The 121,896-nt window shown below is 33.8% G+C and overlaps 6 protein-coding genes and 1 long non-coding RNA gene across 11 annotated transcripts in view; all 7 read right to left on the bottom strand.

Moving 5' to 3' along the window:
- Nucleotides 1-2,768: 2,768 nt before the first annotated feature.
- On the bottom strand, nucleotides 2,769-21,962 carry LOC103868898 (putative cellulose synthase-like protein D6). Of its 2 annotated transcripts, none has more exons than XM_009146955.3 (4): nucleotides 18,540-21,962; nucleotides 18,093-18,464; nucleotides 17,111-17,939; nucleotides 2,769-17,034 (listed from the first exon to the last, which is right to left on the bottom strand). In XM_009146955.3, the coding sequence occupies exons 2-4, from the start codon at nucleotides 18,404-18,406 to the stop codon at nucleotides 15,286-15,288; spliced, it is 2,892 nt and encodes a 963-aa protein (XP_009145203.1). In that variant the 5' UTR covers nucleotides 18,407-18,464; nucleotides 18,540-21,962; the 3' UTR covers nucleotides 2,769-15,285. The 2 variants fall into 2 exon arrangements, with proteins under 2 accessions (XP_009145203.1, XP_009145202.1); XM_009146954.3 differs by having other exon boundaries at nucleotides 18,093-18,423.
- A 3,087-nt stretch (nucleotides 21,963-25,049) lies between these two features.
- LOC108871964 (E3 ubiquitin-protein ligase RGLG4) lies at nucleotides 25,050-27,475 on the bottom strand. The gene is made up of 4 exons (XM_033292664.1): nucleotides 27,402-27,475; nucleotides 27,197-27,305; nucleotides 27,057-27,113; nucleotides 25,050-26,954 (listed from the first exon to the last, which is right to left on the bottom strand). The coding sequence occupies exons 1-4, from the start codon at nucleotides 27,473-27,475 to the stop codon at nucleotides 26,871-26,873; spliced, it is 324 nt and encodes a 107-aa protein (XP_033148555.1). The 3' UTR covers nucleotides 25,050-26,870.
- Nucleotides 27,476-39,065: 11,590 nt separating this feature from the next.
- LOC103868897 (alpha/beta hydrolase domain-containing protein 17C) lies at nucleotides 39,066-56,020 on the bottom strand. 4 transcript variants are annotated; one of them, XM_009146951.3, is made up of 5 exons: nucleotides 41,160-56,020; nucleotides 40,485-40,521; nucleotides 40,061-40,297; nucleotides 39,913-39,960; nucleotides 39,066-39,819 (listed from the first exon to the last, which is right to left on the bottom strand). In XM_009146951.3, exons 1-5 carry the CDS (start codon nucleotides 41,480-41,482, stop codon nucleotides 39,172-39,174), a joined length of 1,293 nt encoding a protein of 430 aa, XP_009145199.1. In that variant the 5' UTR covers nucleotides 41,483-56,020; the 3' UTR covers nucleotides 39,066-39,171. The 4 variants fall into 4 exon arrangements, with proteins under 4 accessions (XP_009145199.1, XP_018514295.1, XP_009145200.1 ...); XM_018658779.2 differs by having other exon boundaries at nucleotides 41,108-41,484; XM_009146952.3 differs by having other exon boundaries at nucleotides 40,490-40,521; nucleotides 41,160-41,484.
- A 10,262-nt stretch (nucleotides 56,021-66,282) lies between these two features.
- LOC103868895 (glycerol-3-phosphate acyltransferase, chloroplastic) lies at nucleotides 66,283-69,055 on the bottom strand. The gene is made up of 13 exons (XM_009146950.3): nucleotides 68,704-69,055; nucleotides 68,525-68,622; nucleotides 68,365-68,451; nucleotides 68,192-68,289; nucleotides 68,065-68,122; nucleotides 67,857-67,958; nucleotides 67,716-67,777; nucleotides 67,528-67,638; nucleotides 67,359-67,437; nucleotides 67,153-67,272; nucleotides 66,964-67,077; nucleotides 66,709-66,860; nucleotides 66,283-66,631 (listed from the first exon to the last, which is right to left on the bottom strand). The coding sequence occupies exons 1-12, from the start codon at nucleotides 68,960-68,962 to the stop codon at nucleotides 66,726-66,728; spliced, it is 1,323 nt and encodes a 440-aa protein (XP_009145198.1). The 5' UTR covers nucleotides 68,963-69,055; the 3' UTR covers nucleotides 66,283-66,631; nucleotides 66,709-66,725.
- A 929-nt stretch (nucleotides 69,056-69,984) lies between these two features.
- Nucleotides 69,985-71,496, bottom strand: LOC103868894 (dolichyl-diphosphooligosaccharide--protein glycosyltransferase subunit DAD1). Its single transcript, XM_009146949.2, has 5 exons — nucleotides 71,332-71,496; nucleotides 71,219-71,266; nucleotides 70,723-70,810; nucleotides 70,600-70,643; nucleotides 69,985-70,224 (listed from the first exon to the last, which is right to left on the bottom strand). Exons 1-5 carry the CDS (start codon nucleotides 71,413-71,415, stop codon nucleotides 70,141-70,143), a joined length of 348 nt encoding a protein of 115 aa, XP_009145197.1. The 5' UTR covers nucleotides 71,416-71,496; the 3' UTR covers nucleotides 69,985-70,140.
- An 8,361-nt stretch (nucleotides 71,497-79,857) lies between these two features.
- LOC103868893 lies at nucleotides 79,858-103,452 on the bottom strand. The gene is made up of 3 exons (XR_633064.3): nucleotides 95,225-103,452; nucleotides 80,248-89,272; nucleotides 79,858-80,058 (listed from the first exon to the last, which is right to left on the bottom strand). It is a non-coding gene; the product is annotated as an uncharacterized LOC103868893 (long non-coding RNA).
- Nucleotides 103,453-120,151: 16,699 nt separating this feature from the next.
- LOC103868892 (probable transcription factor KAN2) overlaps nucleotides 120,152-121,896 on the bottom strand; it is an 11,082-nt gene continuing 9,337 nt past the window's right edge. The window contains exons 5-6 of the mRNA XM_009146947.3: nucleotides 121,320-121,380; nucleotides 120,152-120,505 (exon numbers count right to left, since the gene is read on the bottom strand). Of these exons, the coding sequence (XP_009145195.1) occupies nucleotides 120,380-120,505; nucleotides 121,320-121,380 (187 nt within the window). The 3' untranslated portion in view covers nucleotides 120,152-120,379. The remainder of the gene's footprint in view (nucleotides 120,506-121,319; nucleotides 121,381-121,896) is intronic.

Raw genomic sequence — 121,896 nt, 5'->3', positions numbered from 1 at the left:
AGCCGTCATAGCATAAAATGGAGATTTTCTATTTTTCCCGTTCTTCATAATTATCTTCAAAACTTCCGTATTTATCCGCGGAAACTTGACATTTATCCTTCCTCGTGGGCCAAGCGTAAACTATGCTGTGGTTTACGGGCTTTTGGTTAGGAAAATCGTAGGATGGGGTTCCGACTCGACACGTTTACTACGAGTTTTCCGCGGTTTCTAATCCGCGAAGTTTGATCGATGAATTAGGATAGCGGGAAACATGGACTGAGCTTGCTACGGTCTTCGGGAGATAGCATTCGAAGGTTTGACGAGAATGCATGGACTGGTGTCGTATCGATGTTCGGAAAGGTTCAATCGCTACACAGCGACCAAACTTTGGCTCGAGCCCGGTCGCTACGTAGCGACCGAGTGAGACGAGTGCTCGGTCGCTACGTAGCGACCGAGCTTTGGCTTGAGCTCGGTCGCTACGTAGCGACCGAGCGGGACGATCGCTACGTAGCGACCGAGCGGGACGATCGCTACGTAGCGACCGAGCTTGGTTTGTTCGGTTTGAATCCCAAAGGATACTTCTTCGTAAAAACCTCGTATAGGTTATTTTTACGAAAATTACGTCTCTTCTTTTACTAACTCTTTCGGAAATACGATCTACGAGGATTTTCGGGTGGTAATTCCGTCGTAACCGTTTTTGACCCCAACAACGAACATGTCAGGAATGATTTCGTGAAATCTTGATTGCTAAGTAAGGAACCCCATTGCTTCGAGACGCAACGCAATTTCGCAATGGTTTTTGCTGGTAATCTCTAGAGTATCTCGATGATGAGATCGATGGGAAGCATCTCTGAGTTTCCTCCTACATACGTTAAGGAGGTCGTCGATGATTGTATGCGGCGTTTGATTATCTTACAGTGATTCACTGGATTGTACTTCTCTTGGTTCATGGCGAATTTTGTTCAGTTCTAAGGATAGAGTTAGGACACATAACAAACTGTATAGGGTTATCCTGTTTTTTACATTCATTAACTTTTCAAATCTTTAACTTAATTTCCCTTTTTTCGTATCTTTGACTTCTATTTGATCTTTTATTTTGTTCACCCAGTCACCAACCGAACTTCGAGTACATATGGTAAAAATATCATTTTAGTACAAAAATCTTATTAAAATATCATTTTAGTACAAATCTAATTAAAATGTAAAAATATCTTTGACTTCTATTTGATCTTTTATTTAGTTCACCCAGTCACCAAGAAAGATTATATTTATGGATCGATTTGATATATATCCTCAGACCCAGGAAAACTCACGTGTTTATCTTATGTATGTCCAAGTAGTCATATCTCAATAATAGTTTCTAAGATTTTATTCCAAAATTAATGGTCATGAAGTACATTTAGGCAATAAAATACGGAAATCAATGACCATGGAAAAGGTCTCTCTCTCTCTCTCTCTCTCTCTCTCTCTCTCTCTCTATCTCTCTCTCTCTATCTCTCTCTCTGTCTGTCTGTCTGTCTGTCTCTCTCTCTCTCTCTCTCTCTCTCTCTCTCTCTCTCTCTCTCTCTCTCTCTCTCTCTCTCTCTCTCTCTCTCTCTCTCTCTCTCTCTCTCTCTCTCTCTCTCTCTCTCCATCATTTTTTGCCTCTCTGGAGTCGGTTTTCACCAGAGGCCGTGAGAGGGCTCGTTTCTTACCTTTTTTCCTTTCTCTTCTCTATTTTCCGGCAAACCATGTCCTTCAATAGCTTTCTTTTCCTGGTGGCTATGGCAAAGATGAAGCTTCATTAGATACAACACATGATGCTTCATTAGATTTTAAAAATTCTGATACTTACTTTACATACTCATACCACAATGTGCATATTAAACGTGTATCCCTAAACATTAAAGAATCAAATTAGCATCATCTTATAAAAATACTATAAAATTAAATTAAATGATGAATAAATCATAAATGATGTGCAATTAATTATAACTTCGCTGAAGATTTTCTTTTTGCAATGAGATCTACTAAAAGTCTAACTTTCACAACTCCAACAATAATGTCTAAACACATAAAATATTAGAATGAAGAACTTGTAAAAAAAAAACAGAAAACTTAAATATGACACATTAATAAAAACACAATATGATATAGAAAACTCACCCACTGAGATTTTCTTTGCATATTGACGTTCCAATATATTTAAAATTCTTTGAAATAGCTATTTGTTAATTCGTTTGGAAAATCATCACAAGGAGTGATTTTGGTTGTTCTATATAAGTTTATCTTAAAAGACATAAAATTTGTTATGTTGGACCTAGAGAGAAACCCAACGGGAAAGCCCATTAAAAGGTGGAAAAATGCAGTCCAATTTCGAGGGAGAACAGATCGTCAGAAGATCTCAGGAATGGCGAGATCTCAGAAGGAAAGAGGAGGATACAAGGAAGTAGATTGTACGGGAGAAGCACACGTTAAACCCTAGAGACTTACACCAAGCACTTCGACCTCGACCTCGAGCTCTCATCCTCATCCTTATCAACTTGACACTTATTTCTTAGTCATTATATATTGTATCCGATCTCTTTTTATCACTGTATGCAATCAAACCTTATTAATAAGTCTATTTTTGTCAACCGAAATCTGATTACATCGTTGTGCTCTGAGAATATCGTTGTCCACGTTATTTCTTACCTAATATATATAAAAAAATCTCTACCAAATACCTAGTGTGGGTTTTAGCATCTACATATTATATATTATGTGGTATAGTCACCAATGGTAAAATTACTCAGAATGAAAAAATCTCCTTTTTTAACACTGATTAGATTAGCTTTAAAAGAAACCATGGAGGTTCAGACAAAGTACCGACCATAACGGCCAAGGTGTATGTGATCCCAACAAAGAGAAAAATAATCAAAAGAAAGAACATAAATCTCTAATTTGAAAAGATGTCAGTAGACACCACACCTTCAGAGCAAAATTAAAAACACAAGGGGCACAACATCGAGAGATTAGGCGCGAGCTTCCTTCTCAATCCGTTGTTGCACCCAGTATGGTCCTCCAGATGCAATATAAGAATGGTAGTGACGATCGGAAGTCACACTCTCAGCTATATCATGAGCTACAATATTCTTCTCCAGTACACAATGGTGGAAGCTTCAATCATGCAAAAGACATAGGCGAGAGGAGATATCATACGTAAGGGGTTGGTGTTGGGGAAATCCAGAGGGGTTCAAGAACGTCTCCCTTGCCATCTCACATGTTGACTCAAACATGATCCTCTGTTGAAGAGTACTGATCATATCACTAACGGCCCATTGAATGGACTCTCCAGGCTGTGTGCATGTCCTTCAATAGCTTTATTTTCCTGGTGGCTATGGCAAAGATGAAGCTTCATTAGATACAACACATGATGCTTCATTAGATTTTAAAAATTCTGATACTTACTTTACATACTCATACCACAATGTGCATATTAAACGTGTATCCCTAAACATTAAAGAATCAAATTAGCATCATGTTTATAAAAATACTATAAAATTAAATTAAACGATGAATAAATCATACATTATGTGTAGTTAATTATAACTTAGCTGAAGATTTTCTTTTTGCAATGAGATCTACTAAAGGTCTAACATTCACAACTTCAACAATAATGTCTAAACACACAAAATATTTGAATGAAGAACTTGTAAAAAAAAACTTAAATATGACACATTAATAAAAGCACAATATGATATAGAAAACTCACCGGCTAAGATTGTCTTTGCATATTGACGTTCCAATATATTTAAAGTTCTTTGAAATAACTATTTGTCAATTTGTTTGGAAAATCATCACAAGAAGTGATTTTGGTTGTTCAATATAAGTTTATCTTAAAACAAAGAAAAATTGTTATGTTGGACCTGATATATCAACCTAGAGAGAAACCCAACGGGTGAAGCCCATTAATGTGATCAGGAGACTGATCATTTAACCCACTTTCATAATCACGATTTGAGAGCGGAAAATATCTCGTCACTCTTCTACCAAAACTGCTGAGAGACATTGAGGCAAGAGTTTTTGCAAAGCAAAGAGATAACAATTTTTTTCTCTACTTTAGAAAACATTTTGGAGAGATGAGCAAGCAAATATGTAGGTGAAAATTTTATCCACATTAATATTCACTTCGTTTTCGGAAACACTTAGGATCAGGAAGGCGACACTTAAGCCATTAATTTCACTTAAATGCTTATATTTACCTCGTCATAATTTCACACGACTATCTGTTGGGGTCAAAATCAGTCCTAGCAAAATAAACAGCTGAAACCACCAAAGAATCACATCATTTACAAGAATGAGCCAGAAATGTCGAGATAACAATTTCGCATAGGCCATGCCTACTTGAACAAAGATGCGTAGAAACAAACTTTGCATATTTCTTCCTGGAAAGAAAATAAAGAGATTTCCATCAAAAGAATAATTATTTGGAAAGCATTTCAAATTCATAAGACAGGTTCTAACTGCTTTTGTTAACACAACTCAATCTCGGGAAAACCGCCAATTCCTACCTCAACACTACTATGTAGTCCCTGACATATACTGATTATATGTGCTTAAACATACATTAGCTCAAAAAATTATTTGAATTTCATACATCAACTCATAAAAATCGGTTTTTACATACATTGACTAACGTTAACCCAAAATCCGTGATTTAGCGGTTTATTAATAATGACGTGGTATATGAATGAGCTTAAGATATTTGTAATACAAAACTACGTCGTATCGTTAGTATATATATTTTTTTAAACATGAGGTTGACTGGAGTTGAACCATCGTGGAAAAGGAATGAGAGTGGATTTATTTCATAAGCCATTGTGCTATGTCATATTCTTGTAAAAAATTCTTCTGTAATAATATATCTACTACAATTTGCAAGCGTTTTTACTGTTTTTGTCACAAATGTTTTTTTTACGTCAAACGGTCATTCTATTACTCAAACTTGAGGTGGTTTGGGTAACCAGACCTGAATAAAACAACCAATAAAAAGTAACTCCCTACGAAAAGTTCTAGCAGTCTTAGCTTAAAAATTAGCAGTCACAAATGTTATGATACAATATTAGCCTATAATAAATAGATCCAGCCATATTATAAAAGTTATAAAAATGTCAGAAATCTTAAAAAGATACTAATAATAAACATAAAAAGAAAGGTATGGATTAAAAATAAATGAAATAAAATTCTCTTACAATTGTAGTGGAATATTTCTCTTAAAAATTTGTTTGTTGTCTTGTATGGATCATTTATGACATAATCATTCCATTTTATTCAAAGTAAGTAATATTGTTTTATGAGAATTGATTGAATAAACAGTTTCACATCATTTTATTCTAATTGCAAGAAAAAAATTATTTACTCCATACCAAATAAATGTGATATAGTTCTCGGTAGTTATTCAAAACTCAGTGATCAAAATTTTGAAATAAATTTAATGTTAGAAGGAAAAATAAAGCTTTAAGTGATATATTATTATAGTGGAACTAAGAATATAAAATAGCACATGGACTTATGGATTAAATCGAACCTCACCCCCACCATGGTTCAACTCTACTCAACTTCATGTTTTCTTTAAAAAAAATATTTTTATATATTTAACGAAATGACGTTGTTTTGTATTAGGAATATTTTAAGATGATTCATATGAAACATCAATGCCACATCAACATTAATAAATGGCCAAATCACGAATTTTGGGTCAATGTTAGTCAATGTATGCAAAAATCAATATTTATGAATTGATGTATGAAATTCAAACAATTTTTGAGTTGACGTATGTTTTAGCACATGTGATCAGTATATGTCCTGACCGGGACCGCATAGTAGTGTTGATGTCGGAATTGGTTGTTTTTCCGTTCAATCTCTATGAATTGACGATTGAAGAGATACTTTATTCATACATAGTTTTTGGACTAAATTGCTGAAAACAATAATAAATTAAAATTTCTAACAAGTAGCCAATATCTTAGTAATATAAAAAGTTGAGCTATTAGAGAGAAAGCTAGGTTGTGCCATGTTTTACCTGTTTTTTTGTTATTTTTTTCTTTATTTGAGAAAATAGTGGATAATATACAAAATTTGGAATATCCATTAAAATTAATTTGTTGCAAAATGTGAAGAAAAAAAATTAAATAAAGATGCAGCAAATTGTGATAAATTTGTGTGTGTGTTATTTATCTGGAGATCAGTATCATTATGCATGAATAATAACTTTAAATTTTCACCTCTAAATAAACTATAGATTATGATCATTTGTAACTGTACTTCTTCTTTCTCTCCTCTCTTTTACCCTACCATTTTTTACTTATGTTAATGTGAGTGATTTGTTGCCTCATATTATAACAATATTTGGTAATGAATCATAATAATTTATTTATTAACAATATAGATTGGCTGATTGGCTTGACTGAGCCACCGTATAATTTTTTGTTCTAATGTTAATTATCTTATCATCATAATACTATTGATAATTACTTGTATAAAATATAATGATTTTTTTTGGATTTGATTGACTGTTTTAAAAATATTTCAGACTAATTTTCGGTTCAAATGCTTTAATACCCACAGTCACATAGAAAAAAAAAATCAAAATTTTACCTTTTTTAAACAGCTATGAACAGTATATTCATCTATAGATACATTTATGTTTCATCATTCATTTCATCCAAACATTTCAACTTCTCTCAAATATATTCAAAGAATTCTCTTCTGATTTTCTCTTGCAAGAAAGAAGATTCGATTGTTTTTTTTATTTTTATATGCAATTGTAGTTTTTCTTGAATATATCGTCTCTTTGCTGGAAAATTTACTCCTAAAGAGTTTAACATAAATATCAGTTTACGTTTATATGTGATATTTTTTTCTTGTAATTGCTTGTATATTTAATGTAGATGGTCTATTTAAAAATATTATGGTATTCTAAATTTTTTTATAATATTGTTTTATAAAATCAAATGGTAAATATCGAGAAATTTCAGATTCCGGCTCTCAAAGCAACTGGAGTAAATTAAACAGCGTGGATGACCAATATGCAGCTTCATCTAGATTCAGAAAAATTACTAGACCCAATAAAAGAAGGAAATAAATTTGCTTCTCATGGAAAGACTAAAGCTGTAATATTTCTGAGAAAACATCTATATAAAAATCTCACACATGATTATTAGAGAATAAAAGATCCATAGATCTTTAGAAAGATTTAAAAGAGAGGTTTGATAACCAGAAGAAAATAACTCTTCCACATGCACTCGATGGTGACGAATCTACGGTTTTAAGATTTTGAAAAGGTGAAAACCTATAATTTTGCTATATTGAGGATACCCGTAATCATGGCCATTGGTTTAATGGTGGTCATAAAAGGGGTTACAACTTAAGAGCAAGGAGATTTAAAACATGGAATCGATTTGGTAGTGTAAAAGGGATAAAATTTTGAAAGAATCTTACTCATAAAACTGAGAATGACTGTTACAGATGTAGATCAAAAGAACATTGGGCCCAAGTGTGTAGAACTCATCTTCATCTATGTAACTCGTACCAAGAGACCATCTACGGCAAGGAAAATGAAGTAAATCTTAATGAACACTTCGAGGGCACACCATCAACATATATTTAGTTCTCTAATTTTTTGGGTGATTTCTTAAGACCAATCATTTTCATACTAAAATGCTTGTAGTAATCAAGCTCAATAATGCCAGTGATGCCATAATTTTTTATTATTATTATTATGTATTTCAATTACCAAAATAATATTATTTCAAAACAACTAATGTATAATTATTGCATAATGTAGAATTATTTGGTGCTTATAACCATTAACTATAATATGTTTATTTACGATTTTTTTAGTGTTATTATCTGTTTATTAAAGAAATGGATAAAAATGAAAATGTAACAACAACCAAGCAAATTGGTAGAGAAAATTGTATTCTAAGTAGTTATAACACACACTATACTGAAACATAAGAGATATTTCTCTAACTTCAAGTCGGCAAAAATGATGGTCAACATAATATCAGGTCCTACAAACTTATCGAAGGAAACAACAAAGCATGTCATATGTTTCCTAATGGAACAAAACTATCCATAAATAATGCCTTATGTTTTTCATTTCTAAGAAAAAAATTTTGAGTTAAAAAAATATTCCCCCATTATAGTTAGCATTTGGTATAGAATCAAATATAACTCATTTAAAAATCTTTGGTTGTGTGGTATAATTTCCAATGGAACCACACCACATCGTACAAAAATGGGATCGCAAAAAACAATTTTTCCGATTGTCATTTCAACGAGAAAAAATTTGCAATTCTAGGAGAAAAATAAACAAGTAGGAAAATAAATCAAATCGAGTGTATCATTTCTATTACACCTTGATCATCCTACAAAACAGTGAAAAGTATATTTTGATGTATCATGTATTTACAAAATATTATAAATCAACTACATTGTACATTTGCAGATATCAAAATGGTAACTAAACCACATATACACACTGCCAATACTCTTGTTTGTATGGAAGTACTATAAAATGTGAAATGACAGTTGATAAACATGAATCGTTTGAAACGAGGTAGACATGTTGGTTTGATGGATAAAAATCCTAGAAAACTAAAGAAATCTGAAAAGCATGATACTCCCAGAATAACAAAAACTATTTTCGAAGAAGCGAATCATGAATCTAACAACAATACATAGGATCATGAATATGAAAGAAATCACGAGTTTTCTTTCATTTACATCCATAATAGAAATATATGTAAACGAAATGAGATGGATGATATAGATGATGTTTTCTCGTACCTCTTAGCAAAGGAAAAAGATGAAAAAAATAAAGATGTAGAACCAAAGTCTGTATACATTGTTAAAATAGACATATCTGGATAATATGGAAAGATGTCATTCAAGTCAAACTAGATTAACTTAGAAAACAAAATGTATTCAGACTTATTGTACTCTTTCCGAAAACTGTGAAACTTGTTGGATATAAATGGATATTTTTCGAAAATGAATGAGAAAAAAATATTATATATAAGATAAAAAGCACGTCTCACGGCCAAAATTTTTTCTCAAAGCCAGCCCACAGATATTCTAGTAACACTTGGTAAAGGAGTGAGCAATCGAGTTTTCAAAAGTCATGAAAATGTTAAATATATGAAGAACATTACTCTTGTTTTGCAGGCACTAACCGCTCACTCAACAATCACAACAAATAACCGAAAATCACTTAGGTGATTAAGTGGTTTGTCCTTAGCAAGGAAAACGATCATAACCTACCCAAAATATGATGATATGTTCAATCTATACATGGCTTATATGGTTGTGCAAAAACATACCTCATCTTTGTAAAATTAAAATTTCATACATAATCTATTCCTTTTGGGTGAAAACCTATCAATCTGTTATATCTAAAATGTATGTTAATTTAATAAAATTATTATTTATTTTTAATCGATTATATTGAAATGACGTCATTTTGTTGCTTACTTAAAAAAATAGCAATTGTTTAGAATTGAACCTAAGTTTATATCACAGTCACAATATAACTCAACCACTATGCTATAACGTCATTTAACAATTGTGTTACAAAATAATATTAATAACAAGTAATTTTCTGGTATGTGTATTATGCAGAGTTCATTCACTTTTCCATGGCTTCTCATCAACACTTCAACCACTCTCCAACAGTCATAATCAGTGGTTTTTGTGATTAGAATATATTACTGAATCTCTATCTGGATAGCTCTCATGAATCCAATAAACCCGAAAAAGAAAAGGAAAATCCTAGAGAAAAACCACCCACACCGCACAATAACAGTTCGTCTCCATTTACCTATATGAGCATAATCTTCCTGAACAACAACTTCACCTTCTTCTTCCTCTTCATCTGCTCCACAATACGGAGACGAGAACAACGTAAACACCATACATATCAAGGATCAAACATGTTTCATTTATCTTTTTAATACAAAGACCAAAATGTCACTTATCATGTTTATTATTAACACATTGTTAAATTACGTCATAACACAGTGGTTGAGTTATATTGTGAATGCAATATGGTCCTCGGTTTCATTATCCACAAGTGCAAATTAATTTTTATGTAAGTACTAAAACAAGATAAAAAAATCAAGTTACCATAATGGATTTTTTAAATTATTGGCGGGGTGACACTAGATTTTTGCACAAAACGAATAGATTATGCATGAAATTTGAATTTTATAAAATATTGGGTATGTTTTTCCACCGCCATATAAGTCGGGTATAGACTGAACATATCATCATATTTTGGATAATTTATGGCCTTTTTCCCGGCCTTAGCCTTATCGTACTCTATCACCTCTATCCCCGTCAACACTGCTCGAAAGCTATATCAAATTAATCCTAGAAAATAACGAGTTCCCAATGTTTCACAAGTCAGAACCGGGAATCTAAATAAAGAGAATATGATTATGTTTATGAAAAAAAAAGATATTCTTGTGTTATAGATGCAATCAAATTTAAACTTTTGATGAGTCTAGCAGCTGATAAAAATATCGAGATGCGTCTCATGGATGTCACTACTGTATATTTATATGGATCATTAGATAATGATATCTATATGAGAATCCCATATGGATTTAAAATGCCAGAATCATTAAGTTCCAAACCTAAAGAGTTATGCGCAACAAAATTACAAATCTCATTATATGGGCTAAAATAATTTGGACTTCTATGGTATAATTGTCTCAGCGAACATTTAACTCAAGAAGGATACATAAATGATCATATATACCCATGTGTTTTAATAAAGAAAACAACAACCGAATTTGTGATAATGCGGTATATGTTGATGATTTTAATATTATTGGAGGTCAAAAGGAAATAAAAACGCATCAGAGTATTTGAAAGGAGAATCTAGGATGAAAGATCTCGGGAAGACAAAGTATTGTTTAGGCCTGAAAATTGAGCATTCTCAAAAGGATATATTTATGCATCAATCCACATATATTAATAGAGTGTTGAAACGCTTTACCATGGATAAATCAACTGCTCTGAGCACTCTTCATTAGATCAATTAATGTCAAAAATGATCCATTTCGACCACCTGAGAAAAATGAGGAGATACTTGGTCCCGAAGCATCATATTTAGGTGCAATTGAGCCTTTGTGTAGATTGTACTTGACCTGATATTTCATTTGCCATTAATATTTCGGCAAGATTCCGTTTGTCTCCTACACTAAGACATTGAAATGGGATTAAACATCTCTTTCATTATTGAAAAGGGACTGTTGACTTAGGTTTACTGTATCCTGAAAATTCTAAAGGTGAGATGATTGGTCTGGCAGATGCAAGATATTTATCAGATCCACATAAATCTATATTACAAACAAGATATGTTTTCACGAGTGGAGTCACACTATATCTGTGCATTCTCAAAAGCATACATTTTTGGCGACTTTTCGAATCATGCCAAGATCATTGCACTCCGTGAAGCAAGTATAGAATGTGTATGGTTAAGATCAATAAATCGACATATCTGATCAAGCAATGGGATTAACGAAGATATGTCCCAACAATTTTACAGAAAGATAATGTGGGATTTCTCAAATGAAGGAACGATATATCAAAAGCGATAGAGCAAAACATATACATCTTAAAATTCTTTTCTTACACTCTAAATCTCGAGAAGAATAAAAAGATTTAAGTAAGATATGTCTGATCATGTGACAATGCAATCGATCTATTCAAAAAATCACTTTCTATCTCAGTATTCAGAAAATATATTCATAACATTGGAATGAGTCACCAAAAAACTTATGAGATTACATAATGTTCATTTTATGGAGGAGCTTGTGTGGTTGTACTGTTTTTATTTTATATAGTTTTCTAACTAGATTTTCCAAAAATATCTTTTTAACGAGGTAACAAATACATTATGTAAGAAATGATAGTGTGACAATACTCTCCAAGTGGAAATGTTGTAAAACGCGAAAAAGACATCAAAGAAACTTGCACCGAGTAGCGACGAATCTGTATGAATGTAATTTTGTGGAGTCCACTATCACCTATGTATGCATAGAAACTTCTACTTTCTATATCTATATAAACTATTGATTTTGATCATTTGTAACTCGTACCTTTTCTAGCTGTTCGTTATCAAAAATAAAAAATATTGCACCTCTTTTTTATCTATTTTTTTATTAGCTTTTTATCCCATCTACGGGTATAATTATTTTGTATTTGTTTAAATTTTTTGATACAATAAAATCATAATTAATATTTTATTATAATTTTATCGAGAACTTTTTTTAAAATACTACTAATGGAAATGTTTATAGGATTTTCCCCTCCTTTTACCAACCTCCACTACATAATATGACAGTAAGCACATCCAGATTTTTCCACAAAAGCGGTAAAACATAGAGAAACTTTTTGACATCCTCAAAAGCACATAGCTTACGTGGTTAAGGTAATAAAGGTAATCTTTATGTGATCACTAGAGGTGTCAACTGGGCGGGTTCTCCATGGGCTAACCTAGTCTAATTCATTTTGGGCGGGCTATGGACGTGCCCAATTAATAAATAGTCCAATTGGACAAAAGACCAATTGGTACATGGTCTAACTGGGTAAAGACTAAATGGACAATGTGTGTTCATGGGCTTCCAAAAATATACATTATCATGATTTTAACCCAAAAAAAAACATAGCTTTACAATTTTAACAAAAAAAATGGTTTTATCGGGAAATAAAGATTTAACGCAATTTCATAGTTTTAACGAGAAAATTTATAATTTATAATTTTGACGGAAAAACATAATATCACAATTTTCATGGAATTCTACAGTTTTAGCGAGAACACTAATTTCACGGTTTTGGCGGAAACACAGACAATTTTACGATTTTGGCGAGAAACCGCAATTTCACGGTCATAGCGGGAAACGTTATTTCATGGTTTTGCCGGAAAACTTAAATTTTTGGTTTTGGCGGAAAAACGTAATTTCAGGTTTTGGCGGAAAAACGTAATTTCAGGTTTTGGCGGAAAAACATAATTTCTCGTTTTTGGCGGGAAACCGCAATTTCACGGTTTTGTGGGAAACATAAATTTCTGGTTTTGGCGTAAAAACATAATTTTTCGGTTTTGGCGGAAAAATGTAATTTCACGGTTTTGGCGGAAATACACAATTTTACAATTTTGGCGGGAAAACGTAATTTTCAAATTTGGCGGGAAAACATAATTTTCAATTTTGGCGGGAAACGTAATTTTCAATTTTAGCAGGAAAACGTAAATTCCAGGTTTTGGTGGGAGAACGCAATTTCTCGGTTGTGGCTTAAAATGCAGTTTCCGGTTTTGACAGGAAAACATGAATTCTGAGTTTTGACGAGAAAACGTAATTTTTCGGATTTGGCGGAAAATCGTAAATTTTCGATTTTCGCGGAAAAACTTAACTTTTGACTTTTGTGGGAAAACGTAATTTTCCGGGAAAACTTAATTTATCGGTTTTGGCGGAAAACATAGTTTTGACAAGAAAAAAAAATATTTTGTCATTTTGGAGAGAAAACATAATTTCGAAATTTTAGAAAGTAAAATGTCTTGAATAATAATTGAAAAACAACTATAAATACTATTAGGTGTCCATGGAAATGTCCATTTGGACATGGTCTCTATTGGTATTAGACATTTATTTGGACCATTGTGACTTAATAAGGAATAACTCGTTCCAGTACCGCTACCATTGATTAAAAAAAATTCAGAGTGGAATGATTTTGAATATCGATTCATTAGTAAAAAACCTTCTCTTACTTTTTAATTATCGAAACAAGAACTTTACGTAAGAGTTTAAGTTCCAAAAGGGAAATTGAGTGTTAATTCAGAAAATACCAAAAGAGGCTCTAGGGTTTCCAGATCGGATCTCGTCTCTCTGGCGGCCGCCGCCTGTGCGGTCGCCGGATTCACTTCTTCTTTCTCCGTAAGGCTAGCTGTGGTGGTGCTTGAGTCTTCTCCAACTGTAGAGATCTTGGTTTTGGTGATGATTTCAACGAGGGTGTGTGTGGATTACAAGGAGGTTGTTTTGCTGGCTTAATCTCTTTCAGATGATGGCGCACTTGGATTTCGCTGGACTGGATGGTGGTTTCCTGTCTCGGCCATTGTCTAGGTTCGACTTATCTTCAACTTTCAGTTGCTGTGAAAGTAGTACAGTCTTTCTGAGGGTGGATTTCAGCTTGCTCTTGGTGTGTTCTCAGTGGTGGCATGTGGAGGTTGGTGACCCTAGCTTAGGCCCTTGTGAGGGTAAAGGGTTAAGGTCCACTTCTCGTTTTGTATGATGTTATTTTTTAGAACTGCAGGCTCCTGGTGGAGCCATGGTTTTTGTCATTATTTCCGGATCCTTATGGAGCAACGGTCTGTGTCGATTTGCTTCTACCATAATGTTTCAGAACAGAGACGGATCTCCAAAAACTGGTTTCTTTTCAAGCCGCTAATGTGGATAAAAGAAGAGTCAAATTGTTTTAAAAGTCTGTTCTTATGCTTTAACAGTTTGTCCCCTAATCTTGGCAAACATGCGACATGAGATCTTCTTCTTTCATGATGAAGATGCTATCTTGTAGCCTTTGCATTACTCTCACTTCCAATATAGAGTGAAAGCAATAAGGAGCTAAGCCCTTTTGATGATTGGAGTTTAAAGCATGTATCTCTTGTTAAGAATGGTGTTGCTACTAGCATTGCTATCAGCGTTACACTGGTCCATCGCTACCAATTATCTGGCGACTAGGGTCCCCGCTGGCTAGTAATCTACTATCCGAGCAAAGGCTGCCAATAGAATCTCCATGACAGGCTATCGCAGCTTCCCCGCTGGCGGTCGAGCCTCTAGCATGTTTCATTTGTTCATGCTTTGTTTTGACACCTACTGGTGTCTTTTATTTTTTTGTTTTCTTTTTCCTCTCAATCTTCTGTCTATGAGGTGTGTGTTGTTAGGGATGTAAGTTGTTCTTTCTGAATTTCAGATTACGAATACAATCAGTGTTTAAAAAAAAGGGAAATTGAGAATTTTTCTCATAAGAGGTCAAAGTAGTTTTCCTTGGAAATGAAAAATCCGACCGGTGCAATATAAACCACCCATTATTACCCAAAACTGAAATGGTCCAATTGATATGGAGGGACCATTTGAAAGCTCTAGTGATCAGATGCATAAAAAGGCAGTAGTAAAATATCAATAGTAAGCAAGGGAGTGAAATAAAACGAAAAAGATTAACGAGATCAACGTCATAGAGAGTCAAGAAAATAATTAAAAACACATGCATAAGAAAAATAATATTTTAAGTCAACTGAAATGATCCTCCATTAAGCTCCGAGTTCTTAATGGTAACGTAGAGAAGAGAGATGCAAATAGCGATAAGTCCCGACCAAACATAAACAATTGTCGGAGTTCTTCCTCTTCTTCCCATCAATCCTTTGGCAAACGGATACATATGAACCAAAACCCAAACGGCGAAGAAAGTCCCACCAACGAGATTGCTCCACTGTGGAATATCACTGAAAACGGTCCGACAAAACGCGAAAAGAATCGCCACGATGTTCAAGATTATGATCGTTAACGGGAGGATCATCAAAGACGTCCATTTAAACAGATAGAGATCAGCGAACTCGTCGTCTTCGTCATCTCCTGAAGATTTCGAAGTCAACGTGAAGGAGATTTCGATTCCGGCAATGACTTTGAGGAAACCTTGAAGAACAGCGACTAAATGAGCGCTGGTGCCACCGATTAACCAGAACTGCTCGTTTCTCCACCATTCTTCTAAAGAGATCCCTGACCACTTGACTTCAAGAACAGCTAACCCACATAGAGACAAAGAGATGGTCAGAAGGTAAATAAGGAACGCTGGATCAAGGCTATCAACCACGAACTGGCCGGAGAAGAGAGAAAACGGAGGGAGGAAGCAGTAGGTTAAGATGAAAATGCTGGTGAACGGGTAGATTCCGACGTTGACGTAGGAGATTCTCTGGAGGAACTTGAGTTTCCTACCAGCTACAATAGCGTTGTTTCTGGAGAAGAATATCTCAACTGATCCTGTAGCCCAACGGAGAACCTGGTGGAGCCGATCGGTCAAGTTTATAGGCGCGGATCCACGAAACGCGTCTGGTTCAGTTACGCAGTAGAAGGATCTCCATCCTTTCTCATGCATTCTAAAACCTGTCACCACGTCTTCCGTAACCGATCCGTAGACCCACCCGACGCTGATTCCCCATTCAGTCTTGTCCTCGTACCAGCATGAGATCACGTTAACCGCCTCGCTCACGGCCGCAGCGTCCAGTGGCTCGCGGCCGCATGTCAAGGAGCCAGGAGGGCGTCCACGTATGCTCGAATGTCCCATGGCTAATGGCTTACCTTGGAACTCCGCGACCTTTACGGAACTCACTAGCATACTCGAGCTACCGAAATGCTTCCTAATCAGATTGACATCAAACTGATCTTCCTCCTCAACGTCGACGTAGTACGCTGGTTGAGAAGCTACGGTTACAGGACTGCGTTTCTTTTCCTGTGGGAAACAGCAGCAACAGCCTCCAGACGGTTCTGTCTCCACAGGAAGATCAGGCGGGTCGAAACCGTAAAGCGCGGTTCTTCGGAACAAACACCCTGTCCCGACATACATCGGACCTTGAATCCCATCGAGAGCCCGCAGGTTAATGTCGAAGAAAACAGTGTTTTTGTTAGCATAGCGGTCAGAGGGATCGATGCCTTCGAACCTCTGCGGAAACTGAACATAGCAGACGCGGTCGCCATCTTGGTCCATCATGAAACAGATCCCATCCCTAAAGGCTATAGAGTTGTAGACGTAGTGGTCACAGTCTAAGTTCAATATGAACGGTCCATTAGACATTATAGCTGAGGCTCGGACCAAAGCGTTCATAGCTCCTGCCTTCTTGTTATGATCATAACTAGGCCGTTTCTCGCGGCTCACGTACACAAACATCGGTAAACGAGTGTCTACTCCTTCGAAATCCAGCGCGCTCCCCCCACCACCTCTCTCATTATCCGGTTCATCTTGAGGAGGATCAAGCAACACCTGCAAATAAATAAATTAAATCTCCAAGTCAAAACACGAACCAAGTTAGAGATTCAAACCATTTGTTTTCTTTTACCTGTATAATACTAGCATGGTCACCTCTTGAATGGTTCTGACAAGGAACAGTCCAAGTACCAGGCCAATGCGTGCCGTCACTCATCCAAGTAGCTTTAGGAGCTACTATAGCAGGCCTTGGTTCCTTGACTTGGTCTTCCTCAACTTTCACTTTCCAGTTCTTCCATTTCTCCAAGGCTTTAATCTCTTCTTTGCTATTAAACGCATCAGATCTGCTTCTAATCGAATGAGACAACGCGTTAACCCGAACCTTAAACTCCTCGTAACCCCTTTTCACATACCTTCGCTCTCTAACAAAATCATGCCTCACCTTACCCTTGTAAGGATCTTTCTTCAAACCGAAGTAACTTTCCGGATTCCGCGGCTCCACCTTATGTTTCCTGCAAAAAGGTACCCATATTTTCGCAAAGCTAGCAGCTTCAGCCATTGCTTCAAACGTTAGAAGCGACCCTCCATCGTCGGAGAGATAGCAAGAAAGCTTCTCAACAGAATAATCGACGGACAATATCGAAAGGATTGTGTTGGCTGTAACCAACGGAGGCTCCTTCTCTGCATCAGCAGTAGAAACAAACACATCGATTCCAGGAAGATCCGATTTCCCGGTCGGGTTGTTCGGGTTTGGTGATTCGAATCTCGCCTTCAAGGCTTCCGTATCGGTTGCGTGGTTAACCGGATACAGCCTAGGGATTTGGTCGATTAACCAAGAGAAAGCAAACCAGAATTCGCAGATTACAGAGAGCAACCATAGCCAGACTGCTTTCTCATTTTTGTGTGTCACTCTCCAAGAGAGAAACAGACATAGTGCTACGATCCGGACAAATATTAAAATCCTGAAAAGAAAAAAAAAAACATTGTCAGGAAATCTTAAGAAACATCCTTACAAGATCACGCTTTTTATGACACAACACAACACATCGCATCTCAGAGTGTTTGTAACTGACACGACAGTGAAATATCTCAAAGACAGAGAGATAAGAGTGTACCGATACAGAGCGATGATGATCGGAGAGATTTTGACAACACGGGTTAAGGGCTGAGATACCTTGTAGAGCAAGGCATCTTCTTCTTCACTGATTCTCAGTTCGGTTTGATCCAAGTCGTCGTCTTTGTAAGATGAACCGGTGTCGATGTCTTGGAGAGCGATGTGAAGCGGAGCCGGATTGTTATCCGGCGTCGGAGGGACATGGACGGTGTAGTTTGCGAAATCGGAGCTGCTTCCGAATTCGCTGCAGATATCTCCGGTGGAAATGGACACGTGGCTGATTCTTGGATTCTTGCTAGATGTCTCACCCAACATTGTTTGGACTCCGGAATCTGAGTCAAAAGGTTTCTCAGATTCAACAAGAATCAATACTCTGTTTTTATTTCGTCAAGTAAGTTAATTATAGTATTGAAGATTATTGGGAATTAAATCCAAAAGAAACTGTTACCTTATTGGATGAAATCAGAATCAGTGACGAGATTTTGTAAATGTTATTTCTTCTCTAATTTTTCATCAACCATAAACGCAAACCAAACTTTGTTTTCTTACGAACCAACGAAACTTGTCAGAGAAAATATAATGGCGAATTTAATTCGATAGGTGTATTAATGTAGTGTTGTGTGTACTTAAGGGTTTTTGCGATTGAGGTTTTCTACGATATCTTCTTGAATGGTCAACAAATGGTGGGAGAGATTTTGTTTCCTTAAATCGTATATGTTATTATCTTTAATTTTTGGAACTTAGTATTTAAGACATTAACTTAGTGTTTAAGACATTAATTAAAATGCGTTGACAGCTGTTATTGCCTTGCAGAAAGAAAGGACGAGACCGGTCGAAATGGGGATTACAAGTAACTATAGAGGATATTTTCAGAATTTAGTCATAAGTTTTTTCTTTGTAACAAAGTCAGTCATAAGTTTTTCCTACATTTTATTATGACCTCGTCCACAACTAGGTGACTTAGACAAGAGAAATATCAGGATTCAGGACCAATCATGGAAACGGTCAAAGGTAAACTGGGGAAAATTTGTAAACACACAAATATTGATATCAAATAACAAGCCTATCTTTTTTATTGTAAGTTTTAAAAGATATTATCATGTATCAGCAGATACTCAATTCCTAGTACATAAAACTAGATGAGGTTTAGTGTGTATCCACATCAATTATTGATTCAATTCTTTTTAAGAACTAAATTATCATCATCTGGCTAGTTTAGATTTGAACTTTGACCCAATTGGCTTACATAGTGGTTCACTCCTTAACATTAGTCAGAATATATTTCAAATTTGAACAGTGTAATAGCTAGTCCACTCTGTAGAACTAAGTATGTTTTTCTCGAAACCGACTCAGTCGATAGAATTTATCAAAAAAAAAAAACCAGAGATATCAAAAAGGACCAATAGTAAAATAGATCTAGACATATATGTATATATTATATATATATATATATATATATATATATATAAAAGCTGCATGGGCGGATCAAATAATCAAGTCTGCTATGGATTAGGGCCATATTAGGCTATTTAGATGAGGATTAGTCTGTTTGACATTTATAAACAATAAGAACTTTAATGGAATATAAAGATTATGAGTTATGTAATAAATTAATTGATGTTTCGTAACTTTTTCTTTTATAACAAAAGATTCTGAAACAAGTAAACTATAGGGGATATTTTCAGAATTCAATCATAAGTTTTTTCTACATTAGATTATGAACTTGTCCACAACTAGCTGACTCAGGCAATAGAAATATTAGGACCAAATTAAACATGGAAACGGTCGAAGGTAAGAGGAAACTTTGTAAACACACAAAATTGATTTCAAATAACAAGTATAAAAAAAATAACAAGTATCATTTTTATATTGTAGTGGTAAAGGATATTATCATGTATTAGCACACACTCAATTCCTAGTATATTAAACTCAATTCCATGTCGGTTATTTAGAACCATGATTCATACATTGCAGTCATCACAATTTTCAAATGTGTGGTTTCGTATGCTCAATCATCAACCTTAAGGTTTAACGATTCTCGCTCATCGAAACCCTCAAAACCTATTCTCTCAAGATGAATAACTCGTTCACCAAATTCTGTGCTAGATCTAAAACACGACCCATAATTATTTCAATTGTCAAATTACGATAAAAGAGTTTTCAACAGAAATCTAATTCAGGGTTTTTATACAAATTGATAAATGTATTAACCAATGAAGAAATGTTTTTATACAAATTGATTCAAAAAAGAAAAGTAAGTGTTCTTAAGTTTCGAAAGAACTCTAAAAGGATTTAGGGGTTTTCAATTTGGTAAAACCCAACATATAGATATGGTCTGGTATATAAACTGATCAAATCAAAGCAAAAAAAAAATCGATTCAATAAAATATAATTGTACAGTTATATGTAAATTATATAATACATTTGATCATATATATACTTTTTATTACTTGTATTTAAATGTTTATTGTAATAATTTTATTTTGTTTTAATTTACCATGAAATTGAGTAAAATATAATGTCTTGTTGATAAAAAAATATGTGCTGAATTTAAGTTATTTAATAATATTATGATTTTAATAATTTTTCTCACTTTTATTTTATAAAAATCATACATATTATTTTTTCTTTTACTAGTTATTGTTTAAATAGTTAAGAAAATTTGGGAAAACATTATATTTAAAAGCTATAGTACTGAAAATATTTTCATGTTTTAATATATCTGATGTCTACTGATATAAACTAAAATTCACAAAAATTTATAAAAGATAATTAAAGTTATGGTTTTTTGGTATAAAACTGAATAAATCGAAAGTATATAAACTGAACTAAACTAAAGTAAATATGGTTTTAATATGTTAGGTAGTTCTTATAAATTGAAATATAAAAAAATGAAAAACAGAACTGAAATCCTAATTGAACAGTGTAAGAAGACTGTAGACCCATGAGCCTGAAAAAAAAAACTTTAACACGTCCCACATCAACTTTTTTTACAAACGAAATGGAGATCCATTTCAACATGTGTTTGTCCTCTGATATTTAATTGCGTTGCTTGCAAGATAAAATAAATTTATGTTGTTGCAAAAACAAAAAAAAGAGTGACATATGTTGAAGTGGGTAGTGAAGCTCGAACAGCAAATTTCTTTATCAACAACTTCTGCAAAAATACTCCCTTGCTCATATTTCTTATACGTTTTTTTATATTTTGACTAATTAGTAATTATATAGAACTATATGATATATATATATATATGCATTGATAAATAGGCTTATCATATTTTTATATCAATATCAAGCATTTATATATATATATATATATTTTTTAAGCATTAATATTACAAAAAAGCTTGAACATGTTTATTTATTATTAAATGCAGTAGTCACGCGTTAATTCGTTATGAAATATAAAGTTTATTAAATTACTATGCTTTAGTCATACAAATGAAAAGTATTTGGTTTGGTAGAAACAACTTGTAAAAGAGCGTAATCCTGATCGTAATAATTACAATTCGTACTCATTCTGGCAAATGATATATGTTAGGTTTGACTTTGAACTATAAACAGTTGTCTATTTCTTCTACTACAAATTCTAAACAGTATTATATTTCTGAGGGAGTTAGAACGTTTAACGAGTCAAGTTTCGTATGCCTATCGAAACTATTAATTGGTTTAAAAAAACAGAAAACACTACTGGATTCATTGTTGGTCATATATAAGTCATAACTCACAAGTCATAACATTACCAATGTTGCTAAACCTAAATATTTCTTTAGTCTCATTTGGTTTTGTATGTGTGTTTTATGTTTAGCTATTAATATTCTACCTTGTAATGTGCCACATCTCATAAGAAATAAATTAATCTTGAACGAAAAAGTTTTTATTATTTAAACAAAGAAAAAGTGAAGTGCCATTCGCATGAACTTTTCTCGAGATCGCTTCTAACTAGATTGTAACGCAATGTACATATCCAAATGAATAAAGATGATCTTTGGAGTGTGTATGGTGATTTGTATACTAATCTCAATATAATGCGTAACTGAATGTTGAGATACGTAGTCATTTGGATCATCTCAATCTCAAGTGCAAGTAAAATCAAAGTATATGAATCAAAGAAAATTATTTTAATAGTTTAATGGTTTGTATCTTATTACAAAGTTACTTCATCTGATCAATTACTATGTGATGATTATATTATTAGATACTCATGCTCTGTCATTTTAGCATTTTTTTTCTTATTATATAAAAAACTAGGGTCGGCCCACACTACGTGTGGAATAGGGATATGCTTTACGTGTCATCGTAACTATATAGTTTTTTTTTTGTTTGCATGGCTGTTATGTAAGTCTTTGAAAAAACAGTGTATATTAACTTTTATGATTTTAAATAATATTAGGGTATATAGTAATTATGTATGAGTTATAGATGGTGTTCTGGTTGTATGTTTTGATAATTAGTAATCTATGATTGGTCGGTCAATTGTGGATTGCTATAATTATTTTAAAGATTCAACTTATGCAAAGTTCCTTAACCATTTTTTCCCAATATTATAAAAAAAATTATGTTGGTATTGAATGTTAAAAAGTATTTACAGAACATGGCAAGAAGTAGGTGAAAATATGCTAAATCATTTTCTAGAAGTTGTTGTTATATACAAACATGATATTCTCAATAGTTACATGACTTCTTAGAGCATCTTTAATCTACTATCTTTTTATTTCTATAAAATATCAATTAGAGATCAAATTGCTTCAACTCATCTCTATCACTTCTTCTATAATAGAGACTACTATTTCTTTTCTAAATAACATTACTACTATTTTGCTACTATATACACTAGGAAACAAATCCGCGCATTCGCGCGGAGAGTTAACTTCTTACTAAAACTATACTAATTAATATTAATTGAATGTATATACTCAATAATTATATTTATTTATATTTTAATAAAATTCATCTTTGTTTCATTTAAATAGTGAATATGTAAATAAAAAATAACAAAATTTGGTAATTTAAAAGGGCGAATTTAAAATGTAGGTAACAAATTGCTACAAACTGTCTATCGAATTTATAGGAAGAATATCTATACATTTTATTAAGCGATCAAAATACATTTTTTAACAAAAATTTTCAGTTGAATACACCAATTTAATATATATATATACAATTATAATTTTCGATGTGCAGAATAAAAAAAATTCTAAATCATATAATTTTAAAACCAGTCAACTGAACTAAATAGAACCATCAAAATTGAGATAGTTCAATCAAAATTGAAAAGATACCGTTATACCTTGTGACAATTTACGAATTATAAAACGTAAACCCTAAAATCTAAAGTCAAAATCTTGAAATCTCTTTCACTGTCTGACTCGCAGTCGCAATGACAGGCGCTGAAGTATTAAGTTCTCACTCTCTAGCAGTCTGTTTCTCACTATCTTCCATTTTAACATGATTAACTGATTAACCTGAAATGACTAGTTTGATGTGTGTGCAGATCAGTATCAAACCCATTACAACAAAAGACTTTAGGAAATAGCTTCACGGCTCGCTGGATTTCAGCATAACAATAGTCTTATATATTGAAAAATAAAATAAAATTAACTGTTTATAACAAATGTGAAAACATAAAATATAGAAGGTATAAGCCAAAAATTTATGTCTATAGTAAATGATCAAGAACACAACAAATGTACAAAGACTTAAAACTCTTGAACTTCCTAAATGGCTTTTATCAGAGATCCGTCCAGAACTTTCTGGTCGACTTGCTTCCTTTGTGGATACACATCCTGTGAAGGAAGAGATGGGTAGTATTATACCTTTCATCAAAATAATTTATATATTTCCCAATAAATACTATTACATATTTCTCTGTCTCGAAGAAGGTTACTTTTCTGCTCTTAGTAATAGGCATTCATGTACCATTCAGATCGGTTTCGTTCTATTCGGGTTTTGAGATTTTTGGGTCAATATTTAAACCCCATTCGTATATTTATAGATTTTGATTCAGGTTTAGCTCGGACTTTTTCGAATTCTGTTCGGGTTAGAATATCCATTTAAACTACGTAAATAAATTTTAAAAATCCTAATATATCTTAAAATTTAAAATAAACATAATAAACATCATATATACTTGAATAATGTATGCTAAATATATAAAATTAACATGAAAATTGATTCAATTTATATATTTGGATTAGGTATTTAAAATATTTCAGATGTTTTGAGTATTTTTGTGATTCGAATATTTTCGGGTACCTAATATTTTGATTCAGTCGGGTTCGAAAAATTTTGGAGCTGTTAGGATACCTTAATAGTTTTTATTCCAGGTGGTTGAGTATTTTAGATATTAAATCTAAAAATAATTATTATATTTAAGTTTATAAATTGTGATTTGAATATTTTTGGGTACCTAATATTTCGATTCGGTCGGGTTCGGGTTCAGCTCTTCAGATATCAAAATTTCGGTCTGCTAGGATATATCTTGATAATTTTGGTTTGGGTTCGGTACAACTTTTTGGATCGCAAAGTTCTTTTGAGTTCGGATATTTTGCCCAACCTTGATCCTTCCTGTTTTTCTACTCGAGCCACCTTTCCATAACACATCATTTAATTTATCTTGGCTAACACCAGAGGGTTCCACCTTAATGGGAGTGCCAATAACATATGACTGGTTAACACGTGTCAAAGGAACAATGTTGTTCTTGAATGGTCTTGAGGGGTCATTTACAAAACATGAACATGTCAGGTGGTAAAAATAGTGAATACTTCGGATGGATAATACAAGGGGCAGAAGTTAAAACTCACCAGCAAGGATGATCAGCACTGTCCCCGCGTGATGCTGGATATGCAGTATGCAGTCACAAGCCTAATCAGTACGCAGCGTGAAAATATTCAATAGACATCTCCTTCTCTTGACATCATCTTATCCATTAGATTATATATACTACATATAAAAATCAAAAGTTAAATTTTAAATATTATAAATTCAAGTTCAATGTGTACTTACATGAATTATATATTAGCTGTATCACAATTACAACTCAATATTTTGCACATACTCTTGGGATAACTTACGTAAGGAAAAAGTAAACGCATAAGAGAGCAAATCTAATAAAGTTTTGGACATGAACGTAAATTCTATACTGTGGAGCCGACCAGTTGACCCTAATCAAAACAGTTCGAACGATCCCCATAACTCTGTAATCTCCATTTCTCTGGCCGGCATATTGAAATATAGATTCCCCAATCGATTTTTCTATTGATTAACATTATATTGCTTGCTTGGTATAGAGAAGCATAAAAACTCTAGGTTCTCTAGTGTCAATTTGTAAATTCGCTCATCCTGAAACGTGCCCAGAAATTCTTTGCCATCCCCTCACCGCACGAAACGGCTTCTCGGGACGTTTTTGAGATGCCCCGTACAGGAGATGGCTGCTGAGTGACTACCATACATCATAAGTAACAAATGGAACATAGATATACATATATATTGATCAGAGAGCTGTAATTTAAGGAGGTGTGATTTAAGGGTTGTGTTGTTTGAACATATATTGATCAGAGAGGTGTGATTTAAGGGGGTGTGATTTAAAGGTTGTGTTGTTTGAGAATAAAACGATTCGGGAAAAGTAACTACAGTACTACAGTTTTTGATGACGTAAGCCACTAAAAGCAAGGGAATATTTTGTCCCTTAGATGAAAAATTAGAAACAAATCTGACTGTTGGATTTAAAGTTTTTTTTTCCTATAAAAAACTGATTACATCATCAATAACAAAAAAATGGGTTTGCTATTATATATAGATTTAAAGCTTGCTAATTTAGAGAAATACATTGGAGCATATTACACATTTTATAGAGTTTCTCGATTTTAGAAGTAGAAATAGTAAAATACTTTGAAGATGGTCTTAGGTGTTATAACATTAACTAGTCAGTTTTCGCAAATGAATATGTGTATATTTGGTTCAAAATTTTGTTTATATTTGGAAGAATTTGATTATAAATGTGGTTTTGAATTATTATGTTTGTGATTGTTTTCTTCTTTTATTTTTTTATTTTTTTAGGTTAAAGTTATTTGATGTTAGAATTTTTAACAATTAATTAAATCTCATAATTTAATGGGTGTGATAATTTTAAACCCAGTGTATTCTTCTATTTTTTGGTAATATATACACATATATATATTGACTTGTTTGTTTTATTTTATATTATTTACTTTCATTTATACTTTCATATCTTGTCGGTTTATTTCGTTTTTAATCCATATTTTGAAAAATATATACATTTTATTTGTATATCAGTAGTAAATTTATACTTATTTTTGGAAGTCATGACATAAATGCATTTATTTCCATAAAATATGATTAATCTCTTATTATATCATGAACTTTTTTCATTTATGCTCTTATGATTAATTTGATCTTAGTTATTATCTTGTTATATTCTGTTTCTCAATTACTTTTTTAATATTTTAAAAATTATGTGTTAATTTTTGTTGTTGTGTATCTTTGATATTTTTGTCAGTTTCTTGAATCTGGCATGCTTTGTTTTTTTTTTGAACTGGTGCAAGAATCAGTCACTTCAAACATTTTTTTTTGTGACAGTGAAGAAAAATGTAAAACCCATGTTTTGTACATTTCTATTTCATCATTGTTTGCAAGCTAACATCTATAGTACATAGGATATTTAAATGGTACAAGCTGATTCATGAACAATGCAGAGACACTTGGTAAAATGGAGAAAGACAGTATGTGCAAGTGTTTTGTTATTTGCAAAGGCACTGATCACGTGCAAAGCCTTAGCCGGCTTGTGATCAGTACTCTGCAGATGGGACAGTTTGATATCCTGGATCCGCAATCTCTACAAATCTGCAGAAATAGAAAAAAAAATGCGAAGGTAAGTAAACTGTTCTTGTCATGAATGGGTTTGAGTAATAGGAAAACAATTAAGACTTCTTAGGTGACACTTACCATGAGACCACAGCCAAAGGCCACGTCTTTCCGGATAGTCAGACAAATTGGGCAATTCTGTTTCAACGAAAAACAATATCAGATGAGATTTGATTGCGACAAGGCAGTAACAAAGTGAAAGAGTAAGCAAGTTTTAGGACCTGAGTATGTTCGTCTGGTGCAGGTGATGGTAGTTCAGTACGTATAGTAGGTGTGTAAGGAGTAGGTGGTGGCCTCGGGTTTATTTTCTTAGCTACGCCCGTTGTTTTCCTTTACAGATAAGATAAGAACAGCATAAGTAGTTTAAGAGAGTAGTTATGTTCTGTCTCTTGGAGGATAATATCAAAGAGACAGTTAAGGGAGTACCCGAGAAAGCTGAGTTCAGTTGCTGCTTGATATGGAAAGATATATTCTGATATTATGTGTGTATCAATTCTCATAACTTCTTACCATAATTCTCTCTGTGTATTGTGTATATATTACTCTGTTTACACATAATAATATATTCATTCAGACCTACATCTTCTACATGGTATCAAGAGCCATCGATACTCTAAAAACCTAAAATTTCCTTTCTCTTGGCCGCTCTATTTTTCTCTTCTTCTTCTCTGCTTTTTTGCTTGAGAAATGGCCGCCAGCAATACTCCTTCTCCTGTCAACACTGACAACACTAGCTCGGTTGAAATCCTCACCGGCAACACCAATCAGCGCCTCCTTCATGTCAATATGACAAACATTGTGAAGCTCTCCTCCACTAACTACCTTATGTGGAGCCGTCAAGTTCTGGCTCTCTTTGATGGCTATGAACTCTCTGGATACATGGATGGATCTTCTGTTCCACCACCTGCAACCGTGATGAATGATGAGGGTATCTCTATCCCTAATCCACTTGTTACGTACTGGACACGTCAAGATCGGTTGATCTATAGCGCACTTCTTGGCGTTATCTCTCCGAATCTTCAACCGATGGTCTCGCGGGCTCAAACCTCTGCCGATGTTTGGAGTATACTGGCAGAGACGTACGCTAAGCCATCCCGTGGTCATCTCAAGCAGATCAAACATCAGCTCAAGAGCTGGACTAAGGGGAACAAGTCCATTGATGACTATCTCCAAGGTCTCACCATGCGCTTTGATCAGCTTGCTATACTTGGCAAGACCATCGATCAGGAGGATCAAGTTGAGTACGTTCTTGAAGGACTTCCTGAGGAGTACAAGTCCTTAGTTGATGCTATTGAGGGACGTGATATTCCTCCAACCATGTCGGAGCTACATGAACGACTTCTCAATCATGAGGCAAAACTACTCTCTGCTACACCACTCCTCCTCTCTCCAGTCTCTGCTAATGTAGCCGTTAACCGCAACAACAACTACAATGGGAAGCAGAACAACAACAACAGTGGTCGTCGTCCCTCTCAGACCTGGCAACCGCAGCAGCAGTTTAAGCAGCAGCAACAACGCCCATCGAAGCCTTACCTTGGTCGATGCCAGATCTGCAGTGTTCATGGTCACAGCGCGCGTCGCTGTCCTCAACTCCAACAATCAGCTGGCTCAAATGTGAACCCCCCATGGCAACCAATGTCACCGTGGCAACCACGAGCCAACATGGCTTACAATTCCACCTACTCACCGGACAGCTGGCTGCTTGACAGTGGAGCCACCCATCACTTGACGTCGGATCTCCACAACTTGTCTCTGCACCAGCCTTATATGGGAGGTGATGAAGTAGTTGTTGGCAATGGCTCAAGCCTTCCGATAACTCATACTGGTTCCATGCTTCTTCCTTCTTCTACTCGTACTTTAAAACTAAATGATGTGCTGTGTGTTCCGCATATTCACCGTAACTTAATCTCGGTGCATCGTCTCTGTAATGCTAATCGTGTGTCTGTTGAATTCTTCCCTTCATGTTTTCAGGTGAAGGATCTAGCAACGGGGGCTCGGATACTCCAAGGCAGATCCAAGGATGAACTTTATGAGTGGCCTACATTGAGATCCTCTGTTGCTTCCTATTTCGCAAATCCAGACACAAAAACATCTCTTGCTCAATGGCACTCTCGTTTAGGCCATCCATCTCTATCTACTTTAAAATCGCTTGTTTCCAAACATTTGTTACCTTGCTTTGATTCTGCTTTAAAAACTCTTTCTTGCAATGATTGTCTTTTGAATAAAGCTCATAAGATTCCTTTTAATCAAACATCTATTACATCTTCTTCTCCTTTGGAGTATATTTTTACTGATGTTTGGCAGTCTCCTATTCTCTCCAGTGATAACTACAGGTACTATGTTGTATTTGTTGATCACTATACTCGTTATAGCTGGCTGTATCCTCTCAAAACAAAATCTCAGGTCAAGGAAACTTTCATTCTTTTCCGGGCCTTGGTTGAGAATCGCTTTAACTCCAAAATAAAACATCTCTTCTCTGACAATGGAGGTGAGTTCTTAGCCTTGGCAGCCTTTCTTGCAGCCAACGGTATCTCACATCTCACTAGTCCTCCACATACACCACAACACAATGGTGTTTCTGAAAGAAAGCATAGACATATTGTTGAAACAGGTCTATCTCTCTTAACTCATGCGCAAATGCCTCTTTCTTACTGGCCTTATGCTTTTGCCACAGCTATTTATCTCATTAATCGCTTGCCATCTTCGCCTTTGTCTTTTGAAACTCCATATGCTAAGCTTTTTCAAACTCAACCCAACTATGCCAAACTTCGAACCTTTGGTTATCTTTGTTATCCTTGGCTTAGGCCTTACTCGGCCAACAAACTTGAAAAGAGGTCTCTTCCTTGTGTTTTTCTTGGCTATTCATTGACTCAAAGTGCCTATCTTTGTTTGGATCCCACCTCTGGTCGTATCTATACGTCACGCCATGTGCGATTCAATGAAAATGAATTTCCATTTCCCAAATTGTCTGCTGCACCTAACCATTCTTCTTCAAGTTCTGTTCCTACAGGTATGCAGCAATCTGTTCCTCTCTTCCTTTCCAGGCCACTCATGAGTTCTTCTCCGACTACCGAGGTTGAGTCCCCGCAGTTAGCTCCATCACCGACGAGGGAACATTCCGCAGCGACACTTTCAGCACCATCACCAGACATCACTCAGCAATGCCCCTCACCGGCGACATCTCACACCTCTCAGCCACACCAACCTCAACCCTCACCGCCATCTCCACCTACTGAAGTTCATATCGACCCCCAACCTGAGCCTCCAGCTCCATTGTCTCCTGCTCAACCAGCACCAGCGAACCAACATCCTATGAAGACTCGCGCAAAGAATGCCATTATCAAACCAAACAAGAAGTTCTCTCTGTCAAGTATTGCCCCACCGGCAACGCTTCGAGAACCGACAACTTGGACCCAAGCGATGAAAGATGACAAATGGAGGGGCTCGATGACGTCTGAGTTTAACTCACAAGTCAGAAACAGAACGTGGGATTTGGTTCCATTCAAACCGCATATGAACGTTGTTGGCTGTCGATGGGTCTACACTCTCAAGTTTCTGGCTGATGGTACTCTCGATCGTCGCAAATCCAGGCTAGTGGCTAAAGGCTATCATCAACAACATGGTCTTGACTTCACTGAGACGTTCAGTCCTGTGATCAAACCTGCGACTATCCGTACTGTTCTTGGCATTGCTGTTAACAGAGATTGGCCGGTACGTCAATTGGATGTGAACAACGCATTTCTCCAAGGGAATCTCACTGAAGAAGTATACATGTGTCAGCCTCCGGGGTTTGTGGATCCTGACAAACCAAATCACGTCTGTAGACTTCGGAAAGCTATCTACGGTCTCAAACAGACACCGAGGGCTTGGTATGTTGAATTACGCAACTATCTTCTCTCTGCAGGCTTTGTAAATTCACAAAGTGATGCTTCTCTCTTCATCTACAAGCGTAGCAGTGACTGGGTCTATTTACTAGTCTACGTTGATGATATGTTAGTAACTGGAACCAATCAGGTGTTGGTACAACATATTATTGACAGCCTAGCTAACCGGTTCTCTATAAAAGATCTTGGTCAGCTCAGTTACTTTCTTGGTATTGAAGCAACACGTACAGCTACTGGTCTTCATCTGATGCAGAGGAAATATATACTGGATCTTCTTCTCAGGACCAAGATGACAGATGCTAAGACTGTTGCTACTCCGCTTCCCTCCTCTCCTAAGCTAAGCTTACACTCAGGTGCTCCTCTGGCTGATCCAAAGGAATATAGGATGGTGATTGGGAGCTTGCAATATCTCTCGTTGACAAGACCTGATATCTCGTATGCGGTGAATCGTCTCTCTCAATTTATGCATAAGCCGACTGAGGATCATTGGCAAGCAGCCAAGAGAGTCTTGAGATACTTGTCTGGCACGTCAACACATGGTATTTTTCTTCAGAAACAGGCACACCCACAGCTTCACGCCTTCTCTGATGCAGATTGGGCAGGGGATACAGATGATTATGTTTCTACTAATGCATATGTTGTCTATCTTGGTAATCAGCCTCTGTCCTGGTCATCGAAGAAGCAACAAGGTGTCTCTAGGTCCTCTACGGAAGCGGAATATCGTGCAGTCGCAAATGCAGCAGCTGAGCTGAGATGGGTATGCTCCCTCCTCACGGAACTGGGTGTTCTTCTTCCACAGTGTCCCACTATATACTGTGATAATATTGGTGCCACATATCTCTCAGCCAATCCAGTTTTTCATTCAAGGATGAAACATATCGCCATTGATTTTCACTTTGTTCGTGGTCAAGTTCAGACTGGTCTTCTTCGAGTTGCTCATGTCTCAACTAGAGATCAGCTAGCTGATGGCCTCACTAAGCCTCTGTCCAGAACACGCTTTCAAGAGCTACGAAGCAAGATTGGAGTCACCTCACCTCCTCCATCTTGAGGGGGTGTATGGAAAGATATATTCTGATATTATGTGTGTATCAATTCTCATAACTTCTTACCATAATTCTCTCTGTGTATTGTGTATATATTACTCTGTTTACACATAATAATATATTCATTCAGACCTACATCTTCTACACTTGATACTGAAAGGGAATCTCCATTAGAGCAGCAAGAGCAAATGCAGCTTCTTTGGCTGACTCTGAGTGAATCTGAGTGAATCTCTCTTCATGATCTCTGTGAAATTCACAAACTTTGCAGAGAGCAGGTCAAGATCAAAGAAAAGGGGATGGATACAAATGGAACTGAAAACTGGGAATGAGATGATACCTGAAAGTTGTTAAATTCACGCTTAGGGATCTTGTCGTCGAACTTCATCATGTCTTCGCATCGCCCGTCTCCAACACCGATTAAAACAATCGACAAAGCAAGGTGAAATGAACTCTGGGATAATCAGCTTCTGAAAACAGAGTACAATAGAGTAGAACAGAGTTGCAGAGATGAAGAAGAAGCTATTGCATGTTGCACCTAGCGTTAACATAGATCTCTTGTTGACTGAGTTCTCCCTCGGCCTTATCAACACCTCTCGCTACCTTCACATTCAGAACGTAGCCTCTTGTTTGCTGTCATCTCTTCATAAGGCACATAATCTATACTCTTGGGCCAAGAGAGAGGCCTAACATATGCTTTAGGTGCTAGTATAAGGCAATGTAGCTTCTCACTCTCCCTAGGTTCCTGATTTTACAATCAGAAGAACTCGACTTCAATTGGTCTAAATAAACAAAAGAAACTCAGATCTGTTAGGAAATGCGCGGTCAAATTTTGCGGAAAACCGAATTTATGGGAGCGGGAAAACACACACAAAATTGTTAACGGAGTTCGGCCAATGTTGCCTACGTCTCCGGACCTGCTACAGATCTTTTATTATCAACCCAGGAAATTTTTACAAGCTCTCAACTCACACCCGATCCCAAATACACTCAAGAAATTACTCGTAATTTCTTAAAGAAGATTTTTGTGAGAACTTTTTTTTTCTTGCACTCTCTCTTCTTCTTCGATCTCTTGTTCTCTCTCACTTTGTTTTCTTGTTTTTGGATGCTTCTTCTCTTCTACTTACGTTGAGTATTTATAAGAGAAGCTTGGATATGAGAAAGCCACAAAGCCACAATTATTGACAAAATGAAGTTCCTCTTTTGTTGATTTCTTTGCCATCCCTCACCGTCATTGCCGTCATCACCGGCCGTGTTCCTTGACTTACAATCTCCCACTTAAAGACTGATTTCAATCTGTCTTCACATCTTGATCAATGTAGCATGTCTCCCCAGCTTGTTACTCCAACAAGCCAACTGAGGTTGCACACAACCTCAGCTTATCATACGGCACGACCTTCGTCAACATGTCTGCCGGATTTTTGCTTCCTGGGATCTTCTCAAGCACCAACATTTCATCTTCCAACACTAATCTGATGAAATGATACCGACGATGTATGTGTTTCGTCCGAGCATGGTAAACCGGATTCTTTGCCAAATTGATGGCACTTTTACTATCACAATACAACACACTTTTCCCTTGGTCATGGCATAGCTCTCCTAGAAAAGACTGTAGCTACATCATCTCTTTTGTTGCCTCCATTACCGCAACATACTCAGCTTCACAGCTTGATAGAGATACAATTTTCTGCAACTTTGAAACCCAACAAATTGCAGTACCGCAAAAAATGTAGACATACCCGGTTGTGCTTTTCGTGCTGTCAACGTCACCTCCATTGTCAGCATCAACATATCCCTGCAATCCCGTCTTAGACTTTGTGAAACATAGCGATAAACTTGGATTTCCTTTTAGATATCTGAAAATCCACTTAACGGCTTCCCAATGTTCCTTTCCTGGATTGCTCATAAATCTGCTGACGACTCCCACTGCATGTGCAATGTCTGGCCTTGTACATATCATCGCGTACATTAGGCTACCTATAGCAGAAGCATATGGAACTTTATCCATATATGCCATCTCTTCTTCCGTCTTTGGAGACTGTTCTCTGGATAACCGAAAGTGACTTGCCAGGGAAGTACTAACTTGCTTCGCATCATCCATGTTAAACCTTTTGAGGACTTTGTTCACATACTCCTCTTGTGATAGCTTAAGACCTTCCTTGCTACTACTGATTCTCATCCCTAGAATCTGTCTTGCTTCTCCAAGGTCTTTCATCGCAAACTCTTCTGAGAGTTTTGTCTTCAATCTATTGATCTCGTGCAAGTCTGCTCCTACTGTCAGCATGTCATCAACATATAGAAGCAATATCAAGTAGGACTCTTCAAGCGAATTGAAGTAACAACAGTGATCAGCTTCACACCTCAAGAAACCAACGCCTTTAATAAAGCTGTCGAACCGTTTATACCACTATCTTGGAGCTTGTTTTAAGCCGTACAAACTCTTTTTCAGCTTGCAAACAAGGTTTTCCTTCCCTTTGATCTCAAAACCTTCGGGTTGCTTCATATAAATTTCTTCATCCAAATCACCGTGAAGAAATGTCGTCTTCACATCCATTTGTTGAAGATGCAGATCTTCTTGTGCTACCAGCCCAAGAACCGTTCTGATGGTCACCATCTTGACTACAGGAGAGAAGATTTCAGTGTAGTCAACGCCTTATTTTTGTTGGAATCCCTTTACAACAAGCCTCGCTTTATAGTGCTTACTCCCATCAGGTTATTCTTTTATTCGGTAGACCCACTTGTTATGCAATGCCTTTTTCTCCTTAGGCAAATCTGATAACTCCCATGTGTGATTGGATAACAACGAGTGTATCTTGTCGTTCATTGCAAGCTCCCACTTTATCGACTCACCAACTTGCATAGCTTCCTCATAACATTCAGGCTCGCCTCTGTCTGTGAGCAGAATGTAGTTGAGCGATGGAGAAAATCTTACAGGCTTTCTGATGATTCTGCTTGACCGTCGTAACTCCGTGACTGGTGTATGTGGGACCACTTCAGAATCATCACTTTCTTCAGCCTCACCACTCTCGTCTTGAGAAATTTCTTCTTCTGCTGTTGTGGTATCCTATGGCAACTCCGGTGTCAGGATATCTTCTAAGTCAACAGCTCCAGGCTCTTTTCTCTCCGAGCTTTCTCTTAGCTTATCCTTGTACAACGCTTCTTCGTTGAACACAACATTCTTGCTGCGGATGATCTTCCGATTTTCATCATCCCAAAACCGGTAACCAAACTCTGCGTTACCATAGCCGATGAAGTAACACTTCTTAGACTTCGAGTCAAGTTTACTTCTTGCAGCATCATCAATATGAACATAAGCTAAGCATCCGAACACCTTTAGATAAGAAATATTTACTTTCTTTCCGCTCCAAACTTCTTCAGGGATTTTAAATCCCAATGGTACAGACGGTCCTCTGTTTATTAAGAAGGCTGCGGTATTGATTGCATCTGTCCAAAACGTCTTTGGCAATCCACAGTGCAATCTCATGCTCCTTGCACGCTCATCAAGGTTCGGTTCAGCCTTTCCGCTATTCCATTCTGTTGAGGCATTCCAGGAATAGTCTTCTCCATCTTGATCCCATTATCAGCACAATATCTCTTGAAATCATCGCTAATGTACTCTCCGCCATTATCAGACTTTAAACACTTCTACTTGAGATTCGTCTCAGTCTCAACCATGGCTTTCCATCTTTTGAAAACCGAAAATACTTCATGCTTGTTCTTCATGAAGTAAACCCACACCTTTTTTGTGGAGTCGTCAATAAAGGTCACATAGTAGTATGAACCTCCCATAGATGCAACAAGAGCGGGTCCCCACACGTCAGCATCAGCTCTAACTTCTCAGATTTTGGCTCTCTTCCTCCTTTAGAGAAACTAACCCGTTTCTGTTTCCCAAGGATGCAACTTTCACACATCTGATGATCCACCATCTTCAGATCCGGAATAGCGCCATTTTCCACCATGAGTGTCATCCCTTTCTCACTCATGTGCCCCAACCTACAATGCCACAACTTGGTATGTTTGGCATTCTTGACAACAGCAACAGTGTCTAGATAACTTGTTGGCATATAAAGAGTGCCTCTTTTATGACCTCTAGCCACCACCACGGAACCTTTCTTGACTCTCCAAGCTCCACCACCAAAATTAACATTGTGCCCCATATCATCAAGTTGACCTACTGAGATCAGATTTCGTATCAACTTTGGCACATGTCTGACCTTGGTAATCTTCCACACACATCCGTCTGACATCTTCAGGTTGATATCTCCAATACCAACTATGTCCAAAGGTAATCCATCAGGAAGATATACCTTTCCGTAATTTCCCGTAACATAATTCTCCATAATGTTGTGGTGCGGTGTGGTGTGGAACGACGCTCCTGAGTCAAGCACCCATGAATCGACTAGGCTATATACATAGGAGATTGACGCTTTGGTGGTATTTGCAGTTCCATCACGAGCTTCATTTTTTCTCGGGGAATCAACAGACACTACCAATGCATCAGCGATTTCACGTGTCACTGCATTGGCTCCGGCTCTCTTGTTGTCTTCCTTCTTCGGTGGTGCTCGGAAATTCTTCTTAATGTGACCTGTCTTTCCACAATTCCAGCACTCTGCAGGCTGTCTGAATTTGGACTGACCCCGTCCATTCCTTGACTTCGATCTGCCATTACTCCGGTTATTTCTATCTGGATTTTCCCTCTGTTTTCCACGTTGAAAGCAGAACTCGTTGATGCCTCCCCAGAGTCTATCCTTCGAACTTCCTCAGCAATGATACGATCTCTAACCTCATTAAATTTAAGCTTCTGAGTACCCACAGAATTACTAACCGCTGCCCTCATTGGCTCCCAACTATTTGGCAGAGATGCCAACAAAATCAGTGCTCGCACTTCATCATCAAACTCGATTTCAACTGATGACAGTTGGTTGACAATCGTGTTGAACTCGTTCACATGTGCGGCGACCAGGCCACCTTCTTCCATCTTTAAATGAAAGAGTTTTTTCATGAGAAACACCTTATTGTTTGCCGAAGGTTTCTCATACATATCTGAGAGAACTTTCATGAGTCCTTCTGTGGTCTTCTCCTTCGCAACGTTGTGAGCAATGTTTTTCGACAGTGTTAACCTTATAACACCCATAACTTGTCTGTCAAGGAGCTCCCACTCATCCTGATCCATCTTCTCTGGCTTCTTGTTCAGCGGTTGATGAAGCTTCTTTTCGTACAGATAATCTGCAATTTGCATTCTCCAAAATGCATAATCAGTACCGTCAAATTTTCCGATACTGTGCGCCGAACCGTCTTCGCCTCTCATCGTTTCTGCAACCACCGTGTATTAGAACACCTTTGTCGACAAACCAATGTTACCGACAAAATTCACTATTCACGAATTACTGTTCACGTGAATAGTAACTCTGCAAAAAAATTTAACAGATCACCGTAACTCAAGCTCTGATACCAATTGTTAGGAAATGTGCGGTCAAATTTTGCGGAAAACCGAACTTATGGGAGCGGGAAAACACACACAAAATTGTTAACGGAGTTCGGCCAATGTTGCCTACGTCTCCGGACCTGCTACAGATCTTTTATTATCAACCCAGGAAATTTTTACAAGCTCTCAACTCACACCCGATCCCAAATACACTCAAGAAATTTCTTAAAGAAGATTTTTGTGAGAAATTTTTTTTTTCTTGCACTCTCTCTTCTTCTTCGATCTCTTGTTCTCTCTCACTTTGTTTTCTTGTTTTGGGATGGTTCTTCTCTTTTACTTACGTTGAGTATTTATAGGAGAAGTTTGGATATGTGAAAGCCACAAAGCCACAATTATTGACAAAAAGAAGTTCCTCTTTGTTGACTTCTTTGCCATTCTTCATTGCCGTCATCACCGGCCATATTCTTTGACTTACAAGATCAGCTCAAAAGTACTCAGACCATCAGATCAAGAGGACAAAGTGTGACGCTTTGGATTTCAATTAGCAATCGAGACATAAGAACAGATCGACACAAGACAATAAGATCAGATACATACATGTGCTCACTAAGAAGAAAAAGATCAATCCTTTATGACATAATTTAACAATGGATCCGTAAAACATATGGAGACAAGATGTAGAAGTAGATTTGTCGGAATGAACAAATAAGAACGTACATAGATAAAAGGAATCTGGGAGATCCACTTCTGAATGCTAAGGGTGGCGAAGATGATTGATGGAAATTGAATTAATAAGGCTTTAACACCACACGAAAACACATAACTCCGACCATTTCAGATTCAATGATGATGTTCCGAGGTCGCGGCTGGATGGAGAAGAGAGACGAACACTGGAACTTCGATGTTTTCCGGCCCAAATGAATATCGATTAATGAAACTGTGAGTTTTCAATAGTGGACACGTGTTGAGACCAGGAGCTTCGACTTATCCTGCTGGAATCCTAAGTGACTTTCTAAGGAGAGAGCAAGATAGATAGATAGATGTTGTTCTACGATTTCAATGCAATTTATAGTTATTTTTACTTAATATTAATTGTAAAATACACTGATCTATAAATATTTTTTATCTAAAATATTACTCCCTCTGTTCGTTATTATACGACGTTTCAAAGCTTTGCACGTAAATTAAGAAAGATAATGGAATCTCTATTTTAACCTTCTCGTTAGTGTTTAATGTTAAAATTGACTTTGTATCATTATCAATTGTGAGGATAAACAAAGTCTTATTATGTCATTATATGCTTAGGATTCCGTGAACGTCAGATATAATGATACAAAAGAAAAGCACTTAAACGTCATATAATAACGAACGAAGGGAGTATTGGTTAAATAGATGACATTAATTAAAACATAAATGTATTTCAAATTTTTAATCAATTTTTAATGTATGTCAAAATATCTAAGTGACACTTTTTGTAAAACGTAAAATGAGGGAGTACAATTTTTGGTTGGTTACTATGTTTTTAGCGGGGTGAATCAACTGGTTTGTTCTGAAGTTGATACAACTACAAAACAAGAGCGTGTGAAACCCTGGACTCCTAAAACAGTTTTGAGTATTAAAGTTAGCTACCGGTTTCAAGTCGATACAGATACAGAAGTGATAGGTTTCATCTTTAGAGCTGGAAACCATTAGAGTCACCGGTTTTTTAGTTTCATTTGTGCTGCAGAAAGGGCTAAAGAGGTTAGGTGGAGCCAAAGAGGGCTTCTCTTCAAAACTAAATGTTCCCATGAACCATCGACATCAATCTTTGAACAAAATATATACAAAAGAATATCAAAATACCAATATTACCCTTCACTCTTAGCCATCGTAGTCCCTCCTCTCGTCTCCCCCTCCCTCCTCCCTCCGCCACAACAACACAGCCAGCTAAAACAACCAGCACAGCAACAACACTCGGATTCAGGGCATTTTAGACATTTCCAACAAGAGCATTTCGGACACCTAGGCTTCCCAAAGCAACAGCAGCATTTTAAATTGGGAAAGCAGCAATTACTAACACAGCTCGGTTTCTTCCAGCTAGTGAAACACCCCTTCAACGACAGACACGAGCACTTGCAACAGCTACTACCACAGGTCGGTTTCTTACAGCAAGAGAAACACCCCTTCAACGACGGACATGACCACTTGCAACAACCGCAGCTACAATCGCAACTAGGTTTGGGACACCGAGGCCATTTCGGTCTGCACAGTCCAAAACTACAACATCCTTTGGATTCGTCTCTTCTACGGAGTTCTTGCCAAATCTTCTTGAGACGAGATTTAGTGGTTGTATTCTCCATGTCTTGTATAAACCGATAGAGATGTCTAATGTATTCCGGATAAATCTCGAGGTTGCAATGTCCACCACCTTTTATCCAAAGCGGTTCATACGGTTCCTTTGCCATCTTCCATAGTCTGTTTCCGTGTAGCCAATTTACCACATCATCCTCTGTTCCCTGCGTAACCGATAAATAGTAATAAGATCAGTAAAGTTTCATCAGATAGACTGAGAATTTAAACAAGAGACTTATTTTAAGTTTTTAACTTACGTGTATGACAAGAACCGGACATTTCACCTTCTTGATCTTGTTTATGTTCTGCAATTACACAACACTAATCACTAAAAGGATAGTACTAGTGCCACTTCCTAAACCGAGAATATAAAGCCCATAAACCAGCAAAACCAAAAAACTTTACCGAATAAATGTCGCAACAAAACTTGAACTTGACGTGACAGAGAACACGAAGACCGGAGAGAATGCCACTATGAAGGACCACACCTCTAAGCCGAGGAAGCTTAGAAGCAAGGTGCAGAGTCGGTCCACTGCCAACGGATTGACCATACAAGATCAAATCTTCTTGCCCAACCCCATATTCTGTCTGCAAACACTCGTAAACCGCCTCAATATCCGCATATGTATTGTACTCACTCGGCTGCAAGCAAGCATACAGATTATAAACCACAGTTAGTCAATAATGTAAGAGACTTTCCTAGGCTCGAGGAGCTCGATGCAGAACATCCCAACAACCTAAGAAGCTAACTAAATCACATTTTATACGGGAATAAATGTTCTCGAGATTAAATCTAACTAATAAGTATAATGAAGTAGACGCTACACACCTTACCGGTAGAAGCTCCGTATCCTGAATAATCATACCTGCAGATAGCAAAATTAAAATTCTAAGTATTGAAACAACAAATGGACCGTCACAAGCTGAAGCAAACGGTTATAAAAGAGTAAATACAAATTGATGGTGGTAGCGTGGTAGGTGAAAAACTTTGAAACTGAATTAAAGGGTAAACAAAATGTGATATTCGCAAATCTAAAATGTCAATAAACCAAGGGAAAAAAAACATTTTACTAAAATTGTGGAGAATCCGAAAGAAAAAAAAAAAAAGAGAAAAGGAAAAATTTTGGGGAACATCACCAAATCTGAGCTTTTGGGGGCAAAGACAAGAACTCATTTCCCAAAAGCGTGAGCTTCTCAAAAATATAAAGACGACGACGACGACAACAACAACAACAAAAAACTTATTGACGGAGTAAAAAAACAGAGAAGCTTTAATGTTTTTTATAAAAATAAATATATAAATCAAAAGAAAAAACAATGAATATTAAGAAACAAGTACGCTTATTTTAATTCTAGTCATTTATGAAGCTGTCTATGTGCAGAACTCCTAAGCATTAAAAAAATAAACATTTCCAAGAAAATTCAATAAGCCAATAAGATGTTTTGCTCAACATGAAACGACGACGGATTATGAAGAATATGAACATCTGAGAGAGTGAGAGACCCCATGAGATTGACTCGGAGATTGACTTTGAGTTGAAGAAAGAGATCGAAGAGTTGTCCCAAGTCTGCGGCGTTCCCATGTGAATACAGAAGCGTGAGTCTCGCGTTAGGGTTTCTAAGGTAAAAAGCTGTGACTTTGTTTCCACGTCTCGTCTTCACCACCCTGACGTCGAGCGATGCGTCTCCGGCGGCGGGAAAAGTTGAGGAAGTGGAGGAGGAAACGGCTGTAAGTTTTCCGTCAGGTGTTTTTGTGACGTGGTAGGTCGGAGGAGAGGGAGGGAAAAAGGCGAACTTGGCGGCGAGGTGAGAGAACATGCACCCCATTTAATCACGGCGGAGACACCAAAGTGAGAGAGTGCATCAGTCAGCCGTTAAGAGAGAGAGAAGGGAACACAAAGATTGCAGAGGAAAAAAACAGAGTGATGGAAATATAAAAAGAGTAAAGAACGGAAAATGTTTTTGATAAAGAGAGAAATTAAGCAGAAGCAAGAGAGAGAAAGAGAGGAAGACTCTCAGCTATATGAAAGAGACCAGAGGAAGCAGAAAGATAGAGAGAGAGAAAGACAGAGAGAGAGATAGAGAGAGTGAACGTGCCTTTCCTAGGTAATTGGTTTAGTGCTTGTCTTACTGGGTCTGATTGGTAACCTTAGGGAATGGCGGAATCAAGTTTTAGACGCAATTACGCAAGTATTTTGTCAATTATGAAAATGTTATGGAATGAAAAAAAAAAGCAAAACAAAAACGCAAACTTGCCTTTTTGCAGACAAAACTATGAAGAAAAATTTCATTAAATAGAAAAGTAAGTTTTAGCTGATTATTGACAAAATCAACACTTTTATATTATCTATATTATTAAAACTGAAAAACATTTTGGTATTGTTTAGAAACATGGTTAACAATATAAATGAGAATTATTTGGAAATATAGATAATATTATAAAAAAGAAGTATAATTTCTTTTTATTTATTTATTAATATAATTACATTAATTGTCTTTCTATATTTCAATCAATTTAACAATTTCATTAATTATACTTCATACGTTCTGAAAGTAAGATTTTGTAGGATTTTTAAGTTTATTAAGAATATAATAAATGTTTACAATTTATTTTTCAATACAGTTTCCAATAACTATCCACCAATAAAATTTAACCAGTTCAAATATTTGTAATTAATGTTTCTCAAAAGTATACAAAAATACCTTAAAAATATAGAAAATCTATTTTTGTGCAACAAGAATAAACTCTAGAAATCTTACTTTCGTGAACAAATGGAGTATTACTTTAACAATACATCACATCATTAATTATATTACCATAATAATAATAATGCAGATTTTTATTTATTAGTTAATCAACATTAACTTTGTACCAATTATAAAATATAAAATATAAAATAACTGGGTTTTGCATATGGTTAAACGTTCGGTTTAGTTCATTTACTAAGACTTTTTTTTTTTTTAGTTTCGATAGGTGAAAATTACGTAGCCAAAAACATAATTTAAATATATGTTTTGTGAATAAAATAATAATTTAAATCAAAATAATAAATATGTATTACATTTATTGTCACTTAATTTTTTACTCCATATAATTATTTTACTAAATTAAATTTTTTTTTATTTCACTTAGTTTAGTCAAACACATAGAAAGAGTCATTTTTATTAGTTTATAAAATTAGTTAGGCATGAACATTGGCTATCCATTTAGGTATGGGTTGTTCTTTTTTTGTATCGTTTTTTTTTGTTTAGAAATTAGACTCCGCTTAAATATTATAAATTTATGTGTGGGTTTTGAGTTAAGTTCTTCTGGGTCTGGATGAGTTTGGTTCTGATGTATAGGTACTTAAAAGTATCTAAATAAAAAATGTATCTTAAACGGGTTCGGATATTTGTGCCAAAAATAATCATATTACATGATTTGGTCCAGGTCTTTTGGATACAATTAGTTATATTACTATCCATCTAAAATATATAACACTAATTATAAAAAACAAATATCGATGTATAAAAATATAAGAACCAATATCCACGAGGGTGCGCGGATCAATCTCTAGTAAAATAATTATATGATAATACTATTTTAAAATTTTAAATAAATAGCAATAAATTTTGTAATGATAAATAGTTAAGTTGTAAATAAAAAATACTATAATTATTTTATAATATTATAAGATATTAATCTATTTAAAAATAATAATAATTAGATATTTGTAATACAAAGTAAAATATTGTAAATATATTTTAGTTATTTTCAAAATTTGTAATAATTAGTTTAATTATTTTTATTTATTTTTTTCATTTAATAAAGCATTTTAATTAATTTAGTATGTATTCTGCCATTCTGCAAATTTTTTTAAATTTTTTCGCAGCTTAATTCATTTTTTCCACCGCTTAACTATTTTTTCTATGATTCCGTGATTAAGCGATGGTTACCAATCGTATCCACAGTTTCTTCTTCACTTTTTTTTTACTATTTGTTTCTCTTTATTAAAATTTATTTTGTTAAAACATCTCCAACCCATAACACTATTTTGGTGCGAAAACTACACTATTTTACTATAATTTTACCATCAATTTGTTTTCTTCTCCAACTATAGCACCAAAGATTACACCAAAATATATTTTTATTTTTTTATTATTAAACTAAAATAATTATTTTAATATATAAAATAAATAAATTTTGTTATGTAATTATATTGAACAAAAATATATCACACATAATTTATTTTTAAAATAAATATTTACAATTTTAACATATAGCAATATTTAATAAATTAAAATAAATTCTTTCAATATATGTAGTAGCTTAATTTTATATAATTATTTAACTATTTTATATGCATTTATTTTGTTACAAATAATTATTAAATAATTATTTTATTGATAAAAATAAGTAAGGGCTTTTTTCAAATATAACCGAAAACTAAGCTTTGATTTTTTTTGAAACTTTCATTTTCTCTATTCACCCCAAAAGTTTGGACTCAAGTCTCTTTCGGCCGGTATGTAGAATCGTCGGAGCGAGCAAAGCAGCGGAAAATACCATTACTTTTCTTTTTTGAAAATGAATGTTTTACTCTATCATCCTCATCTTCTTCAAGTATTTACAATATTGTCATTATCATCAATACATCAACCACCATAAACAACCAATTTGAAGTTCTTAATGCACCTAAAAATTGATTTTCAAACCTCCTATCTCATTTCCTATGCTCAGAAGCCTACATCTCTTTCATTTTCTCTCTATATTTATCCAAACCCAAGATTTCGATTCTAAACTTTTTAAGGTTCAAGCTCATGATTCGTAATCATTAACAAGTGGGTCGATTTCGCAGTGAAGTTTTGTGTGCAGGAGAAGATAATCAAGTTATCTTACTAGTTGAAGATATGAAATCAATTTTTTCCCCAGATCTGTTAGTCAGATCAGAAGACTTCCACGTAAGTCTTTTCAACGTAGAAGATTTACATGAAAATCTTCTTTCTGATTAATATATAGGTTAGTTTTGCAATTGACTTTATCTACTTTTTTTAGAGACGGCTTCTCTGGAAGTCTACCACGTTTTCTTTATTAACAAAAAATAAACCCTGGAAGTCTTCTGGATAAACAGGTTAGTTTTGTAATTGACCTGATTGTATCAAAAATTTGACTTTATATAGAAGATTTACACGGAAGACATAGCACATGGACATAAAAGAAGAAAAAGAAGAAGAAGAAGAAACAATGTTTTCAGTTTGGAGTATTGAGATGTTGTTTGACTTTGGGACAAAGATCTCTATGACTCAGGTCTTGTAGGTTAGGTCCCACGACCACAAGCTTATCAGTTTGCTTACTACTTTAGATTTTGTACAAATCTGTTCCTCTTTTGTGGTCCTCTCCTTGTTTTTCCACTCCTGCTCTACCATGTGGTGTATTCAACTAAATGAATATTAAAGTTCAAAATGTTTTCATCATATTATTCCTTGCCTTAGTGTTTTGAGGTTGCAAGCACAAATGAAACTAAAAGTAGAAAAAAAGTTGGTGTGATTATAGTGTAATTTAGCATCTTTAACGTTTATATACCATGACAATATCTAAATACTATTTTATTTACATGTCTTTATATTAAATTTTTAAACAATAGAACTTCTAGTTTGTTGATACTTCGCGGTTGGATTTTAATACACATCTAAAAAATTGTACATTTCCTACTTTTGATTAATTTATATTTTTATTAAAGTTAAAACTCGGATGAGAACTCACCGTAAATCGTGCTCTTAGTAACACGTAGAAACGAAAAGATAATAAAACTCAAAGGGAGAAGAAATTTTTTATTTTTTATTTTTATCGTCAACAATATAGACTCATACTGATTCTGTAAACCAAATCGGGTGATCTGTATCCATGTGAACGATAAAAGACGATTGCTTTTTAGCACTGCGTGCTAAACTATCCGCCTTTGAATTTTACGTCCGTGGTACATAGATAATCTCTGATCGGGTGAAACTCTCTTTCAAGATATTGATATCTTCCAAATAATTTGCAAAAACTGGCAATTCTTCTGGTTCTGAAACCATCTTCAGCAATTGAGAACAATCCGTTGCAAACGTAACATGAAATTGACGTAAATTCTTCTTGCATTCCATTGCCCATAATAGTGCTTCATCCTCCGCATGAAAAGGCGAGAGACTAGCCATAACATTCCTCGCCCTCAACAATCCATCGAAACCTTCCAAAGTACTGAGCCAACCTTGTCCTGAAAAAATAACACCCTCTTTCCACGAACCATCTGTAAAACACCATTTCCTGGGATCGACGGCAATACTGTATCTATTATTGGTAGTGGCATCCTCTGGTCATTCACTACTTGTGCCTCAGCCCACAATGTTGATTCTGTTTTGGCCAATTTAAGCGTATCCATAGGGTCCGTATCCAAATTACTGAAAACTTTGTTATTCCTAACTTTCCAGATATACCATAGTATCCAAGCAAACTGGTAATCCTCCATCTGCGGGAAAACTTTTCAGAATAGATGATCTATGTTTGTGAAGAGGGAACTTGTAGAAAAAATAGCTGGATTTGATGGTATCTTCGAAAGAGCCCAAACTTGAAGAACTGGAGGACATTCAAAAAACACATGATTTATCGATTCCTCAGGAGCTCCACATCTTACACACAAAAAAATCCCCTTGAATCCCCCTTGCTTGTAAATTCTTCCGCACCGCTATACATCATGTCACTAATTGCCATAGAAAATGTTTTAGCTTTGGTGGGCACCATATTTTCCAGCAGTTAGCCTTCAAAACATCAACTGTGGGACCAATCAGTAATGGTGGTCTTTCTCTATATGGATAAATCCGTTCTACTTGATATCCTGATTTGAGCGTATATTTTCTATTTTTTGTAAAGTGATATCCATCTCTATCCACCTGCTGAGTCCTGCTTAGTGGAATACTTTCTATAAGTTTCGCATCCTGAGGATCCACTAAAGACTGAATTACCTCTGAATTCCAAGTACGCGAGGTAGAGTCAATGAGGGACTCTACTGTAAGGTCCGGGTATAAATTGTGTTGATTTTTATTAGCTGGTCTCGGGCGAGTGGATGGGAGCCAAGGGTCATTCCATACAGATTAAAGGGAGAGGAAATGATTTTTTGTTCTCATATATTGTGAGTGGGAATTTTTTTCTCATATCTTTGCAGGTTTTTAAAAAACAATGTGACTGGTGAAATATAATACAGACTCATATAATTCATTGTTATTTTACTTATCTTTCATTACTCTAATAGTTCATTATATTTATTTAACTTAAAATTTATTATTATTTGATATTTTAACGTGCTTTGACTTTTTTTTTTTGATGAAATGTTAAATTTATTGATCATCGTAGGAAAAATAATAGTTATTTACAAATAAAACCTAAAAAAATTATTTTTTATGAAACCTATCTTTACTCAATAGGAGCCAGGAACCATCGCTGCATCAAACCCTCCAGCCCTTTCTTCTCATAATATTTAGTAGACCGAAGCCTTCGCATGATTGTCTTTTCAATTATTTTCTCAAGTTGGATCACTGGTCTACTTCTCTGTGCTTGTCTCCTCTCATTTATCTCTCGCCATATATAATAGACTGTGACTTGCACAGCTAACCCCAGAAGAATAAAAGCATGTATGTCATATGCTACACTGAGAATTCGAGCCAGAATCTCTGCCCAGTCCGGTGAAGGAGCAGGACGTAGCAAAGAACCAATGACTTGCAACCAGATTTCATAGGTATAGGGGCATGCAAAGAACAACTGGTCACGTGATTCCTCTGGTTCGCCACAAAGAGGAAACCCATGTACTATCCCCCAATCTCTCATTCTAGTCCATGTAGAGAGCCTATCTTTTATGGCTAACCAAGTGATAAAAGCACATCGAGGCACTCCTTGCTTAAACCAGATTACTTTAGACCAAGACACTGTTTCATAACGTGTATGGATCATGTTCCAAGTGTTATATGCAGAGAGAGACTTCTGGAACTCCTCCTCTCCGCTTTTCCATTTCACTATATTAGCTACATTTTGCACCAGAGCCACTGGGAACTCCTTCACTCGTGTGAGTACTTGTTCAATGCTTATATCTCTTGTCTTCCGGAATCTCCATTGTTGTTCTACTATAACGTCAGCAATTATCGCATTCCTTGCAATACCAAGTTTATGGGTTCCTCTTTCGCCAATCACCTCAATCAAACGACCCATATGATGCCAAAGATCACTCCAAAACCCCCCACAGACTTGCCACTTTGAACTTCAATACGAAAATTGTTTAGCTAATGGTCTCAGCTGTAACAACTTTTTCCATAGCCATGATCCCACTGCTCAAGCTCTAGCGTCCCAAAAAGATTGTCCTCTTAGTATAGTTTGCTTCACCCACTTAACCCAAAGCGAGTTTGAGCTAGTGAACAGCCGCCATACCAGTTTCAAATCAAAAACCACCGAGATATCATTTATTTTCCGAACTCCTAAACCTCCCTCTGCCTTTAGTTTACAAACCTCCCTCCAAGCCACTTTAGCTTTTGATGCTATATTTGGAGATCCACTCCATAAGAAAGCACAACACATTCTCTCAATCTCATCAATGCAACCTTGAGGAGACTAAAAGCTGAGCACCAAAAATTAGTCATGATCTCTATAACTGAACTGATCAGTTGTAACCTTCCAGCAAAAAAGAGTGCTTTACTCGTCCAGCTGAGGAATCTGGCACGAATTTTCGACAGCAATGGCTCATAATCACCTCTGGTCATCGTTTTTGTTGTTAGAGTCAATCCAAGGTACTTAAGGGGTAAGGCTGAGATGGTAAGACCGCTAGTTGCTGCTGCGGTTTCGAGTGCACGCTTCCCCCTCCCTGCTGCGAAAACTGTTGATTTAGCAACATTGATAGCAGCCCCGACATCTGAGCAAAGACGCGAAAAACATCAAGCGTTCCTGTGAGCAAACTGAAGGATCCATCCGTGAAAACGACAATGTCATCTGCAAAGCTCAGGTATGAGAGACTGGCAGCACTACACATGGGGTGGTATCCTATAGCTCCATCAGAAATAGTTTTATTGAGAAGTCTTGAGAGGACGTTGATGATGATGACATACTGATATGGCGATAAGGAGCAGCCATGGCGTATTCCTATGGAGCTGAAGAAAAGGCCCTCTAATTCGCCATTAATAGATACCGAAAAAAGCAGCAGTGCTTATGCATTTCATGATCCAAGTAACGAACAGATCAGGGATGTGCATAGCACACAACACAACTTCAACAATTGACCATTTCACAGTATCAAAAGCTTTGGAGATGTCCAACTTGATGGTTGAGCGAGAAGAGACATGAGGCTTGTGATAGTCTTTCACCAGTTCTGTTGCTAAGAGAACATTTTTGAGAAGCAGCCGACCTTGCACAAAAGCACACTGGTTCTCTTCGATAGCTTTGGGAAGAACGGCTTTGAGGCGATAAGCCATGATTTTAGAGATGATCTTGTAGACCACATTGCAACATGCTATTGGTCTGAAATCTCTCATTTTCTCAGCACTAGTAGTCTTTGGCACTAGAGAGAGGAGCGTAGCATTAGTTCTTCGAGGCATCACTCCAAACAAGAAGAAAGACTGAACCGCAATCATGAGGTCCTTTCCCACAACTGTCCAAGCCGCTTTATAAAATCCATCGGGTAACCATTAGGGCGTGGAGTCTTGTTTGCGGGCATAGAGAATAAAGCTTCTTGTACTTCCTCATCCTGAACAGGTCGAACAAGAGAAGCTGCATCATGTCCATTACAGCGATAGTCAAGCAGCCCGCGTAATATTTCCTCCGAGACCTCCTCATCCTCCGAATATCCCTGATCCTGTAGAAAGGCTTCATAATATGCAACCGCTTCCACTTTGATGTCTGTCAGCTCAGTGAGCACTCTTCCATCTGAAGTGACCAGCCTTCCAATGGTGTTTCTAGAGTTACGAGTTTGACAAGTCTTCATGTAAAAGTTTGTGTTCCTGTCTCCGAGGCCCAACCATTTCACTATTGACTTTTGATAAAAGAGCTGTTCTTCAACGCCAGATAAGTGATGCCAGTTTTCCCAAGCATCTGAAGCCTCCTCAAATGTGGAAGTAAGGGGATTTTGCATTGCATTATTTTGCTTCTCACATAGCTCATCGTAGGCTGCCTTAACTCTCGCTGGAAGGTCCCCATATGATTTCCTATTCAGCCTTCTAAGAGCTCTGACTTTAACATCTTTAATTTTTCCTGCAACTTCTTCAGAACTGTTCGAAAGTGAAAGAGCGGGGCTGTGGAGTTCCAGACTTGACCCACCACTTCCAAAAATTAAGGGTGCTTCACCACATGTATAAAGAACTTGAAAGGCTTTTGGTTTTCCGGAGTGCTGGCATGCAAGGTAGTTATCATTCTAGAGTGATCGGAGACCCCTCCTCTCTCAAAAACTGTATGAGATTGACAAAAACTTGAGATCCAACTGTTGTTACCCATTATTCTATCAAACTTCTTGCTTATAGGGCTTGCATCCCTATTACTTATCCACGTGAACTTCGGCCCCGTGTATGAAATATCAATCAGATTGCAACTCCTAATATCTTGGAATTCACGAATAGCTAGATTCTCTCTTGCAGAGTCAAGAAATCTAGAATGCTCCATAGCGGACTTTGTAACATTGAAATCTACTTGCAAAATCCAGAGATTAGTTCCTCCTGCCACAGATCGCAAAACTATATCCATTTCTCTCCATAATTCTCTGCGCTCCATTGGAAAATTCGAACCGTATATAAAAGAGGCAAGGAACACATCTGCAGTGTCTTTGAACCTCACCCAAACCGTTATCATCTAAGCACTGACCATGACTGGCACGATCTCAACATCATCCGACCAGCAAACCCAAATCCTACCTAGTCTGTGATAGCTATAGTTGTGTAAATATTTCCATCCCGGAAAGGTATCGGAGAAGACCTTCTGAAAACTCTCTTCCTGAACTCTTGTTTCCACCAAACATTCTAACCGTAACTTTGCTTCCTTCACCCAAAAACGGACAGCATTTTGTTTGTGAGGTTGATTGAAACCACGCATGTTACAAGCGAATATTGACGTCATTTGTTCCTATGAGAGGAAACCTTCTTACTATGGCTATTCACCACTGCATTAACCAATCCTCGTGAGTTCCCAAACACTGCACACCCTCTCCCTTTCCCTCATTGTCCTGCGCCCTGCCCCATCTTCTTCCGACCCTCTCTGCCCTCCCCGTTGGTAGTCTCATCTTCTACATCTACCTCAGTTTGTGGTTTAGACTTTTCCTCTTCCGTTATCTCTTCATCCTCTTTAATTTCACCTTCCTCTCTGATATCTTGTAGAAGCTGAAAACTATTTGGTGAGGTAACCTCTACAAGCGCCAACTTCTCTCTAGGAGGAGACGTTTGATGATGATCATGGTCCCCCAAAGTAACCCATTTCTCTGATTCAATACCCAAACTGAGATTATTCAGAAACAGCCTCAGATCCTTCCATGTGTTACTCACATATCCTTCCAAAGTAACCTTTACTGAAATTCTCCAGCTCGTTGAGCAACTCCGTAAAAACCATTTTACCCGAAATGGAGTCCACTTCCATTGCATCCTCAATGATTGTATCTTGCTGCTTCTCTACATGCGGCTTCTTGATAACCACCACCACCCGTTCAACATGGCAGTCCTTCTCATTATGACCACATTTGAAGCAAACTTTGTAGCACGAGGGAAGCATGGAAAGTTAACACCAACAGTGACATCTTTTCCATCTTTTTCTTTAAAACAGATATTCTGTGGCAGAGGCTTTCATAGGTCAACCTCAACCAGAACTCTTGCTACTTCTAACCTGACACAACGCTCCGTAGTTGGGTGCAACTTCACAAATTTCTCTACTGCTCGAGATAAGAAAGTCAGACCCTTCTTTGAATAGAAGTAACCTAGAACATTTTCCAAATCAACCCATAACGGCATGGCTGATAGATCTGGTGGGGCTTTAGCTGACTCCGGCGTCCACTCATTTAGCACTAGAGGAACTTCTGAAGTGTGCCAGAACTTCCTCTTAACTATTCGACTTTGCACATGTGCATCCTCCACTCTAAACAAGACAGTTCTCTTTCCAATGAATTGGACATCAATTTTCAACCCCTTCCCCGGCCGGGGAAGACCAAATCCTATTCAAAGTTAAATGAATGGAACCTATATGAGGAGCATCATTCATAAAATAGCCCACAACAAAATATTTCCACCGAGGATCAACATCCTCCATCAACTCCTCAGGAATGGAGACATCATCAACCCCATCTTTAACCACAAAATCAGGCTTAATTGCTTCATCCAAATCATCCCGGACAGCATTGGAGTAAGAGGTCTTCTTCACTGAACCCTCCCGAGCCAAATATGTGCACATCCCTTCCGTCAACACTGTTCCATCAGCTTGAGCCAAACAATCCTCCACTTCTGCACTGGGAGCCTCCTCTCGTGTCGCCACAGGACTACCAAGAACCGATTGAGTCGGACTATCAATCAATTTCTCCCCGAAACCCTTCCCTTTACGCTCCCTGATTCATCGACAATTTCGACAGCCCCAATACCAGCAGCAACACTTGCAATCACCCTCGTTTCCCTTTGCTTTCGCCTTCCGAATCCTTTCTCTCCTTTTCCCCCGCTTAAGGAGGCGGCGGACCAATCGCAAAAGCAAGTTTCGTCAGACCGCCTTTTTCCCCTCGCTATTATAGATATTTTTGAAAAAAAAGGATACTTGATACGTCATAAAGGTTCGTATATGACTTCATCAGGAGAAAATGTATTCAGTAAATCAGAAAGGAAAATTTTTTGGAACCTTTCATAAAATTCTACAGCAATAAAATCAAAAACCACAACAAAAATTCTACAGATTTTTTTCTACAGGAAAATTTTTAGAGTTACAGCCATTACCAATCAGACCCACTGTATAGACCAAATATTAGTTGATGTATTTTTAAAAATAGTTTTACTAACTAAAAATAATAAATTTTGTACCTACAGTAATATGTCTAACTAATAACTGCACTTGACAAAGGCTCCGAATGGTAACAGCGGGTTCAGCGGGGCGGGACAAGCGGATTGGTTAGTGCGGTGCGGTTTAAGTTTTGTTTGTGTTAGAAAACGCATACTACGGGACAAGTGCGGTTCGTCTAAAAGAAGCGGTTTAAAACAAAATGTGAATGGTGACATGTGTAATGAATAGTATAACTGCGGGATACATAATATATTTATATTTTATAGACTAAAAAATCATCAAATATTATTTAATATATATATACATATATATTAGTTTAAAAATGTTATATATATGACATTTAATATGTTACTACTCACTAATTATCTTGAAAATAAAAAAAATGTAGAAATAATATATTTATGATAGTGATTTAATGTGCTTTTAATATATGTGAAAACAATAATATTTTTATATTTTACAAACTAAAAAATCAGGAGGTGATACTCATATAATTTTTAAAAATTATTTTATATATCTCAAATATGAAAGTTAATACTATTACTAAAATTTATTGCCAATTATTTTATTTTTAAAAATTATAAATGCGCTAGTTTTCTTTAGTCAAAATTAAATTAAGATATCTGATTTTGTTTTTCTTATCATCAACATAAATAGATTCATGAAGACTCTGCAAACCCAGCTTTAAGATAACAATGATCTTAAATTAAGAATCTGAATTTTTTATTTAATTTTTAGAAATCTTTTAATTATCTGAAAAACTTTACAAAATCATATTCAATTATGATATATTATTAATGTTATATTTATTATTATTAATTATCATTTAAATTTATGCTACTTAATTTTGTTAATTAGATCATTTACATTTCAATTTCTGTATATTATATGGATAAAACATTAGTGATTATATATGGGTTTAATGTATTTTTGATAACTAACGTTTATTTTAAATAATTCTGGTTGAGACAGTAACTAAACCACACCTATCTCCTTCTTTTCAAGTTTAACTGCGGTTCAGACCAAAAGTTGTTCCGCTACAATTTTTTTCTTTTTAATTTATAATATTTTATTTATAAAAGCACTAGCAATAAAATCACGTGAATGGTGACACTCTGCTTCACCCGCCATGCGTTACTTTTCTCCCGCACTTTTCATTCACAGCAAAAAAAAACACTAGTAACCACACCAAATTGCGTGTTTTCATACCAAGGTGCGGTCCACGCTTAAGTTTGTCCCACACTCCATTTTTTATTTTCTTATTTATTTAATTTTAACAAAATTGGAAGCAGAGAAGATTATGTTGAATGGCGACACATTCTTCGTCCCGCAATGCGTTCTTCTCAAACCACTACCAACACTCAAGGCCATAAGGCTCCGAATGGTAAGAGCGGGTTCAGCGGGGCGGGACAAGCGGATTGGTTAGTGCGGTGCGGTTTAAGTGTGGTTTGTGTTAGAAAAACGCATACTGCGGGACAAGTGCGGTTCGTCTAAAAGAAGCAGTTTAAAACAAAATGTGAATGGTGACATGTGTAATGAATAGTATAACTGCGGGATACATAATATATTTATATTTTATAAACTAAAAAAATCATCAAATATTATTTAATATATATATACATATATATTAGTTTAAAAATGTTATATATATGACATTTAATATGTTACTACTCACTAATTATCTTGAAAATAAAAAAAAATGTAGAAATAATATATTTATGATAGTGATTTAATGTGCTTTTAATATATGTGAAAACAATAATATTTTTATATTTTACAAACTAAAAAATCAGGAGGTGATACTCATATAATTTTTAAAAATTATTTTATATATCTCAAATATGAAAGTTAATACTATTACTAAAATTTATAGCCAATTATTTTATTTTTAAAAATTATAAATGCGCTAGTTTTCTTTAGTCAAAATTAAATTAAGATATCTGATTTTGTTTTTCTTATCATCAACATAAATAGATTCATGAAGACTCTGCAAACCTAGCTTTAAGATAACAATGATCTTAAATTAAGAATCTGAATTTTTTATTTAATGTATAAAAATCTTTTAATTATCTGAAAAACTTTACAAAATCATATTCAATTATGATATATTATTAATGTTATATTTATTATTATTAATTATCATTTAAATTTATGCTACTTAATTTTGTTAATTAGATCATTTACATTTCAATTTCTGTATATTATATGGATAAAACATTAGTGATTATATATGGGTTTAATGTATTTTTGATAACTAACGTTTATTTTAAATAATTCTGGTTGAGACAGTAACTAAACCACACCTATCTCCTTCTTTTCAAGTTCAACTGCGGTTCAGACCAAAAGTTGTCCCGCTACATTTTTTTTTCTTTTTAATTTATAATATTTTATTTATAAAAGCACTAGCAATAAAATCACGTGAATGGTGACACTCTGCTTCACCCGCCATGCGTTACTTTTCTCCCGCACTTCTCATTCACAGCAAAAAAAAAACACTAGTAACCACACCAAATTGCGTGTTTTCATACCAAGGTGCGGTCCACGCTTAAGTTTGTCCCACACTCCATTTTTTATTTTCTTATTTATTTAATTTTAACAAAATTGGAAGCAGAGAAGATTATGTTGAATGGCGACACATTCTTCGTCCCGCAATGCGTTCTTCTCAAACCACTACCAACACTCAAGGCCATAATAACGTTGGGCACAAGGCGCGTATTCAGTCAATTCAAAAGATTCAAAAAATGATATTTGATATTTGACTTGCCTTACACAAGTAATAACTTTTTTGACTTGTTAAAAACAGATATTTGTTATCTTGAGTACTTTACTTGCAAATTACTTATCCCGTTTTATTACTTATTACTTACGAATCCATTATATATCAATTGAAAATCATTTAAGAAGTTGTAACCTTAAGTTTGTACTAATTAAAAAGAGATCCTAATGTCAATTTAGCTTACGTGGCAGCTCAAAAATCAATTGAAAATATTTTTAGCCAAAATCCAATTAATAGAAAACATTATATTATCCCAAAATATAAGAAGCGTGTATTCTTTTCTTAAGTAAAAACTATGAAATTACCTAACATGAATAACATATATATGATAATTAATAATTATGAATAATATAGATTTGATAACATTTTTGCGTCTTTCCTCATTTTTAATTGTATATAATTAAAATAAATTAAACAATCACATTAACCATATAATAAAAATTAGTTTTTTCTTATATGTTATATTTTGAATTTTTTTAAAAAAAATTAAATTACAAAAATGGTAAAAATCCCTTTAAAATTTTGTGATCAACAGCTTAATTTTTTGTTATAACAAGATAAAAATGATCATACAATCGTTTTAATATAAATTTTTATTTAATACATATTCATATAAAATAATATATATATATATATAATGTCGTTTAAATTAAACAATGTTCCATTTAAATATACATAAATATATAAATTTTGAAATTTGCATTGAAACAGTATTAAGACCTTAATATTTTAATTTTGAAATTTGCATCAAAAAATACCACATCGAAATTTTTAAGGTTAATGCTTTAAAATTTTTTGTTACATCAAATATACAAATGTTAATAAAACCATATGAATAGAAAGTCTCAATAATAAATATTTTTATTAAAATATACTATATTTTTATGTCAAGATCTTTGAAATATAATTATATACCATATAAAATAAATAAAATGATTATTTTAATTTATTCACCATAAATATATTTAGAAAAACAAGAGGTATTGTTTTGATTTATGTGATTACTATAATATCCTATATATTAAGTGAGAAACAATTGATTACTCTAGCAAGTGTAAGATTTTATTAATTAATACTAGGATAAGACCTGCGCCTTGCGGAAGGTAAATTTATATGAAAATTATTTAAGAAAAATTGTATGGAAAAAAATTATATTATTGATCGAATTAATATATTTGGCTCTTAAACAAAATTTTAAAACTTTTTTTGTTAATTACATAATTTGTTTATTAATAAACTGATCTCATTTTTAAAAATATTTTGGGTCAAGAACTTATTTATCGTATAAAAACCTAACATTTAGGCCAAAAAATCTCATGCCTACTATTTGGTTACAATGAAACTATGCCAGCTCGGTTTTATATCATGATTTAGAAATTTAAAAATTAGTTATGGTTATGACAAGTTTACGTTCACGTGTCAATCCTATCTATCTTCAATAGTTTTCTTATTTTTGTGTTATTTTGGTTATTGCTCTATATAAATATTGATTTTTGAGTTTATTCTCATTTCTTTCTTTTATTTTGGCATGAGATTTAGAAAATGTTTATGATTCAAAATTATTAAAGAGATACATACTTAGGTGAAGATCTGCGCCTTGTGCAGAATAAATATTTATTTTATATTTTTCTGCATATTATAAAATAATAAAATAATAATTATATATTAAATAACTAAGAAATCAATTACTATTATGTAATAAATTGGCTTGCACATATAAAATCAAATGACCGCTCTTGTTTATTCACAATTATTTTAGAATAAATAAATCAAAACAATCAATCTTAGCTATCGTATATGATATATAATTAAATTTAAACGGTATGAAGTATATATATTAACATAAACACATATTAAAATAAAATTATGTATTTATATGATTTTATTATCATTGTATTTTATTATAGAAAATAATTTAAACATTCATCACAAAAGTTTATGTGAGACTTTTAACAATTTTAGTAATTTATTCTCGTTTTGAAAAATTCAAAATACAACATATACAAAAAATCTAAATTTTTAATATATGATTAATGTAATTGTGAAATTTATTTTAATAGTAAAGAATTAAACAAAAATGATAGAAAGCATAAAGATTATTAGCAAATCTTCATTATTTAAAATCATTAATTATTATATATATCATAATCACATTAGGTATTTCCGTATGTTTTATTTAAGAAAATAATATATAATAAATAGCCACATTTCTTTAGTTAATACCATATGATATCAAATAGTTGGTATTAAATGTTTTTAGTGAGATATAAAAATCGAATTGGACCAACATGTTTTCAATTTCAATGTGAGGCTGACACGTAGGACTAATTAACTACATAATTGATTGACACATAAGAAAGAGTTTTTTTTTTAATTATTACCGAATTGAGGTTACATCTTTTGAAATGTTCATCAATTAATATATAGGGGATTGTTTGAAAATCTTACAAAAAATTGATACAACTAAGATTTATTTAGAAGTTATTAAAATCACCTAGCGAGAACATGGATTGCACAACAAATTTGTTTTCCTAACCATAACCTCCTTTCTATTCGTCACAACACCGATACAGAATATTTGGAAGTATCGATTGACAATCTGAAATGGTAATATTTTCTAAAAATTTAAATTTAGGCTTATAAATTATTCAGCGCATTTACTTGTAAATAAATATTAGTTTTAAAAGTTATTTTTATTGTACTTCAATTTTAATAAGATATATGATAATTCTGATGATCGTTTGTTGTAACTCTCTATAAAATATTTTTGTCATTGTGTAGATTTATACGGTTAAAATTAGTTAAAATAAATCTTAAAAAGTTGTAAGACCGTTAAAACGAATACAAAAATACATAACTGCTAGTTGTTTTGCACGTACGTGTGGGTTTAATTGTTTTACAAATATTTATTAGTTAATATTTTAATAATTCAAAAAACATCAAACATTAAATTATATATATATATATATATATGTGACAAAAAAATTAAATCAAACATCAAATTATATATATGTGACAAAAAATTCATTAAAATAGAATGTTTATTATTGTATTGAAATTTCAAAAGAAAACATTTACATATTAAAAACATTTTAGAAAATATCTTTTTACAAAATGATTTTAGTTGATTAATATTCAATTATAAATTGTTTATATGTTTTTTTATAACTTTATAATTGATAAAAAAAATTAAGATAACAACAAAATATATAATAATTATCTTATTTATAAAATTCTAATATTATTAATAAAAAATATTTTAAATTAATTATATATAGAGTTTATTAAGGGTAACATTGACTTTAACCACTTAATTATTATAAATTGTTTTATATCTTATTTTTATATTTTATAACTGAAAATATGTTTTAAGATAACAAAACAATATATAAGAATTATCTTATTTTAAAAATAATATTATTAATAAAATTTTGTTTTTGATTATATAATTAATTATAGATCAAAATTCATTAAGAGTATCATCCACTTTTGCCACTCGATTTCAAAAATTACTTTGCAAATAATGGTATAGATAGATAGACCTATTCGAAAAAAAAACATTGAATGAAAATAATGATATGGTGCAAAAATAAATAAGGTTTGGTTATAATTTCCTAAAATTAAATTAACAAGCTTCCGATGAAATAGGCTAAACAAACTTGTTGTTGTCAATAATAACTATACTAACTAGATCTCGACTTGCGCAACCGCGCAGATTTTTGTTTTCATTTATTTTTATATAAATATTTTGTTTTCAATTCTAAATTGGTATATATTATAATATATATGTGTCTATCAATTTTTTAAAAAATAATAAGTTTACTTTATTTTTTCATTGAATAGATTGTTTTAAACTTCACATGTATTTGTATCTTATATATATATATATATATATATATATATATATATATATATATATATATATATATATATATATATATATTTGGATTATTATTTCATTATTAAAATCATAAATATATATAAAGATTAGTAAAATATTGTTTTATTGTCATATTCAAAGATATTGTAATATTTCACAAATTTATAAAGTTTTTAAAAAAATTAAACTTTTCACTTCATATATTTATATTATCGAGTAAATAATTAAACATTTAGTTTTTGTTTAATTTTTAAAATAAACTATATATTTTAAAATTTGTTTTCATTGGTTTAAGGTAGTAATGATTAATCATTGTTAGATAATATGCTTTTTGTTATTTAAAAAAAAAACCTTTATACTTTTAAAAGTTAACATCGACAAATATTTAAATATTTAGCATATAAAGGTATAGTATTACAACATTAAATTATATCTATTTAATTTATACTATCTAAAAATCCAATGGATCATCTATTGTTTAAATCCAATTATTAATAGTTCAATAAAAATTTCTGGTAGGTCCAAAATTTAAATGACAAGATTAGATATTAAATGTAACATGATTCTTTAAGAATAGATCAATTAAGTGTATTTTTTAAACAAATCACACTTGAATCAAAGTCGTGACTTCTGTATTAATATATAAGATTTAAACTAAACTCGATTCATAAAATATAATCGAGAATACAAATCAACATAAGACATAGAAAAAATTCGAGCACTACATGCTAATTTTTCTGCATCTGTATTTAGCTAATACATATTTCAATAATTCACAAGGGTAAATTTAACAATGATTCCTAGGTTCGATTTCACTTATGAGCCAAATTATCATTACTCCGCCCAGGTGGGTTACATGGTGGATCGTGACAAATGATCGGTTCGTTCTCTTGCATTAGTCGGATAGTATTCCAAACTCGGATTAGACAGTGTGGTAGTCAAAACACTATGCAGCACTAAATGTGTTCCTCCCGAGAACAACCGGATCAGCCGGGTTTATCAAAAAACGTTTTTAACAATGATAGGTAATTATTAAGGAGTTCATAAATTAAAAAGATACTCGAAAGTGGAAAGCACAATTAATAATCCCAGACAAATTAAGTGGACATATAATATGACTAAGAAACATCTCGTCACTTAATTGCCGTAGTTTTAATTTGATCAAATCATGCTTTATATAGTGATTAAAACATATTATCATAATTATGTTTTTAACTGTCTTTACAAATTTTCAAAATCGGTGGTAGAGATTGTGACATTGCTAAACTTTCTGTACATCTTTTGTTCCGCTATATATATTAATCCACCGAAAACATGGCATAAATCGATTAATTGTCAGATAGTTACCCTTTTCCCTTAATACACAAACAGTTTACAAATGGTACCTTCTGACGTCCAAAAGACATTAATTTATTTGAAAAAAAAGTAATTTATTTGAAAAACCAAAGTATTACGTTATGCAAAATTTTACTCATATTAAATTGGTGATTTATGTAGGTATTGAATAATCCAAAAAATATCAAATACTTTCTTTTTTATTTACATAAATGTATGAGTATTAGTTTCAAAAAAAAAGTATCTTTAAATTTGAAATACATAATCAAAGTATTTTTAAAATTAAATGGTACAGGGGAGAAACCAAAGTTCTGGTTAATAGCAATTGTAAAATTGTTGATAAGCAAATCAAAATGACGGATGAAATAAGCAGTTATCTAATCTATTAATTTAAGATCCTAATTTGTATCTACTATTTAAAAGTCTTAGTAGGACCATTTGATTAATTACTTAATATGACATACTGATTATTATTAATCTAACAAATCGGTTGAGAAAATATAGATTTAAATTTTATTTTTAATTATAACAAAATCTGTTGAGAAAATATCTATCCAAATCTTATTAAAAGTTTTAAGTATTTTTTTAAATCATGCAATAATTAATTTCGTAATTAGTAATATAATATGATTACACATTAATATTAATTTAATTTTTTATTATAAAACAAAAAAGAATTCTTTGCTATTTTTATAAAAAGTTATAATATATTACATAAAATAGGATTAATATAGAATTAAATAAAACAAAACTATATAAAATTGGTAAATTAACCTATTTTATTTTAAAATTACTTCCATTTAAATAAATAAAAGAAACTCTCATTGCTTTCATTTAAATAAATAAAATAAACTATCATTCTTAGTTAAAAAGGGTTAAATTCATAAATTATGTATATTTTATAAAAAAATATTAGCATATGTTAAACTTTTATATCTACAACTATATATTATTTAATTAATTTGAAATTCACAACAATATATATTTTATTTTTTGACAGCAAACATTTACAGATTCATGTTGACTCTGTATACCAAATTAGTAACTCTGCATCCATATGAACGACGAAAGACGGTTGTTTCTTAGCACTGCGTGCTAAGCTATCCGCCTGTAGGTTCTCCGTCCCGGGTACATGAACGATGTCTGAGTTGAGGAAACTTCTTTTAAAAAGCTTTATGTCTTCCAGGTAACTTCCAAATACTGGCTATTCTTCTGGTTCTGAAATCATCTTCACCAATTGAGAACAATCTGTTGCAAACGTAACCTGAAACTGTCTTAAATTCTTCATACTTTCCATTGCCCAAATTAATGCCTCCACCTCAGAGTGTAGAGGTGAAAGACATGCCCTTACATTCCTTGCCCCTAGTAAACCATCAAAACCCGGTAAAGTGTTATACCAGCATTGCCCTGAAAATAAATCCTTGTCTTTCCATGAACCATCTATGAAGCACTATCGTCCTGAAGTCGATACCGTGGGTCGGTTCTGTGCCTCATGCTCCCTCGTTTGAACCTTTACTATATGTTCCTCAGCCCAAAGCGTTGATTCCAATTCCGCTATTACTAAACACTTTGTTATTCCGAGCTTTCCATATATACCACAATATCCATGCAAATTGGTGGTCATCTAGCCTTGGATTGACTCTCCAAAATAGGTGATCCATGTTGGCGAAGAAAGAACTAAAAGGAAAAATATTGGGGTTCGATGGTATCTTAGATAAAGCTCATACTTGACGTGCTGGAGGACATTCAAAAAACACATGGTTTATTAATTCCTCTGGATCTCAATATCAAGCACAACGTATATCCCCTTGTATTCCCCTTGTTTATAGATTTTTCATTACCGCTATACATCCTGAAAGTATTTGCCATAAGAAATGTTGTATCTTCGGGGGACACCACACTTTCCAGCAGAAAGCTTTTATTATATCCACTGTGGGACCAATAAATTCTGGTGATTTTTCCCTATCAGGATAGACCTGCTCCACTTGATAACCTGATTGAGCCGAGTATGTCCCATTGTTAGTGAAATGCCATCCATTCCTATCTTTCATCGGATTTCTACTCAAATGTATACTTTCTATAATTTATGCATCATGAGGATCCACCAAAGCCCTGATTGCCTGTAAATTCCATGTTCGGGATTCGAGTTAATGAGAGAATCCACCGTAAGGTCCGGGTAACTGTTTTGAAGATTTTTGTTTGTTGGTCTCGGACGAGTGGCTGGGATCCAAGGATCATTCCATACTGAGATAGATGAACCTGTTCCCACCCTTTTAATTAGTCATTTACAAACCAAAGATCTAGCAGAAGTAATACTCCTCCAGCCATATGACGGGGAGTATGAACGGATCGGTTCCAGGGGTGAAACATTCCTATAATACCGTCCTTTAAAGACTCTTGAAAAAAGAGTATTTGGCTTCTCAATCAGCCTCCACAATTGCTTTCCAAGCGCCGTGTTAAAATCAATAAGATCTTTAAAGCCTAGTCCACCATTATCTTTAGAAGCACATAATTTATCCCATGATTTTTTAATGCATACTTTTTGTGCTTCTTCCTGGACTCCACCAAAATTGAGATACTGCACTTGTTAGCTTTTTAACTGCAACCTTCGGTAACCGATAAATAGACATCACATGATTTGGCAATGCCGTAACCACCGATTTTATAATCACCTCTTTTCCTCCTTTAGTAAAGAATCAAAAAATCCATCCATTATCTAAAATGATTATATACAAAATATAATAGGCATAGCTAACTTTTAGATCATGTGTTATTTACAAAATAGAATATCAGAAAAAAATAATTCAAAAGATATTAATGATATATCTATGTTTTTCATTACAAGTATGGCTCATTGCTTGTTCTTTTATCATTCGACAATGGTGTGTAAAACAAAATAAAAAGTATAAAACAAATAATTATATATTAATAATGCTGAATAGAAAAAAATAAACAATAAAATTATAAAGTTACACAATATATAACACTCAAATGTAAATAATATATTTAAAATGTTTACAATAATGTTAATGTATACATTTATAAAATAAAATATATCATCAAATTCTAGATGATTTTAAATCTGAGATACATAATCAGAAAACAATAAAACAAATTATCTCATTTTCTTTAGCTAGATTCACGACTAGCGATTGAATAAGTGAATATTTGCTTAACTTTTTAGCAAAAAAGGTCAAATCAGAATCTATATAGAGAGAGGGTGAATTATAGTAGTAGCTTACATTGCGTGTATGTATATTCGAATAAAGCCAACTATGGACAATCTTTTTTAATCTGTGTTCATATTGTATAATAAAATCGTTTGTCTGTGAAGGTTTTGACGTCACACTTCTCCTTACGTCGTGGATTCCAACATCGATGCATCTGTTTATTAGTTTTTCAAGAAAAATCTGCGAAGGACACGAGCGATTTAAAACCGATCGATAAACGAGTGAATAATTATTCCCAAATTTAAAACTGACAAGAACTAAAAAATAAATAAACATGGTATGTGAATGTGACACTATTCGAGAGGCACGTGCGATGCCAATCGCGTTTAATCAAGAAACTAACAATAAAAGTGTACAAACATTAGTATGGGACAAAATAGATGCGGGGGGATTCATTGCCCTTCACAAAATTTCTCATGCCATTCGTAGTTATGATTTCATCGCAAGACTAACTTCTCACGAAACAGCATCAACTACTTAAGTTCGCATAAAAACGAAGAAAAGAATCTAGAGTTAAATCTGGTTGTAATGCCTATAAATAAATAAACTAGTTTGTTTCCACAGAAATATAGAGTCCAAATGTTACAAACCTTATCACACCATAGTTAATAGTAATCTTGCTTACAAAAACTAAAGAGGAAAATAAAAGAACCACTTTTGATTCTTGAGTTTGACGCGAGTTTGTACTCGTGATAACTGTATGTGGATATCAAGCTGTGAAAAGTGAAAACAACAGTAACTTTTCATTTATCATAACAATTTAATTGTTCAGGAGAATAGTAGATCAAAACGGTAAAATGATTAGAATCATGCGATCCCTAGACTCATTTAACGAAAGTATTTAGCATAATTTTGTAAGCCGTTGAATGGCAATTTTGATTAGTATATTTATTTTTAGCATTAAAATGGTAAATTCGCCCATAAATACTATATGTTTCTTTTCTATTTAAATACACACTCATAGTGTATTACAATATATAATGTTTTAGGTTTTTACATATATAAAAACAATAATTAATTTGTTTTTTCTAACCTGAGAGTCTGAGACATCATTTTTTACTTTTCTTTAAAAATCTAAGTAATATTAATGTTAAATAATATAATTGTATTGAAACTAACTAATATTGCATTATAAATTGAAAACATCATCCAAATTTATAAATCAAATTCTCTATAATATCAGTACTTAATATGCTTCACATAATATACTATTATCTAGTTATTAGTTAACATCTATTAAACTAACAAAATATATTGTATAACCCAAATGGTCAAAATAGTAAAATTAATATAATTTTGTATATAAATATGAAAAATCCAAATAAAACGAATCACTGACTATCTTGTGTAAAGAAACACAGAGAGCACTAGTTAGTTTATAAAAACATCAAACGATCAGCCTGAATATAGCTCCATCTTCGATTTGATAAAGACATATGCGTTTGAGTTTAAATAAAAGAAGAACGACAAAGAAGCAGAATAAGGTACGGTTTCAAATCATAAAATTTGGCATATCTATATGCAGAAAATAAAGGAAAAGAAGAAACAGATTTGATAGTTGTTATTGTTCATTGATCACACACAATTCTTTTAAATCCTCATATCATTTTCACACTACAAAAGATAGCCGAATATCACATCATCTTGAGAGAAAATCGGAATGATTATAATGATGAGGAGTTTGTCAAGTAAGCTTTGTTTTTGAAGATATATTAAATAATTTGACCACTAATTAACTGTGAAGAAAGTGTTAATTGTTGACTAAAACAGGCAGATGATAAAATTTTGAGTGGTGTTGCTGCTGCTTTTCCTTTTTCTAATCTGTAAATTACTCAGATGAACAGAATCCAATCTTGAATAGTCGTATTAATATCGCCAGCCACTGCCATAATGTAAACTAATGGTAAAGAAAAAGATAATAATAAATTTTAATACCTCACTGATTTTTTTGCTTTTTTAAGCTTGAATATTTGTTTCTGAAAATCAGAAAGTGAGAGAGGATAGTGGAAAGAAGAAAACAGAAAACGGACACGTGATACAGAGACAGAAGCTTGAAGGTTATATTGTGACATAAGATCCAAACCAGACCAGACAGTCCCACTCTGTCAACTTGGCAATTCACTGATAGTACAACACACTCCCTCTACGCGGTCTATGAAGTTATTATTAAGAACACAACAAAATAGTGAATGGCAAATATGAATAATAATCAAATTGCAAGAAGTCAATATATTTTTTTAAATTTGGTTTTGGTCAAGATGGTGGAATAATTGAACAGATAAGGTTCCTTTTGAATAACTGAGTTAGAAAAACTGCAAGAAGCATATTTGGCAGTTTACTAATCGATCACTACAAAAGCCCAGATATCTTCTTCTTTTTTTTTTGTTTAAAAGCCCAGATATCTATACAGAAATTCTAAGTTGGAATAAAATCAGAACGCATGAGTAGGAAGGAAGCAAAAAAAAAAAAGAATTATTCATCAGGCTCAATATAGTCGAGAGCAGAAAAAAAAAAGAGAATATTACATATGAAGAAAGTATATGTGATGATCTAAAATGAGCCTACGAAGAGTGCATGTCGTCTCTCACTTCATATGTACACAAACCCAACTTTTGTTCCCACGTTAGAAACCAAGATGGTAACTGTTTCTTTGTTTCATCAGGGAGAGAGGCTTCGCAATATATTTTCTGAAGATAGTGAAGTAACTTCCCTTACGACAACGTGTGATTATATCTGCATTTGTTTGTGTATCCTGCAGATACAGGAACAACCTTGTATGGGGAACTTTCTTATATGATGGACATACGAAAGGTGTTTAGAAAGTGTTACCCTAACAACTTGAGAGATTAATTCCAGGGTTGTGACAAAGATACTGTTGAAGTTGATGCTTCTATTCCTCTTCTGTGATTGATTGCAGAGTTCAAAGTCTTGTATTGTTCATCCACCGACTTGTACAGAGCTTGGCTGTATGCTTCTTTCGCCTGCCATATACCACGCAAATATAACCATGAATGATGAGATGCACAATGGACTTGGAGAAACTGGATTAATACATTTGATGATTTTAAAGTAAATAGACAAAACCTCATTCGGGTTGCTGCAGTCTGCCGTTACATCTGAGAAGCTGATTTCAGGAGCAATTGATAGTCCGGTACCATGGTACCCAACTAATCTTTTCTCTCCAATTTCTTTCTCAACCTGTAGATTCACAATGAGTTAGGTGATGAGAGGGAAGTAAAGCAGAGAAGGAGAAAAAGAGTAGCAATACTTTACTTTGGGTGGAGGAGGCATTATGTCATAGCAAAGCAAAGACATTGGATAGATATGTCCAGGAGCACCAGAATGTTCAACCAGTCTTCTCATGTTGTCCACCGAAGAAGCATCAAAGGGTGCCTGAACATTTGTTTTTAATACATCAGTGTCTCTATGATATCCACCAGACGCAGATAAGATCTCTGCATTCCATTAGGTTAACTTACAGGAAACCATTCCCCAGTAGAAGGATCCGGGCGGTCCCTTCCACCGCTTGGTGCAATCCATATTAGTTGGGAGCCAGACCTACAGTGCAGAATAACATCAACCTAATTCCTTTTATTTTCTGAGTCTTTACAAAAGTAACAAAAAGATTTCTATTATACTTCCTCTAACCTTAGCAATGTAGCCATCTCCTTTAAGCTTCGTGTGTTTGCTTTTCGTTTCATATCAACAAGCTCAGGATCATCGTTCATGTGCTTTTTCGAGTAGACACATATGAGATTCCTGAAAGCAGAAGGAATCCCGGAAGTCTTACAAGGTTGCTTATATTAGAGTTCAAAAGAAAGGTTGTGATAGGGTACCTTCCCATACTAAACGGCTTACAAAGAGGATCAGTGATGACTCGATCACCAGCCACACATTTCTGGAGCCACACACAAAAAAGGGATATAAGTAGAGAGATAGTAACGTATAGCTCACTGAGAACAAGGCTCGAAGCTTACAATGTTCTCGCCTATGTATGGACAATGCGCTTCAAGTAACAAGGAAATGACAGCTGGATCAGCTTCACTTTGATGATTTGATATTAACACGACATTGTGTCCCTGATATCAACCAGTTAAACGTTACAGTCGATTGTTGATGGAAGCAAAAGGCGTTAAAAAGCTTCAAGTCTGTAAACTAGTGCACAAGAGAGAGAGGGAAGAGGACCTGCCGAAGCTTATCTTCCAGCTCGGAGAAAATAGAAACATTTCCAACGTAAGAGTTTCTGCACAACAAATACATTAGTAGAAGAAGATCCAGTAATCAAACGAATAAGAACAAATAAGCAGCGTACTTGAAATCAATAAGGGGACTGATGTACATATGGACAAAGTGGTAGTAGTCAAATGGTTCTCTCACAGCTTTATGATACGGATTAAAAGTATAAGGATCCTGAAAATATAAGAGCAAAGGAAAATCAAGTAAACATAGAATTTTCTCCAAGATGGATGGAAGAGAAGTAAGTACCTCGACACCAAGAAGCATGCGATCGAAAGCAACAGACATGTTTGATATAACAGTCTTATCTGCCCCTGGAGCTCCGCTACTTAAAACCTATTGACATGAAAAGTTAGCGAAAACAGAGAGCAGAGAGTAATGAGTGATAAAAAAAAGCAAATTCATTTACTGCATTTTTGTAGTTCCAATACAATTCTTCCATCCCTGCTGCAACATTGGGAGGCAACCTTCCAGCTTCTTTTTCCTTCTTTATACCACAAATAAGATCTGCAAATTGAAAATGCATTGGGAGCCATTATATATCAAGAATCAAGCACAATTCAAGAAACACGATTTCGATTGACTAACCTTGTTCAGTGCGCGCATCCAAGAAGGTACGGGAATGGTTGAGCTCCTCACTACTCTCGGTGAAAGAAGTGCTAGCCGCGACGACGGATTCCTTATCCTGAACGAGCTCAGACATCGCTCTCACACTCAGCTTCTTGGCGGTTAATCTGAAGGAAACGAAGCCGCGACGAGCCGGAGAAGCGAGAGGGTGAAACGGAACCCTCGGCGAGGAAGTTAAAGTTACGGTTGCGGCGGAGGAGTAAAGTGTGAGAGGAGTCATTAAAACGTGATTGGACGAAGCAGAGAGAGAGGGCGTGTGTGTGTGAAGGAGATCGCTTCCTCGCTTTTTTATTTATCCCACCAGCACTCCTCTTCCTTCCCCCTTTTCTTTTCCACGTTTTTATATTTTTACTTCTTTTTTTCTTTTTGTTTTCACCAAATTAAGAACTCCCTTACATTATCACTGTTTCTCCCACTCTATTATAGAAGTAGCGTCAATAATTTAATTTAATTTAATTTGTTTTTTTAGTGTGTGTATGTGAAAATATGAAGCATTTATTTTTCTTAAGACTTCACATCTTTAAACTATATATTTTATAATAATAGTTTTATATCAAAATTATTTAATTTAATTATTTTTAAAGTTTATGAATAAATATTACTATTTAATAGAAAATGCATCTAAAATTTATCTTCTTTAAACACTTTTTAAACATTTTTAAATGGAGGGAACACTTAACAATTCTAAACACTAAAATGTGGATATATATATATATAGAGTCAAGAAGACAAACCAATTATCAACAAAAAAAAAGTCAAGAAGACCAATTTGTTTTATTGACGTATAGAAGACCAAATTAAAACTTCATATTTGTTTTCCTCCTTAGTTGCGTCCGTACTTGTGTCTTGCCATTTCTTAGTTTGAATAAGTCATATTTGTGTGTGCACAACAATATCTATGTATAAATCCTATGACGTCAAAAACAAAAAATCACGTAAAGATTCTAAACTAATAAATCTACGAAATTGTCAAGAGCAAATTCAAACTTTGTAGTTTCTATTCTCTGTTCTTTTGTGCTACAGGAAGTGATTTATTTGACGAAGTCGTGTTTGTGTGTAGTAAACGTAACAACTGTACAGTTTTCTCTTCTACACCACGTTCGCTACTGATGTTTTTACACACGAGTAGATAAGCTTCAACTATTAGATTACAACCTTTTGGAGTTGCTCTGAACGGCACAGAGCTCATACCAACATGAACCATGCGACTGTTGACACGTATCTGATTATGAGTAGTTAGAATTTAGGCCGAGCGAAACCAAGCGTCTCATTAGTGCATAAAAAGTTCGATTCTTTGACAGAAATATAAAATATCTCAATACTACAGTAATGATTCCTTAAGTCACGTCTAAAAAGTCCATAATATGAAAGCAACCCAGTAAGATAGGAGACGGGGACCTATCCGAGGAAGTTGATGATCACCAAGTGCAGGACCAAGTTGCAGAGGACGAAATCAGCAAATGCTCGTTCCGGTGCCAAATCCTGTAAATATTCAAAGCAAGAGGATTGTAAAGTGCAATCATTTATGATGATAACACTGACAATATTGACTGTGCTTTTTGGCTATGGAGAAAAAAAAAGAGATCATTTATGTTCGGACCAATGGATTATTCGCCAAAACCAGCTAAAACCTAGAATATTCAGAATGCCTAACCAGCTTCTGCCTATCATCCCATAGCTAACAACTGTTCCCAAAGGTTACTTACATTTGACTTGCACTACACTAACGAGAACACCTTTCTCATTACAATTACAGTGTCACTAAGGTTTGAGTGGGGAAGGAAGTATAAATTAATAAAACTAAACATGGGGAAAGAGGAGAAATGAAATAGTCATATAAATGGCATAATTAACTACCTTGAATTCCTTGTTTTCTTTGTTCACTTGAATCCGGAGGCAAACTATAAACAAAAAAGTGAACAAGATGGGTACATTCACAAGGTATAAGTATCTTTATCTTGTATGAAATGCTAAACTTACCAGCAAGAACTGCTGTCCCGATACAAGAGAGAACTCCAGATAGGAATGAGTTAAATGGAAATGATCCCACCAAAGCCATATACGCCACCTGTCCATGTATAAAAAACAAAGAGAGTCTCTACAGATTAATACTCACTTGCTCAGTGCTTCATCTTTTGGGCATCATCAATAGAGAAGTCAAATCACTTATTTGTTGCTATCATCTTGAATCTTTTGAAATACACAGAACAAGTTTACCATATCATTCAAGTTAAAACCGAAACAAGAGACTGGTGCTTGTATAGAACAACCCCATTTGCATAAGCTACATTGCAATTCAAAGTTATAGGTTTCATAAGCACATTTCTTTTTAGATATATAAGTCAATACACCTATCCTACAGCATCTGATCACAGGTTCGAATCTAAGAAACACAAATTGATTGACATTTAAGACCTGAAAAATTACAACAGATCGACTCGAGAATCGTAGATCTAGAAGCCATCGATAAGCGTACCTGAATCAAAGCAGTGAAGACGGAGAAAACGACATACAAGTCGATGATCTGCAAAAAGAAAACAAGTTCCATAAAGGATGCGCAAAAAGGGAAGGGAAGGGCGATTGGCTAACCTTGAGATTAGTCGGAGTAGCGGAATAAGCGGAGTGAAGAGATCGGAACAGATCCTGAGCATCCTTACTTGTCGATTTCACCATTCTTCTCAATGATCAAATACAGATCTCCTTTTCTTCTTCTTCCGTCCTACTACTGCTTTCGTGTCTTCACGAGACTTGACACTCTTAACGAACCTCTCGCTAACGGCGTCGTTTTACAAACGGGCCGATTTAAATATTTTGGGCCTTATTAGTCAACACCCATCTGAACGAGTAGTCAATAGATCCTTTAAACCAAATAAAAAATAAATATTTTTTTCTAGCTTCAATTCCACCGCCTAGTTCTTCTTGCTTCTACAGTCTTCTCGGGCGGTTTTCAGATACAACTTTCTGTCCAAATAAGTTCAGTTGTTACTTTCTGTCGGAACAATGACTTCGTTTTTCACTTTTCCGGCTATTTCACCTCTCCCATCTGCTTTATTTCGTCTTCGTTCTCTCTCTCACTCTCTCTATAAACTACCTTTGTTCATTGAGTTTCATTAACTCTATGCAATAATTGATTATTTTGGACAATGGGAGGCTTGAAATTTACCATCCTTTGCAGTAAGAACATTTTCAATATATTATTCCATATTTTACTCCAAAATGGTGCAACTCCAAAATGAAATAAAGTTTTACTCCAATGTATTATTCCATTTTCTATTCTAAAAGTAATATATTTTATTAATAATTGTTAATAATATCTTATACTTATAATAATTTACTAATTAACCCCAACTATTTTATGTTTACAAAAATTTTTTAAAATATAATTTATTTAAATTAAACATTTATTAATAAAAGTACAAGAAATCATAAAATAAAAGACAATATATAAGTTGGTTTAATAATGACATTAGAATATTTTTCTCACAAATGATCAACTAATGCATTTCGTAATGAAAAATAAGTTTCTTTATCTTTGATATTCCTAAATCGAACAATTTTTTTTGAAATCAGACATTTTCATCTTCTACAATTTCGGTATCTAGAGGTGGAGCTTCTTTTTCAAGTTCAGTTGGTGCATCGAATTCACACTCATCCTCAATTATCATGTTATGTAAAATTATACATGTAGTCATGATGTCATGTAACACATTTTTTTTTCCAAAACCGAACATGTCCTTTCACAGTAACGAAACACAAATTTAGATCCTTTTATGTTATCTTTATTTTATGTTATTATTATTTTTAATTATAGTATATATTTTTATGTAAAATTATTAAATAATGGAATATCTTGGTAATTTATGTTATTATATCATTTTAAAATATTATTTAAGTAAGAAATAAAAACATTAAAGATTTAAAGGACCATTTCACAAATAAAAAAAGTTCAACACCAAAATGGAGTAATGGGTAAGATTACTCCATAAATGGAGTAACCCTAGCCATTACTCCATTTTGGAGTTGAAAATGGAGTGGGTTGGAAAAGATTTTACTCCAAAATGATGTTTGAAGTAGAAAATAGAGTAGGACTGGAGATGCCCTAAGTCTGTAATTAAATTTACAAAACTAGCTAGTCTTTGAATCCCTCAAATCACAAAGATGAGAAATTGATCAAATTTCCCTTTAGAAAGCTATTAAGGATGTACTAATGAGACGTTACGTCTGGAAGATGCATCCAGATGGTCCATCTGAGTGACTTATCCAGATGTTTTATCTGGATGTTGTTCGTTTCTTCATTTCGTCCATGCATCCAGATAAATCATCTGAGTGACTTATCCAGATGTTTTATCTGGGTGTTGTTCGTTTGTTTTTCATTTTTTAACTTGCATATGCATCCAGGTGGACTTGGTAATAAAATATATTTTTTTTTACGTTTTGGCGGAAAATATCATTTTTATGGTTTTGGCGAAAACATTTATGCGGTTTTAAGGAAAAATGTGTTATTGATGAAAAAGTGCATTTTTGTGGTTTTGGCGGGAAAATGCGTTTTTGCGAGTTTGGCAGAAAATACGTTTTTTGCGGTTTCGGCGAGAAAAGTGTGTTTTTCGGTTTTGGCGGAAAATGTGTTTTTGATGAAAAAGTGTGTTTTGCGGATTCGACGAGAAAATGTGTTTTTGCGGTTCAGGCGGGGAAATGAGATTTGCAGTTTTTGCGGGAAAATGCGTTTTTTGCGGTTTTGGCGGTTTTGGCAGAAACATGCGTTTTTGCGGTTTTAGCGGAAAAGTTTGTTTTTTTTTTTGGCGGAAAATGCATTTTTGGTTTTGACGGATAAATATATATGCAAAAAATAGTATTTTGGTTCGAAATTAATATTTTGATTTTAAAAGGTTATTTTTGTTATTTATCTTTTTGGACTGAATTAAATGCATATGCATCCAGATGCACCATCAAGACTCACTTTCATTTGGGTAAGAATTTGAAATGAGTTTTTAAAATTTCAACTGGGTGATCCATCTCTGAATGTAGCATTATAATTATAATATACAAAACGAATATCGATTTGCATCTTCACACAGATGGATCACCTGGGTGAACAAACGAACAACACCTTCATTATACTGTGAAATGAAGCTCTCTTTTTTTGTGCTTGTTGTGTTTACATGAAATTTTGTTATTTCATGGTTTATGATCATCTATACGAAGAATCCTCAATGGTATGCATTAAAATTGTATAAGAAATGAAATACGGCGAAAAAAATCGATGTTTTGAAACCCCAAACCCTGGTTCCTCAGAATTTCCTCGGTAATTACCGAGGGTATTCCGAGGAAACCTGGTTCCTCGGAATATTTTCATTTAACCGGGTAAACCAAGCCGCCAAATATTTCGCGAAAATTGAATTAATGATTTCCGAGGAAATTCCAACGGAAATATAAAATATTTCCGACGAAATTCCGACGGATAGTTTCCGTCGGACTCGTCATTTTATTAGGTCGAACCAGATCTTCTTCCCCATTTCTCTCTTCCTCTCCGCGCCGAACTCTCTCTCCCTCTCGCGATTTCCGGCGACTCCACCCTTCTCTCTCGCGATTTCCGGCGAATCTGCCCTAATCCTCCCCCATAATCATGTATGAACACTATCCCACTCTCTTAGGTTAGATTTGTATGGTTTTTAAGTAGATTTGATGATTTTGGAATGAGATTTATAGATTTTTGTTAGGTTGAATGGTAGGATTGTGTAAAATCGAGTTTGATTATGTATTTCACTTGATTTGGATTTTTTTTTTGGTTTTTATTAATTTTGTGGTTAAAAAAATCGAATTTGTAATTATATATATATATATATATCGAAAACGTTTTTTGTATATAAAATCTATTTTTTTCATTTTAAAATCATTTATATATTTATTAAACATTTTTAAAATCTATAAAACTTTTTTTGTGATTAAAAATCATATATATAATATCTATTAAACTGTTTTTGGGATTTATTAAAACTATTTTTTAAATTTTTAAAATATTTTTTATTTATTAAAACTTTTTTTGTAATTATTAAACTATTTATATTTTTGTGACTAAAAACGATTTTTTAATTATTTTTTATTTAAACTGTTTTTTTATTAAAATTATTAGAAGTAATTTTTAAAAATGTTTTTTTTTTAATTTACAGGTCTTATGATGATCAGACCCGGCCTCGACCGCGTCGTAGCCGGGGTGGTATGGGGAGCCAGTCTCGGGGTTCGTCCAGCCATGTTCAGGATTCCATTTCGACCCACAGCTCCTACCATACATCTCCCTCTCCATTACCCGCTCCTGCTGCTCCCGCACCCGCTCCTGCTCCCGCTCCTGCTCCTCCGGGTCCTCCGGGAGTGATGAGTGTTGCGGAGTTGGTTCGACAGCCCGATCGTGACCATCTTTCCTATTTCACTGAGTATCCACATGGACAGGGTCAAACATGGTAATTAAACTTTTATTATTTTCCTTAAAATTTGATTCATTATTAATAATTTGTTCTTTTTATTAGGTTCAACCGATCCGGGAACGGGATCAGCGCATGGATCAACCGTATGATGTACTCGGCCCTCGACAAGGGACATCTGACTTTCACTGACTTTCCTCCCGAGAAGCAGCATCTGTGGTTTCGTCAGTTTGCGGTAAGTATTCTAATTTTTTACTTATATTTTTTATTTATTAAAACTATTTTTTGTAATCATTAAACTATTTTCTATATTTATTAAACATTTTAAATATTATTAAAACTATTTTTGGTAATTATTAAACTATTTTTGGGATATATTAAAACTATTTTTTTAATATTGAAACTACTTTTTATTTATTAAAACTTTTTTTTGTAATTATTAAACTATTTATATTTTTGTGCTCTAAAACTATTTTTAAACTATTTCAGCAAGAATTCAACTGGAATTCCGATGATACGCTCTCTATCTATCACCACTTCGTCCATAAAGTTATGGACAACTATGAGAAGCAGATGTACGAGTGGACGAAGAAGTGGGAAGTAAACAAGGTAGTTTTTAATTTATTAAACAATTTTTTAATTTATTAAACTATTTTTTAATTTATTTAACTTTTTTTTTTAATTAAAAGGTCCCAAAGTCGATGAACGACACGGTCTGGAAGGAGTTGTGTGCGCATTGGGATAAGGAAGAGACGAAAGAAACTACTTCCACCAACTCCAACAACCGCAGGAGCGACCGTAAAGGGAAGGGCATCTACAAGCATAACTTGGGTGCTCAATCTATTGCCACTCTGGGGGATCGCATGGTAAGTTCAACCGCTTTTTCTTCAATTATTTAAGTTTCAAAATTTTATTTTTTGTGCATTTCTTCAAATTTCTAATGTTTGTTTAATTTATTTTTTTTTCAAGGCGGAAGAAAATGAGGGCCAGCCGGTTGATGATCTCGCCCTAATGAAAAGGGCGTATACCAACAAGAAGACCGGTCAGATTGATGATGGTCTTGTGAGGGATGTGGTCGACCTGGTCCAAACTCAGGTGTATGACGAAGCTTCTTAGCTTCAAACCAATGATGACGATTCGACGGCTTCGACCAACTTGTCCCGGGTTCGAATCAACGAAATCGTTGAATCGGTAAGTTCTTTTTTTTTAAAGTTCAATTCATTTATTTCTTGATTTTTATTTTATCATCTTTTTATATTATTTAAATTTGGTTAATTAATATTTCAGACGGTTCTAAAGAAGAAGGGACGTTTGGTCGGTTTGGGTCGTCGCTCCCGGTCGGCTGCTCCTTCTTCTGCACCACCGCCCTATGTTGATCCAGAAGTACTTACGGCTCAGCTGAAGGACAAGGATGACCGGATATCTGCGTTGGAAGCTCAGATGGCATCTCAACAGGCGGGCTATGAGACACAGAAGAGGCTAAACGAGCAAATGATGGAGATGATGAAGAGGATGTACCCGAACGAGGTATTCCCGAACATTCAAGACCCGTAGATTTTTTTTTTTTCAAAAACTCGGAATGTTTTATTTAACTTTGAATATTATCTAATATGTTTTCAGTTTTAAATTTAATTTTATATTTTCGAATTTAAATTTCAAAAATTTTAATTTTTTTTTTTAAATTTTTTTTAAAAAAATTAATTTTTTCCGAAATTCCGAGGGAAAGAAGTTCCTCAGAATTTTCCGAGCGACATAGCTTCCTCGGAATTTTCCGAGAGAAAGAAGTTCCTCGGAATTTTTCGAGGGAAAGAAGTTCCTCGGAATTTTCCGAGGGAAAGATGTTCCTCGGAATTTTCCGAGGGCCAGGTTCCTCGGAAATTCCCGATGAACATTCCGAGGAATGTTTCGTCGAAACTTCCGAGGATTGGACCATCGGAATTCCATCGAAATATTCCGAGGAAGGCGTCCCTCAGTATATTCCGAGGAATCTTCCGACGAACTTGGTGTCCTCGGAGTTTCCTCGGAATTTAGTTTCCTCGGAATTCCGTCGGAAATTTCCGAGGGATTTCCGAGGAAATATGAATTTCCGAGGAGATATTTCCGAGGACTTTTTTCGTCGGTATGTCCTCGGAATAGCGTTATTCCGACGACATACTGACGATTTTTTCCCTCAGTATGCCGATGTTTTCTTGTAGTGTAAGTGCAATTATGCTGAAGCTCCGATTGATATTGGTACTAAGGGAGAAGACATTATAACATTTCATGTCCTTAGTTAAGATGGTATTTCTTGTCTTGTTTAGGTTGTACTTCTTGGAGGAATGGTTTCGTTGGCTCAGCTACCTGCAAAGCAGCAATCTCCAACGGAATCGAGGTTTTAAGTTTCACCAGGTAAAAGAAAGAGAGTATCAAGTATCAACACTAGTGTGTTGCAGAGAGTTTCATTGAGGTCTCTCCCTACCTCTGATCTCCTCTTGGCTCCACCGGTTAACGTTGATGCTTTGGCATTTGCTGTGATTAACGCCGTTAAAGATGACTGACTTCTTTGGCATTTTCACTATTGAACAGATCAAAGAAGCAGTTACTAAAATGAGAGTCTTTAGATACTAAGTAGCTTCTTCTGTTCCTCTCTCCCTTTGTTAAAAATGTAATGTGTCATTTTGATGAACTAGGTGACGACAGGGTAAATGAATTACGAGATAATTCGTAAGTATATATATATATATATATATATATATATATTGTGTTTTGGATCTGCATTGTCATAATATGTCTCCTTTTCTGACATGTTGAAAAGGCCAACTCTTTTTAATTTTTCCATGGGCTTTTCCGGTGAAATCACTGGTGGTCGTCATGACCGGATTTTGCTGGAAAGCTCGTACCATAATCTAGTAATAGATTCTATCCACGTGGTTGGGCATGGTTTTTATATTTAAGAGGGGAAATTTCTTAAAAATACACGGATTAATATTTTCATTTGCTAATAAAATATACGAACTATTTTGGATTCTCGTTTAACACATAAACTAATTTTCTTTACTTATTAAATACATAAACTTTTGAAATTCGCAAATTTTATACATCGCTTTAAACAACGTCAATTATGTTTTACGAAAGTGATGAAAATGTTAGTGTTTAACTAAACACGTGATTAAAATGTGAAAGGAAAATTCCATAAAAAATACATGAACTAATTTTTATTTGCTCATAAAATACACTAACTATTTTGGATCCCCGCTTCGTTTCATACACAAACTAATTTTTGTATCCCATTAAATACACAAAATTTTGAAACTTGCATATTTTACACATTGTTTTAGATGACGTCAACTATATTTAACAGAAGTGAAAACGATGTTACTTTAATTAAGGAAAGTGCGAGAATATTCTTTTGTACACTATGTATTAATTTAATAGTTACTTTAATAAAAAATATAGTGTAAGTTAAGATGGACCAACTTATTTCTCTAAAAATTCTGAATTTCATCCTCACGGTGACACGTGGCTACAAAAGAATGTTGTAATGTTTTTCAATAATATATAAGGGATTATAAATTGAATTATAGCTCAATTGATTTGATATTTTTTGGCTGAGGGTGAGCGTGCTTTTCATAGTTTAAATATGTGTTTAATTAAACAATAATGTTGTCTTCGCTTAAACATAGTTCATGTCGTCTAAATCAATGTGTAAAATCTCTAAATTTTAAAAGTTTGTGTATTTAGTGGATACAAAAATTAAACACTAATATTGTTTTCACTTCTGTTAAACATAGTTGATGTCGTCTAAATAAATGTGTAAAATCTGCAAATTTCAAAAGTTTGTGTATTTAATGGATACGAAAAATTAGTTCGAGTATTAAATGAGGATCCAAAATAGTTCATGTATTTTATGAGAAAATGAAAATTAGTTCATGTATTTTTAAGAAATTTCCTTTCACAGTTTAACCACATTTTTGGTTAAACATTAAAGTCATCATCACTTCCGTTAAACAGAGTTAACGTCGTCTAAAGCGACGTATCTACGAATTTTAAAATTTTATGTATTTAGTTGAAAACAAAAATCAGTTCATGTATTAAACGAGGATCCAAAATAATTGTGTATTTTATTAGGAAATGAAATTTAGTTTGTGTATTTTTAAGGAATTTTCTCTATTTAAAAAGGTTGTGCAACATTATCTAGTCTCGTCATTGTCCTCCTTAATGAGTAGATGGAGCTTGAATCTAGTGGACAAAGTAAAGTATCTAAAAATGTAAATGAAAGTTTTTGAAAAAAAAAAGATATTTATGTTTACTAAATACTTACTTTGGTGCAACATTGGTGACATTAGAATGACAATAATCACGAACCACAAAGTTTGACTGAATCATTTAAATTCTGATTTTTTTTGTTATTTTCGTAACCTTCTTATTGTTTCAAGACATACATGCAATATAATACCAAACTAGTTACCGTTTACTCTACAAATGGTTGCTTTAACAATACATTTCCATTTATAGACATAATATTCTGGTAAAAAAATTTGGCCCTCTTTTTTGTAAAGGGCTCACGCTTTTCGGAAATATATATAAAAAGATGGACTTGCACTAAAACAAATCTTGGTAAATTTTTTGAAAGATGTCTAAATATCATGTGTTTATCACTAAATGTTTTAAAATATTTTATTAGTCATTAGGATTTCTGATATGGGTGAATTGGCTGAAAAAACAAGAAACAAAAGATAATTAGCAATCTATGCAGAAAAAAAATTATTTAGCTAGTTGGATAGAAAAGCAGCAGTGAAATTACACAGATATCCCACAATAATATTGAAGCAATAGTCTTTCTTTTTCCTTGTCTTCATTAGCATCATCATCGTCATATTCCTCTACATCTCCTGCCTTTTCCCTTTTCTAGCTGCGCTTCCTGCAGGGAAAAATCAAGCCAAACTCTTCAGATTAACCTAAAACTCACAGCAAAACACACTGAGTCACGTTGTCCTAAAATCTTCTCTGAAACCAAAAAGAAACCAAGCAATAAACTTTAAGAACAGATTACAAAAACAGCAAATATGAAGTCGAAATTGGAAAGCAAGGATTCAAGAATACTACTTACAGGAAGACAAATAAGGCACTGAGAGCTCTTTTGGGTTTGTTTGGATCCTTCTTGGCCTTCTTCTCCCGCATGCTAACCTTCTCAGCCGTGCCTTCCTCTTTCTCACCTTTCTGAAAGAAAAAGCTTTCACCTTTATATTTGAGATCAAACAACAAAAGACAATGATTCAGCAAGAAAGTTATTTCCTTTATATAGTTTCAGAGGATGAACATGTCATCAACAGGCTTCAAGGCTTCCTTGGTGTTCTTAGCTTTATCTTTCCCCCTTGTTGTCTTCATCTTGGAAACTGTTTATAGAACCAAAGAAACTGAAACAAGTTCTTTAAGCAAACTCAACATGGAACATAACATCAAAAAAGAATCAATCTATCATCTGTCCTCTTCTTCGATCGAAGGTTTTAAACATGTCTCTGAAGTGAATCGCTTTGATTATTTCTCTGTAGTTATTTCCCTGTAATCGTATTCTAGTTATAGGGACTTTATTGGAATATTGAAAATACAACAGTGGCACAACCACATAGCTAAATAATCTTATTTTTGTGTATACGGAGTGCAATTGCTCTTCTGATATTGATATTTCTAGACAATGCCTCCAGTGATCTTTTTTTGCATTTCTTAACAATTTTCAAATCTTCAGAGCTCAACTTGCTAGAGCCAGATTATTACTAGATGGTCTGTAATATTTCACATGACAAAATCTGTATCACTTAAAACTAACAAACAACATTTGCAATACAAAATTTATTAACTTATATTTTGAGAAACTCTTCAACATCAGATCCTTGAGGGTTTATGATCACATTAGATATGTCAAATGCATTTGTTATTTGGAATTGCCCTGCAAATATTTATAAACGACGTCATTTATAGATGAATGATCACATAATTAATTATTTTGCCTAATCAATTATAACTCCCATACAAAATCCTTTTACTTTTGTAAAGATTTTTTTAGCAAATCTTACCAAAGTGATAAATTTAGTTTCTTTAGATTTTAATAATCAACTTTTTTTTAGCAAAACGACTCTATGGACAACATGATACAATTTGATCACTGCAAATATCCATATCCAATAATAATAAGATGGATTTTAAAAAAGATATACGACTTCAAAATAGATAAGGACTTAACATTTCTTGTCTTTTAAAGACAGCTGATTTTTTTTACTTTCTTTACCATGTGCGTGGAAAATTTGAAAATCTCCAATATCAATTGCTTCACCAATAACATATATAATTACCAAATATTGGAGATTAGCAAAACATAAAATGATTATGCTATAAAAATATATTGCTAATTGATACACTAAAATTGGATCTTTGTCTACTGTCAACTTAACAGTGTAGTTGTAATATCTTTAGATTCAATTCCAGAGGACCAGTTCACAGGATCAAAATTTAGCTAAAACAGAAGTGGAGTTTTAAAGAAGTAAGGTAACGTAAGAAACAAGTAACAAAGTGAGGCTGTTTTCGAATTTATTAAAGGCGCTAGTCTAGGATTTCTTCTTCAGGTAAGGAAATCGCAAACCAAACAGTTATTCAAGTCCAGTTTACACAAGTCTAAACTCGGATCACTCAAGTTAAAACAACCCACTGTTGTGGTGTTGATTCTTTTGCAAATCGGCCTTGATGCGTAAACTCTCGTTTCAATCAAGACGTGATAGCAAGCTTTAGAGATCAATTCCGATGTGTTCACAATACACCCTAATATCTACTCTCGCTCACTAGGGATGCAAAGCTTATTCAAATCATATCAAGTTATCAACCAACAGAGCTAAATTGATTAACCCTAATTCATGCACTAAGTGATCAGTTCAGTGCAAGCAATAAGAACATATATGAATGTAGACAATCTTAAGATGACTTATTTATGCTTCAGTTCACGAATCTAAAACCCTAGAACTCTAAACTAACTCGGTGACTACTCAATCATAACACAAGAACAAAGAGGCATGATTTCTGAATAATATTGCATATAATAGATAATAGAAATCAGAGGGTTCAGGGTAATCTTCTCTAGGAGATAGATGAGGCTTTCTCCCTTACAAGTAGCAATCGCCAAATCTCAAGGCTCTCTAAGGTCTTTCTTGCATAAGAACTAAGGTAGGTCATAAAGTAAATAAAATAAGAATATATATAGGAGCCACATGCGGCTAGAGGGAAAAATAGGAAAAACTAGGGAAAATCCCGAAATAGAATCTTTTATTTCCTGAAGTATCAGGGAACAGGCTATCGGAGTGCTCCACTAATGCGAGAACAGTCTGCCTGACTGTTCTGGTTGTAAAAACCTTCAAGTCAGGCTCTTTTCTTCCTTCTTTCGCTACATACGATCATTCTTCCCACCTATTAGACTCTCAGACTTGTAATGACTCAAAAGGACTATAAAGACACGATAAAACCTTGAAAACTATTAGTAAGACATACATATAATATACCAAAAACACAATATATCTCTAATTAGAAAATTTGCTTTTAAACTTCCACTAAAAATAGATTCAAATGGTGTATGATAAAAAATTATCATCAAGTTTGACAGATGAATCGGTGACTGTAGTATTGTTGACGAAGTTAAGCTTGTAACTATGACTTGTAGGTCTGCAGTTTCTGAATAGCTGATGCAACTGATAATTCATCAATAATCTTTCATATGCCAACCTGAAGATTCTTCTTTACGTGAGGTATATCTTTTTACATGATTAATATATCTTAACACCCTAATAAACTCATTATGGTTAATAACAGATAAACAATATACAAAAAACTTAGATACGTTTTATAGACAATATTAAACTTGGAATAAGAACAATACATAAAAAACCTAATAATGAAACTTACACTTTGATCTGCTAGAATCAGTTCCAAATAATCGTTACCAAAGTTGTGTGTTTGAACCTGATATATGATGTTTCTAACAGCATTATATGTGTGCTTTGAGCTAAATCTCAGTCCTAATTCGTGCTTATTTGATATCATTCCAGGTTTGGAACAGCTAAAAGAACAAAGAAGAGAGATCCATGAAGAAAGATGCTATTTTGGGATACCCGATGCGGAACAGCCGATCAGACCAATCCGAAGGATGTTCCCGAAGAGAACAAGCGGCTGACTGTTCCCACTCATTAAGGAAACTTCCAATTTCGGGAGTTTGCCCTAGATTCTATCTCTCCTCACTTCTCTACCAGCGCCTCCATATAAAAAGCCTATCCTATCATTTCTATTAGACTACGCTAGTTTTACGAGAGACCTAGAACTATTTTGGATTAAGAAACTTGTAAGGGAGAAGGCTTCATCTCTGATTCTCACGAGAAGATTATCATGAACCCTTGTCTTTCTACTTTATTTTACATGCAGTATTATTTAGAAACCATGTCTGTGTCATCCTGCTTTATGATTGAGTAGTAGACTAAGCTTGCTTAGGGTTGTAGGGTGTTAGTCGCATGAACTGAACACAAATAAGTGATCTTAACTGTTCTTCATTCATATTGTTCTTACTGCGTACATTGAATTGATCACTTAATGTTCGATCTCTGATTTAATCACCTAGCTAACCGCTTAGGAGATAAATTGACATATATTGAATGAGCTTTATATCCCTAATCAGCGAGAGTAGATATCTATATTATTAAAAGAGAAGTACCCATTAAAAAATACCCCTAAGTTTTTGAAGTTAATTACATTTTCATGCCACTGAGAATTAAATTGAATTTCCTATTTTAATGCTTGTCTTTTTCAGTTAGATTAATTTGTTGTCCTTATTCAAATATAAACTTAACATCATTAAATTAACTTACATATTTTAATGCTTATGTTTTTCAGTTAAATTAATGAGTTTCCTTTAATCAAATTTAAACTTAATGTCATTAAATGAACCTAAAAATACATCATATTTAACGTAGCTTATTACGGACAAGTACGGCCCAATAATGAACTTGAATTTTATTTTTATGAAAACGTGAATCACTTGACGTATATAATATTTAAAATATATTAACTACAGTATAACAAATGCATATAACCTTCCTATACTTTAGTTTGAAATGATCATGCTCAAGTTTTATATAGTCCACTTACATAATGCATCAAGCGATGTACAATATTCAAACCACCTATAGTTTTCGTTTTCCTTATATGATGTATCAACCAACCAATCATGATATTGAATTTCTAAGCTTTATAAAAAAATAAATCAATAAATACAAACTCAAAATCCAATATCTTCTATTAATCAAAACAGAATATCTTCAGTGTCGTATCCATAATGTACCTATTAAATATAGAAACTGTAACCATAATAATTAGACTAATTATAAGAATAGATTTGAGTACAACCAATTGATATATTACTTCGGTAATTGATTTGCTTGCAGAAGAGAAAATAGTAAATTTAAAATTTGTAAGAATATAAAGATATAGAGATTCCAATCCATTGCCTATATTTGCGTATGATTTTTGCATAATAAGCTTCAAATTGAACATTGAAAGAGATAGAAAGATTTTTTTTAATCTTTTACCGACATAGAACTTAAACAAAACGAAGAGTTTTTTTGTTACACTTCCCGGAAAAAAACGGTTACAACATGGGCTATCATAATATGGCCTTTTAACATATTAATGTTATGGACATTTAATAATTATCTTGACGAAAAACAAAGACTATAAATAATTTATTATTAATAAAATTATGAAATTATTTACAATTTGATGACTAATTCATCGCCCTTTTTTATATGTTAAATTTTTCGTAGAAGTTTAAAAATCATTATATTTTCTTTAAAGATGTATAACTAATTTATAATCTTTTATGCCATACTAAGTCATAATATAATATTTCTTCATATTTTACATTAATAACCATTGTTTTTATATATCGTTTACAATTCTCTAATTACGTCTGTTTGTTCTATTTTTTATATGATATCGAATATTCATCATAAATAGATGGTTTAAGATGCCAAAAAAAAATTTATTTGGTGAATATAATACATCAAATATTACAAATACATCATTTAGTTAAATAAATAATCAAAAATTCATACCCGCGCTGGCGCGCGGGTCAGGTTCTAGTTAGGGTATTAGGTGAACTAATCGGATCTTATCTCTAAGGCTTGTTATCGCGTCTTGTTCCAAGTGAGAACTTAGGATTCAAGACCGATCTGCAAAGGGAGCAAGACCACGATAGTGGATTGTTCTAGCCGAGTGATCTGAGTTCTAGACTAGTTGAATAATTGTTCTTGAATAGTTGTTCGGTTCTGCATTGACACCCGATAAATAACCCTAAGCCGACTTTCATTTAAATCGAATTTGAATCTCTATGTATTTTAGTTACTTGCGTCGCAATTAATTTACAAAATCCCACTTGTTTCTCAGCTTAGTATTGAACTCATAAGAGTAAAGAGTAAACTGGTCTTCTGGATTGAATCTCAAATATTACAATTACCACTGTTAACTTGACAGTAGCTATGTTTCATTTTTAGTATATCAGAACCCATGAATAGATAATTTTAATCTCTATTCACCATGCAGGTTTGTATGGTTTGAGATCTTTCAAAAAAATTATCTTGTTAGGAGAAACCATTGTTATTTCTAATGCTTTGATCTTTTAAAGTCGTATCAGAGCTCTTGGTGGAGTTATAATCCGAGAAGCTGTATTTATTTTATTGTCTTTAAGAACAAAATATGTTGCTTGTTATTTGTTAGATTGTTCGATCATATACATATTCATTATACTTTCTAGGGACAAAATATATTGTTTGTTAGCTTGTTCCAGATGATTAGTTATTTTTAGATATACAATGGTGAAATAAACAATCAAATTATTCTTTAATCATATATTGTTTATAAGTTTGGTAATTGTTTGAAAGATATGTTGTTTTGATTTGTTAGCTTAAAAATTTTTATATCGTTTAAAATCAAGGTGTTTTGATTTGTTAGTTTTAAAATTTGTATATTGTCTTAAAATCAAGTGTACAATATTATCATAAGTTCATCAAACAGAATATCTATCCCAATTTTAGTTTGTATATTGTTTAGAAATCGATTATAGAATATTAATATAATAGTTTTTAGTTTTGTATACTGTTTAGAAATCGATTATAGAATATTAATATAATTGGGATATTTAGGGAACATTTATGACATACCGCTTGTAGATTTGTAGTTCCCTCCTGTAAAAGTAATGTTTACCTTGACCAACGATAGATATTGTTATAATGTTTATGACATAAGTGTAATTATGTTTATTATTCTAATCAAATATAAGTGTACATATTGTTATAATGGTAAGTCAAATGTAATTGGACAAATATGAATTGAGTTGATTATGATTTGTTGCAGATACAGTTCTTCAATTGAAGAGACACAACTAAACACTAACAATGTCCAATTACGTTCAATAGTCAAACCATACTTCAGGCAGAGAAAATAATCATGTTAGTAGAATTTTTTCACAATGATTTAGAGAAGATTATTTTCAGTAGTCAAGCAATATTTTAAGTAGAAAAGAAGAACCAATTTTTAAAGTTTATTATTCTATTATATTAGATAACCATAAAAAATTCGATTTGGTTGCGATTTTGATTAATGAAATTTATAAACGATGGTACAATTATAAGTTTGTTTAGTTAAAGTATATTGACTACCATATAAACTTGTATATAAATCGTGTTTTTATATTTAGTCACAACATGTTTAATAAATTTTAAAAATACCACAATAAATTTCAATACGACTCTAAATTAGTAGATTAAGTATCCAACATAAAAAAAGAAGTTAAATAGAAATAGAAATAATATTTTATTTCCTTTTATTTATGATAATACATATATATATATATATATATATATTAAGTAATAAAAATGTTACAAAATATACTATTTATGATATAGGAAAACAACAACCATTAAAAACCCCGGCAAATTTTAAATAACCGTTATAATAAATGCACCATTGGGATTCAAAATAAATTCATCTCACTCGAAGAATTTTTTCGGTCTCTTCGCCAAGCCTAAGCTTCCATTTCCCTCCAAGGTACTTGCTTTTTTCCCAGTCTCTCAAAAGATTGTCCTTTTTGTTTGTTTATGTATTCTATTTGATCTTGTCTAGTAGTTTTATTCTAAGCTTGTTTGTGGGATATGTCTCAGATAGGCTACTTTAATACCAATGATAGCAACTCATCTGCAAGGTCTTAATCCTGTTTAATCTCACGTCTAAGAATTTAATACGATTTCATGTTAACTTTTGCCATTTGAAAATTGCAGCCTAGTCGTAGTAGGCTAGTAGCTGCAACACTGTGGTGAAAGGCCTATTTAACAAGGAAAGACCCTTAGATACTAATCTTTTTAAGATAAGTGTTTATTCATTTCTCTGAGAAGATTGTTCTTTATTTTACTTGTTTGATTTCAGGAAGGAGCTACAAACAAGTTTTGGAGTTTAAACCACCTACAAAAATCTCGTGACCATCTAAAAATTTTGGTAAGAAATTTTGAACACCCAATGACACAAAGAAATTTTGGTAAAATTGTTCTTTATTTTACTTATTTGGCTTAAGCATGTTGATTTATTTGGTAGGCTCGTGAATTTTTTATGACATTGTTAGTCTCTTGCTTGTGCTTGTGAAAATATGTAGTTTTTTTAAATTTTAGGAAGGATTTGGATTGTTTCAGGAAAGCTTTCTAGAAAATTCGATGTTAACAATTTTTTTAAAAAATTTTGCTTGGTGTCTTGTTTTGCTTACCCATGTTGATATGTTTTGTAGACTCGTGAATTTTCTTATGATATTGTTAGTCTCTTGCTTGTGTGTGTGACACTGTAGTTTTTTGAAATTTCAGGAAGAATTTGTGTAGTTTTAGGAAAGCTTTCCAGATATTCTGATGTTAACAAATTTGAAAAACTTTTTGCTTGGTGTCTTGTTTGGCTTACGCATGTTGGTATGTTTGGTAGGCTCGTGAATTTGCTTATGACATTTCTAGTCGATTTCTTGTGCTTGTGAAACTTTGTGGGTTTTTTTTTCAGGAAGGATTTGTATAGTTTCAGGAAGGCTTTCCATAAACTCTGATGTTAACAAATTTTAGATTTTTTGTTTGCTTGGTTAAACATGATAGTAACACGATGAGAGATTCATTACCTCTCAAACTAGTCCGGCCTGAGATGAAGTACGCTATTAGTTCAGAGCCAGAGGAAAGAGTTTCAATAAACCAACATTCAAACGATGCTTATATCAAGACTGTTAAAAAGATTCTCACAGAAAAAGAGTCCAACAAAATCTGAGAGCTTCAGGGAAGGGGAACATAGTATTTTGGCCGCTATGCTGAAGAGAATCATCAGTGGTTCGCATTTCTATGTGTTGTATCACATGTATGCTCATACAAATATTTCTTAATCACAAAAAAAAATCTGAACAAAACAGCTTAGTGGCACGCAGAGACACCTTGAAAAGGAAAAATCTGAAAAATTCCAGTTGTTTAGGAAGGATTAGTACATGATTAGGAAGACTATCATGAATAGTCTAAAGAAGAATAAAATCATACAAACACACAAAGAGATTTGAAAACAATTTACATATTGTTTTCTCTGCACATTAGAACCAAAATTTAGAATAGAATTCAAAGGAACTCGAGAAGCACAACAAGGTTCAAGTTGTTTTGAAAGGTTTAGTAAATAATTAGGAAGATTATCCTGAATAGCGATTTGTTGATATAAAGCAACAAACCTTTATACACAACCGACAGACTCCTTCAAATACACTAATCTTACCGATGAAACTTCTTAATTGGCGAGTGTTTTCAATGGAGATTGGGGAAACATCTTCAACTGTGCTTTTCAACTCCAAATAAATCCCATAACTCAAAGTTATGTCTTCCACTTGAATTCAAAAATCTTCGGAAAACATCTTCAGCAATTCTTCATATTGAATCTTCTTTTAAGTTAATAAACAATGTAGTCATGTTCTTATCCACAACAAACTCCCACTGGAAAATTTCCTTTGAACTCCATTCTCACAAACATAAAAACTTCAACCATATTTTGAAAACCTGTTAAAAAAATCAACCAACTTTCTATCAGATACATTTGAACTAAAAATTCCAAAAAACTCAAAAAAATTGTCTTCCTGATTTTTGGAAGCTTTTGTACGTAATCATCATAGCCTTCCTGATTTTTTCAGAATGAGACAAAGCCATCGAATGAAACAACTGCCTCTACATTGTCTCCACAGACTGGGCTCAAGTTTTCCCCCTATTGTGACATAAATCATATATGCTCAAATCTTGTTTTAGACTTTGAGTTTTCAAGTATTTTTGGAAACTTTTGTACATAATCATGATATGCTTCCTGATTTTTGCAGAATGAGAAAGAGCCATCGAATGAGACGCCATCCAATCCAATTCAAACGGAAGAAAAGCTTGACGTGAGGTAAGATTTATTCTGAAACAATTCTTACAGTCTTCTTTTGCCTTATAAGCGCAGACACATATTGGGACTCAATATTTTTCACCTAAAGTGACACAACACGTATATGCTCATTCTTGTTTTATTTTTGGAGTTTTCATGTAATTTTAGAAGGTTTTGTACATAATCATGATAGCCTTCCTGATTTTCGCAGACCGACACAAAACCATTGAATGAGACGCCATCCAAACTGAATCAAGCAGAAGAAAGATTTCAAGTAAGGATAAAGAAAGTGAACATGTCACACTCATTTTTTATTTAGCTTTGACTATGTTTTTGAACTTTGTTTGCTATTAATGTTGACTTGGGCAAGTATGGAATGTTCTTAAGAAGTTTGTTATGAATTATGAAGACTTTTATTTCATTTAGGTTGTTATTGAAGAAGTTTCAGAATATCTTGAAATATTTTCAGTAATTCTATCAGGAAAGTGTTAAGTGTGGTATCATTATATAACACATATGTTATGTAGGAAAGCTTGTGGTACTTTTAGGATGAGCTTCCAAAAAATAAAATGAGTGTACTTTCTTACACACGTATTTACCTAAAATTAAGGATGTAAATATATTAGTTGCCGAGTATTTTCTATGGAGATTGGGGGAACATCTTCAACCATACTTTTCAGCTCCTAAGAAATTCCATCACTCAAGTTATAGCTTCCTCTTGAATACGAAAATCTTCAGAAACCATGTTTAGCAAATCTTCATATTTAAGTTCTTTTTCTAAGTGAATAAAAGATGCAGTCATATTCTTATCCACATAGAACTCCCACTGGAAAGTTTCCTTCGAACTCCATTCTCCACAAACACAACAAATGTAACGACCCTAATTTTGTTTTGGTGGAGCCTTTGTGGTTTTATTAAAATTAAAGCCCAATTCTCTCTTTTTATTTTGTCCCACATTGGAAGTTTAGAAAATCTACCTCCTTTCCCTTCTCCTATATAAGAAACTCCACCCTTTCTTTTTATTCTCATCAAGTCAAAGTATTTCTTTGTGTGTGACGAGTTGTTGTTGAATTATTCGACGACCAGTCGCTAGTGAATTTTCTGGTGAGATTTCTGGGCGAGCTTCCGGCGAGATTTCTGGACGAGCTTCCGGTGGGATTTCTAGACGAGCTTCTGGCTGGTTTTTCTAGTAAGTTTGTTGCCTCCTTATTTCTAGTTATAGGAATATTTTAGGAAAGTTTCTAATTTAGGAAATAAGTTATATTAGGAAAGTTTCTATTTTAGGAGAGGTTTCTATTTTAAGAAAGTTTCTATTTTAGGAAACTTATTTCCAGAGAAGCTGAGCTTATGTCGTTGATTCTCCTGTTGCAGTTGACCTCAGTTGACTGCATCTTCCGTTGTTCATTTCAGCCTGTGGCTAAGGTGAGGGTTATTCCGTTAAATCCCGAGCTAGTTTAGTACTACTATTATGGAAAGTCTAGTTTCGAAACATGATCCGTCTCTGTGAATCGAGTCTGTTTGAGAGTCTTGTTTGTTTATTATTATCATTGATTGTTAAACCGGAAATAGGATAATAGAGGATTCAACGGTTGAATGAATTGTGTGATGTTAAAACTGATATATATATATATATATATATATATATGTATATAAATATATAAGTCCGTTTGTGTGGATTGCGGGTGCACAAAGACGTTTGTGTAAACCGCCGACGAGCAGTGTGATTGCGGGTGCACAGAGACGTTTGTGTAAGCCGCCGACGAGCAGTGTGATTGCGGGTGCACAAAGACGTTTGTGTAAGCCGCCGACGAGCAGTGAGATTGCGGGGGTACAAAGACGTTAGTATCAGTCGCCGACGCGCAGAGTGTGGGAGTGCAGAGATGGACTACTGTACGCCTGGAGATATACATATATCCTTATGAGGAAATGCGGGGTGCATAGAGTAGCATGTACTATCAGCGCATTGGATGTTTTATGTGGTGTATTAGACACTGTGTTTGTTTCATGCTAGAGCTAGGCCTACATAGTCGTAGTGCTATGTACTGAGTCAGTGGTTTGCGGTTTAGCATCCCATATCTCACGGAGTAACTCCCCTGTTACTCACCCCTCCTTCTTTTCCCCTTTCAGGTGAGACTGACGAGCAGGAGTGATTGCTATCGGATTGGTGCTTTGGGAGTTTTATTTCTTTTATTTTCAGACATGCGGTTTTATGATTTTATCGATATTTCGGGATTTATATCTTTTATTGCATTTATGGTTATCTATTGGATTTATGAATTTCGAGTTTACATTTGAGGAGTAATAAATAGAGATTTCAGAATTTTATTTGTTTATTTTATTTTGGAAAATCGGGGTGTTACAATTTGGTATCAGAGCGGGGTTCCGTCCCGGCTCTGACCCGGGATGGCGATTTGTGGGGACTCGGTTTTTAATCGGTTTTAGACGATTTTTAAAATATTTATGGGAATATGGGGATTTAAAAAAAAAGTAAATAGCACCTTTTTGCTTGGCATTATGTCTTGAATCGTTAGTGTTCGGTTTCGACAGAAGTTAATTGAATTGCTATTTCTTTCAGATGCCGCCGCGTAAGAGAGTTATTCGCACTCAGGCCGCTAGTGCTTCTCGAGAGGGTGCAGATGAGCATGTGCCGCTACCAGTTCCACCGATTGATCAGGATGCCCTTAGGCAGATGGTGCAGGATGCTGCCAGACAGGCAGCACAGGAGGCAGTTCAGCAAGCTGTCCAGGAGGCTGCTAGAGTAGCTGCACAGGAAGTGGTTAGGCAGATGGCTGCAGCTCAGCAGGGTCAGCAAGTTCCGCCAGTTCAGGCTCAGGGGCATCAGCAGCCCCCTATTCAGCCGGTTCCACCAGTTCAGGTTCAGGGACAGCAGCAACCCCCTATCCAGCATGTTCCAGGGATTTTCCAGGTTCCACCACCAGCGCCACCCGTTCTTCCAGGGCAAGTTCCTGAGGTTGTGCCACCCATTCTTCCAGGGCAGGTTCCTGAGGTTGATGAGACGCTTATGCGGGTAATGAGACAGATGAAAACTGTGGATTTGGAGACTTTTGAGGGAACAGTAGACCCTGGAGTGGCCTATAAGTGGAAGCATAGGCTGGCTTCATGTCTGCAGACCATCAATTGTCCGTTGCGCCTTTGTCTTAATATTGCAGAGTTGTATCTGCGTGGAGATGCATTAGTATGGTGGGATGGAGTGCGATCGATGCGTGATGGCGACATGACTTATGAGGATGTCCTCATTGCATTCGACAAGAAGTACTTTCCCAGAGAAGCGTTGCACCAGAAGAGGAATGCTTTTGAGCATCTGAGGCAGGGTAATAGGAGTGTCAGGGAGTACGAGCGAGAGTTTTGCCAGCTCCGCTTGTTTGCTGGTAATCATTTTGATGCAGACGACTTGATCAGGAGGTTCTTAGATGGTATGCGAGTCGATCTCCGTGGCAGGTGCAGTATGGTTACTTACACCAGTTTGGAGGATCTGGTAGAGAAGGCTGCTGTGCAAGAGGCATGTATTGCTGAGGAGCAGAAATTTTCCAAAGAATCTCAACCTAAGTCGGGAAGGAGTTCAGAGCAACAAAAGAGAACATGGGAACAGTTAGGAGGACCTAGTTGAGACAAGTGCCATCGCCACCATTTTGGAGAGTGCGTCCAGTGTTTTACTTGTGGTAGGATGGGGCACGTGTCCAAGTATTGTCGGAGTAGACCAGCCGAAGTTCAGGGTACTGGGCAGATTGCAGCTCCAGCAGCGGGACCTGGTAGTTGCTTTAATTGTGGTCAGACGGGTCATTATTTCAGAGAGTGCCCAACGAGGGAACATACTACACTTCCCCCGCCGGCTAAGCGTCCGACCATCGCCCCATGAGGATTTGCTGCAGGAGGCAACGAGGGTTGAGCCGATTGATGGTATGTATCTTTCACCTTGGTAGTTTACGGTGTATGTCTGTGCATGTTGTTCTATGTGGTTATCTTGTGTTTTTAAGATCAAGTTTCTGTTCGTTTCCTCTGTTTCCATCTCGTTCTTCTCTCCTTTGAATTCGGGACGAATTCCGATTAAGGGGGGATAATTGTAACGACCCTAATTTTGTTTTGGTGGAGCCTTTGTGCTTTTATTAAAATTAAAGCCCAATTCTCTCTTTTTATTTTGTCCCACATTGGAAGTTTAGAAAATCTACCTCCTTTCCCTTCTCCTATATAAGAAACTCCACCCTTTCTTTTTATTCTCATCAAGTCAAAGTATTTCTTTGTGTGTGACGCGTTGTTGTTGAATTATTCGACGACCAGTCGCTAGTGAATTTTCTGGTGAGATTTCTGGACGAGCTTCCGGCGAGATTTCTGGGCGAGCTTCCGGTGGGATTTCTAGACGAGCTTCTGGCTGGTTTTTCTAGTATGTTTGTTGCCTCCTTATTTCTAGTTATAGGAATATTTAGGAAAATTTCTAATTTAGGAAATAAGTTATATTAGGAAAGTTTCTATTTTAGGAGAGGTTTCTATTTTAAGAAAGTTTCTATTTTAGAAAACTTATTTCCAGAGAAGCTGAGCTTAAGTCATTGATTCTCCTGTTGCAGTTGACCTCAGTTGACCGCATCTTCCGTTGTTCATTTCAGCCTGTGGCTAAGGTGAGGGCTATTCCGTTAAATCCCGAGCTAGTTTAGTACTACTATTATGGAAAGTCTAGTTTCGAAACATGATCCGTCTCTGTGAATCGAGTCTGTTTGAGAGTCTTGTTTGTTTATTATTATCATTGATTGTTAAACCGGAAATAGGATAATAGAGGATTCAACGGTTGAATGAATTGTGTGATGTTAAAACTGATATATATATATATATATATATATATGTATATAAATATATAAGTCCGTTTGTGTGGATTGCGGGTGCACAAAGACGTTTGTGTAAGCCGCCGACGAGCAGTGTGATTGCGGGTGCACAGAGACGTTTGTGTAAGCCGCCGACGACCAGTGTGATTGCGGGTGCACAAAGACGTTTGTGTAAGCCGCCGACGAGCAGTGAGATTGCGGGGGTATAAAGACGTTTGTATCAGTCGCCGACGCGCAGAGTGTGGGAGTGCAGAGATGGACTACTGTACGCCTGGAGATATACATATATCCTTATGAGGAAATGCGGGGTGCATAGAGTAGCATGTACTATCAGCGCATTGGATGTTTTATGTGGTGTATTAGACACTGTGTTTGTTTCATGCTAGAGCTAGGCCTACATAGTCGTAGTGCTATGTACTGAGTCAGTGGTTTGCGGTTTAGCATCCCATACCTCACGGAGTAACTCCCCTGTTACTCACCCCTCCTTTTTTCCCCCTTTCAGGTGAGACTGACGAGCAGGAGTGATTGCTATCGGATTGGTGCTTTGGGAGTTTTATTTCTTTTATTTTCAGACATGCGGTTTTATGATTTTATCGATATTTCGGGATTTATATCTTTTATTGCATTTATGGTTATCTATTGGATTTATGACTTTCGAGTTTACATTTGAGGAGTAATAAATAGAGATTTCAGAATTTTATTTGTTTATTTTATTTTGAAAAATCGGGGTGTTACAACAAATTTCAACCATATTTCGAAAACCTGTTACAAAGATCAAAAAAAGATCTCAAAAAGATCAACCGGCTGTGAATCAAAGACATTTGAACTAAATATTTCAAAAAAAAGCGTGTAAGGTAATCTTAAGGTAATCTTTTTTTTGGATGGTTATCCTAAATTTGAAATAAAACTTCCAAAACAGTTTAAAAAGCATGTAAGGAAATGTAAGGCATTTCTTGTTCCGGATGGCTATCTTAAATTGGAACTAAATCTTCTAAAACAAGCAAAGCAAAACGTACATAATCAAAATCAATAGGAAAATTTGTTGGCTATAGAGGTCATTAAATAGTGTTCATTGCCTGCAAAACAGAGAACCCATATCAAACATAGAACATTAATCTACAAACAAACAGAGTTACTTGGCTACAGTCAAACTCTACGAGTGAATTCACTGGGTACAAAAGTCACTAAACAGACTTCATTTTCTACTAGTAGAGAACATTGATCTACAAACAAACATATGTAATTAGCTACAAACAAACACATGTCATTGGCTACAAAGAGAGACTGTTCCTAATAGTTTTTATAATAACATAATCACTGTAAATTAAAACAAAAATCATAATTCATTTAAGTTCATTTATCGTTATACTAATCCGTAAACAAAAAATCAATATATATATATATATATATATATATATATATATATATATATATATTTACCGCTTTATAGCAAGATACACTATAATTATATAAAAAATTAAAACTTAAACAGAAATGAAAATATAATCAAACCTCGCAAAATTTTACAGAAAAAGTTAAAATTTAATCGAAAAAGTTAAAATAGCCTATTTTTGTAGTATAATATATGTTTTCTATATGTACTAACGGAATATACATCATATATATGGATGAGATTTAAGTTGTAAGATGATATTGAAAATATATGCCAACATGGACTATCTATTCTGGAGGAGGAACATCATTAAAGAACCAGAATTGGACATAAATACTTATTCTTAGATAATATGATATATATGGAAGGCTCGGAATGATAAATTCTTTAGGGAGATATATAGGGATCCTTTGGAGCTTGTCAGATATGCGGAAAATAAATGTCAAGCTTGGTTTAATGAAAATGAGACAGTACCATCATCTCCACATGAACATAAGATTGAGGAACCACAAGTCTTAAGCTTGTGTAATATTTTTTATGGTGGATGCTTCATGGACCTCTACATCTCAGTTCAGTGGGTGCAGATGGGTTTGGATGGATAACTTGGGAAAGATCCAACTTTTAGAGATGCAGAACTTAAGAAGGCGAGAGGCTGCTTTGCACACAGAATTGGAGGCACTAAGATGGGCTATGGAAAATATGCTCCAACATTATGCTAGAACTTTAGGACAAATTGTAAAGATCTGATTGCAATGATAAAGGACCCATAGATTGGCCAAGTTTTGTAACAGAATTGGAGGCAATTTCAGACTCTTCAGCTATGCTTTTCAAAGTTTAAAATCTCGTACATCACAAGAGCACAAAATGGAATAACTGATTCTTTAGCTAGAAATCCATGTTTAATTCATAAAAAGCTTTGTTACATTGATTGTTCTATTCCAGTCTGATTACCTAGAACACCTCAAATTTAAGTAATAGAATAACTGTTTACCGTAGAGAGAAAAAAAGATGATATTGAAAATAATAAAAGAAAGATAGAATTTTTAAACAGTGCGCTACATCCGTGGTAATTTTTTTTAGTTAGTGTGTCTTCCTTATGGTTGGTTCAAGGCTTTCGGAGTCTAAAAATTTGGTTTACTCCTTGATGGAGTTATTGACACTACTGTCGTTTCTGACGTTAGTTTTGATTTTAGTTAGTTTACCAGTTCTGATTTCTCTATATCATTTTTTTTGTTGAAATGTAATATGTATTAATCAACAAAGGAAAAAAATTTGGTTTATCTACATTGATTCAGATGATCAGTTGTATGAAATAACTAAAATCGGAGTAAGCTGGAAAGAACTTAATGCAAAAACAAAACAGTTTGAAATTGTTTTTTTTTAATAAATCAAAAGGGTTAAATCTGAATCTATTAAAGACACATACCTAACTCTCGGGTAAGAAGTGTAGTCCACGGATAGACCATCTCCCGAATATTTAAATGGACCGAAAAATAATAGTGCATATCTATATAGGGTGACCAAGAAATGTAACTTAGTTTCGCATGACAGATAGATCGAACCTGAAATATGGTGATATCCCAAATCCTTCCCCTTATCACTTGACCACAAACTCCGGTCAGTTTGAAATCTTTGAACTTGTTCTCTACATCGTTTGTCAAACATAAACATTCGGAAATAAATTTAACGTGTGTAAAAAATGATATTGAAAAATTTGTCATCTACAAAAATAGAAAAAAACGCATAATTGTGTGTCTGTGTGTGTTTTCTCTCATTTCGCAAACTGAAGCGCAGAGCTCCGGGCTCCGATTCAACCCCGTCGGCCTCATGTTTGCTCTTGAGTTTGATATGGTCATGGACCTAGTTCTAATCATGGGCTTGTAAAATTTGGGATGGATTTTCACGTATATTAGCCATTTGAAAGGCTCCAAAGAATTTATCAAAACACAAATGTGAATATAATGAAAAAGAAATTATAACTGAATTGACAATTCTTTTTTCTATTTTTTAGGACAACATAGAATTGACAATTCTTGTGTATGTTTTAGAAAGAACAAAAAAAAGGAAAGGCAAGAAAGTTATACAATGACAGGACTGTGAATGAGGCATCAATAAGATTACAAAGCGATTGAGGAAGTTTTGTCGCTGATTGGTCCCCTACTACTACTCCTTACTAACTCGTGACAGTCATTCCCATTTCCCTTTGGTTCCACTTCCTACTCTTCACACGTCACTTCTTCCCCCACCGTCTGACATTTGCTCTTTATTTTTGTCTTTTGACCTTTTCATTATTTACCTTTTGCTAACAATATTTTCGTTTTATCACTTTTTAACCGCAGTATTATGGACTACATCTATGTGTTTTTACCATAACCTTACAATAGTATGGAAACGAATATAAATGTGATGAATAAATTTTTTAAGTGCGGATAAATTACTACGAAAATGGGATGAAATAAATAAATTTAAGAGAATATATTGTTATGGTTTCGATTGGTAAATTCTGACCGCAACGATAAGCATGATCATTTCTATTTTTATTTTTTTAACTGCTTTCTAACTATTATGGTATATTGGTATCGTTTATATACTATACTATATGTTTTCCAGCAATACATTTTTTATCACCTTGTGTCATCTTTCGAATTTTTTGTTAATTAATGGTACATCTGACGTAATCATCACTTTAATATGGGCAACCATGTGGTTAGATATGATAAAATGTTGACGCTAGACATATATATTTAATCATTAATCAGTTTAGGATGAATATTTGCTGAAAAATAAAGTGTATATATATAGAAGATAAGAAAAAAATATCTATATATAAGATAAGCATGATAATTTATAAAAATGAATATTTTTAATGGAACAGTAGCAGTTACCATAAAATGATTAGTAAATCGAGCGTAAAATTAAAATCGAATCCAAGTATTAAACTTGAAGGTATCATTCAAAAAAAACTTGAAGGTAAATAATAAGTTTCAAAAAAAAACTTGAAGGTAATTTATTAAAAAGTCCATATATATATATATATATATATATATATATATATATATATATATATATAATGAGAGAATGTGTATGTATATGAGTATCTGTGTTTGTACGTATTTCTCTTGTCTGTTTCATTAATTACCGAAGGGATAGAAAGAAGGAGGCGTTGGTTCCCGCGAGAATTTCGCCTTATTATCCGTTGTCCTGTAAGTAAACTATTATCTTTTGTTATTATATGTCTTCTCTCCTTTCTGCATTATTCCTTTTTATTTTCTTATTATATTTTTAGTCTGAACTAGAGCTAGATCCGAATTGTATGCATGATATTTTTAGTAAACCTAAACCATAAACTGTAAATGTACTGGGATGAATCTTACCAACTATAAATTAAATTTTCTAACAATAAATTAATATAAATCCAAAATACTTGAACTGGATAGTTTGACTAAAACAATAACGTAAATCTGTTTGAAATATCAATCTGAAAATATATAAACATGTTATATAGGAGCACTGTTCAAGAGAACGATATGGGCTAAGCTGACGGTGACTCAGTGCCTAGCACAACAACTAAACGGACGCCTAAATTATTAGTTATGCGGTTAGGTATTTATATATTATAAAAATATACTACATATATGTGATGTTCTATATCAAATATATTTATTTACCAATGATGAAATTTATATTAAGTTATTTACATAAGATTCTATATAATAACATATTAATTATTTTATGAAAAACAAACTATATATTATTTATCATTGCAATATTGTAATTATTTTGGCGTTTTAGAAGATAATCATCACCAAGATCTTATAAGGCCTAGAGCCAAAGCGCTGCCTAAGGGCGGACGTTCGAATACTTATTTGGGTTCAAATCGAGTATTTCACATTTTCGAGATTTAATATGGTGGCATAGAAACTATTCGGGTATTTCTACACTTTGGTCAGGTTTGTGTATAGTTCGGGTTTGCTTATTTCAGATCGGGTTCGAATATTTAGATTTTGAAAAAAATCAAAATTTTTATTGCTCAAGTTTCTTGTATTTAAAATATATATTTCCTTTAGCTGATTTTCTTACTTTTAATAGATTAAACAATTAATAGGTTTGAGGATAAAAGTTTTTAAAATAGAAAGATACTAATTTGGTTGTTGTTTAAAAATTTGGATGCAACTTTTGTTAATGTACGAAATAAGAGCTTGACATGCATTTTAAGTGAGTGACAAATCATTTTTTTGGTAATTATATGTATATCATATGATCTTGAGCAATGTGCAGCATCAATATAAATATTTTAAATAAAATAAGAGAAATAAACTAGAAATATAAGATGAAGTGTACATGTGTTTGGTTATCTTTGGATATCCATTCGGCTTTGGATGATGTATGTTCGGATTTGGATATCTAATCTCTCGTAATTCAATACTAGTTCAATTATTTGCCTACTTCAGTTCAAATTTTTCAGATCGGATGTGGATATGGATTCAGATATCAGATCAAATGCCTAGGCTTAGCTGCTGCCTAGATGGCTGCCTATAACGCTTTCTTGAACACTGTACATGAGATTTACAAACATATGTACAATAATCTATAGAAAAAACTATCAAAAGATAAATATATACATTTAACATAACTACACATTTGGTTTTAAAGGAATTAACCGGATTGATTGATTAAAGCGATGACGTAAACCGTACAAATTTAACCAAAAGAATTATTATAGTGTTTTTTTTTGGTAAAAGAATTATTATAGTGTTGATAATATAACCGATATCAATGTGTTGAAAACAAGTCTATAACATGTTGGTTTAAATAATTGTTAACGGTAAAAATAGCTTAAACTAAATTATTGTCTTTCGTGAGAAAATAAGAAATATATTCACGTGTATAAATAATATAAAAATGGCTGGCCTCGTGGATGAGCTTGAAATCAATATCTGTTTTGGGTGATTGTTTTTATCGGGATAGATTAGAGAATAAAAATATAACAATTTTGTTTTATTTATTTTTATGTGTTAATGTTTAATGATTTGGTCTAGTTATAACAATTTTATCCAGTAAATTTTTAAAATGATTCTATTTTTAATAGAGTAGATTCAAAAAAAATCACATATTAAATAATGTCTCTATGTTAAATATTAGAAAACTGATTGACATTATTGAATCTATTCAAGAAAAACTTTTATACTTCTATTAAAAAAAGATAAACTTTTATACTATTATTATTCTCAAATATATGTACCCCATGCAAACATTAATTTATGCACCTCTTCCGCATTGACGTTTGAATTAACGTTGATGGGACGATGACGACCCCAATAACATCTTCTCCCCATGCAAAGGTTCCTCGAGCTACTCAATTAACAATGCAAATTCCACAGCTTCGTCCACTTCTGTTTTCTACATTTTTTTTTTTTGAGAACGTTGTTTTCTACAATTCTTGGTTAAAGTTTGATTTCACATTACAGTTACTAGCTTCTTCTACCGTGTAGATTATAGATGTGTTAGAAAGAAAAAGAAAGTTCTTTAAATTTATGTTAAAGCCTTGGTATTTTTGAAGACCTGAAACGAAGTTTTATTCCCTCAAATTGCAGCCTCATTATATTTTTTCTTTAATGATTGATATTGAATGTTCAATCTTGACTTTTCCTGTAACACTGATTTCTATATAATCGCTACATATGCATATTTTATTAATCAAATATTTGGATATGCAAAGATTATTTTTTGTTGAATTTTGTTTAATAAATTAATTGAATTCCTTCGTGATGAATATTTTAAAATCAAGCTAAATAAGAGGTGAATTTATTCAAAGCCTATAGAAAATTCTATATTTCTTGGAAATGCTCGATCGACGATCAGTTTTTACACAAAAAGAAAAGAAAAACATTTTCTTATCGTTATAACTTTTTGCAATTAGATGTTATATTTTTGAAAAGAAGAAAAAATAATAAAAGGAAGCAGAAGTAGATTTCTCTTTTTTTCTGTTCAAATAAAGAGATTTCTCTTGAAGGTGAAAACAAGGAGCGTCAACTTTACTGGTCACTTTCTTTGTTCAGTATAACATCTTTGCAGCAGTTGGCAATATCTGATCTGACGGCTAGCAGAGCAGCAGAGACCCAACAAATCAAACGTTGAGATCAGGACACCTAATGAAAGAGTGCATGTGTACGTTGGTTCAAAGTTGAAATGATAATGTAATGATGAATTAATAATATATACTTTTGACATTCTGTGGACTTCGTGTGCTCGTCTGTTCGTACGACAGTAAATAGTAGTATCGAGCAGTGTTTCAGTCTTTGCCTCAAACGCAGAAGAGAGAGAGAGAGATAGAGTGACAAAGCAACGCAAAAAATACTATCTATTTATTTTCTTTACATAACTATTGGGACCCCATAACTATTTATTTTCTTTCTTTGTTATTCTTTATTTAATGGATGAAACATAAATAGCTCATGAAAAAATTACTTACATTATCGTAATGGATGAAACATAGATAACACATGCAAAAAAATACTTAAATTTTATCCAACATTTGATTTTTTTTTCTGACAAAAAGGTACAGTTTTTTTTTGAAACAACAAAAAGGTACTCACATTAACATAAGTTTGGTTACTAATAATTTAACCAGGCTTTAGATGTAGATGGTTTTATTTTTAGGCAATAACCTATCCATTGAGTTGCAAATATAATTTCAAACATTGGTAGTACAGTTTTTTTATCTAGTATTTATATATATATATATAAAGTAATATAAGAGGAAAGTCAGTAAACTTGTAGTAGCCTAAGGAAAAAAAGATTTTATCTAAGAGAGGGACCAATTGATCTCTTTTTCCCATAATTCTCCTTATGGTTTTGTGGATTTAGTAACTTGTGCCATTTTTTGACATTGAGAGAACATTTTATTTGTTAAAAAATATGGTTTCAGAATCCAAACCGAAATAAAACAACCAAAAAACATAAAATTCTATGAAACGTGCAGTTTTGGCCAATGAATATTAGATAATCTTGAAATCTTCTTTGTAGTAAAGCTAACTACTTCAGTTCCCTTGAAAAGCCAGGCTAGCCTGCCGGTCTTTGAACCATCAAAACTAGATCATTATAATTTTTTCCTAAAAATCTGACATGGTGAGTGTTGAATTGTATTTTCCGTAGCCTAAATAAGTGCTTCTAATTGCATGTGCAAATGTGCATTTCTCATGATGTTATTTATTATTATTATTATTATTATTATTATTATTATTATTATATATATATATATATATAATTTTTTAAATATAACACCTACTAACTTTGAATTATTAAAACCAACAAAACTTTGCAATAGCAGTTACACCACTTTCATCGAATTTTAGTCTGTTAATCCCATGTATATTAATTTTGGTGCATTACCACATGTTTTCGTAGTCACGTGTCATCACTATGATGATTCTTAGAATCATTAGAAAAAAGGTTGGTTCATACATAAATATATATTATAATTTTTATTTAACTAACTATCAAATTCATTAGTAGTATACAAAAAAATATTCTCAATTATTTCCTTAAATAAAAATTACAGAATTATCTAATAAGGTTAACATATATATGATAATTAATGATTATGAATAACACATATTTGATAACAAATTTTATATCCTCTTATTTTTTGTTTAATTTTATATTATTAAAAGAAATTAAATAATCACATTAAGAATATAATAAAAGAAATTAGATTTTTTCTTATATGTTATATTTTGAATTTCTTAAAACAATGATAAATTACTAAAAAGTCTCACAATGAAAATTTTGTGCTCAATGGTTTAACTTTTTTTGTTCAAGGAAAATACAAATGATCATAAAGCTTATGAATATGAAGTCTTATTAATAGATATTCATATTATATATATATATATATATATATATATATTAATATCATTTAAATTAAATTATATACTATATAAAAATATGTATACTAGAACAGGAGATTAGGTTTTCTGCTCTCGATTTCGAGTCTACACTTTATACATAGCATACATATAATATAATGGTAAAGTATTATATTTTTTTATCGGTATACTCTTAAGTAACTAAACTTTAAAGAGAAGGCTAATGAAAAAATAATTTATTTTGTTGTTCTAGAATTAGATGGTTTTTAGACCGGACTGGTGGATATATACTAGATATACATTTATATTTCAAGTTTGCACTTATATTCTATAACAGTTTGATATATAAGAGTTGAACACTAACCTATGAATAAAGTTTGCCAGTGATTTTTTTTAAGAAAATTGACTCTTAGATATATATATGCAGTGGAACTAATTTTTTACAGATGTCCATCTTTTTTTATTGACAGTTATGTAATTTACCGAATTTAATCCCCTTTCGTCATTTTATAATCAATGTTGCATATCTGGTTTTGTGATTTGTGTCAACCGCAAAACTTAATTTTCTTTTGTGCATATGAAATCTTAAAAATAATTAAAATGAGATATAATACGTTAACTCTTCAATAACGATGATACATTTAAAAGACCAACATTTATATTTATCATTTTATAATCAATAAAAATTGTAGTGTTGCAAAATGTTTAAAAACATTTAATGAACAAATATTATTATAAAAAACTCATTCCGCGTGGATTATCAACCAGTAGTAAATTATATTTCATGCAGTGGTATAATTTTGTTTGCAAAATATAGTAGTATGTGGTACCATTTAATAGTTTAGATGAGTGGGTGGGTATGTGTCACAATTATTAGTGAATGATTACTACCTTTTACATGCCTTCCATATTCTGTATTTCTTTCAAAACTCGAATTTTATTTATTCTAGTAATAATATCTAATATATTAAAAACGTTTTGGATGTTTCGCTCTGCACGTGATATGACAGTGACACAAGGCCGTGTTTCAGTTGTCAAATGCGACTATGATATCCCTTTAATATTAAAATAGGAGCATTCCTACAAACTAACCTTATCAATATGTGTTATTAACCAAAATAAAATTTTCTATATGGCATCACACACTCTTTAACTAAAAACCCTTTTTCACTAGCATAATTATATGTATTGACATTGTTATAGACCAATTTTAGTAGACATTTTTATTCATTACTTGCATCAACGATTCTTACATTAAAACAATGTAAACTAAACGTGTTTAATTTTCACATGAGCTTCACGGATATAGTTATATAAATATATACAAAATAATTAAATTGTAAATTATAAGCCGCACTAACAAACCAAACTTCTTATATAGTTATATAGTTATATAAATATATATACAAAATAATGATATCATATAGTTCATATGGTCGTACTGTCTACAAAAAATAGTTATAAAAATAATTATATTTTTTTAATACCTAACTAGATATTGACCCGCCCTCGAGAGGGCGGGTATATGTTTTGTTTTAAAAATATTTGTCTAATATAATTTATATGTTTGTGTGTTTGTATAATTATATTTTTGTATGATATGAATTTAACAGAATAGATTATTTTTGTAAATATATTAAATAAATCAAGTTTCATATGTACTTGTGTCTTTTCTTGTATCATATATGTATTTTTTTGTAATCATATTTATGTTTTATCTCTGATCATATTATAGAGTAAGAATTCGGGTTCGATTCCGACTATTCAGATATTGGTCTTTAGATGAGAGATTAAAACTTATTTGGATATTTATAAATTTTAGTTCGGATTCAGTTTGGATAATTACGGGTTCAGTTTAAATACGGATACTCATTAAAATAATGTAAAAATATTGAAATACAAATATACCCGCCCTTTAAATTATGTAAAAATATTTTTGGTCTATCTTTTTTGAAAAATTTAAATTTTATAATTGTATTTTTTTAAATCATATTATATTTAATATTAATTTAATTTAATATATTTTTTGGTAGTTAAATTAATGTTAAACATAATATGATTACAAAAAAAACACAAATTTAAAAATTAACTGCCATAAAAAACTAAAACAAAAAATATACCCGCTAGAATCTAGTGCTTTTTAAAATAACCTGCAAAAATTTGTTATCACAAATTTTTGCATGTTTGATGTAAACTTAATAAAATTCTAAGGATATTGTTTATTAGTATAATTTATGACAGTTAATTTTCTTTCTAATAAAATGCTAAAATAAAAATAAATATATTTTATTCTTCTTTAGATGACATCGTATTGGGTATCTTCATCGTTTGAAATATTTTTTGCTGGGTACTTTTTGTTTAATAAAATGATATGGCATTAGTTGTATTAAAAAATGGCGTGGGCTATAGAAAACTACTTTTATTAATGGGTCATACTACGGTTTTAATAGAATAAATATGGTATATTTGGATTTTAATATTTTTACATAGTTGAAATGAATACCCGTATTTGAAAACCCGTAATGATCCAAACCGAATCCGAACTAAAATTTATAAATGTCCAAATAGGTTTTAATCTCTCATCTAAAGACCAGTATCTGAATAGTTGGAACCGAACCCGAACTCTTGCCCCTACATGTAGTCTGTAATATGAATAGAGTAATATAGGCTATACCTTCCTCTTTAAACATACTTAATTAATTATTAATAGCATGATTAATTGACAGACTTAATAAATAATAATCAATAATTTGCAAACAAATTCGGTGGCCTAGTGGAACACAGCACGCACATGTTTACATAGCCTGGGTTCGATCTACTCACATCGTCTTTTCATCTTTTCTATCTTTTTCTTTGTTTTTTTTCATTAATGGCATAATGATATGGGTTAGAATATTAAATATATTTTAAATGGCCCCGATCAAATAGAAAACAACTTGTAAAAGCGGAAGTTGCATATAATAGAGGTTCTCTACTATTAAGGAGTGGTGGTTATTTTCAAAAAAGAAAATGATGTGGTGGTTAGTTTTGAAAATTAAAAAGGCAGAGTAGTTATCACATTAAAAAGGTATGTATCGTTAAAAATAGTTGTTGGATCCAACTTTTATCAATGGGTCAAACAGGTGTTTTAATAGAATAGATGATTGAAAATTATATTAAGTAGATTTTTCGTACCATCTACTAAAAAATAGTTATACAAATAATTATATTCTTTTTAAATGTTCGTATCTTCGCAATTGTAAGAATCGTTCTATTTATATATTAAGATAATATTAAGATCATCATACTATTTATATACTGTATCGAAATAGTTTTTCTGGTATATTGCTTCACACACACACATCTTTTATATAGAATAAGAACATATTCAAAGTGTTAGAGAATATAGATGTGTACCGGTTAAGCTGTAAATAAACTCTTATAAAAATTTGATGAGATTATACTATATCTGTTTTCTTTGCAACAAATAGAAAATCATTAATAAAGTGTCTTAAATAGAGACACGGATCACGCAAATTTGTTGTTAAAATAGTTGTGCTCGATTCAATTTTGACAATACAATAACTATAAGTAATTTAAATTATTGATCTATTCCATTGCTGAATTTGCGTGAGCTGTGGCTCTATATAAGGTAAGTTGAAGGACGCAATCTTTTTATTTACAGAAAATTGTGCGATCAATAGGGTATATGGTGTGTTAAGGAAATTTGGAGCACAAATTTTGGTAAATTGTTTCGTGATTATTTTATATAATTAATCAGATATGATTTGATGATTTGAACTCTAATCCCTCCTTATCGTGTATAGGTGGTATTTGAGCACATAATTACAATCTTCTTTCCAAACCTTCATTACATATTTCTTAATAGAATTGAAAAAAAGAATTCTAAAGACACTTTTCATAGGAGTTGTGGTTTTTTTAGTTTTTTATTTATTTATTTTCCTTACAATTTGTTTTTTTTCATATTTTATTAATTTATTGGCTATGGTTCGTTTTATCTTATATTCATAATTTATACTATGAAAGCAAATTCTTTTGCCAATGTTTCATTTTTACGTGAGAAGAATAACTAATTTTATATAAGTATTTACTTACTCATATAGATTCACTTCCAATATCAATAGATTAAAAGTTATAATTTTTTTTGTCCATTCATTCCGCGCATGGCGCGGATTATTACCTAGTTATTATTATTCAATGAAGACAACAATATATATTTAGATGTGTCCTAAATGTTATGGACGATTATGATATTATTATTATTTTTAAAAATAAAGTTACTTAATATTAATAAGTGGGTAGCCAGAAGAAACAATAGCATAAGTTACATTATACATGGATCTAATAAACATAAACATCAACATATAATTGCTAAGAAAAAAGGTCTAACATGGATGAGAAGACGGGAGATAGCGAAGCATCTACTCCGATGAACACCGACATGTTAACATCTGAACAATTGTGATTTTGCTGAAACCGAGTGTCTAAATTGGTAACTCAATAGCGGACCTGGGAGTAAGCGAGGGAAGCACTGGCTGAAAGTGTATTAGGTTTGATAACCTTTCCATTGATGACAATAATATTTTTATACAGGAGGATGAGATCTTAGGAGATCTATCGTATGAGGATATACACAGAATATACGTAACAACCGTATGGAATAACATCCTAACTAACACTCTCCCTCAGTCTGAGCGGTGGTGGACAGACGCTTAGGCTGGAGCGAAACGATGTGAACAATGGAGTAGGTAGGCCTTTAGTAAAATGTCAGCGTACTGAAGATGAGTAGGAACGTGCATGACGCGGACTAGACCAAGTGAGACTCGTTCGCGAACGAAATGGAGATTGATTTCGATGTGCTTCGTTCGTTGATGTTGAAGGGGATTAGAAGAGAGATAGACAGCCGAGATGTTGTCGCAGTAGACCACGGTAGCCTTCGGGAGGTGAATGCCGAGGTCATGGAGCAGGTTACGTATCCATGTAGTCTCTGCAACAGCATTTGCAACTCCGCGATACTCAGCCTCTGCGCTGTATCGAGATACCGTATTTTGCCGTTTAGATGACCAAGATATGAGGCTGTCCCCGAGGAACACACAATACCCAGAAGTAGAGCGTCGTGGGGAGGGGCAGCCGGCCCAATCTGCATCTGAATAAGCGACTAGATTAGTGATAGAGGACTTGTTAAGTTGTAGTCCATGATCAATGGTGCCTTTAATGTAGCGAAGTATCTGTTTTAAGGCTGTGAAGTGTGGTTCGCGCGGGTCGTGCATAAACAAACAGACTTGCTGGACTGCATATGAAATGTCTGGCCGCGTGAACGTTAGATATTGAAGGGTGCTCGCGAGACTTCAATAGAGAGTTGGATCAGCCACTCGAGGGCCCTCATCGACTGCAAGTTTGGACTTGGTATCTACCGGTGTAGTGGAGGACTTGTAGTTTGTCATTGAGGCGCGATGGAGAATATCTGCGACGTAGTTGTGTTGGCTGAGGAAGAGGCCAGTGTCGTTGTATGTGACTCCAATGCCGAGGAAGTGATGCAGGCGTCCAAGGTCTGAGATGTCAAGGCTGGCCGAGAGTGCGTCAACGATCTTCTGAACTAGCGCCGGTGTGGAAGCCGTCAGAATAATGTCATCGACATAAAGAAGTATGTATGCCATTGTAGAGCCACTGATAAGTACGAATAGAGAAGGATCAGAGCGACTTTGTTTGAATCCGATCTTCTTGACTACGTTGGCGAACCGTGTGTACCAAGTCCTCGGTGCTTGTTTGAGGCCATAGATGGAACGTTTGAGTAGACATACATGGTCTGGTTTGGATTTGTCGACGAAGCCAGGGGGCTGATGCATATATACTGTCTCCTCAAGGTCACCGTGGAGAAACACATTTTTGACATCAAGCTGGCGAAGTTGCCAACCGCGAGCCAGAGCAACGTGCAGGACTGATCGGATGGAGGCCGGTTTGATGACAGGGCTGAATGTCTCGTCGCAGTCGATGCATGGCCGTTGAGATTTGTCGTTTGCCACCAAGCGGGATTTGTGCCTCTTAAGAGTGCCATATGCATTAAACTTATGACGATACAACCACATAGAACGAATTATGTTAGTGTTCGAGGGTCGTGGGACTAGTACCGACGTTCCACGTTTAACATGAGCATTGTATTCCTCACCCATAGATTCATTCCAGTGAGGGTCTTTTGCTGCCTGCACATGAGACAGAGGAAGAGAAGAAATAATATATGTGTGAAGGCACAGAGGAACCCGAGTTTTGGTAATGCCGTTTTTGCTTCGAGTTACCATAGGATGATCATTTTGAGTCAAAGCTGGAGTTGGCGGTGAAGGGTTACCCGCCAACGGCTGTGTTTGAGATATGAAACGCTGAATGGGAGGTGGTGAAAGAGATGGTGGTAGTGGAGGAGGAGAAGAGGCGCTCGGTGAAGTAGGGAAGACCGAGAACGGGAAGACCTCCTCCACAAAGATAACATGGCGTGAGATGATCACTTTCCTTGTGGCAAGATCGAGACACCTATACCCGCGATGATTAGCTGGGTACCCTAAGAATACACACGCCATGGACCTGGGAGCAAGTTTATGAGAGGAAGTAGAGATGGTGTTTGGGTAACAAAGACAACCAAAGACTCGTTAGTGAGCGTAAGAGACAGGTTTATTAAAAAGACGAGTAAAAGGAACCAAGTTGTTAATCGAAGAAGAGGGTAAGAGATTTAGGGTGTGAGCTGCAGTGTGCAGAGCCTCAACCCAAAAGTGATACGGCATGTTTTCCTGAATGAGGAGCGTGCGGATGAGGTTGTTAATAGTTCGAAGCATTCGCTCTGCTCTCCCATTTTGTTGAGATGTATGAGGGCAAGAGAAACGCAGTTTTATGCCATCGGCAGCTAAGTGATCGAAGAAGGCCCGACTTGTGTACTCGCCGCCATTGTCACACTGGAAAGCCTTGATTGATTTATGAAATTGGTTCCTGACATAAGCTGAAAAATGAAGAAACTTTCCAAAACACTCACTACTCACTTTTACGATGAAGAGGATAAACCCAAATGTAATGAGAGAAATGATCCATGAATAGAAGATAATATTTGAAACCCGAGATACTTGAGACAGGGGAAGTCCAAATATCAGAATGTATTATTTCAAAAGGTTCAGTGACAACCGTAGACGAAGTATAAAATGGAAGACGAGCGTGTTTACCCATTTTGCATGCATGACACAAAGTTGTCAAGTCAGCATTTTTATTAGAAAAACCAAGAGAATGAAGAGAGCAATTTATTGAGCTTCCCGGACGACCCAAATGCCGATGCCATAGAGAGCTATCTGCGAGAAAAACAGAAGGGAGACTTGAGCTAGAAGACGATGTTACTGAATAGAACGGCCCTGGACTGTCACATCGGAGCAGATTGATCCTGGCTCGAAGATCCTTGACAGTAAAACCAAACGGGTCAAACTCTATAGAACAAAAATTTTCTGATACAAATTGACGAACAAAGATAAGATTTTTAATAATGGAAGGACAAACAAGCACATTTTTGAGAAAAAGCTTTTTAGGTGAAGATGACAGAACGGCATTACCCATTTGAGTAACAGGAGCACGAGACCCATCACCTACTAGAACAGAGGGAGTTATGCTCATGTTAAAAATGGAATTTAGGGTACCTGGCTGAGCCGTGATGTGATTTGTGGCGCCACTGTCCACGTACCAAGCAGAGTCCGTAGGTTCCTGAAGACTCATAGAGTTGAACGCCTGAACAAGAGCCTGCGGTATGACGGTCTGGTTGCTTGGTAATGTGGAAATGCCGTGAGCCACATGAGCCTGCGGGTGTTGGTGTGGAGTGTATGGGCCAAGAATCCCACTCTGCTTGTTGTTGTTGTTTGACGAGTTCGCCGTGGCAAGGTAGGATGGAGCAAACTGAACCACCGAGCCACCTGGATGACTCCACTGCGGCATCGGCATTGGCCACTGTGGCATAGGCTGATTGTAGTTCCATGAAGGATAGCCATAGAATGGTTGCATATAGTTGCTTGAGTTGTTGTTGCGACCACGTCCACCATTGTTGCCACGGTTGCCACAACCACCTCTGTTATTGTTGCGGTTTATGTTGTTGTTGTTGTTGCCTCTGTTGTTGTTGTTGTACTGACGGTTAGATGAATCGGAGACATTGTTGTTGTCAGTGTTACCTGCAAACAGAGCTGTTGGTGATGAGGTGTTGTCGGTGTGAGTGACTGCAGGGCGGTTGTGCTTGTTTAGCCGTTCTTCTTCAGAAAGAAGCATCGATCGTGTTGTGTGAAAGGTGGGGAAAGGAGAGCGGTGTCTAATGACATTGTGATTGCCATCGAATTTGTCATTAAGACCGTTGAGGCAGTGCATCACTAGCTGGCGATCAGTGACTGGTGACTCAACATTAGCAAGAAGATCTGAAAGAGACTTCAGCTTGCGGCAGAATTCTTGGACGGAGAGATCTCCGATTGTGATGGTGCGGAGCTCGTTCTCCAGTTGGATCGCTCGGTTCTCCTTGTTATCGCAGAACATGTTCTCCAACGCTATCCAGAGATCGCAAGCAGTGCTCTTAGGAGTTAAAATTGTTTCGACCAAAGAGTTGGTTATGGTTCCGTAGATCCACATTTTGACGAAACCGTCATGTTCTTTCCAGGTCTTCTCCGTTTCTGGAGTTGCGACCGATGTGCCGTCGAGATGATCAAGGACACCGAACGTGAGACAATGTGTCTCGAAGATTTCTCTCCATACGTCATAGTTCATCTTGTCATGGTCGAGCATGATGGGGATGTAGGCTCGGATTTGGCTAATGCCAAAGGGTTTTTCGGATGAACCTGAGTTTAGCTGGATAGCCATTGCGATATCAAAGAGAAAGAAGAGAAACGTAGAGGAGAGAAGAGAAAGATTAGAAGGGGATAAGGAAAAATATCGCAAGAAGAGATTGCAGGAAGCTAGAATCTCTGAGCTTCTGATACCATGAAAGTGTATTAGGTTTGATAACCTTTCCATTGATCATGATAGTATATTTATACAAGAGGATGAGATCTAAGGAGATCTATCGTATGAGGATATGCGCAGAATATACGTAACAACCATATGGAATAATATCCTAACTAACCCTGGCTTCCGGCCCTTCCAAACTAAAAAAATATCGGCTATTATTTTCTTAAAATCTTCATTAGTCTAGGTGGCAAAACATGTGTAGCATGTGTATGTCTGATCTTGGGTTCAAAACTTTCTAACTACCATTTTTCCTCAAAATTATTCCAGTAAGTAGGTCTGTCGACTCTCGCCGTCAGATACGCCATCGTCGGAGGAGTCCAAACCGGATGTTCAAGTCGGTTTGTAAACTATCCAAAATACATTATCTTTTCATTTAATATATGGAGGACTTAGAAAATGTTATGATATTAGCTCTGCATATAGTTCACAGACAAAATTAAATTAGAAAAGCTTTTCAATCTATTGTTTGGTTCATATATGAACAATTCTTACCTAATTTATTGGCACATTTAAGTGCATCAAATGAGAGAAGAAAGAATCTCTCTCTCTCTCTCTCTCTCTCTCTCTCTCTCTCTCTCTCTCTCTCTCTCTCTCTCTCTCTCTCTCTCTCTCTCTCTCTCTAAAGGGCGACTTCGGTAATTTTCATTTGCCTCTCTGGTGGTCGGTTCTGACCATCTCCACTTTGAGAGGCCCCCTTCTGTCTCTTTTTTCTCCACCTTGCGCCGTGATCTTTCGAAGGCTTAAATCCTCGGTGACGGATCGGAGGGTGTAGCTCTCAAGGCGGTAGTGGTTTTGCGCGGTGGTCTGGTGTTTTTGGTTGTGGCTCTAGCTTCGCGTGTATGATCTGAGGGTTCGGATCTAGTGCGTGGACCCCAAGCTCTCCTCGGTTCTCTTCTCTAGATCCACGGCGGAGGAGTGTTCTCCAGCGAAGAGGCGAGGTGGTTCGGATCTCCGTGGAGTGGTGGCTTGACGTAGAGGTGGTTGGTTTCTCCAGATCTGGGCCTTTGGTGGTCTAAATATCGCCTTGCATGTTCGCTTGAGGACGGCGGACTGAGTCGAGACGGGAGACTCTGGAGGCGAATAGACTGTAGTGGGCGTGGGCATATTATCCGAAACTCGAACCCGAATCGACCCAAAAAATCTGAACCGAACTATAAAAAATACCAAACGGGTTTAGGGTTTAGTTAGTTTGGATACCCGTACCTATCGGTTATATCTGATACGCGAACCAATTACCCGAAGTACCTGAATATATATATATAGCTAACCCTAAACCTACATCTTCCATTCCCATTCATCTTTATGTCTTCTCCTTCTTAAACGTGAAGAAGCATTTGCATGTGAGTTCTCTTCATCTCCATCTTCTTTGTATATGTTCAATACATACTCAAACTCATTTTCTGACCGATTACAAGTATGAATCACTATACTTTGCGATTTTGATTTATTTTTAATTACTAGGATTTGTGATTTTATTTTTTCTTTGCTCTTTACACATGCATGAGCTCAACCATTCATGATGATCCAACGTTTAATTTCTGTTTGATTTCGATGTCTCATTCATTTTGATATATGAACAGATAGATTCTTTACCATTTTTTATTCAAGATAATACAAATAGAAATTACACAAAGAAAAAGAATACATGCTCGTGTTCATCAAGGTAATAACAAATCAGAAATATCATAAATCGTAGATTAAGTTGTTCAATCTTTTAACTTCAACAGTGTTGTTTCTAGTCTCACATTGTCAAATCAATGATACATGAATTTCTTTTAATTATTATTTGTTACAGAGTTTGGTTATTTTGGTTATACCCGAACTAACCCGAACCTTAAAAACCCGAAACCGATCCGAAGTATGAAATAACTCGAATGGGTTTTGTACATCTCTACCTAAAAATCTAAAAATTTGAATCACCTGTCCCAAACCCAAACGGGTATTCGAACTGATTAATTTGATTAGTTGAATAATCTTATTTTTAGAACTTAACTATTTTGGTTTATATCTTAATATAATTTGATCTCAGTTTATTTAATATAGTTTAAAGAATGAATACAATATTTTATTTTTGATTTATCATATAGCTATTAGTTATGAGCATCGTAAAACTAATATATTGTATTTTAATATTAAAATATATATGCATTTGATCCACTTTCTATTATTTTAAAAAAAATTCGTTTGAATCGCACCCGATTCTGATTCCATATAACATAACTAATTAACTGGTTTTGGTCATAAAGTTATGGGAAAATTTAAATATTGAATAAAATTTTAATGTTTTTAGCAAAAAAAAAAGATAATAATATTTGGCGACTTAATTTCAAAACACGCAATCTCGAATAGAAAATGCCTTTTATTTTCATACCTATATGCAGGACCGGCTCTTACCCATGGCAACATGGACATTTGCCATGGGTCCATAGGTCTATAATTTTTTTGTGTTATTTTAAAGGTCTATTTCAATCTGTTACATTAGTTAAAAGGTCCATAATTAAGTAAATTTCATTTATTTATTAAAAAATAAATAATAAAAAATCTGTACTCTCACCATTAATTTTGATATACTTTTTTCTATTTATTTAAGGTCTTATGTCATCTCCAATCCTATTCTATTTTCTACTCCAAACATCCTATTAGAGTAAAATATAATCCAACTCTATTCCATTTTCAACTTCAAAAGGAGTAATCTTATCCATTATTCCATTTTGGAATTGAACCTTTTTATTTATAGAATGATCTTTTAAATCTTGAATGTTTTTATTTCATACTTAAATATTTTAAAGTAGTACAATATCATGAAAATATGATTTCCATAAGAGAATAATTAATAATTTTACCTAAAGATTCATAAACTAATAAATATTAAAAGTAAACCTAAAAATAAAAAATAAATAAATCAGAAAATAATTAATTTAATAATCCAGTAAATCATTTTTGGAACCGCTAAGATCAGTGAAGTATGGTCCAAACGATGAAAATGACCGATTTTAAAATTTTCTTCTTCGTTTTAAGTAAATCAAATATAAAGAGGCTCATTATTCATTATGAAATGCACCAATTGACTATTTGTGAAAAATATTCAAATGTTCATTATTGAACCAAAATATGATATCTTATATATATATTATTGCAGTTCTGTAAATATAGATAGTTGGAGTTAATTAATAATTTTTATAAGCAGAAGGTATTACTATCAATTATTAATTAAATAAAAGTGGGATCATTCTGGAATATTCTTTTGGTGTAGAAAATGGAGTAATACATTGGAATAAAATCTAACTTCATTTTCGTGTTGCACCATTATAGAGTCAAAATAAAGTACTGCATTGGAGATGTTTTTAGAGCTCAAATTATAAAAAATGCAATGGATAAAAAAAATATAGAGAATATTTATAAAAGGGTCTATATTCCGTGTTTTGCTCAGTGCTATTATATTGGTTAACAAGGTACTGCCTATATGCCTTATGTTTTACTTAATGTTGTAGCTACGGGCTATTTCGATATATTAATATAAGCATCATTCAGTGAAAAAATAAAAAAACCTAGCAACAAAGAATCTAGGTATTGAAATTACCATGATTTAACTTAAGCACGAGAGAAATCTTTGAACCTAGAAAATTTTGGGTATGATAGACTAAGCCAATTGGAACTTTAGTTGGGTCCAACCCATGAGTCATATATAATTTTGCAGTGGCATAATTGGCTCTCACAACAGCAGTAAATGAAGCTATGTTGCTAAAAGGGTATTTGTGAAGAGGTCACTGATAATCTGACAATCGTTGGAGGTCTACTTTGATTCACAAAATGCAATTCATATACATATCTAAGAACACCATGTATTAGAGTGGACGATGTGGATCATCAATGCAATGTTATGTTTTATCTGGATATAATTTGTAGAGGAGAAATTTTCTTAGATGTAGTGCATAAATCAGAAACCTGAACTACATGTTAACTAAACTCTTACATGGAGTCAGAGTCGAGGGTTGTTTGAGCTTACTCAAGCAGAGGCGTGCATTAAGCATACAAAATAAGGCAATTGCCTTAGGCCCCCTCTAAAATTATTAAATTTAGGGCCCCTCTTTTCCCTATTACTTGGTTTAATTAATTAGATAAATTACATTTACTTTTATAATTTAGTTTATCTGTTATATATCACATGGTAGTTTGTACAAAAACATTTCTTTAAGACAATCTGTTTATTTTTATTTGTCTTATTTATTACTATAAACTAGTTTATATGCTAAGTTTATATATTTACCCTTTTTAGTTATTTTTGTTTATACATGTTTAATAAAATATATTTACAACTAACTTTTTCTATTTAAATTTGTGAATTAAAGATATAAATTTATAAATTGATACGTAGTTTTACTTATCATGTTTGTAGATAAATATAAATATATATCTTTACTATTTTATATTTATCTTATCTTATTTATAATTTTTAAAAAATATATATTATTTTATAATTATAAAAGTATAATTTTTACAAATATATATTAATAAAAACTTTTATAGCTTTATTTTATATAATAAAGAATTAAAAAAATTTAACTAGATAAAACTATATTATTTACCTTAAGCCTCCAAAGTCCTTTGCACGGCACTGTAATCAAGTTTCGTCCAACCTGAAAAAGAGTAAAAAAAAAAAGTGGAAAACTGCGAGTTATTGATTTAGATCTGGTATGGTTTGGTATATATATGCCGTCAGTTATTTTAGCTAATCCTAGGAATATAGGAGTTTAAGCCCAAATGTAATATCCATGTAAAGTTAAAGAGTTTTTTTTTTGTTTTTTTTTAACGCTGGATAATTATGCCATTACAAACTATGAGAAATATTATAGACGATTTTACAGCCGACAATTCTACTTGCCTTATGAAAATTCACGTTTGACTGCATCACCTGAACCGCCCTACTGGATCCACGCTTAAAGGTACTTCTTGCGCCATGCTGCAGATCTCTTGTAAGCTTCTTCTCCATTAATTTGCGTAATTCCATCTTCTCCAAGAATTAAAACCCAGACCTCCTAGTGTAAAACCATTAATGAACCCTTAGTCAAACCACTGGACCAAGGGAGCTTCTGCAAAGTTAGAGTTTGTAACTACTATTTATGGACATAATTAATGGTTATACAGTAAATATGCAACTCTCACACTAACAATGGTGAACCTTTTTTTTGTCCGTAACCTTATACAAATTACAATTTTAGTGTTTACAATCGTAAACATTTAGTCAGATTATGATTTATGAACGTTATATTTTAAAATAAATTGATCGGTATTCGTGCGGATATTAGTTTTTACATTTTTATACACTGAAATTTATTTTTCATAATTCGTGTTATATATTTTAGATGCCCACATGCTGATGCTCACGATTTTGATAGTCATACTAGTGATTTGGAAGAAATCTCTCGAAAAGTATTTATTGCCTATTTTGGCCAACTCTCTATCATATTTCTTTGCTTAATATAACTAACTGTATTCAAAAGAATCGAACCAAATCATGTAATGTAGCTATTTTTGGTACAAATATCCGACCCGTTTCAGATACATTTTTTGTTTAGATATTTTTAGGTTCCTATACATCAGAACCGAACTCATCCAAACCCAGACGGACACAACTCAAAACCCGCACATAAACTTATAATATTCAAGCGGAGTCTAATTTCAAAAAAAAAAAAAACAATACCCGAAAAGAATACCTAATGGATAACCAATGTTCATGCCTAACTGATTTTATAAACTAATAAAAAAAACTATTTCTATGTGTTTAGCTAAATTAAGTGAAATAAAAAGAGTTTTTTATTTAGTAAAATAATTATATGGAGTGAAAAATTAAGTGACAATAAATGTAATATATTTTTATTATTTTGATTTAAGTTATTATTTTATTCACAAAAACGTATTTTGAATTACGTTTTTGGCTACGTAAATTTCCACCGAATGAAACTAAAATAAATAAATAAATTTTTAGTAAAACAAACGTTTAACCATATGCAAAACTCAATATTTTACATTTTTAATTTTTTAATTGGTAAAAATTGGAATCTACAGATTACTATAAATCTAGAACCTATAGAAATCGAAATCTACACATTACTATAAATATAAAAACCTGTAGAAAACAAATTCTACAATTTTACTGTAAATTTAAAACTTGTATAAATCGAAATCTACACATTAAGAACTTATAGAAACCGAGTTCTAAAGATTTAGGGTTTGACTGGTGACCATTCAGAAAACAAGGTGAGCGAATAGAAAATAAATGTATAGGAATAAAATAATAGGAATGAAAAGGAATAGTTATTCTTTCTCAAATTTAACAAGAAATAATTTTGTTCTTTAATTCTCTACAAAAAAAATGAGAAGGAATGAGAGAGAATTATTATTCCTTGTGAATGGTAAATTTTTTTAGAAACATTAAAGAATGCATTATTACTCATCGTTCCTTGGTCACCATTAGGGAATTATTATATTCTAGGATAAAAACAATCAGTTCCGAAAAATATGAGAAGAAAATATTTGGAAATATTCAGTTTCTATATATGAAAAATCAATTTTTCAGATTAGAAAAATAAAAAATCCTGGGACATAAAGTATAGGTTTAAGTTTTTTTATTTGAGAATTTTTAATGTTTTCTTTTATTTTAATTACTTTAATTATTTATTATATTTTAATATTTAACAATTTTTTTGATAATTGTAATTTCGAATTGATAATTGAAATTAAGGGCATCATTGCCCTTTTGAAAATAATTAGTCTAATGGGATATAAAATATATGAAATTAGTCTAATGAGACATAGTTACTATTTTTTGCCTAAAAAAATAATTTTCCCAAAAAAACTATTCTGTTTCTTTTCTTTCTTTTTTTGTCTTTTACTTTTTTTCCCAATGATAACTTTAGTGTACATCCCTGATATATCTACATAAGCATTTCAAGAAAAAGTCCCAAAATCAATACTTTGACACACGATATATTGTTTTTCTTTTTATGAGAGTAAAGAGATATTCTTTGCTTTATTGTATAAGTTATTTATCTTTTCGAAAAGCTTATGGTGACAGACAGTTCATATATATATGCTTTTATACCCACTTTGAAATCTCAAGGGCAATCATAAAGGTAATCATTAATCATATATTAACCATAATCACATCCAATTTTTCTAAATAGAATAAAATTTACATTGATTAGTAAAAAATATACAGGTTTTCTATTTTTATCAGCTTTATCCAGTCTATTTTTTCTGTTTGCTTTCTTTTCCTTCATGTCCTCTTTTGTCTTTCTTTAGAACCTTTTCCCTTTTTTTTCCTTTTTTCCTTTTTTCCTTTTTTTTCTCTTTTCTGTCTTTCTTTTTTTTTGTTATAACAATTTTATTACAATATATTTAAACTTCCATTCTGTTAACATCGAATTGTTAAATAAAAATAATACTATAAAAGTTGAAAAAGAAACTTAACATTTGTTTTGTGCATCTGGTGCTCGATTCTTTCACTAGCTCGTCTCAATACAAAAAGAACAAAGCAGTGTTTTTCGACCTTCGGAGCGACATTGAAATTTAAGCTTAAAACATAAACATTCAATTAGTCACTCGCAAAAATAGAAGCTAATTACTACCAGTTAACTACTAGCTAGCTATCACTTAGTGATATCGACCCAAAGTAAATTCAAGATTAGGCTTGAAGGGGCTTGTTCCGGAGATACTTGACAAGCTCCTCTCCTCTGATGAAATCCTCTCATAGCTTGAACACTTTCCATCTATTTCCTTCTGTTTGTTTAAACCCCCACAAAAACTATTAGCAAAATTTTCTATAAAATGTAAATAATTGTGTACATGTACACATGTAACTATGTATGATAAGTATGTGAATGTTGATGAACACGTACAGAAGCTTAATTAACTATTAACAAAGCGAGAAAGGTAAGTAAGTATATGTGAAGCTCAAGCAACGTATACCACCGTAGTAATAATTTATCCCAACGGTATTATTTATATTTAAATATCAAAAGTGCGGAACCGTAAGCAAATTAAGTGAAGGGGATTTCAATATGTACATAATGTATAAGGCTATTGTAGTATACATAATTACGACATTTGTGCAAAAAACTACGCTAAAGCCTACTTGTTGTCCGTGTTAGTGTTTGACACTGACACAAATATAAGTATATATATATATATATCTATTCCAATTGTTCAATATGCTTGGTTTTTCTTTTTTTTTCTCATGCTGGAGATAACCGCACATCAAGGCTTAAGCTTTCACAAGTCACAATATGTGCGTGTCAAAGTTCAAAACAAAAAGAAAACTCATCATGGTCAATGTCAATGGGGTTCGGTTTTCTTTATTTTTCCTATAAATGTCTAGATAATGAAACTATCCTTTTCTTTTGTAAATTCCTAAAGCAAGCTTTAGTGAAAGCCCTTTTTGTGGCACCCCTTTTGAGGGTTTCGGGTGCCTTGGCAATGAAAAGAAATTGACAATGCATAAATAAAACTGATATTAGTACAATATATACACACACCCACATATTCTGATATTCGTGTATACATAGTTATATTTGCAGAAAGAAAAGTATCGTACCTCAGAAGGTAGCATAATTTCTGCAACATTATCGATCAGCTTCCCATGCAAACGTGCCTCTCTGCAAAAGCCAACAAAAGCTTAGTAATATAAGAGATCGGTATTTTATTCGCTTTAAGGATATAAATAAAATAATCAAATAAATAAACAAAAAGAGGAAGAAAAGTGAAAAGGAAGATAAGAATTAAGAAATACAGGACGAAAGAAAACAAAGCGTTTTTCTTTTGGTAATAACAAAGTTGTTTTTAGCGCGCTGTCGACTGGCATGGCTGTATGTTTAACGTAAGCAAAATATAGAACTATGTTATTATGAGATATTTTTACTTTATCTTGGTATAATGTTGAGAAACAAATTTTCGCGTACAACCCATGTGTTTGCCCATTTACATGTGATATTTTATGGAAACTTTAGTTTACCTAGTTAAAAATGGTACATCTAAAGTATTTTTGGCAGTGACCAGTAACTGTTGAACAAAATAAATGGGGTAGAGTATGTAATATATTAGAATTATTCTATATGCATACAAATTTTAGTTTTTGGCTGTTTTTTTTCCTACCCATTGTCCATACTAATAAT

This window comes from Brassica rapa, chromosome A05, assembly GCF_000309985.2.
Source record: "Brassica rapa cultivar Chiifu-401-42 chromosome A05, CAAS_Brap_v3.01, whole genome shotgun sequence".
In the NCBI taxonomy this organism is placed as follows: Eukaryota; Viridiplantae; Streptophyta; class Magnoliopsida; order Brassicales; family Brassicaceae; genus Brassica; species Brassica rapa.
The sequence above is the reverse complement of the archived record's forward strand: the minus strand, read 5'-3'. Positions and strand labels throughout refer to the sequence as shown.

What these genes read in the sequence shown, in the direction of transcription:
- LOC103868898 (XM_009146955.3), bottom strand. Translation starts at nt 18,406, where the DNA reads ATGTTGGGTGAGACATCTAGCAAGAATCCAAGAATCAGCCACGTGTCC. An exon ending in ATCATCATCGCTCTGTATCG is followed by an intron (nt 17,940 to 18,092) that starts GTACACTCTTAT and finishes TTTTCTTTTCAG; the next exon opens with GATTTTAATATTTGTCCGGA. An exon ending in ACCATGCTAGTATTATACAG is followed by an intron (nt 17,035 to 17,110) that starts GTAAAAGAAAAC and finishes ATTTATTTGCAG; the next exon opens with GTGTTGCTTGATCCTCCTCA.
- LOC108871964 (XM_033292664.1), bottom strand. Translation starts at nt 27,475, where the DNA reads ATGAGAATTGATACACACATAATATCAGAATATATCTTTCCATATCAA. An exon ending in CACCAGACGAACATACTCAG is followed by an intron (nt 27,114 to 27,196) that starts GTCCTAAAACTT and finishes TCGTTGAAACAG; the next exon opens with AATTGCCCAATTTGTCTGAC. An exon ending in CCTTTGGCTGTGGTCTCATG is followed by an intron (nt 26,955 to 27,056) that starts GTAAGTGTCACC and finishes CTATTTCTGCAG; the next exon opens with ATTTGTAGAGATTGCGGATC.
- LOC103868897 (XM_009146951.3), bottom strand. Translation starts at nt 41,482, where the DNA reads ATGGGGTGCATGTTCTCTCACCTCGCCGCCAAGTTCGCCTTTTTCCCT. An exon ending in CTCCGAGTCAATCTCATGGG is followed by an intron (nt 40,522 to 41,159) that starts GTCTCTCACTCT and finishes TGCTATCTGCAG; the next exon opens with GTATGATTATTCAGGATACG. An exon ending in ACGGAGCTTCTACCGGTAAG is followed by an intron (nt 40,298 to 40,484) that starts GTGTGTAGCGTC and finishes GCTTGCTTGCAG; the next exon opens with CCGAGTGAGTACAATACATA.
- LOC103868895 (XM_009146950.3), bottom strand. Translation starts at nt 68,962, where the DNA reads ATGACTCCTCTCACACTTTACTCCTCCGCCGCAACCGTAACTTTAACT. An exon ending in GGATGCGCGCACTGAACAAG is followed by an intron (nt 68,623 to 68,703) that starts GTTAGTCAATCG and finishes TTCAATTTGCAG; the next exon opens with ATCTTATTTGTGGTATAAAG. An exon ending in ACTGCAGCAACCCGAATGAG is followed by an intron (nt 66,861 to 66,963) that starts GTTTTGTCTATT and finishes GGTATATGGCAG; the next exon opens with GCGAAAGAAGCATACAGCCA.
- LOC103868894 (XM_009146949.2), bottom strand. Translation starts at nt 71,415, where the DNA reads ATGGTGAAATCGACAAGTAAGGATGCTCAGGATCTGTTCCGATCTCTT. An exon ending in TCTTCACTGCTTTGATTCAG is followed by an intron (nt 70,811 to 71,218) that starts GTACGCTTATCG and finishes ATACATGGACAG; the next exon opens with GTGGCGTATATGGCTTTGGT. An exon ending in CGGGACAGCAGTTCTTGCTG is followed by an intron (nt 70,644 to 70,722) that starts GTAAGTTTAGCA and finishes TTTTGTTTATAG; the next exon opens with TTTGCCTCCGGATTCAAGTG.